At 36.9% G+C, this 144,179-nt stretch overlaps 1 protein-coding gene across 4 annotated transcripts; it reads left to right on the top strand.

The window, feature by feature from the left end:
• The first annotated feature begins 31,752 nt into the window (after positions 1–31,752).
• MTX2 (metaxin 2) lies at positions 31,753–90,729 on the top strand. Of its 4 annotated transcripts, none has more exons than XM_014834085.3 (10): positions 31,753–32,053; positions 55,979–56,026; positions 57,025–57,071; positions 76,056–76,128; positions 80,083–80,159; positions 82,177–82,269; positions 82,770–82,808; positions 83,193–83,318; positions 84,395–84,471; positions 90,261–90,729. In XM_014834085.3, exons 1-10 carry the CDS (start codon positions 32,014–32,016, stop codon positions 90,442–90,444), a joined length of 804 nt encoding a protein of 267 aa, XP_014689571.1. In that variant the 5' UTR covers positions 31,753–32,013; the 3' UTR covers positions 90,445–90,729. The 4 variants fall into 4 exon arrangements, with proteins under 4 accessions (XP_014689571.1, XP_044624601.1, XP_070364251.1 ...); XM_044768666.2 differs by having other exon boundaries at positions 32,045–32,316; XM_070508150.1 differs by lacking the exon at positions 31,753–32,053 and adding an exon at positions 34,089–34,158.
• Positions 90,730–144,179: the final 53,450 nt, after the last annotated feature.

Here is a 144,179-nt window from a genome sequence, read left to right on the forward strand (position 1 = left end):
CACTGGACTCTGCCTTGTTGATTCCCAATGCACTGCTCACACCTTTCTAAATGGTCCCTTTACCAAACTCTCCTCAAATTATCCCATTTTGAGAACATCATCTGTTTTCTGCAGGGACTCTGACTCATACATGAACTTTATTGCCACTGACTAGAACCTTTGGGGAAGAAAGAGGAGGTGAAAGAGGCCAAAGAGGGATCTGGTTTCTCACCACTCCAGATTGGTTTGGCATGTGCTGATGGCAAAGGAAGGTGAGTGGAGATGTCCCAACAGCCATGAGTCTTCAAGAAACTGGGTTCTTCCTCTTCCAGTCAAAGGTGAGATGACATTTCCATTAGTGGGGTCTCACCAGGTCAAGAAGAGAGGCCTGAACTGCATGATGTCCTGCTTCCCTGGGCTGTCCTAGAAAGATGACCATTAGGTTCTTACTCTGGATGTAGTCTGGACTCTTGTCAAGCATGGCCAGGCAATCCAGGGCTGGGCTGCCCAGGCATCTACTGATTCTTAAAAGTCATAGAGCTAAAAAGGCAACCAAATCCTGACATTTCAGCCCCATCATTGGCGCCTAAATTACGGTATTATAATTAAACTTTGTATCTTAGACTTTCTGGCTTTGGTTACTTTAAGGAACAGTCTAGTGACCAAAGAAAATCTCATTACAAAGTTTCATTTGTTTGAAGGTCTCTAGACTCTAGAGAAGAGATTGTCCTGGAAACCCCTACCGTGATACCACCATCATCTCATACAGGGAAGACAGCTTTGACATTGGGATTGGGGCAATTGCTGCTTTGTGTCCTCTCTTGGGAATGCCTTATACATTTGATAGGACACAGTCAGGGCCCCAAAGCTGCCAGACTCTAGCTAGCTGGGGCAGCTTCTTTTATTCTGCAACCTTGTTACGTCCATCTCCAACCTTACCTCCAAATCAATTGACTGTCCACTCAGCTGGCTTCACATTTCTGAATGCTTCCAGCTTTAATTCTCTACCTCTCACTTTGGTATGTGACTATGTAGAGGTTGCCTGTTGTCATTCCTTCAGTGGTGTATGTTCGTGCACTTAATCAAGCATGAGTACCCAGGGCCTGCGCTACAATGGGCGGCTGTGAATACGATGAATACAGTCCCTCCTGTCATGGAACTTACAGTCCAGCGGAGGATAGAGATATACGAGAAGATAATTACACGTTTGTTCTTTATTTTGCCAACTTTTTTGTAAGCAGAGGGCAGAATTCACAACTATGGTTTTTATCTCTATTGAGTACGAAGCATATAGGTGACATTCAGTAAATATTTTGTTGTATACATTTCCTGCTAATAGTTCAGAGTTTGTTACTCTGCCTGCTGTGGTGTCAAAGGCAGCAGATTTGGCCTCGAGGCAAAGAAGGAAATCAGATTAGAAACTGAGGCTTCCTGAGCTCTCTCTGTACACTGTGGGACAGCCCTTAAATCAATCTAGATAGCTCCAGATGTTCGATAGATTGGGCCAGCTCCCCTTTCTAGTCCTTTTTCCTGGAGGCACAGGTACTCCCCTCACGGATGAGCCTCTCTAGCTCACTGCAAAGGCCATTTCCCAGTAAGGAAAAGAAATAGAAGAAAGAGCATTGAGCTCTGTGGCTAAACCAGTTTCACGTCTCATGGGTAAGAAATCGTTCTCCAGATCACCTCCTGGAAGGGAATGGGAAGGGAAAGACTCTGTCTGAGGCTCACTGGAGTTCAGTTACAATCTGTTACTTTAGTTTTCTTGCTAAATTCTGGATATGTACCACCACCGGCTGCTATAGTTGACTATTGCTCTTTTAGGAACTGAAGCATCCAGTTATTCAAACCAACATATTCTAAGATTATTTGGGAATGGTTTGTTTCAATTATTAATTTAATTTCCAACCTTTTTACTTTTAGTTAAAATGAGTTTTGTTAAATGCATCAGGATTTGCACGATGGAAATTGTTCTTTGCAAGGAGATAGAGTAGTTTTAAAAGGAGAGTAGCCCTCACGTTGGTCGCTATTGTTTGGTATTAGTACCACCCCTTTCATCTAGATCTCCAAATATTCACATTAAAGAGTTAAACCAATTATGGAATTTTAATTACATTAATACATTTCTTCAAGTGTTTTATTTTTATGTAGTCTATTTATGCACTCATTTGTCTTAACCACCGTGATGAGTTTTCCCTAAGATTGTTGCCTTAACTGGACAGCCTATCCATCTCATGATTTGCTCATGAACTTAGGCTTTATTTTTTAATGTTAAGGCCATTAGAACATCTTCTTTCACTTGAGTCTGCAGGAAACTAAGTAAAGGGACCCTCTGCTACTGGACGAGATGCTGAACCGCACTTCTAGACCGTCCCGCTGAGACTCGCTCCCCTGGTGACTCTGTACCTCGCTTCTCCATATAGTTCATTTATCCGTCTAGTTCTCTTCTTGTCCTTTGGAGCGGAAGCACACCAGGGGTCTTCTGGCTTACAACTTTGGCATTTCCTGAGTTTCCCATTCCAGCTACCATAGGAAATGCTCTCCCAAGCTCCACTTAGGAAAGGAAATGATGCTTCTATCAGACTTGTTCCAGGCTTGAGGTGGAATCCAGATGCCCCGTTCCTTTAAAAATGCTTTTAGCTAATTAAGTGTTGAATTGTGGAAGCTGATGGGATGGATAGGATCAGAAACTAAACTAAGAGGGAGTGCCTAGGGACGAATGCTTTAGAAAAGATTAGAGTACAGAAATACAGAATTAGAACATAGAATGGCATGCTTTAGCAGTATTAGAATATGCATTGGCGGGAAGCCAACAACTGATATTTTCAGCTATTACTTCAATATTTGTAGTTGTTATGCTGTTCAAATCCTTTTTATAACTAGGATGAATTAACCGAAACTGTGAAAAGCGTAACTTTCCTTAGGGGATCTCCAGCAGAAGGAGCAATTTTTTCAAGGTAGAGAAAAAAGTGTAAGTATTAAGACTGAGTTGATGTAAGAGAGAACGAACCAGGAATCTATATCAGTTAAGAAAATTTATCAGTTAAGATAAAATCCAACAGCAAGTAGCAGAGACCCAAAATAACAGCAGCTTTAAGAAGATGGAGCTTTATTTCTCTCCATGTGAAAGGCTAGAAGTAGGTAGTCCTTAAAGTCATCAAGGATTCAGGCTTCCTCTGTCTTTCTATTTTACTGTCTTTAGTGTTCCATCTCATGGTCCAAAGAGGCTACTGAAGCTCCAGCTGTCACATTTGCATTCCAGGCAACAACAAAGAAGGGTATTACATACATATATCTTGCTTATATCCCATTAAATACGACTTAGTCATATGGCTGTACCTAGCTGCTAGGGAAGCTGGGAAATGTCTTTATACCAGGTGGCCACATGCCCCGTCAAAAATCAGGAGTAATATTGCAAGGAAGTTGGAAAGAATAGATATTGGAGAATAGACAAATTCATTGTAACTGGGGACTGTTGGGTCTAAAGGATACACAAGTATTTTATAAAAACAAGTCCCAAAGAATTTCTGCCTTCCAGCATTAAATAAATAAGTTTAAATATATGTTAAATCATTTTTAGGAACACTTTTATAATAGAACCACAAGCACAACTCTGGAGAGCATGGTATTAGAAGCACATCACAAGTTAGTCTCTCAATGTAGGTGCTGAGAATGAAGAAGAGTGAGTGGATGTTGAAAAGAAAGGCCTCAGAGACTTCTGGATAAATGGACTCTAGAAGGGTAAGGGCAGCCTGTCACAGCTTGAGGAATGATTCTGATCATCGTCAGTGGAGTTACTCTGAATCGCAGATTTGGGACTTGGGGAGATTTATTTTGGTCCGACCCTCCTCAGCAGCGTTTCTGTACTTAGATTTTCAAATCAGAGAAACTGAAATTCCAACTCAAAATGACAACAGCTTTTTTTCAAGGGAGCATTTTTCCTCCCAAATGAGTCAGTTTCAACCCCTTCTTGCCATTTCCTGCAGCAATAATATATTTATTCAGTGGCACTCTAAATTAACTAACTGTGCTTAACTCACTATTAGGGAGTGATTTATGTACCACGAAAAGCAGAGTTTACTATTTTGTGTGGAAAAAAACAAAACAAAAGAACTTTCCCCATGAACCATCGTCACTCGCTATCACGTTTTGGCCTTGCTTGTTCCTTCGGAAAGACCTGCAGATCTAATCCCCCTGAGGCCAGGGACTCTTTCTATATCACTTTGTGTTCCAGGTGCCTAGCACAGTGACTCTCACAAAGCTGGCTCACAATAAATATTTGTTGAAATAATCTGAAGATGCTTCATCAGAGACAATGGCCAAAAAGTATACAATAAAAATTAACGACACAGCATTTGGTTAGTCTTGGGTCATTTCTGGTAGTTCTAAGAGAAAAGAAAAGTCACAGCAAGACGACCCTGGGAGGTCTTGAGCTTTTGGAAAGACGTGATGAAGGAAAAATATTTATTTGACAACTGCTCTTCAGTGTGAAAAATCTGCAGCTGTAAACCGCAACAAAGCAAAGAAAACCCAATCTATAAGGGCCTAAGCATTTTACCATACTAGATTTCAGGATACGCGATTATTCCTTTTGCTACTTCTGTCTGCCAGTTCTGCCCATTTGCCAAAATAAAGACGTCCTTTCTCCAGCCAAGCTCAGCTGCGAGAGTGAACTAATGACTTCAGAATGGAAGACAGATGCTTCCTGCAGGAGGATTCCTCAGGCAGACAAAGAACATGTAACCAGGACTGGTGACAGAATTTGTGAGGCCCAGTGCAAAATGAAAACATGAGGCCCTTTGTTCAAAAGTCAGGAAAAAAGTCTACAACATGACTAATAATAATGTACAACTGTAATTTCACAAGGATGTTAACTTTTATAACCTTAATAAAAAAAAAAAGTCAGGAAAAAAGTGCCATTAAAGATACTAAAATATAAAGCTTTTTCCTTTCTTCTGTGGTCTCTGTCTTGACTTGCCATGGTGTTTTTTATTTGCTATTTAATGCTGCTGTAAGTAAAGAAAAATTTTAAATTTTAAATTACTGGCATGATTTTTACCATTCATCTTTTTATTGTGGAGTGTCAGTTTTCACTGTAAATATGAGAACATTTAACCTGTATGCAGAATCACTGAAATTGCACAATTTGTATTTTGTTCTTGCCAGAACACTGGAAATGCTGCAAAAACACTACCTTGACTGTTTTTATTTTACTTCTTGGTACATGCACTTTCTACCAACACTCTATGGAAGCCAACGGCTTCCAGAAAATGCTTACCTTGTACTTGCTTTGAGTTGTGCTGAACTCCTGCGCTGGGTCCCCTGGAATTCTGTGCTCGTGCAGCATCAGGAATGCTATAGGCAGATGGGGTGGCAAGGAAGAAGGGAATACACATCTCTCCTCACGCAGTGCTCCATTGTCCCTGTGGACTTCACTAACAAAACACAGTTCAAAGATAAAATTATTACGAACTTCAGGACAGTGACAGCAGAGCATGAAACCAAGCGCGGGGCCCTTCTGAACGTGGGGCCCCATGTGACTTCACAGATCTCACACCTATGAAGCCAGCCCTGCAGGTAACCAAAGTCAGTGTTATCTTTTTCAGTAATTTGAAAAATCAGTAATCATTGGAAGAGCATAAACAAAATGAGCACACGGCAGTTGGGGTGATATTGAAACCAGCATGGCAATGGCTACTCTTGCCTGAGTTGAATCTTGATATATTGCAAAAAAGTTAATAGGAACAAAAAGAACTTGTAGTCAACGTTCAATTGAGTCATCTTTTTTTTTTTTTTAAGATTTAATTGATTTTTTTCCCTTCTTCTCCCCAAAGCCCCCAAGTACACAGTTGTATATTTTAGCTATGGGTCCCTCTAGATGTGGCATGTGGGACGCTGCCTAAGCACAGCTTGATGAGCAGTGCTGGGTCCACACCCGGGATCCGAACCAGTGAAACCCTGGGCTGCCTAAGTGGAGGGCACGAACTTAACCACTCCGCCACAGGCCGGCCCCTGAGAGCCATCTTAAGTGCAATAATTACATAGGTGTGTGGAAAATTAGCAATTAAAAACTTTTAAAAAATGAAACAATTTTGTTTATTGCCGCAAACCTTACAACTTTTAAAAAATAAAGGTTAAAAATTACAGAGAGGTAATATAAAAAAGCTACTCTTGCAATTTTAATATATTTTGAAAAATTTGCTGCATATATCTATAACATAACAGTTTTTACTCCTAATTCAGGCAGATGACATAAGAATAAGCAAAGATACCAATCTTATTCTTTCCTTTTCATGCACTAAAATTTTGTATTACTTTGTTGATGAGAGACAGCACCATAACAGCCCCAAAGGAAAATCCGTCTAAACATTTTCAATTTGAAGCTTTAAAGAAACAATGATAAATAAGCCATTGATTTGTTTTCATTTTAATGTATCTTCTTTTATATTAGGGTGAAAAATTCAGCTATATTTTCAAATGATCAATAAAAATATAAATAACTATATTAGACTGATATGGAAAATCATATGTGACAAGAGGGCTATGATTAAGTTGTGTGAATATACAGCTCTTTGAATATAAAAATGTTGCTGCAAATAGAGATGTATATGTTTACTAGTAATTGTTTATAATAAAATTAACCAAAAGTAGATCATTCTTGTGCTTAATCAAATATTCCTTAAAGATAACTTTTCCAAACACACACACACATACGCGCATACTTGATCAGGCGTTGAACATTTTTGGAAGGACACTCAAGAATGTGTTAATTGGGTGGTTCCACACCTCTAGGAGTGAGACTGGGCGTTGAGAGGAAGAACTTTTACTTTTCACCTTTTTCCTATCTTCTGTACTATTTTCTTTGTCAGGAACATGATCTCATTTTAATAATTTAAAAGCTGGCTAATTAAAGAAGGTAGTCATTCAATGAGCGTACACTAAAATACACACTGCAGTCTGCAGGCGCACATTGCACCTACGCGTCTATACTGTGCTTTCCTTTATTCTTAAGTTGGTGAGACCCACTCTCTAGCCCAGCGGGATCTTTGCATTAATAATGTCTTTGATGGTTGCCAGAGGAATGAGCATCTGCAAAGGGAGAAGAGCTTTTTGCCATAGTAGGGCTTGTCAATCATGGAGAAGAGCAGAAGCCATGTACTTTCCCTGTCATATGTTATGTATAAATGATATTCTATCATACTTTTAAAACCCTTTTTAAAAATGGAAAAATTCAAACATACACAAAAGGAGAGAACCCCTATGTATCCATTAACCAGCTTCAGGAAGGAGCAATTCATCTACAACCTTGTCTTCTTTACACCCCCAACTAGCTCCCCCTCCCAACTGAATTATTTTGGAGCAAATCCACATATCATATCTCTTCATTCATAAATATTTCAGTGTGTATTTCTATAAGGACTTTAAAAAAAGTAACTACATACCATTATCACATCTAAAAAACTCCCCAGGAATTCCTTAATATTGTTAATTATCCAGTTATTGTTAACAATTTTCCTGATTATCTCATAAATGTGTTTAATAGTTGACCTATGTATAGACGTAGAATTTTAGTCTATAGATGACCCCCATCCCAATTTTTCCTTACAATTTATTTGTTGAAGAAACCGGGTGTCTTGTCCCAGAGAGTCTTCCATAGTCTGGATTTTGCTGATTGCATCCTCCTGTTGTTGTCTAACAGGTTTTCTGTCTCCTGCATTTCTTCTAAATGAGTAATTAGGTCTGGATGCTTGGTCAGAGCACATTCTGCTGTTTGGGAAGGCTGCTTCATAAGTGGCGTCGTGTACTCCCTATTGCATCGCGTCAGAAGGCACAGAATGCCTGGTTGTCTCTCTTTTTGTGATGTTAGCATGGGTTGGTAGTTTAGGGGCTGTCAGCATAGTGTATTGGGGTAACCTCTTCACAGGTGTCCCCACTTTGCCCTTGCCCCCACTCCATAAGGGATAGTTTCCATGGAGGCGCTGAGCAGTGGGCCGGCTGGGCAATTCTGCTGATCTTGGCTGGGTGATTTTTCTGGGTTCAGCCAGGGCTCACACATTAGTTGAGCAACTAGTTGATCTAGGATGGCCTCCAGTGGGACCGCTCATCTGATGCTCCTTGCATCTCATCTTATAAGCAGGCAAGCCCAGGCATTTTCTTATGGCAATTACAAGGGTCCAAGAGCTTTCCATATTTGAAATCATTTGATTCATTAAAAAGATCATTCTTTCTTAGCAAAGTAAATTCTTCATTAGATTTCCAATTAGTTTTCAGTATGAGTATTCAATACAGATATAATATACGATAGAGCCAACCTTTCTGAAGTTTTGGCCATTCATTTTTGTCTCTTATGTAACAGGATGAGGTTTATTATTAACGTTTTCTCCTCCTTGTACTTACACAGTTTTATAGACTTTCTGATTTGCTTAAAGGACTTTATCATTTCGTTCTTGAGCTCGTCAGTTCAATCCACAGCAGAATCCTTTATTTCCTGTAATTTGTCTCACTGGCTCTTTTACTTCCTGCACGATTTTTCTTCTCTCTCTTTGACAGCCCAAGCAGATCTACAGACAGTCCTCTTTTAGCTATGCTGACCTATCCAGTTTAATCTTGGGAGATTCGGGAGAAACCTGTTGCAGTTAGTGTTTATAAGCTTTTTTGATATTTACTTAATAAATGTGGCCTTTAGGAGATCAAGGAAGGCATTGACTGAGTTGACAAATAAGAAAAATAGAAAGATGGCAAACTCAGGAACAGTCGGTGGGAGAGTCACCCCAGAATGATGCTTATATGAGACGAGGAATATTTTCCCCCCAATGATTGAAGAAGCTCTACCAAATCGTTCATTTCTTCAATAATTTATAGCATCTTGGGTCTCTTGAAGTATACAAACAATACATATATATTTTTTTGCCTTGACTTGACCAAATGTAATACCATATATGTTATTCATCGTCTCATACTCTTAAAACTATTTTAAAAATAATAATTCACTTAATACTGACAAAACCTGTGTCATACTTCAGGAAGTATTTAATTTATGGGTAAAAACACTAAAGCTCACGAAGATGGCTTTCCTTAACTAGTGGTGGAGCAGAGGACTAGGGGAGAGCACACCAGCCTTATTCTGTGCTAACCCTTTACTCACTCCATATGCAAAGGCAAGATAACTTATAGCCTGAACTTGGATGTTACATAATAAAGTATTTTGCTGGAAATTAAGGATCGAAAGTCTTGGATGGATTTTGCTAAACAACACAGCTATCTGTGAATGTCAAAGACGTAGGGGGAAAAAAAAGAAAAACAAATTTCTTATCAAAGCTTAGTCAGCCACATGCAGGTTACTAAGGGACAAGCTCAACAATAATTAAAAGCTTGGGGCTGGCCCGGTGGCACAGTGGTTAAGTTCGCACGTTCCGCTTCTCGGTGGCCCGGGGTTTGCCGGCCCAGATCTTGGGTGCGGACACGGCACCGCTTGGCAAAAGCCATGCTGTGGTAGGCATCCCATGTATAAAATAGAGGAAGATGGGCATGGATGTTAGCTCAGGGCCAGTCTTCCTCAGCAAAAAGAGGAAGATTGGCAGTAGTTAGCTCAGGGCTGATCTTCCTCAAAAACAAAAACAAACAAATAATAATTAAAAACTGCAAATAGCTTGAGTGTCTCAAATTATAAACACCCTTACAATTTTGGAACCACAAAAAGCTTTCTCCAATACTATTATCACTAATCAGTTCGAAATATTATCAGGTTAACACTGATTATCGGCAAAACACTGTCAGTTTAAAATGTTTCTTGAATGTCTTAACACTGTGTTCAGTACTTCCAAGGAATGCAGATGAAAATAAAATTTTCCCTAGTAACTTTTTAAAGAGACAGTAACCTTTTTTGAGTCATTGGCTGCTTAGGGATCTTTTGAAAGCTGTGAATTTTCTTGTTAGAAAATGCATATTTGAACATACACTCAAAATTTTACATTCAGTTTTTCCGGTCTTACGAGCTTCCCAGAAGCCCTTCCATGGATCCTGTAAGGATGAGTCATGAACTTCAGCTGTCCCTAGTGTATGGAGAAGAAACTCAGTAGGAGTCAAAATGCCCCTAAATTGCCATCTGATCTTTGTGTTTTTTTTATTGAGGTCACATTGGTTTATAACATTATATATATTTCAGGTGTACATCATTATATTTTATTTCTGTACAGACTACATCATGTTCACCACCAAAAGTCTTGTTGCCGTCTGTCACCATACATAGGTGCCGCTTTTCCCCCCGGCCCCACCACTTCCCCTCTGGTAACCACAAATCTGTTCTCCATGTCTGTGTGTTTGCCATCTGATCTTGATGAAGTCACTCAGCATCTTCAGGACTCAGTTTCCTCATCTGTGAAAAAAAAAGCATGAACTAGACAACCTTCTAGATATAACTTCCTCTTTCGGGAGTTAATAATCTGGCTAGGAAGATAAAATGAATGACCACAAAAAAATTCAAGGCAATATTTTTTCCAACATTTTTAATGAAAAATTTCAAACATATTCAAAAATTTCTTTCAAATTGAAAGAATTTTATAGTGACCACCCATATCTCCATCACTTAAATTCTGCCATTAAGTTTTATCATATCACATATTTGTCCATTTAGCCATTCCTCTATCCATCCATCAATTCATCTTTTAAAAAATGCATTTCAAAGTAAATCAAAGTAAATCACAGACATCCCTACTTTCTCCTTAAATTCTTCAGCATGCATATCATTAAGTTGAGTTCAATATTTGTTTACGGTTTTCTTCTTTTTTTGTGTGAAGTTTACGTACAAAGGAATGCACAAATCTTAAGTTCATGTTTGTTGAGTTTGACAAACTATATGGTCACTCTTTATAATCAATCCCTTTGTATACCAACTCTCTTGTCCCTTCTCTCTTTATTGCACTCATCTGGAGAAACCAAAACCCTGCTTAAGTCCAACTCTCCAACTGACAAAAATTATCTGTGCTGTTGAATAAAATGAGACAAAAACAACCATGATGACTGTGTGGGTTTTTGGTGTTTTCTTAAAAAGATTTTATTTTATTTTTTCCTTTTTCTCCCCAAAGGCCCCAGTACATAGTTGTGTATTTTTAGTTGTGGGTCCTTCTAGTTGTGGCATGTGGGATGCTGCCTCAGCATGGCCTGACAAGCGGTCCCATGTCCGTGCCCAGGATCCGAACTGGCGAAACCCTGGGCAGCCGAGGTGGAGCCCGTGAAATTAATCACTTGGCCACGGAGCCAGCCACTGTGTGTGTTTTTAATTTGTGATTACTTAAACCGAGTGGATGCTTAATATTTCCCAGGAGTTAGACTATATTGGCTTAGTCCAGTCTCTCCTGCTTTTTAAACAAGTGTTTCTCAAACTATCTGTGGTGAAGGGCCAGCTTTTTATAATTTTCAATACACCTTGGAACAATACTTTTGTAAAATACAACTAAAGTGAGTTACAAGAAAAATGAAATAGACATATAAAATGCAAGTCCCAAATTTTTTGATTAAATTTAAGTCATAAAGTTACTCTACCAAATTGTTCCAAAATCTTCTAAATGCTTAACCTTAATTTCTGTACTTATCTTTTCATAGACAGATAAGAAGGAATTTGCGAGAAACCACCGGTCTGCAGACCGCCCTTTGAGTAGCACTGCTCTAAGTGACTAGACTATTTTGTACCTTCTCCCCCTCCTCAAACCTCCACCATCACCTTGCCCTTCCTCACCCTCAGCTGATGGCTTTGCTTCACCACGACACTTGAAGGAATCAGAAGAGAATTCTCACAAGCTCTCAGCATCATGTCTACTCACCTCCCTGTGTGTGTGCCAATATGCACTATCCTTTCTCATGCTCCTATGGATGAACTGCCACGCTCCTAGCAAAGGCCAATCTTTGCACCTGTACGCTGGCGCCACGCCCTCTCAGCTCAAGGATGCTGCTCTGGCAGTCCTCCCGTCTCCTTTGCATCATTATTCCCCTCCATCCTCTGCTACATCATTCGCATCAGCGTACAGTCACTCTGTTCTTTCTCCCATCTTAGAAAACCTCTCTCGGCCCTCCCTCCCTGTCCAGCTACACACTTACTTCTCTGTCCTTTTCCTGTAGAACTCCTTGAATTGGTCATTTATACCAGCCGTCTCCAATTTCTCTCCCTAGTTCATTCTCGGATCCACCTTAAGCCGATTTTCACTCCCACCGGTGCACTGAAATTGCTCTTTTTTTAAAGACCTCCAAGGGCATTCACATTTCCAAAGCAATAGTTATTTCTCAGTCCTCATCTTCCTTGACTCATTGGCAGCATTTGACAGTTGATCCTGTTCCTTGAAACATTTTCTTTTGTCTTCCAGGCTACCATTCTAGTTTGCTCTCCCTCCGACTTTTCTGGCCTTTCTTTTTCAGTTACTGTTGGTGCCTCTCTGACCTGGAAATGTTGGAGGACCCAATCCTTGGACCTTTCCTCTTTCCTGTCTATACTTATTCACTACAGGATCTCATTCACCTTCATGAATTTAAATACCATTTATAGGCTGATGAATCTCAACTTCCCTGAACCCCCGATGGCCACTTATCATCTCCCATTGGTGTCTAACGGGCATCTGAGCATCTTAAACTTAATACATCCAAGCATAGCTCCAGATAGTCCCTTCTGCCCCCAAATGCTCTCTCAGTCCACTCTATTCTAGTTAATAGCAGCTCCATCCTTCCAAAGCCTTAAACCCTTGGCATCATAATTCACATCTCTCTTTTTCTCACACCCCACAACTAATCCCTCAGCAAGTCTTGTTAGCTATCTCAGTTTACAAGAGACTCAAATGATCAAGAGTTTTTGCATAAAGATCAAAAAGTAATGCTTTTAAAAACAGAAATACTGGGAGAACGCCAATACGGCCTCTGGGACCATTGAATATGGGGGGCAGAAAATAAGCAGCCTCCACTCCAGAGGGCTGCAGGGGGTTGCTGGGGCACAGAAAGTTCCCAAGTTCTCCATAGGCAAGAAGTGAGTCAGCTCTTGTGAAGAGGCTGAGGATGAGAGGAATTTGCTAACAATGGAATTACTGTTCCAGAAAGCTAAAATGAGAAGGCTGGGGAGATAACAGTGAAAGGGTACCTCATCATCATCTTCTTCATCATGTAGTCTAACGTCCCGTTAGGAGGATAGTAAGATACATTTACATGTAAGCGCATTGGATTGGAACCTAACATCTTGAATGCAATGTACATAAGGCAATGTTAATTAATGATTTAATGCCAAGACAAGGTAATCAATAATGAAGTCCCAAATTGTAGTTAATTTATAAGAATTGAAGAAAAAGGACACATATTGTATGATTCCACTTATATGAACTATCTAGAGTAGTCAAACTCATAGAGACAGAAAGTAGAATGGTGGTTGCCAGGGCCCTGGAGGAAGGGAAGAGGGGAGTAGGTGTTTAATGGGTATAGAGTTTCAGTTTGGGAAGATGACAAACTTCTGGAGATGGATGGTGGTAGTGGTGTCCAACAATATGAATGTATTTTATGCCGCTGAACTGTACACTTAAAAGTGGTTAAAACGGTAAATTGTATGTTATGTATTTCTTACCACAATAAAAAAAATTGAAGCAGTGTGCATTTTAACACTTGCTCATCCAAGTGAGTTCAGACAATGTCAGTTGCACACCCTAATAGGGGTCTGACCCTGTGGAAAGTGTTCTATCCACTTCCTCTTAGTTCCTCACTGCAGCCTAATCAGGTGAGTATTGCCAACTCCAAAGTCATACAGTTGGTAAGAGATGGAGCTGGGGATTTTATCCAAGCATATGTGTCTCCAACGTCTCTGTGCCTTCTTTATGCTAACTACAACACACCAAAATAGGGAAGATGTAAATGCTGCTTGAAAAATGTTCCGAAGTCCACATTTTAAGCATGTGGCAGAGTAGTGCACCACTGGCAAATCCTAGCAACAGATGGTTAAGACAGCTCCTTTATAAACAAAAGCCAGACTGTGCTCAAGTTGAGAAGCCGGTGGTGTGAACAGGGGCAAGCTCCATGAGGAGTGGCTGAGGCCTTGAATGAAATAACGCTGTTCAGCGGGAACACTGTGGAAGAGCTCTTCACCACACATCGGACTCATCAGCCATCCCCCCCGACAGGCAATAATTGCTGTCAGGGAGCATCACCCTCTGGATAATGCATAGCTGAAATGTGATGTGCTCAGAGGTAAAATTAAAATTTTATATGTGTACTTTAGAAATACACTGTGTGAGTGTTTCATAAATACAAGGCATTAAAATGATTTCGATTCCACAAAGCAGTCGGGGTACAGGAATAGTTTCATCAGGCGGGTATCAGAAAGCTCGCTGGCTGCCAAAACAACAGTGCCGAAAAGGAATTAGGTACAGACCACTCAAGGAAGCTTTGTATAATGCCAACTGGAACTTTTTTTTTTCCTCACCAAAGCATGTTTTGGAAAATCTATGTACGTATCCTATTGTATAGAGAACTTCAAAAGACTAAAGTGGACCACTGCAGAAACCTCAGAATACTGTCTTGAGAATACTTCAAATATTTCCAAAATGCATCAGTGTAAAACATCTGCACTGTAAATTAAAGATGCCAATTGGGTTGCCAGTAAAGGCAAAGTTTAATATTCCCAGATGTTATTATACAGTATTTATGATATGTTGGCTGAGTAGGGTATGCACATTTGTACATCATTTGTATTTTTTCAAAATGTAAATCTAATCCCCAGAGATATAACAATAGCAAGGCGGAATACATTGTCTGAAAAATAAAATTTGTGTTTCTTTTTTTATTGTTAGTTTAAAAGATAGAGGAAGGGAAAGAGTAAGAAAGCTAATTCCTCTCCTAAATGGCATTTTTTCTTATTGAAGTAGCACCTCCAAATGCTTAATAAGCATAGGTATAAAGTGAATAGTTTCTAATTTTGGCATTGATTATTCCCATTACAGACCTTTGAGAGGGTGCAAGGAAAGCTAAAAACACTCATTTACTTAATAAACTCTCTTTTTGAGGTACTGGCCATGTTACAGCATACTCCACTTTTAAAGCTCCATATAGTTGAAGACAGTTGATTGAATTCTATCTAGGATGTTCAAAACAAAATGAAGCATGGTAATTTCACAGCATCCAAGAAGCCATACTTATATTATAGAAGTATTTTGGGGCATTTAGTAGTTCATAGCATCCTTGCCCTTGTAGGAACTGGTAACAAGGATAGCATTGCGGAAGCAGTTTTGTTCTGGAGCTTTCTCCTACTTTATTTGGACTTGAGCTTCAGTGGTAAAAACCATAAAAGAACATTTTTACGAGCAAAGTTATTTTGGTTAACCCAAAGGACAATTTTTATCCAGTCACTGTCTAGTTCAATTATTCAATAGGTTTTGAACTAAAATATCAATACTGAAAGCAGAAAGGGAAGGACGTCAAGTCTGGATGTCCTTTACACAGGTGATGTAGTTAAGTGCCAGTCTCCAAATACTTTGGCATTATGCAAAAACCTTCAAGGGGAAGGTCACAAAACTAGGCTTTTAGACTCTATCACTAGTCTTGGAAACATAATTTTGGCTTTTTGAGAACAGTTCAGTGGTTACCAGGGGAAGGGGGTTGGGGGGTGGCCATAGCGGGTGAAGGGGAGCACTTACGTGGTGATGGACAAGAAACAATGTACAACTGAAATTCACAGTGATGTAAACTCTTATGAAGTCAATAAAATAATACTAACAATGTCAGCTCTTTGGAATTCTGTTCCTTCATTTTCAAAGTAAGAAAGTTGGGTTAGACTAGTTTTTCTGACCTGCTTCAGCACCAGAGGACCTCGTTTGAGCAGCTGACTGAGGACTTCCAGTTGGGAACCTCCAATTAGCATATATAGTCAATTTGGGGACAAATTCACAACGTGTGTTAGATGTTAGGCAGGGATCACAGAATTCCCAAAGTTTACTTCCAACTCTGGCAGTCTATGATCCTATGACTTACTTGCTGCCAATCCTTCAATCATCATCAACGACAATGAGTTATGGGGTGCCTATTATTTTACCATATTGGGCTAGGAAAGGGAGATAGTAAAAAGTTTAAAAGATTTCTCTTCATTCCAGCTGGGAAGATGGATTAGACAAATAAAATCAAGGGAATAGGGTAATGCGTACTGGGTAGAATGATAACCTAGGGCCAAAAGTTTTAGGAAGGCCTTCACAGATTGGACTTGAGAGAGGTTAACGAGCTAGAAGAGAGGGGACCCGTGGAAAGGGGTGGTAAGGTCTTTCCAGGAGGGATAAATGGAGTCATCAGAAACATGGGCACAAGAATATTCAATGCCTGTCTTGTAATAATGAGTAGGCCAGTTTGACTGGAAATAATTGTACATTATTTAATGAATCTTTAATCCCAAATTGTGTGTAGCAGTTTAACTGTTATTTTAGCAAATGTGGTAACTATTATTGCTATATTTAGCCAGCCTGTGGTACATCAGACTATCCAACTGTTTACAATTACTTCTATTAACCCTAGGGAAATTATTGATGTGTCTCAGAATCTAACACCGACACAGTAGAACAATTGACAGATGTTTATTGGATCCATATAGTGTGCAAGTCTTTATAGGGCGTAAAGCTGCGCTGGAAAGGTTCGTGCCCTAAGGGAGCAGACTAGTTGCTGTTGTAAAATGCCCTCAAGGAAAAAACAAAATAAAATAGGAGATCATACAGCCAATCTGGTACTTTAAAAACTAAATCTTCAAGCAACCTATACTTACAGAAGTGATCTTGCTCACAGGCGTGATGAGAATGCTTACCTTGATACATTGATGACTCTAAAGCTCTAGCTCTCATCCAGGTCACTTCTTCTCCCCCTAAGCTCTAAGACAGGATTTCCTTTATTTTTCCACTCTGAAGATCTCTACTTGGTGTCCTACAAGCACGCCAAACTTGAAGTTCCAATAGAATACATCATCTTCTCTCCCCAACACACCATCTCTCTCCCAAACAAATACAAGTAACAAAAGCAGAAACCACCTCCATTGCTTCTACCATTACAAAAACTAGCCACCAAAAACCTCCAGACCAAACCAAACCAAATCCATCCTTTCTCTGTCAATTCCCACCTTGGTGAAGGGCACTACTTCCAACAACCCAGTCACCAGGTCAGAAACTCTGGACCCTGGGAGAAGGGCATGATGGATGGTGGGGGCGATTGCATGCATGAAGGGGGAAGGGATAAGGGACTGTTATGTGGCCAAGGGATATGTCTGTCCCTGTATTTCTACACTACCTGGCACTTAGTAATTGTCCAATAAATGTTGGTTAAATTAAGTAGAAATTTGCGTAAGAGTGAAATTATTGCTTTATCAAAAGGGAGGAATAAATCAGTATTCATCCTTTTGCTTTTTCTGAAGAGCATAAAGTTTGACCCACAGATTCTTGAACTTGTATGATTTGTTCTTTGGTTCAGTTTCATCAAGGGCTGAATAGACTTCTGTGAGCTAACTTCAAAATCTAACCAGCATTTATAATCTGACTTCTGAGGGAAATAGTATTCAGCATTTCATGCGGCCAATTTACATAGTTACTTTTGGAATACAACTTGTTTGTAAATTTGGGATTCTCTGTGTTATATATGATAAATGCTAAGTGAATATTTCAGATGCTGGACGCTAATGATGTACTAAAGAGGGCAAGATGGCTTCCAGGGGAGTAGGTGAGAAAACTTTTCAAGATGGAAGATTTATAAGAAACTTTGAGAATGGGCAGGAGTTGAAAAGGCAGAGAGTAGGAAGAAGGGCATTCTAGATGAGAGGGAAATTATGAACAAAAGCAAGAATCAACAAGGAGTACAGGGGGATAGTGAGTAAAAACCTAAGTTGTGTAGAGAAGTGTCAGAGATTTGTAGAAAGCATGTTACTGTGAGAACAGAACTTTAGGAAGATTAATCTGGTGGTTATCTGTGGCATGATTTGGAGTTGAGAGAGATTGGAAATGGGAAAATCAATTGAGTCTCTTTCACAAATCCTCTCATGAGATAATGGTCTAAACCAGAGTTGTAGTTGATATACAAAAAATATGGAAAAAGATAATAGGAAATGAATGATATTTTATTATTTCATAAAGCAGAAATTATATTCTAGGCCTTCTAATTTATAACAAATATATAAACCACAGTGAGATATTCTTTGAAATACATCATTGTGAGGTCTTGTATTGTCTTTTTTGAAGGTACTTTTTATGTAAAAAACATATTAAATGATACATAATTACACTAATAGAGTTATCAGTTGAATTTTTGTTATTAAAAAGGCACACTGACACTTTTATTTTTAGCAAAACTGAATTTTAGATAATCTGAAAAACAGTCTCATTAGAAAACACTTGGAAATCAGGGTAAAATACAATACTCTCATACACCAAAAGTGAAGAGTGACTTGAAAACCATAACGGTGTAGTGGAAGATGATGTTATGGCTGCCCTGGAGAGTTTGTTGGTCTGTTAACCTAGAGCCTGGGGTTTATTATTCCATGCAAGAACACGAGAAGCCTTGGGCCAGTGTCAGATCAGACACTTCCATAATGCTGGAACCCCTGAAATGCTGTGCCCTCAGAGAAAGAGCAAGCCAGCAAAACTCTGTTTACCAACTTGGGGAGGCAGCCAGGAGCTTGATGCTTTTCACCTGTGTTCTGGGGGGACTGAAATAGTATCCACTTAAAGTTTATGACCACAAGCCCTCATTTGGATTTATTTGAATTTACACCATCTGCTGGGGCCCAGGAACAGCCCCACAATGAGAAATGAACCAAAAAAATGGTCTAGGCTAGGCCGGTATTACCTCGGGAGTGCTTGGTAGAAGCAAACGCAAAACCTTTCTGGGGGGTATACTCTTAACTCCAGTGGTACAGGGATATAATTGTATAATGTAAGCGTTATCCTCTGTGCATAATTCCCATAGAGGCACCTGCACAGAATAAAATTATAAAATACACAAGGAAATAATCTACTATGAGTGAGGGTCAGCAAATACATCCAATAGCATGATTAGACCCCAAGAACTTCAATTAATGGGAACATTAACGGAAAACATCTGATATATATAACCATAGACTTCAAAGAAGAAATGAAGAACACAAAAAGAACAAGCAATCAAAAAAATTTTTTAAAGCATTTTGCAGCCTCATTCTCGGCAGGTTGTTTGGGAAAGAGGAGCCATTAGGGCACAAACAGGACCAAGACTAATGGTCGGAAGCTGTTAGCACTCTGAATTGTAATGTCCATGGGGCTGGTGTGAGCTTCCATCCTATTCAATTAATGCTGATATTAAAAATGTTAGATATTTTGGGTGAGGCCAAGTGGCAGGGATATCCATGGAGTGGTGATAATTTAAGTCAAATGGAAGAAAAGTGGTTGTGAGATTTCTGTCCAGTTGGAAGCAAGACCCCAGCCATCAGGTAGAGTGTGGGGGGCTGGTGGTGGGTGCAGGAGTCTGGGAGGAGGTGGAGGATAGCTACTGACAAGGACTAGGGTGATTGTAAAACCCTAGTCAAGAGGGCTTGAGTTCAGGGCAGATGTATATCCTAGGAGAGAAAAGGGGCACAAAACAAATTGGGAAAGAAGTCCTGTAGTGCATATTAAGCATGTGCGAAGAAGACAGGGAGCAGAGAGGACATAGTTCAAGGTTTGAATTATGGGTGCCCTGGATACCTGACTTAGAATAACAAGACTAATTCCAGACCCTACACACTGATAGGAACGAGGTTTCCAACATGCTGCCAGGCTTGGTTAGGACTTGCTCAGAACTTGAGCAAATTTAGAACCTAAAGTTGAGTGAAGTTCCATGAGGCAGGCACTGATACATCTGACTGTATCTACATATCCACTTATCTCTAGACCGTGCAATGTTTTTAGGACTTAAAAAAATGAAGAATCTTGAGCTAGCCGTGATGGCCTAGCTGTTAAAAAGTTCGGCACACTCTGCTTCAGTGGCCTGGGTTCAGCTCCCCGGGTGTGAAACCACGCTACTCATCTGTCAGTAGCCATGCTGTGGCAGCAGCTCACATAGAAGAACCAGAAGAACTTACAATTATACACAACTATGTACTGGGGCTTTGGGGGGAAAAAAGAAGAAAAAGGAGGAAGATTGATAACACATGTTAGGTTAGGGCAAATCTTCCCCTAAAAAAAAGAAAGAAGAATCTTATGTTAGCATTGGGTAATAAAGCAATTGTCATCCCCTTTAATTTACTACAAAATATCATGCAAAATATTTCTTTTTGCACACAAAATGATTTATTTAAATGAATGCAACATCTCAATGAACAGATTTACGTTAAATCCATCCAACTCTTTGCTATTTGGCTTCCACCATCACTATAATTTCTTTTGAGGTGTTTATTAAGAGGAGCACTTTTTTCTTTGCTAATAAAGAATCTTTTGATGAGTAGTTTTTTCATTTCAGAAAATTGAAAATGAAATTTTAAATTTCTGGGTTTGGAATGTCTTCTGTCTGAGAGATGGAATTCCAGTCAGCCCTCTCCTCACCCTAACTGGCTGCCATGTTGCTGCCCATCTACAGGCTCAGTCTGGATGGGCCTTGGCAGGAGCTGCTCCCTTCTAGAAAGAGGCCACAGCTGCTGGATTCCCAGGGTTGAGGATCTGCAACTGAGAACCACAGTCTTTCTTTCTTTTTTTTTTTTATTTTTTTAATTTTTTTTAAAGATTTTATTTTTTCCTTTTTCTCCCCAAAGACCCCCGGTACATAGTTTTATATTCTTTGTTGTGGGTCCTTCTAGTTGTAGCATGTGGGACGCTGCCTCAGCGTGGTTTGATGAGCAGTGCCATGTCCGTGCCCAGGATTCGAACCAACGAAACACTGGGCCGCCTGCAGCGGAGCGCACAGACTTAACCACTCGGCCACGGGGCCAGCCCCAAGAACCACAGTCTTTCTGATCGTCCTGGGTCAGACCTCTTGGGAACTGTGCTGCCAGATTGCATGTGAGTTTCCAGATACTCCTGGGACTTTGGATTCCAATGGCTCGTTGCTCTCCCTGCCCTCAACAGAGCCCCTGTCTTCCTCAGTGCATGCTCTCGCTGTCTCCAGCTCACAGCTACGTGCTTTAGAGTAATTTTCAGCATGCTGTTCAGGCAGGGTTGCAGTGTGACAACACTAGGAGTACTTTGTGGCAATCTTCCAGAGTTAGAGAGTTCTGTTTCCTGTAAAATAAAAATAAAATTCCTAGAATCTGTGTTTGAGGGCAGAGAGGAGGCTAAGAAAAATTGGTTTACAGTGTGCTGTAAAATTTCCAAAGTGTGTCCCGAGATACATCTCGTCCTGAGAAGTCCTTTAGGAAAAAAAGATTGGTTAAGGAAAACTTTAGGTTAGTTGGTTAAAAAAATGTGTAGAAATCTGCATACTATTCTCCCTTGTGGAAATTCACAATTCATAGGAGCATGTTAATAGCTCTGAGAAGTCCTACAGTAAAGAAACCTGTCTAATTTTGATTAATCCAGTGTTTTCCAAACTCTTTGATCTCCATAACATTTTTTTTTTTAAAGGTTGGAACCTGAGCTAACAACTGTTGCCAATCTTTTTCTTTTTCTGCTTTTTCTCCCCAAGTCCCCCCAGTACATAGTCGTACATTATAGTTGTGGGTCCTTCTAGTTGTGGAATGTGGGATGCCGCCTCAGCGTGGCCTGTTGAACGATGCCATGTCCGTGCCCAAGATCCGGACCAGCAAAACCCTGGGCCACTAAAGGGAACTTAACCACTCGGCCACGGGGCTGGCCCCTCCGTAACCTTTTTTGAATAGTACATGCTACCATCCTGAGGGAACTAGAATGCTGGGGACTGTGGTTTGGAAACATTAGAATTACCTGCATCTGCCAGGCCTCATTGTCTTTGCAGCTTCTGCCACAGAGGCCCACTTTTATATTCTGGACCTTTCTTCCTTCTTGGCCTCTGTGACTTCCCTCATTCTGATGTTATTCCTACTTCCTCTCTGTGTCGTAAACCTGGGTGTTCTCCAAGGTTCAGGCCTCAGCTCGTGGTTCTTTTTTTTTTTTTTTTTTTTTAATAATTCTCTTCCTTTGGGATCACATTCCATCTCCTGGTTTCAATCATCACCCATATATGGATTAAAAAAATCCATCTCTAGTACCTCTCCCAGCTGTAGTCCTGCATCTCAAAACGCCTCCAGAACGTTTTCACTTGTATATTCTGCTGCCACTTCAAAGGCAAATGTCTATACTCCTCTTCCCACAATATGTACCCCTTTCTCTGTATATCTATGCAAACAATAACCAGTTACAGTCCACAAAGTTCGAGAAAACCCCATTTTAACAGCAATAAAGAAGATTAAATACTCAAGAATATGCATAACAAGAAATGTGCAAAATCTAGGTGTGAAAAATTTAAAACACTCCTGAAAGTGAAAAATGTCAACTTGAACAAATGGAAAGATATCCTTTATGCTGGGATGGAAGGAATCAACATTATAAAGATGTCAGCTCTCCTTAAATCAATTTATAGATTTAATGTAATTCCAATAAAAGTACCAACAAGCTTTTTTTTACGGGGCTGTATAAGTTGATACTGAAGTTCATGTGGAAAAATAACCATGCAGGAATATCCAGGATAACATTCAAAAATTATGAGATAAGAAAGACATTGAAGAAGATAAACTACTTCATGTAAAAGGGAAGGAGATTTTGAGAAAATAAACATTTATCTGCTCGTTTGTGCAAAAGAAAGGCAGGGAGGATAAATCAGAAATAATGAGATTGGTTACCTCCAGGGAGTGGATGGGAATGGGTAGAAAGAATGTGTAGTAAGAATGAGGGGGGAGTGACAGCTCTCTGTGTATGTCTTTTTATATCGCTTTGACTCTCGGAACCACGGTAATGTTCCACATGCTTTCTCCTCAAAATAAATAATTAAAATAAGCCAGGACTTGGGGGGAACCTCAAATGAAACATGAAGAGTAATAAATGACCCTCAGTGTGTTCAGTGAATAATGTGATGACACTGAAGTGGGTGGGGAAGAAAAGAACTAACCTAACTAACTTTGGAAAATAGTTTTTTGGCTATAAACTGTAAGGCTAAGGCCAAAAATCCTGCACAGAAATATTGTACTCAGTAAATTTGTTTCTCATGGGAATATGGGTTTCAAATTATGAAACTACTTTATGTGTATACTATGATTGAACAAATAGGAAAATATGTCGTGGGTAATGAGAGACAGGTTTCTCACTGTCAGAGAAAGAAGTCACAAACAAGGAAAGCGGGGGAGGCAAGAATGAATTTTGTGGTGTTGGATTAAAATTGAAGGTATCAGTATGAACTCATGGTTTTATTTATATATATACACACACATAAATATAAAATATATTTCATGTATAATAGATGCATATGTATGTACGTTTATACACACAGACGAGTAGTGTTAGAAATAAAGATAGATGTGTGTGCGCTTGTTACTATACACACATATATTTCCCACCTTCGTTCACTCCGTGGGCCCAGAAGCAATGACAACCCAGCCACATCAGGTATGCCTAGCAGCCGGATCTTGGTTTCTATCATTCTCCACTAAAAGAAACCAGCGTTCCTTGCAAAATGGTTCAGTCCGTGGGCTGGGCAGGGAAAATACAAAATGAGCCTGGAAAATTTCCTAGTGTGGGAAAATAAGGAAATGCTCAAAAAATGATAGGGGCATTTTGAAAAAATACCGGAATTAACTTGAAAGATATACCAATGCCAAATCTGTGGGAATTTGAGCAACAAAATAAATAATGATAGTTTTTGTTGATAATCAATAGAATAAAATAAACATCTATGAATCCATACTGATATAAAGAAATAATTGAATAAATAAAAGGGGAGAAGGCATAGCTCTTCCCTGCGGTAGAATTCTAATTAACAAATGTAGAAGGGATGATGAAAATAGAAAATCACCATTGGTAAACACCAAAGTAATAATTGTTGCAGGTAAGAACCATCAATGGGTACTAAAATTAGTGGACAAAATTATGATCAGAAACAGGATTTTGCACAGTCTCAAAGTATCTCCCACAATGTACTTATTAGTTACAAGAAAAAAATGGTAACTGTACAGTGGAGAAGCCTCACAGATGCTACCTTAACCAGGTGATCAAATTTAACATGAGCAGTAACAAGATCTACTGATATGTACCCTGATGTGATGGACTAAAAAGGGCACATCACTTCTGTGGTACTCTCGCCAAAAACACATAACCTCAATTTATTATGGAAATATCAGAGACACCCAAACTGAGAAACATTCTACAAAATCACTGACCAGTATTTTTCAAAAGTGTCAAAGTCATGGAAGACAAAGAAAAAGAAAAACTGAGAAACTGTCACATATTGGAGAGACATGACAAGTAAATGCGATGTGGGAGCCTGGACCAGAAAAAGGAAGTTAGTGGGAAAACTGGAGAAATTAGCATAGGGTCTGTAGATTAGCTAACTGTATCATATCAATATAAATTTCTTGTTTTCTGTAATTGTACTATATTTTACATTTATAAATACACATACATTTTACAAATATAAATACAGAATCTTTGAAAATACAGTTTTGTATTTACACAAAATACAAAATTATATTTTACTATTAGATGTTAACATTAGAGAAAACTGACTGAATGGTGTATATATATATATATATATGGGAACTCTGCAATTTTTGCCACTTTTCCGTAAGTCTAAAATTATTTGAAACAAAGGTTAAAAACAATTAGATAAATAGGATACAACTTCATCTATTAGGAGTACACACTTTAATATTTAAGAACTAAAATTTTAAAAAATTACTGGCAAGGCTATGATATTAATTTTAAATTTAGGTCTGCTATAGGGCGTTTTAATCCAACTTACACTTTCTTTAACACGCTTTCTTACTACGACATGATCTGGCGGGGCTGGTAAGCTCAAAGTCTTTTCCAGTATGCCATTCTTTCTCTGAAAGCTTATGTCTTGCTGTAAACATACACTTCAAAGTGATAATGGGCATTAAAGAAAAGTTGAAAGATATATTTTTAGTTTATTTACCTAAGAAAAATATATAGGCTGCTTATATGACCTTTAAATTGTTGTTAGATACTAAAGTAAATTTATTATTATTCCTTTTAGAATTTATTCTCTTGGGTATCATCTTTGTTCACGCTGTCTTCATCTCATTTTAAGATACTGAGATTCTTTATGTTTCCTATTGCTGTTCATGTATGTGCACAACCACCCTGATATAGATACGTGTATGGGCAGGTTCTCTTTCCTCAGGTTCAGGGAAGTTTAGCTACAAATCCTCTGGATGAGGGAGTCCTGTGTGGGGAAATTGAATTCTCTTCTCCCTTGTTTAGCTGGTGAAAGGCCTTCTTATTTTATTTTATTTCTCTTTAGGAAGATTAGCCCTGAGGTAACTGCTGCCAATCCTCCTCTTTTTGCTGAGGAAAACTGGCCCTGAGCTAACATCCGTGCCCATCTTCCTCTACTTTATACGTGGGGCGCCTGCCACAGTGTGACTTGACAAGCTGTGCCATGTCAGCACCCGGGATCCGAACTGGTGAACCCTGGGCCGCTGAAGCAGAACATGCAAACTTAAGCGCTGCGCCACTGGGCCGGCTCCATGAAAGGGCTTCTTAGTTGAGTTGTTAATACTTCAGCCTTAGATTGCAGTTTAGATGCAACTAAGGTGCTTTGAGGGCTCCACATACAATATCTTTACTTCCTGAACTGGAGTAGTTGCCTGACGACACTGCTAGTATTATAGATACAACTTTAAACAAAGCAGAGGCAGATGGTCTTTGTGATTTTTATCCTTGGAATTAGGTTCTCTACGGACAGTAAAATCCAGACAAAACTAAATAGAAGATCCAGATAAAATTCATGTGGGCTCGTGTGGATGACTGGGTTCAACAGTGAAGAGGGGAATGGTCACTCACTTACAAAACACTCTCCAGAGAAGATGGGAACCATCGCTGTGATTGTTACTGCTGTCCAATATCAGTTGTTTCTACTCCTTTTGAGTTCCTGTGTTTTATTTCTGGGGTACTGTTAAAAAAAAAAGGAAGCTGGCAAGATACCAAATATTTCACACTGAAATTTGAACTGAGCAAGAGCTTAAAATAGTTGCTTTTAATTTTGAAGAGTTATATAGTGAGATGTTTTCATTTTATCTAGAAAGGAAAAAATAATGAATGGCCATGAACAGAAGTGTGTTATTCCTCAGAAACTGTGGGTTCAAACACGTGCCAAAGTAAGATTGTTCCTTACCCCTTTGAACACCAAGATATTTGATGAGTATTAGGTTACTGAAGGTGTTCTTCACACCAGTATGAGTAGGTTTTTTTTTTTCCCTGCTGAGGAAGATTTGCCCTGAGCTAACATCTGTGCCAATCTTCCTCTATTTTGTACATGGGTCTCTGCCACAGCATGGCTGCTGATGAGTGGTGTAGGTCTGCACCCTGGAACCGAACCCAGGCCGCTGAATTGGAATGCACTGAACTTAACCACTAGGCCATGGAGCTGGCCCCAGCAGTTATTTTTCACATATCTAAATTTTAGAAAGGCATTTGGTATCCTGGCAAGGGTATTTTGCTTACACTGAGAGTTGTGGGTAGCTATGGCAACACAGCAACTTAAAACACATCTTAGGTAACTTTGCCTATGACTTTAAATGGGTTTAGACACTCTCATTACACTGTGTTGAAGTGGCTTGTTTGCTTGTCCATCTACATTATGATCAACTGGATCATAATTCAGAGCAGACACTGAATTTTGTTCACCATAGTATCTCCAAGATCTAGCTAAGGGCTTACTACTGCAAAATGGGGTCCAATAATTATCTGATGAATGAATGAATGAGTGAATAAATCTCATGCTCTAATATAGATCCTAATTTGAAAAGAAGCTATAAGAAAATAGTGGTGACTGTGTCGCGTGGCATAACTTGCTAGATGCTGGTTTTACATCAGAGGTGACCTAGTTCTTAATCATGGGACCCTTTATCTCAAAGTGGCTCCAAGTGCTCAGGAGTCCTTTCAAATTTCTGCTGTCTTAGGCAGATCTCTTTACCAGTTGTTTGTGACATGCATGTTGTAGACACTCTTGCTTCAGGCTCCTTAATCACCATTGTCAACTCTTCAGCTTTTTTTAAGGGTGATGAGGTAAAATATGACAACTCAGATAAAGTTTAAAACCAATGCCAAATCATCATCAAAAGCAAGAGTGTCTACAGCTAGTCTACAAAGTTTGCCAGTTTCTCCCTGTTCAACACGTCACTCAATGTTCAACGATAGGAGTCACACAATGAGATGTGTCTTGCCCACCCGTATACAGTCTTAAACAAGGACACACAATCAAACAATACCATACGTCGGGTGTTGTTCTGTCTGCACATGTTCTTCTCTCATTATCACCGTGGGAGTGAATCTCTGTCAAGGAACATGAAGCTGGTTTAAGAAAGGTTCTCAGCAGTATCACTGAGGATAAAGAGACTTATATTGGGTCTGGATGCAGACAGGTCAGGGCACTTGCCATATTAGTCAGCTTTAAAGAAGTACTACCTAGTGTGATGCACACACTTTTTTTTCTAAATGGTAAAAATGGCATAAAAACATTACATAAAGTTTAGGGGACAGGAAAAAGAAAAAAATCAAAATCTCACCCCTTTGATACAACAACTTTATGACATTTGAGAAATTCCACCCAGGTTTTTTTCATAGACATGTTTTCACATAGTTGTATTCACAATAAAATACATTTTGCATTCTGCTGTTTTTCCTTAACGTTGCATCATTCACGTTTTCCATTTTATTCTATTCACACATATTATTTATAGCTTCAGGAAGTGTGTGCCTTGTTAGCCAGCTCTAGAAGGGTAATGTATGCACCGAAGGATGAGATAGTTGTGTGTAGGTTTTTTGTTTTGTTTTGAAAACCTGTTTAAGTTTACGGCTATAGTGATTTAGGGCTGAGTTAGCCTAAGAAATATAACAGTAAATATAATATAATATATAAATATAATAAATACATAAATCATATGTATATTTAATAAATAAACAACTCACGCAATATAATAATTCTGTTGAAGGCATCCTCAGCTCTTCCTTTCTGTTAACACAATCATCTGATTTCTGTTCCCCTCCTCCCAACCCAGGGGTTGCAGTTAAGACATCATTACATTTTATTACCTCCTCTATGAAAGTGAAAAATATTAAAGAGCTTAGATAACTTTTCCAGTTTTAAAACAAGTGGTAGCCACTGTATAGCACTCTTGATTCTTAATGGCTAATCTTCCTCAAAAAAAAAAAGTAAAAAATATCTTTGTAAACCCCATATATTAGATTGCTTGTAGTTGTCCTCAGTTCCATTGTTATTAAAGATGTAAAAACTGTTAACAGACGGACAGAAAAGCTCTGGGGCACAACGTGGTACCTTAGTGTTTTTAATTCTATTCACTATATTTGGATTGACTGAATTAACTATAATTAATTCTGTTGATGAGGATGTGGGGGGAACTAACTTGATAAAAAGGCCTAGATTTATTATATCATTGTCAAATAAATAGTATAATTTTGAAGGGGTTGTAGCCAAAAATTTTCTCTTACAGCCATTTTTTAAAAAAGAAAATAATTTACATTTAAATATTAATATTCTATCAGAGAAAAATGAAAGGTAGATAAAATGCCTTAGTATTTTAATCTTAATAATGTATGTATCCATCATGATAGCTGTATATTTTCTACTTAATATAGTAACATAAAATCTAGATTAGAGACATGAAAATATTCTTATGACAGAACAGTTTTGCAAGAAAAGTGATTTTATTAAGGCAAACAATAAGGCTGCTCATGTCAGGCATTAGAATTTTATTTTAAATAATTGTGTGATTATCCTTTTAGTAACATATGGATTCCCTAGCACTTTTGTTTTATAACCTCATTCTTAAAAACTCCAGTGGCTTGTTTTCTTGTATTTTCCTTAATTGTGGTGATCTTAAACAGATCTGCAGTTTTAAATCTGCCAGTTGTTCTAATACAGATGCATAAATATATTTTCTCCAGTTGGCTATTTATTACAAAGACAGCTTGTATGTGGGCACCGTCAGGACATCTGCATTTTATTGGATTTAATTTTCAGTAATAAAGACCTCCCACAATATAGATTCTTTCCAGCCTGAATTAGCCTGTGTGGGAAGCAAAGGAACCATCAGTCAGGCAGAAAAAATAAATCCATATGGCGCTGATGACTCTGTTTCCCCAGCTACAATGGAGAAAGAGTTGAGTACAGACAGTGCCCCCAGCAGGTCTCTGTTTCCTTTCCAAATCTTGCTGGAACGGGGCTGGCGTCAGTCCCAACCCAGTACCTGTGAGCCAGCCCAGTTCACCCATGTACCATGCATCAACCATAGACTTAACTAAGATTTTGAGGGCACATTCTCCTTTCGCTCAAATCCTGCTCCATTTCTTCTGCACGCAGGCCCGGTTCCTGGTTCCTACCACTCTCTTGCACTTTGGGGCTCACCTCTGCCCTTTGGATGTGTTGGGCTTTGGTTTTCCCAGTCCAATCCACAGTACTCTCTAGGGACTTTGGTTCAGGTTTCCACACAGGCTCTATGATACGGCGAAATCTTAAAAAACCCCATATGTGTCAAAAAGTAGTCAAAACATTTTATCTTCAGCTTTTTAAAGGTGATAAATCAAACTCGGTAATAGAACTTAAATAGGGGATGGATCTTCTTCACTTTTACAAGTCATACACAACTCTCCACTGTGCAGAGAACAGACAGGAACTGAAAGCTTTTCTTTGGATTGACACTAAAACACCTGGAACAGTTAATTTCTCTTGGTCAGTATCACCCATGGGATGAGGAGGAGGAAACTGGGTTTAGCATACCCTTTACTATCAGCGTTACCTCCCTCAGCACAAACAAGAAAAACCTGTTATCTCTGCCTGTCAATTCTGAATCTCAGCCAGCAAGAAGATGCTGCTTCTTAAACCACTGTGTTTACGTACATGTAAGCTTTTGGGTAAATTTAAATTCAGTTAAACAAGTTTCCTAGTTGCAAGAGGTGATGCAAATATTGACTTATCCTTAAAACAATTATTATCTAGTGTAGTAGGTAGAATTATGTCCCCTGCAAAAGATATGTTCAAGTTTCTAACCCCTGGTACCTTGAATGTGACCTTATTTGGAAATAGAGTTTTTGCAGAAGAAATCAAGTTAAGATGAGGCCATACTTGATTAGGGTGGGCTCTAAAGCAATGACTGGTGGCCTTATCAGAAGAGGTAAATTTACATATAGACACAAAGGGAGAATGCCATGTGATGAGGAAGGCGGAGATCCGAATGATATGTCTATAAGCCAAGGAAGGCCAAAGATTGCTGGCAACCCCCGGAAGTCGCAAAGCAGTGAGGAAGGCGAGGAAGGAGTCTTCCCTAGAACCTTGAGAGAAAGCATGGCCCTGGGACACACTGACTTTAGAATTCTAGCCTCCAGAACTGTAAGAGAATAAATTCCTCTTGTTTTAAGCCGCTTAGTTTGTTGTAATCTGTTAGGAAACTAATACACTGGTTAAGGAGGCAGAAATAGGAACAACAAATTGTTAACAGAGTTTTAGAGTTAGGGAAGCATACAGAAAGGAGACATAGCTTTCTAAATGTCATGGACGGTAATTCTTAGAACGCCACGTTCCTTTTGCAAAAACAGTAAGCTATCTGACTTTTTGATTTACTGTGTGATTTAAAATGAGTCACTTCACCTCTCTGAGTCTGTTTCTCATCACTGAAAGCGGGTTTTGATCCACCAAACGACCTCTGAAATCTGTTTCACTCACTTGTAACATTTTATGCCTCCAAATATGTAACATACTCCAATTTTTTTTGAATTGTGTATGTATAATTGTAGTATTATGTTAAGTGGTAAAACATCACTTATGGGATTTAGTTTCTCCTCTTCCTGCCCACTCTCACCCTGGAAAGGGGCGCTGTGTGTAAAACCACAGTACAGTCGGCCGACGGTATCCGCGGGTTTCACATCTGCGGATTCAACCAACCACCTATTATAGACATACTACGTGGCTGGTTGAATCCGCGGATGCAGGACCGCGGATACGGAGGACCGATTAAGGGACTTGAGCATACGCATATCCTGGCATCCGTGGCGGTGGGTGGTGGGGGGGCGTTTTGGAACATTGCCCCAGGGATACCGAGGGAAAACTGTATCTTATTCGCCAAGATAAGGTTCATTTCGGGTGTAGAGAGTTGAAGGGCAAACCATCTCTCAGTTTACACGCTGCTCAAGCCTCCTCTCTGGCAAGCATGTTTGAATAAAGGAATAATCAAACACTAATGTCTGTCTATGGACTAATCCACCTAGCAGTATAATGGAACAGAGGAAATTAACGTGGATTTGACTCTGGGCCTGAGCGGACTCCCTCAGTTGGCAATTCAAACTCTCTAAGCCTGTTTCCTTATCCGTAAAATGGCGATAATATCATCTTATTGGGTTGTTGAGAAGATGAAATGAAATAGAATGCTGTGTATGTTTTTTAAAATGGTATCTAGTGTGCTCTTAAAAATGTTACTTGTTAACAAAATTCTCCCATGCAGAGAAGATACTAAAAACCTCCTGGGTCCCCCCCCCCCCCCCACCGGCTCCCTAGGCTGGAGTGGGAGTCGCTAGGAACCAGGCACCCGCAACCCCTCCGCCAGCCCCGCAGCGGCCGTGAGCTAGGACCGGCGGGCCCCGCGCGCCCGGGGCTGGGGGCGGAGGGCGGAGGGCAGAGGGCGGAGGCGGGGCCGGCGGAAGCGCACGCGCGCCGCTGTCAGCTGCGCCGGAAGTTCCCGGTGGGGCCTGGCAGTAACCTTGGGGTTTTCGCCGCCGCCGGCGGCAGGGTGGGCTTTGCGAGCCAGACCTCAGCCGGGGCCGAGCCGGTTAGCTGCCAGGAGCCGCCGGGGTTGCGGAGGAGGACGCCTAGGGCCTCAGGGAGCAGGCGCCGCGGGCGCGGGCCCGCCCAACCGACATGTCCCTGGTGGCGGAAGCCTTCGTCTCCCAGATCGCAGGTAGCGCGCGTGGCTGCGGACCGCGGACGGGACGGGAGTCGGGGGCCGGCGCGGGGAGCTGCGTGGGGTTAGGGCTGCAGCTTTCCCCCACCCTTGCGGCATTAGATGCTGAGCCCAGAGCTAGCGGTGGAGGCGAGCGCGGGGTACCAGCTTCAACTCACGGATGAGAAAACTGAGGGGGAGACACTTGGTCGAAGTCACCCCGCAGAGGCCGGAGTCTCGTCTGCTTTTCCTGGGCGGTGCTTTGTCCAGCTCCCCATTCGGTCGGGAGGGGCTGGGCTGCTTGGAGAAGGCCGGGGGTTGGGATTCAGGTGGGGGGGGGGGAGGGGGGGCGTGGCCACAGGGGCCGGGCATCCCGAGGCTTCATGGTAAGAGTAGGGGCAGCCTCGGTCGTGGGACTTGAAGTTTAAAGTGATTGTCACTGAGTCGCCCTTGTTAGCTGTTGTCATTGAGGGGCCACTGAAGTTCTTGATTCCTCTGCAGGCGACACAATACTGCCATTTGCTAGATCTCTAGAATTCATTGAAACATCTTTAAATCTAAGTATACTTTTTAGAAATACCTTTGATTTGATGGGCAGAACATGACTGATGTAAATAGATTTATATATTTTCTGCTATTGAGATTCTTATTTACTGCAGTAAAAGAAATTAAATATTGTTGAGAAAGTGAGGAGACTAGACATAGGTATTGTAGTGTAGGTTGATGGGTAATAGTTAATCTTTAAATGGAATCAATCAACTTCCCAGCAGTATTTTCAGTATTAGTACGATCAAGAGACAGTCACTAGGATAAATAGGTACATTTGAAATAAGGTAGTATTTTGGAAATGGAAAGTACTGAAGGTGTTATAAAATTTGCCAAAATGTTTTTCATTGTGTTGCATTTGTGTGAACATACATTTCTTTTTTCCTGTTTTAGTTAAAAATACCTTGTTTTCTAGGAGAGAGGGAAGCTACCCCTAGATCACCAGCTTTGTAAAAGCAGGGAGCATACTTGCTTTGTGCCCCATTGTATCCTGAGCACATGTCAGTTGGTGCTCAATAAATATTTGTGACCCGAATCAATGAATAATCTTGAGATTTCACACAATGATTATTTCTGTATCTACTGTTTATGGTAAAAAAGTTAGATTATTGATTTAACTTAGATAGCTATGTTAAAAAAGTCAGCATTTCACAGTGCATGCTTTTATTGGTATACTGTATGCATGTGTCCCAATGTACGATTTCTTTTAAAGAAAAAATGATGAATGTCTTTTAATCAACTTTTAATAAGTTTGGAATTTTGCTTCAGTTAGTGAAATTTAAGAATTTCTAGGAATTTGGGGCTGGCCCCGTGGCTGAGTGGTTAAGTTTGCGTGCTCCGCTGCAGGCAACCCAGTGTTTCGTTGGTTCGAATCCTGGGCACGGACATGGCACTGCTCATCAAGCCATGCTGAGGCAGCGTCCCACATGCCACAACTAGAAGGACCCACAACGAAGAATATGCAACTATGTACTGGGGGGCTTTGGGGAGAAAAAGGAAAAAAATTTAAAAAAAAAGGAATTTTATTTGCCATCTTAGTTATTTGTAATGATCTGTTACTCTAAGAGGAGGCATTTAAAGATGGATAATTCAATAAATGGTGTTGGGACAACTCATAAGTCATAACACCACAAGAATAAATTCCACATTAATTAAAGATCTAAATGTAAAGTAAGAACGAAAACCAAATTGTAATAAAATAATTTGGAGAAAATAGAGGAGATTATTTTAATAATTTTGGGTAGCAGAGGAGGCCTAAGCAAGACACGGAATCCAGAATCTGTGGGAGAAAAAAGTGGCAGAGTTGGTTGCAGAAAAATTTAAAAAGCTTTGTATCATAACACACGTAAGTTTCTACAAATTAATGAGAAAAAGACAACCCCACAGAATCTTAGGTAAAGGATAGGAACAGGTAATTCACAAAAGGAGAAATGCAAATAGACAATGAACATAGGAGAAGATGCTCCCTGTCACTAACAGTAGATAACAACTTTTCCACCTAGTCAGATGGGCAAAAGTGAATGTGATCATTTCCAGTACTGACAAGGGCATGGGGAAAAGCTACCCTCAAACTATTGGTGAGTCTGTAAATCATTACTACTTTTATATATTTACAATAAATGTAGCAGTATTTATTAAGATGCCATCCTTTGACTCATAAATTTTTTCTTCAGGGATTTATCTGATAGAAATGTAAGGAATAGTATTTAAAGAAATATACGGCAGTATTAATTAGCATTATTTGTAATAGCAAAAAACTAGAAATATCCTAAATATATATCAAATTATGGTTTGCTCACGTTGTTACAGATATTAAAAATGAAGAGGGACAGCTGTCAAATATGTTGACCTGAAAACTGATTATCTTAAGTAAAAACAAGTTATAGAATAATATATATATTGTATGAACCCTCTGTTGTTAAATAAATAAACCTTATGAAAATATGTATATGTTTATGTAAGCAAAGAAAAACAGAAGAATATTCAACTAATTTTAACTAGGAATTTCAGAGTAGTAAGGATAGAGCATTGATAGAGGGTGCAGGAACTACATTTCTGAATTGCTTGAATTGTTATAGTGAGAATATTTTGCTTTTGTAATTTAAATGATTGTAATTTTAAAAATTTAAAAGATTATATTTTGGCCAGCAGTGAAAATAGGGTGGCTAAAAGAATAGTTTGTATGAAACCCTATGTTTGACTTGTAAGTGACTTACAAGTGTGACTCAAATCCAACAACTGTTGAGAGTATTCTATTTCTGGCAGTAATCTGGTTTTTTGGAAGCGGTCAACCTTAAGATATTAGAGAGAGATATCTACATATATTAGAGATTATAATAGTCTTATTATAACTTAATAAATAATTGTGGATCTGTTCTTTTTTTTGGTTGAGGTCTCTCATTTATAGTATATTTAACATTTTGCTTATTATTCTTCCTTTTAGTGGCCATGAGCCAACACACTGTTGATGTTTATTTTGGAAACCTTTAAAGGCCTCTTACATCTCTCTGTGATATGCATGAAGTGCCCTCCTTGAGAGCCTTTTTTATAGGGACATCTTTCTGGAAGCCTTCTCTGAAATCCCCAGTTTAAGAGGACCACTTCTGTCTCTTTACTACCAGTGTATCCCCCACCAGGTTCTCTCAGTTTTCACTCCTCACTGTGGCTCAGTGGCTTATTCTCTCCATCTGCACTGCTGTTACCTTAGTTCAGGGCTGGATTTCTTGCTTGGATGACTGTAGTAGTCCCTGAATTGGTTTCCTTGCTTCTAGTCTGGCCTCCTTCCAATGCAGTCTCCACACTTGCGAGCCTCAGTGAGTTTTTGTTTGTGTTGTTTTTATTTTCCTAAAATGCAGATGTGACGACTCTTGTTTTAACACCTTTGTTAGTTCCCATTGTCAGTAGGTGGAGTGAGGCATGTAAGACCTGTGGTAAGTTAGTCCTAGTCTGTCTGTCCAGCCCTTTCTCTTGTCACTCCTCTCCTTGAACTCTCACCTTTATAAACTATTTGTAGCGTCCATCTTTGGCACATGTTGCCCTCTGCCTGAAATGTCCGCTTTACTGGGATAACTTGTGTTTGTCCTTTGAGACTCTGGGCACATTTTAACCTGTAAGTCTACATGACATCTTCCTTATCAATGAGAAAGGTTTATTGGTTTTTTTCCCCTTTTTTCTGATAATAATGATGATACATGGCCATTTTAGAAAGTGAAAACAATCCAAAAGAATATAAAGAATAAAGTAAAAATCACCTAAAATCGTAACACCCAGATTAAGACTTCAAATTCCCATCCTCATCATTAAAACTTTAGTGAGCAAAGCTATCTTGTTCTCTCTCCCTAAGTGAAAAAAATGACATAGGTGATATAAAATATGCATACTTTTTTGGTAACTTGGTTTATCATGTAACATATTGAGATCTCTTTCCATGTCTATGAATGGAATCATGTATCATCATTTTTAAATGGTTGCATAGTATCTCCCTGTATTGAAGAAATTGTAATTTACTGATCTAGTCTTGTTCTGATGTATATTTAGGGTGTTAGTCAGTTCAACCAGAGAAGCAGAAGTGGTAGGCTCTCGATCTTGATCTATATCTGAGCGCACGCAGACACACACACACACACACACACACACACACTCACTCCCTCTCTCTCTCTCTCTCTCTCTCTCTCTCTCTCTCTCTCTCACACTGAGACACACACACAAGGAATTGGCTTATCCTGTTGTTGTAGGGTTTGGCCAACCAAGTACCAAGTCTCCAAGGCAGACAGCCAGAAAGGGGAGATCCAGGAGGAAGAGGGAGCACTTCTGTCCCGTGGCAGGTGCTACTTGCAGTATCAGATCTCAGGGAGGACATACGCCCTCTGTTAAAGGGTTCCCAACTGATTAAATCAGGCTCACGCAGGATAGTCTCCCCTTTTGATTAATGTAAGGTCAACTGATTAGGGATTTTAATTATATCAGCAAAATCCCTTCACACTTCCCTAGATTAGTGTTTGAATAACTGGGAGAAAGTATTTGTATGCTACCAAATGGCTGTTGCCTCCCTTTGTCTTCCCAGCGCCTGCTAGAGAATGTCCCTTGTAGCTCACCTGAATCAGAAACATAGCAGAAAGGGAATTCTGGCAAATATAGTTCTGTCTAGCCAAGTTGATGCATCCTAAAGCTATCACAAGTATATACGATTCTTCTCTGACGTAAACAGTGCTTTTGTAGACATATTTGTGTATCTACTGAGTAGTTTCTTTGGATAAATTTCTTAAAGTGGAAGAGGATTTTTGAATTGTTCTTTTAACTCAGTAATATGGACGGGAATGGTAAATTATGATTTTGGATTAATAGCTTGGATCTCTAGATGATGATGTGCTAGATTTAGAACTTTAAAAGGAGGATAAAAATAGTCCTGGATATTGAATCGTTTTCAGAATCTTTTATAACAGCCTTTGTGTTTTAAATTTTCACTTGCTGTTTTTTTTTTTTTTTTCCCATGCAAGATTTTCCAATACGTTACTTGAGTTTCTGTTGAAAAATTTTTTTTTTTTTACAGACATTGGTTATGAATATACCCTAGGGTAGGATTGAGTAGCCCTATTTGGGTTCTCTGACCATATTTGGAGCAGTCACTGTAGCCATAAGGATGGAGTACTGTGATGGACAGGTCTAACTCCTTAGCCCGTCCCTGTAGCAGGAGTGGCTCCAGGCTTTGGGGCTCTACAGTGCCACCAGACACACACAAAAGGAGAGAGGTGCTGAGCACTAAAGAGCAGAATTCTCCCGCAGTGTTGATCACTTTCTTCACCTTGCGTTCACAATTCCTGTGGACTTTGGGCTGAGAGTCCTACCTGGGTTCTTAATCAGCTACTTACTAAATGTGTGACCTTGAGCAAAGTACTCGTCTTTTTAAGTCTCAGGTTTCCTGTTTGCCAAATAATGAAGATAGTTATAGATTATTTAAAGATGATGAGAAAAGATATAAAATGCTTAGCATTGTGTCTGGCACATCATAATCACTCAGTAAGCATTCATTAATATTTCTAGCTGTTTACTATCAGTTTTTCTCTTCTACTGGGTTTTACCTCTGACTTCCTTTGTGATTATACAAGTTTGGTAAAGTTTCCAAAAGTTATTTATAAATAGAATACATAATTTATTTCAGTAATATAAAACATCTACAAAGTTATTATAATTATTAAAATTACTCCTATAACAAATTATTCTAAGATGTTTGTTTCAAGATTATACATTTGCTAAACTCTAAGCCATGTTTATCTTCATTAGGAAATTGAATTTTTGGTGTAGGTCATAGGTACATATACTCTGAGCCTTTTTCAGTGGAGGCCTGTTTATTAGACATTATCAAGAAGTTTTAGCCTTAAAAATTTAGGTGATAATTACCTAGTTACTGATAATAAGAGTGAGTGTCCATTTTTGAGCCACTGTGCTAGATGATTTATATACATAATTGCTAATATTAACAATTTGATCGTGTGAGATAGGTGTTATTCTTATTTTATAGATGAGGAAATTGAAGCTCCGTAAGGTGATAGAGTGTAAAGGTTAGGAACAAGGTCGTTGGAGTAAGATAGAGAACTGAGTGTTAAGCTCAGCTCTGCCTCTTGTTTTGTGATCTTGGGCAGACCTTTCTAGGCCACAGTTTCCTTATTTGTAAAAGGGCGATCATATATTTTATGATATATATCAAGCACCTAGTTTAGGGTGGTACATAATAAATATTTCGTATATGGTCGTTTCTGTTATCACCTTATTGCCTAAGAGCCTTTGAGGATGTTACCTTTGTTATGTTATTCCATTACCATTTTAGACAGCAGAAAATGTCCAAAGTGCCTTTATTTTTATTAACTCCTATACCATCTTTTGTGAATGATCTTATTACTTCACCAGTGCCTTGCTATATTTTAAGCATATTGGTTAATTTCATCATACTATAATTATTAATCTTTTGAAATCAGGACAATTATCTGTTCTGTTCTTTATTTAGAAGCTCAGTAAACTATATAAAGGATGAAAAAAGAAGACTTGTAATATTTCATTTATCTCATTGTGGGCATGTGGGTGCTTAATTATTTAAGTTTATTAATAACTTCATTCTAGCAGTAAGCATTAATTTATAGTATGATCTGTGAAAGTAGTTTTATGGGTTCCATGGAACCCGTAATATGTAAGCATCTTAAAAGTAAGTATAATCAAAACAGACATGTTTAAAAAATTTTATTTTTATATCAGTAATAAAGTGTTTTCTATTCTATCCTTCTTCCACATGAGTACTGGGAAATCTGGACTTTGAAAGCATTTCAGAAGGATTTTAGAAGCTCAAAGAAGTGGAAAACAAGTTAAAAGTTCTTTCTAAGACAAAAGTGATACTATTGCTCGCAAGGTATATTGAGAATGAAGACAATGATAGGGTTCTTATATCTGCTTGTCCTCATATCTAATGATAATTGCAACAGATAATTGAAAAAATACAATGCATCCGATTCTTTTGTTTTTGAAAATAAAAATATTTTGTTAGGTATATATATACTCAGTATTCTGAGGATTCTCTGGTATTGAGGAGGCACTGAGGAATTATTGAAAAGTTGTTGAACGGGCCATTACATTTCAGAGAATCTTCTTCTCTTCCTGTTAGTCATATGAATGGTGCTTATCACCTTGTGAAGTTGATAGTGAAGAGGCAGATCGAGAAGCACAACTAAGATAAAACGGGTTATACTTCAGATTAGAGGCAAAGTACAGTTTATTGACAGCAGTGTGGCCTGTTGTATCTTGTCACATTTGAATTCATGAATAGGTTGGAAACCAAATTCTGAGAGGCAATGTTTTGTTGCCTTTTAGGAAACTTTGATATGGTGTTAAGATCACTTGAAAGGCTTGTTTCTGATCTTGTTGAAATAGTCCATAGTTAAGCATAATGTGAGTGTTAGTTTTCTTGTATGCTTTATTAACATTCTGTACTCTGAAATTACATGATTTTTGGTTTTTAACTTAAAAGACTTTGATGATGGGTGCCCATAAAATTTGTCAGTCTTATTTCTGTGAAGACTTTTGAGTTATTAATGTTAGCTCAAGCCTTCCATATTTGAATGAAAATTGAAAGAAAACATCATCAAACTTCTTAACATTTTTCAAACATTTTTGAATTATCTTAATAAGCAATTATTAGGTGGACTGAAGATATCAAATGGAGATGAGATGTTAAATTCAGGCTTCTCATTTTTTGTTCAAAGACAGAAGTTATAATATTCAGCATATCCAGCCACAGACATTTATGTGTAGAAGAGAAGTATTTGCCTTGCCAGTAAGAGAAATGCATGTTTTAATTTTTTATTGCTTTGTAAATGATCCTCTATTCTTGAACACTTTTCTTATTTTTGTACGTTCTATAAATGAATCATGGTTTTGAACTTTTCTACATCAGTAATAAAAATGAAATTTGGTTGGTTAGTAATGAAGTTTCTTTTCATAAAAACAATCATTTTGTCATGGCAATTCCCATTAACTGTAACTGCGTTAGCAAAATAGAACCCATAAAAAGCATTTCATTGTGCTTATACGCTTAGCTCTGTTTTCGTGCTAATTATATCTTTTTATCTCTAAGAACTTTTATAAGCCAAAGAAGTTTCTTCATGACTTAACCTGCCTTTCCATCTTTAAAAAAAGACTTTTGTTGTGTATATTTATTCTAGTGGATACAGTATCCTAGGTATTATAAGTGAGTTTCTTCTTTATATCACATTTCATTACCTGGTCAAACTAGAGTACTGACTAGAACTTCGTACAAATACATTGTATCATTTGTTAGACATGAAGAGGCTGTCATTGCTCTCCTGTTTATTTCTCTAGGGTAATATTGGCAGCTGATGCTTAATGATCTGGCCTTTTGTTGACCTCCTGTTCGATTTTTAGACTTTATATAGGAAAATGTTTTGGCATCATAAGTTATAAGTAATGTTCCTAATTTTATTTTATAAATTTGAAAAAGATGCGTCAATAAGAAAATAGTCTGAAAATAAAAATTACTGTCTATTTTTTCATTAGGCATTGTTATTGTTATTTTTACTGTTCATCAGTTTAACTTTCTAGTTTGGCTAGTGGATGAGAACTAGGTATGTAATGTTAGCTACTTAAGTGGTAATTGATATTTGTTCTTTAGTTAAGATTGTGAATTATTCTTGATGTATTTTCTCTTCAAATAGATTTCTCTTTCTTGCTGTACTGATTTTCCCATAGAGACATTTGGTGGCTGTTTGGAGAAGGCAAAATAATTTTAATTTTAAAGTATTTAGAAAGGGAGATATGTTTTAGAAATTATGGAGTGCAGTTCAAAGACAGATATAAAGTATGTTTTCATTATTTACTGTTTTGGATTATCTTTGTATGACAGGTAAGTGATTTTACAGATCTGCTTTTTATAAAAAGATTATGGTAAGATTTGAGTTTAGCTGGCTTAATTAAGTCATTTTTCTCTTGGATTCTCGTTTTTCTCATTTCCTGAGTAATGTAGCAGCTGCCATCAGACCAGAATTTGTGATGGAGGTAAGCCATTGTGGTCACTGGTTCCCAATTCTGGCGACTTGGAGGGCCAGGGAGCCGTGATGTGGTCAGGAAGTTGGAGAATGGGATTTCAGGAAGGTAAAATTTCAAGGTGATGGGTTAATAAGGTGGAACTGACTGGAGGGAGGGGGGAAATGTCAAAATCTATGCCTGAAGCAGTAAAGTGGAATTTATAAATGTAAACATGATCAGGAGTCAGTTTGGTAATTGATTTAGATGAACAGAGGGAATTCTGAGGCTTCAGATGATTCAACATTTAATTCTGCTTTTAATAATAAATCTGTGACTAATTGAAACTGTTAAAACTGTACCTGTTCAGTTACTGTGGTAGTGTACAAACGACATACAACTTAGGGTGTAAAACAGCCATTTTATTGTGTTCCTGGATCCTGTGGGTCAGTAATTCAAACAGGCCAGAGGAGGGGTGGCTTGTCTCTACCTCACAATGTCTGGAAAGACCCAAAGGCTAGAGATGATCCAAGAGTTGAGGGCTGGAAACGTCTGGAAGCATCTTCACTCACATGTCTGACAGTTGTTGCTGGTTAGGAATTCAGCTGGAGTTGTCTTCTAGAATACTTACACATGACCTCTCCATGTGACCTGGGCTCCCTTAGAGCCTGGTGGCTTCAGGGTAGTCAGACATTTTAGTCAGTTCTCTGAAGACATGTGTCCAGGCTAACAAGGGAGAAGCTGCATCTCATTTTATGACCTTTCCTTGGAAGTCTTGAAGCATCACTTTTCCCATATTCTGTTCGTCACAGGAGAGTTACAAGTCTGCCTGGATTCAAGGAGAGGGGAATTAGACTTCTTCATTGGAGGTGGAGGGTTTGGTGAGCTTCTAGAAGCGCTTGTGGGACAGGAGCTATTGTTGTGGCCATTGTTAAGAAATATAATCTGCCACAGTAACCAAGGTGGTAATATCCTAGTGCAGAGGGTTCAGCTGAGTCTGTTTTAATTAGAGCTGGGACTGACTGGTCCCACTCATGAACTAACAGAGGTTCTAAAACGAGATGGGGGTGGATGGGAGGTGGGGGTGGGTAGAATAGTGTGTGAGGGTGGTAGGGTGGTATTGCACATTGCAATCACTTATCTATGGAGTTCTCTAAAACAAGTTATGCTTGCCTTGCATTGTACTCCCCGCCCACATGCACGCATGCACACACACATTCTCTTTTTTTCTCACCAAAGGCCTATTATTTTTGAAGGTTGAGGCAAATGGATTTTTTTTTTTTAAAGATTTTATTTTTCCTTTTTCTTCCCAAAGCCCCCCAGTACATAGTTGTATATTCTTCGTTGTGGGTCCTTCCAGTTGTAGCATGTGGGACGCTGCCCCAGCGCGGCCCGATGAGCAGTGCCATGTCCGCGCCCAGGACTCGAACCAACGAAACACTGGGCCGCCCGCAGCAGAGCGCACAGACCTAACCACTCGGCCACGGGGCCAGCCCCGAGGCAAATGGATTTTTTAAACACTCTGTAGGTGATTGGCTGGTGCACCTCTGGTTAGGAGCCATTGAACAATTTGGAGAGAAAGTGAGTTCATGAGTTTGCACTGTTGAATTTAGTACACGTTGTTGAGATGTTATTATTCCTTAATTTGGTTTGATGGTTTTATTTCCAGAGTTATAGCAGTTGTTTTTGCTGTCAGATATCTTTAAGCCTTTAGATAGCAAAAGACTTGATTGTATTTTCTGCAGAATATGTTTTGTTTGTTGGCTTGAGTACCTGATTTGCATGAGGTGCTCTGCTAGGTGCTGGGGTACAGAAATGAGTAACCCAGTTCTTGCCTTTGATGGAGTTATGTTCTTGTGTAGGACACATCCTTTGAAACAGATAACGTCGATATAAAGTGGTATAGCAATGCTAACTTAGGAAGCCTTTACTGAGCATTTCCTCTCCCTTGTCTCAAACTGGGTTAGGGGGTGCTAGATTTTTAGTGAACATCTCGACTCCTCTTCCTGCCCCTCACCTCTGTCTGGCACGGTTCTGATTATTTTTTGGACCAAGTTCAGATTTCATCGCCTCTGGTGAATTCTTTCCTATCTTCCACAGACGGATTTAATTATTTCTTCAAGAGCATTCCTATAGTGCATTATACGTACTTCTGGTCTGATGATTATATTAATCTTAATTATTGATTGAGTACTATCTGTGAGCTAAAGACTATAAATGGCACTTACATAATTTCTCTAATTTTATTTTTCTAACAACCTTATAAGGTAGGTAATATTTCCCCTTTTTACACATGAGGTGAATGAGGCAAGAGGAGGTTAAGCAACTTGGCCAAGGTCACTCAAACACTAAGTTGTAGAGTTGGGAGGGAACCCAGGTGCGTCTGACTTCAAGAGCTGCGTTTTCCCCTGTGCCACCTGCATTCACTTACTTATTGTAAATAGTCACGCGTATCCCAGTCACCTCCTCTCACCCTGCGACGTGCCCCCGACGTACTCGTCAAAATCAGACCCTAGAGGGCAATGACAGGTTTATAGTCATCTTTGTCTTTTTATTATAGTTCCTGGCACATTTTGGAAGTTTAGTAACCTATGTTTGTTCAGTTAAATGCCTTTAATGTATTTTTTTTTCCCCTAAAGATTGGCACCTGGGCTAACAACTGTTGCCACTCTTTTTTTTTTGTTTCCTGCTTTTTTATCTCCCCAAACCCCCCCGCCCCGGTACACAGTTGTATATCTTAGTTGCACGTCCTTTTAGCTGTGGGATGTGGGACGCTGCCTCATCGTGGCCTGACGAGCAGTGCCATGTCCACACCCAGGATCTGAACCCTGGGCCGCCGCAGCGGAGCCGGTGAACTTAACCACTCGGCCACGGAGCCGGCCCTGCCTTTAATATTTTTTTTTTCCTGCATCTCTGAGGCTTTTCTACCCTTGTGTTCCTGTTCATGAAGGTATTCTATGATAGTTAGGCTTGTTATCTTATTTCTTGTTTTTTTTTTGTTCTTTTGGAATCTTGCAGTTCTGCCAGAATTTCAGGAGCTAGAACGGAGGATCAGAGATCCTCTGTAGGGGATCATTTGTTTCATGCTAGCTGGGAGCAGTGAGGGAGGAGCTTAATGTGACAGAGCCCCCATACGTGAAGTACTCGGAACAGTGAGCACATGGTAGATACTTAAAGAAATAGGTGCTGTTGTTACAGTGATTGTATGTTTACAGTAGTGGGGAGAATGGCTCCTTAGTTTGAGGGACATTTATTTTGCGTTTTCTGGGATTAGATTGAGAGAACCATTAAACCGTGAAGGTTAACATTGTTCACGTTGTTGAGGTCTGATACTTGTGTGGAGCTGTTTGTCTTCTGGTTTTTGGCCAGAAATTGCACTTTTAATCTTAACCAGCTGTTTTTGTATAGCTCTGCTGTTGATCTCACATTCATCTCTATTTCTGAGAAAAGCTCAGACATGGTGTCAGTGTTTCCTCCTCTTTTATGAATTTCAGATTACCATTTTTAAAAAGAATTCAAATTTTGAGTCTAAGCAACAAGGTTCATGTCTATTCATAATCGCATATCATTGGCCTGCTTTTTATTGGAAATTAATGAAAAATGGTGGATCAGTTTTATAATGGGACAAAGTCTAAACGTAACCATTGGAGAAGATGACACATGTGTACTTGTTAAGAAGGAATGGAAGGTTTTAAATTTAACTTGTGTTCATTTTAGCCGTGGTGATTGGCTTGTTGATGCTGCGAATTTGTTTTCCTGACCCTTGTTAAACTCCACAAGTTTGTCAGTTTTACGAAATTGATCCTTAAATACCATTTTGAAATTGATCTCTAGTTTCACATAGATGGGTTAGATGGCTCGTCTTCAAGTGTCACAATTACTAACTTAATTTTACTTTCTTTATTGATTACATCTGATGGAAAAACTCTCTGTTAACCACATTCGTTCCAAAATAAGTGAGGCCTCAGTTCATTACTCTTAAAGGCTTACTCCGGAACACTGTAAAATTGCAACGTGTTACTAAGGCATGTTTTAAAACTTGGCTTTTAAGCCATATCCACAAATACTTAATTAGAATAAAATGGAGAAAATCTTCTTGAATAAAATTAATCTACACAGATCCTCACTACCACATTCTCAGGCACATGAATGAAAGAGGTGAAAAGAACTTAATCTGATTTCAAGTGCATTCTGCGCCCTCAGCACAGTCCTTTTTTGTGGTGTTCACAGACCAACTGTGTCAGATTTACTGGAAGTGCTTGTGGCGAGTTTGTATTCTTGGTCCTCATCTCTACATTATCAGAATCTCTTGAGTTTAGGGTTTGGTAGAAATACACAATTTTGTTAAATTCCTCAGGTGATTTTTATACACTAAGGATTGAGAACCACTGTTGTAGGATGATTATAATTGCTTTAATTCTAATAATTAATTAATACTCAAGAATGTTTATTTGTGGGCTCCGTAAGAGTTTAGCTAGGTTGTGGGTTCACTGACTTGAGCCAGACTACCTGGGTTCGAGCCCTGGCTCTTGTCACTCGTTAGCACTGTGACTTCAGGCAAATTACTTATGCTGTGCCTTAGCTTTCTTGTTGTAAAATAGGGATAACAATAATAATCTCTACTTCATAAAGTTGTTGTGAGGTAGTTAATATGTCAAGCACTTCAGTGCACAGTAAATGCAGTGAGAATCTTAAAGTTTTCTATGTGTCTCAGCTTTACTGAGGTATAAATTACATACCCCTTTGAAGTATACAATTTATTGATTTTTTAGTATATTTACAGAGTTGTGATTATTACCACAATTTAATTGTAGAGGTTTTCATCACCCTAAGAAGAAATCTCTTGCCCAGGTACATCACTTCCTGTTCCCATCCCCAGCCTGAGTCAACTGCTAATCTCCTTTCTGTCTCTGTAGATTTAGATTTGCCTGTTCTAAACATTTCATATAAATGGAATTGTACAATATGTTTTCTTTAGTGACTGGATTTTTTTGTTGAGCGTAATGCTTTTGAAGTTTGTCTGTGTTTTAGCATGTATCAATACTTGGTTCCTTTTTATTGCCAAATAATATGCTCTTGTATGGATATACTGCATTTTGTTTATCCATTCACCGCTTGATGGTCGTCTGGGTTATTTGCAGTTTTCGACTATTGTGAATAACGCTGCTGTGAACATTCGTGTACAAGTCTTTGTGTGGATATATGTTTTTTCCTTTCTCCTGGGTGAAACCTAGGAGTGGAATTGCTGGATCATATGGTAATTCTGTGTTTAATGTTTTGAGAAACTGCCAAACTTTATGTATTCCCAACAGCGATGTGTAAGAGTTCCAGATTTTGCACATCCTTTAAACATTTGTTGTTGTCTCTCTTGATTATAGCCATTCTAGTAGGTCTGAAGTGGTATCTCATTGTGGTTTTGATTTGCATTTCCCTAATGACTAATGATATTGAATATCTTTTCATGTGCTTGTTGGCCATTCATATATCTCCTTTGGAGAAATGTCCATTCAAATCCTATGCCTGTTAAAAAAAATTGGATTATTTGTCTTTTTTATTATTGAATTGTAAGTGTTATTTATATATTCTAGATATAAGCTCTTTGAGTCTTGAGGAATCTTAACTGCTACCACAACTGCCATCATCTTCATCATCTGCCTAGACAGAAGTCTGGGTAGTGTCTGACTAGAAGGAGATAGATTCTCGTTATTCTCTAGTTTTATTTGGTCTCCAGCTTTGGTTGTGAAGGGGAAGTTCTGCCCTCCACCAGTTTTCCTGAATTTTTAATCTGTTTTGCTTTCTATCCTCTGCTTCCTGGATGTCAAGATGTTAAAACCCATTTGCCTTGGATATTAATTCTTCTGTATCATTCAGTCATGTACCCTCACTTTGAATAATTTTAATCTTTTGTTTACTACTTTGTTACAAATGAATGGGTGGTTGGAGATATTGATGAGAGATTTGCGAGATATGATTTGAGTTATTTGTAATGGGCTCAGTACATTGGCATTCATGAGATTGTGTACTGTTGTATTTTTTTTCTTAGTTCTATATAACATGTAGACCAAACAGAATTAAGCCTTGTAACCAGTATATCAGATAATCTTTATTGTTCTAGTCAGATAGACTTCAATATTTGTCAAAAGTTTTTAACTTGAAACATTATAAAGGTAACAAATATGGAAATAGGCCACATGGTACTACTAAAGTCTAAGTGCCTTAAAGGCAGTTACTTGCTTTTCTTTATAATTTTATCTTTAGTGCTTAGAATGGTGCCTGGCACAATATATTCTGTGGGGGAAAATATATATGTATGCGTATGTTCTGTGAATATTTATTGAACGAATGATAAAACAGGTTTGTAGAATATGGCTAAATTTATTTTCTAAAATGAGAGCTATGTATAATATGAAGCCATGAATGGAACGTTTATGTCCTCCCAAAACTCACGTACTGAAATCCTAATCCCCAAGGTGATGGTATTAGAAGGTGATTAGGCATTGAGAGCAGAGCCCTCATGATTAGAACTAGTGCCTTATAAAAGAGATTAAGAGAGCTCTCTAGCCACTTCTGCCGGGTGAGGACACAGCAAGAAGTCAGCAGTCAGCATCCTGGAAGAGGGCCTCCACCAGAACCCGACCATGCAGGCACCCTGATCTTGGACTTCCAGCCTCCAGAACTGTGAGAAATAAATTTCTGTTGTTTATAAGCCATCCAGTCTGTGGTATTTATTTTTTATTTTTTTTATTATTTGAGGAAGATTAGCCCTGAGCTAACTGCTGCCAATCCGCCTCTTTTTGCTGAGGAAGACTGGCCCTGAGCTAACATCCATGCCCATCTTCCTCTACTTTATATGTGGGACACCTGCCACAGCATGGTGTGCCAAGTGGTGCCATGTCCGCACCCGGGATCCAAACTTGCGAACCTCAGGCCGCCGAAGTGGAACGTGCACACTTAACTGCTGTGCCACTGGGCCAGCCCCTATGGTATTTTGTTTGTTGTGCATTGAGGCAGTGGCCTTACCACTATGTTACAAAATGATACCTGCCAGTTTTTTAAATTTATGGAAATGACAGCATGACATCGCACTTCTCCATTCTCCAAAATGAGTCACTTTCTGACATGAGTATTGATCTCTGACTGTTGAGGTGAAGGGGAGAATGTTTTAAAATTCCTCTTGTGGGGGGCTGGCCCCATGGCCGAGTGGTTAAGTTCACGCGCTCTGCTGCAGGCGGCCCGGTGTTTCGTTGATTCGGGTCCTGGGCATGGACATGGCACTGCTCATCGAGCCACGCTGAGGCGGCATCCCACATGGCACAACTGGAAGAACCCCCAACGAAGAATGTACAGCTATGTACTGGGGGGCTTTGGGGAGAAAAAGGAAAAAAAAAGAAAAAAAAATTCCTTTTGTGGGAAGAGTCACTTCCTGCTTACACATCCTGTCTACTATAGTTAAATATCCTCTATCAAACAGTAGCTCGGGGGCATCACTATTTAATCATTTCATGATCAATATTATCTGAGATACAGTGTTATCTTTGAATTGTACTATAGTTTGCAGGTTGAATTGCTGTTGAATCTAATACACAGCTTTTAAAATTCTGGTTTTGATAAAGTCCCGTATCATCATCACAGTATTTCTGTCAAACTAGTAAATTTATTTCCTTCTTTTCTCTGTGTGTCTTGCAGTAACTTGTCCGTGTTTAAGAGCTGCCAAGTGCTCTTTGAGCATTTTGTTGTGTTAGTAGTAGTTGCATTTACACCTTTGGCAGAAAGCCATCCAAATTTGGAGATAAACTACACATGTTTCTTAATCCTTTTGTATGACACTGTCTGAATAGTCTTTGGAAGCTGAAGAGATGACATCTACGAGCTTTCAGAATCTAGTTGCCTAGGGATAAACTGGGTTTGACTTCATTAGTGCACAAATGATAGGTTTGTGTAGAGTTATTATGGCATTAATCAATTTGATGGATTGGAAATATGACAGTACTGAAGCAGCGTGTAATATTAGTGCCTATTATCCTACAAATTATGTCTCACCTTACATTCATATGATGGGAGAGTCTTGTTGTACATTAAGAATGCAGAACTTAAAAAAAAAAGATGACAACAGAGGGCACCTCTTTTCATGGCCTTCTCTTGGCCTCTTAGATTAGATCATCAAGAGATGGACTTTGGGATTAGACTTGTTTATTAGGTCATAGCACTTTTCTACTGTGTAATACCCTGGGTTGAATGGAATAGATAGATCATCTGTCACCAGAATGACTTATCACCTAACTTGATACTCGAGCAATGCTGCAGGTAAATTGTCCAGTCCTTTAAGAGACCGCGGGGCGTACATATGTGAATTTATTGCCCAGTAGTCCTTTCTCTAAAAATTGTAATTGACTGGTAGTAAAAAATGATTTTTTATGTTGTTTTGGTTGATAAAGCTTAAAAATAGTGTGTACCTTAAAGATAATTAAAGGAGAAGGAAATACATGTTTTTGGGGCTGTGGGTGTTGCTTCACCATGTGTGCATTTCTACCACTAATTTATTTATACGTTATTTATTTTATCTTAATGGCTTTCAGAAGTCCAAGTGTGTATCCTCTCTCCCTCTCTTTAAACTTTGTTCTCCTCTGATGTAAATGCAGGAGTAGAGAAAGTTTCTTTGAAAAATTTGAAAACAGTTATTTGTATAAAACAACTCTCCATCCTACTGAAGACTGAAACTTTAAGAGGCAGCTCCTTTGCTCCTGGTGAAAGACATACTAAATGTAATATAATCATAATTTTCCTGGGCAAAATTGCAAAGGAGGTAAAGGACTAAGTGGGAAAAAGACTTTTAATAACATTAATTGGATAGAAACTTAGTTATGGGGTGCTCTGATACTTGCTTTATTTCTAGATGTTCTCTATTTATATCTATAAAATAGAATATATTCTTTATAAAAATGATAAAAACTTTCATGAGTCTTGCTATGAAATAAGTCTTCTAATTTTAAAGAAGGAACTAATATAACATAGGTTGCTAAGACTACCTTAGAGTAAGTTACTGCTTTGGTATGAAAATGATATCATCGTTTCTTATTGTGAAAGAATGAATTTCTGAAAGGTGGATAGTTTTACTTTGGAACTCTTGTAATAAAGATATTTGCTTTAAATGATACTTAGACTAAAAAGCTTAAATCTTGGCTTAATTTGAATTTCATATTTTGACATATATTACGGTAAATGTCTTGTTCAGTTTAGAGCTATTGAGAAGCCGTCTTTAATAAATAGTCTCAGGACCATAGGAATTTTTCACATTCTTGGAACTCACTGTCTAGAAAGGGAGATAAGATTTTGACGTATTAATAGAGTAGAAAGTAATATATGGTGTAAGACAGGTACAAACTGTTGTGGACGGTATCGATAAAGGAGAAATTAGATTTGTTTACAAAAGCCTAACAAATTAGAAAACATCTAACAAATTAGGTTTGTTACAAAAGCCTTCTTGATGGAAGCAGCGTGTAAACTTGGTCTTGAAAAACGTGTAGGATTTAGGTATGTGGTGGTGAAGGGATCTCCTGGACTGAGGGGAACAATTTGAGCAAGGTCAGGAAGGTGAGAAAGTGTGACGTATGTGGGGGAAATTTTTTGTTTCTTCTCCCCAAAGCCCCCCAGTACAAAGTTGTATATTTTTAGTTGTGGGTCCTTCTAGTTGTGGCATGTGGGATGCTGCCTCAGCGTGGCCTGACGAGTGGTGCTGTGTCTGCGCCCAGGATCCGAACTGGTGAAACCGTGGGCTGCTGAAGTGGAGCGCAAGAACTCAACCACTTGGCCATGGGGCTGGCCCCCATCGGGGAAATTGTAAGTGTTCTGGTAGGATACGAGGGTCCTGTTGTTGGGTAGATAGGTAGGCAGGTTAACCCCCCTACCCCCCGCCCCAATTAATTTAGCTGTGTTCTTTCCAGGCTTTTTCTGTGGTCAAAAAAGATGATTTCACTGGAATAGAGGAGGACTCTTCTTTGTTCAAGGGTACATGAATGGCTGGGTTCCCTGCTGAAACTGCAAATAAGTAGTTACTTATTTAATTAGAACAGTGTTTTCCAAAGTGAGGTGGGGTGTATATACCCTGTGTTATGCAAGACAGTCCTTTGAAGTACAGGAAGAAAATACTGGGATTCAGATTTTACTTTATTTCTTAACTCTCCTTTCTTTTTTAGTGTATGTTTTATAATGCCCATGATTTATTAGCTCAGGAATACCAACCATATGATTTCTAAATCTGTTTGGGCCTGCATGCTCAAATATTGTATTGATGGGGACATGAGATTTTAAAAAGTGAGTTAGAGTTACAGAATGTGAAAGTGGAACAGCGGGATGAATTGTCAGATGGTTGAGGGCTGCATGTTAGTTTTGAGAACGTTACCACAGTAATAGCTCGTGGAAACTATATATTTGATAAAAATAAATTTCCAGTTTTAGGGTTGGTGCATAGATAAGTTTATAGAATTGGGTTCTGCCAACTATTTTCAGGCAACTGTTTAATATTTTTACAGTTGCATTATTGGTTGTAGTATTGAAGTTCTCTGGGTAAAGTTTCCCTTTTTTGACCATGTTGTGTAGTTTCTTTGTCTTCTCTGCTGTGTTGTTAGCCTAAATGGTACATAATAATAACAATAATGATAATGGTAATAATAAAAACAAATATTTATTCAGCCAGCATTTACTGATTGCCTGTTAGGTGCTAGAGTCTAGCGATGGAATACTGAGCAAAAATCAGACATGAACCCTGGATTCATGATGCTTAGCTTCCAGTAATTTGTAGACCCAATGCAAAATGAAAATGTGAGGTCCCTTGTTCAAGAGAATTCTAAGACTGTGACAGCAGAACATTAAACCAAGCGGGGAGCCCTTCTAAGTGTGGGCCCTGTGCAACTGCTCAGGTTGGACATCCAAGAAGCTGGCCCAACCTGAGGAAGTGATGTTTGAGCTGAGATGTGAGGATATGGTGGGTGGGGAAGGTTGCTCCAGGGTAGAGGAAACAGCGGGAAGGAATGTGGAGCATTCAGAAACTGGATGCAGGCCACTGTGGCTAGAGTACAGAGCTGGGTGGAGGTACGATGAGGCCAGAGAGGTAGAGAGGGTGATGTGCATGGCCAAGTTGAGGAATCTGTTCTTTATTCCAAGAGCCACACAAACTATTGGTGTGTGTTAAGCATAGCGTGTCCTTTGATGTGCTTGTAGTTCCGGTAACTGGCACCTTGACAGCATTGGACAGCATTCTCTCTCAGTCCCCGTTTCCTCCCAGCCTCCTGTTCAGAAACTTTTAGTCTCACCTTCTATATTCATTCTATGGCTGGCTCTTCCTTCAGGCAGGTTTAAAAAGGCACTTCACATCAGGGAGTGCTTTTGGTGGTAGAAATGAAAATAGGATAGGTGAGTCATGAGATTTTATTCACTATTAAAGTTACTCTGTGGTCTAAAACATTTTAGGTTGACTGAGGTAAAACTAGGAAGAGATGAAAATGTTATATTATTGTTTTAAAAAAATTTTTCTTTTTAAATGTTACAGATTTTTAACGTCTGTTGTCAGCACTATAATATTAAATTCTCAATCTCCCTCTCTTTTTACACATAGTCAGGAGCAAGGGTGGATATTGACCTGTCTGACCTTGGAAAAGAGGAGTGAGGAAGAAGTTGTATTTTTGGACTTTGTTTTTCACATAATAGGCATTCTCAATAAAAAGGCCTTAAATAATGTTACCTAAACCAAGAAATAGGCTTTGCACTGTGTTATGTGTGGATAATAATGTTCATGATTCATGGAATTCTTGTGAAGGCAGTTGCAGCAGAGCTCATTTCCTAGAACGATGCCTCCATGGTTGATTCGTAGATCCGCTGCCAGGCCGCACAACTTAGGATTTTCACTTTTGGCCCTCTTATCAAATAACACACTAGCCAGTTCTTCTCCCGTGTCATGCTTGAAATGTAGTTATTTGAGCTGTTCATGTAGGCAGTGCACTGAATTAGTGGTGTTTTTGTACTCTGAGCTGCTCATGGGTGAGATAGGCAGCTGGTCATTCCCTGCATCCTCTAGCATTTTTTGCCTCCTGGTCTGGATGTGCTGGAATTCCAAGCTATGAAAAAACATGGTTATAGAGGTTTATATCAGCCTACTTGCCTTCTCTCTTTGAAATAGATTCTATTTGTGAAGATAACATGAGACATTTATGCAGAGTGACTTTCTCAGAATTTATTTTCAGTAATAATTTCTGAGTTGGAGCATAGTGTGTATCTTGGATCAAGAAAAACATACTCCCTTCACCCCTGTTTCCAACTTTAGGTTCTTAATAAGAGAGCTTTAGTGTTTGTAGGCAATTTCTTTATTCTTATTTGCAGTCAGGTAATATGTTGCAAGATTTCTTTTACTTTCACATATGTCTGTTGTATTAGATCTGGAGAATCCATGGGGTGATGATGAGTTAACTTTTAACTGGGATTACTGAACACATAAATTGCTGTTCATGTGACAACTCTGCAGTGTTGCAGAGTAAGTGAAGTAGCTTCTGATTTATCAAAGAACACTTAAATTGTATTCAGCCTATATTTAATGCTGTGTTATTCCATTGTTTTGAAAATTTGTGATCCGTGTCTACTATGTACTCAAAACAGCTAAGCAAATGTTAAAATTACCAGAATGTTTAATTGGAACACCCCATTACTTTAACATAGTTGATAATATTAAATTCAGTGAAACTTCGATTAGCTAGAATGTTTAGGGAATAGAGTGGTAGGTTTAATCAGATATCCCTTTTCTTTCTTTCCATGCACAATTAATGAACACCAACTATGTGCAAAACATGGTACAGTGTGGCATACACAGATGCATGTGATACATCTGTACCCTCAAGGAACTTAGTTTCAATATGTTTGAAATTTTTGTAAATTTTATTCCTATGCTTTATTGTTTAATAAGATTAATATAATGCACATAATTGAATCTTTGATGATGTAGGGTCTTGTAACAAATGAACCTTGTTGTATTGTTTCTCATATAGATGTAAATGGTGTGGGTGTGCTGACCATACAGTTTATCCTAAAAGGTTATTTTTCAGTAATTCGCTGATGTCAGCTTGTTTTTGTTTCCATGACTTTTATTTTAAAAACCGTTACACAGGTTAATTGGGTTCTTTTTGAAATTTTACTTTGTTAAAAAGCTTACAGTAACATATAATAAATATTTAGTTTCACTGCCTTTTTGGTACATGAGTTGAAATTCAGTAGCCTTTACATATATGTATAATATCGTGGGTAACAGCATACAAAACTGTGTATGATCCATTATTTGCTTTATGATTTCATGGTATTGTCCCTAAATATGAGTTTAATTTTCTGTAGCCCAAACCAAACCAAAAGTAGCATTTAGAATTTATAATACTACTACCATGTTTTTCTTTTCATTCTAAAGTGTAAATAAAAGCAAATTAAGGGGTTCCCCTTCCCCAGGACTCTTTTAGTGCATCTTAAATACCTGTCTTAAGAAAAAAATACTTCACATATAAATTTCTTTTTTAAAAAATCAGCTAGAATTATATATTAAAAAATAATTTGTTGCTATGTCACAGAGACTGGATTAGTTTAAACTTAAGAATAATACCAATTGTTATCAAATGTCATATATTTAATTTACTCCCTTGCTGAGAGCAAATGTAGTGCTGTGTTAGAATTGGTGATTCTGCTGTTTTGTGGCTTTTACAAAGAAGAATTCAACAAATGATACCCTGTACATTCTCAGTGGAGGCATTGCTTCTTAAGTGCGGTTGATTAGACAAAATTCATAGCTAGTGCTTTTCCCAAGCACTGGTAGGTTGCTAATATTCTCTTTGTAACTAGTCTTCTCTAGCTGAGAGGTTGAGAATCAAGGTCAAGCTTGGCTTCAGGCCTAAAATTAGCTTTGCCAGCTTTGTTTCACATTTTAAGTACTTATTGCTTCATTGTGCTGCTCCTCTTTGTTTTTGTGGGGTGGTGGTAGTGGGGTCAAGGCATTGAAGCGTTCTAGAATACAACAGGGTTCCTCTGTATATTTAAATACTGCCAGCTTATAAGGAAATGTGCACAGCCTGATCCATTTGATTCCTTCATAAAGTATTCTGTTTGAAAATTTACTTTGTTAAAACTTTACTGTAAAATATTGTAAACATTGTTTCACTATTTTTTTTTATAGTGAATGGAAATTCAGTATCTTTTTATATGTATGAGTAACATTTTGTATATGTCTTTGTTTGACGGAGGCTAAAGGAACAGTAGCATTTAGGGTGTTTTATTTTTTAAATTCTCACCTTTTAAGTATGTAATTTTTGTTTTTTTTGGTGAGGAAGATTGGCCTTGAGCTAACATCTGTTGCCATCTTCCTCTTTTTTTTTTCCTCTCTAAAGCCCCAGTACATTGTTGTATATCCTAGATACAAGTCATTCTAGTTCTATGTGAGATGCCACCGTGGCATGGCCTGATGAGTGATGTGTAGGTCTGTGCCTAGGTCCGAACCAGCAAACCCCAGGCCACCGAAGCAGAGCGCCTGAACTTAACCACTTGGCCATGGGGCTGGCTCTTAAATTCTCACTTTTGATTGGGCAAGATGTTCTTCACCTCCTCCCCATAACGAAAAAAACCCACCACCAAACAGTAAACCAAACATGCATTTAAAACAAATTATCTAACCTCCTTATATAGATTACCACAGAATCTAAGGTAGGTTGATTAGTTGCCGTATTTCAGGTAATCTTGGCTATTGGCTCTAAATGCTCCAGGCATTAATGTGTATGTGTATGTGCTTATTAATTTGGTTGGTCATTGATATGTTTTTGCCCCATGTGCCTCATTTTCACTACCTTGTTTCCACAGCTGCAGAACCTTGGCCTGAAAATGCTACTTTATATCAGCAACTAAAAGGTAGGTACTTGTTCACAATTAAAAATGGCTTTATATCAAAACATATTTATTACCACAAAAAGCCCTCAATAATATAACTGACTGCAAAGAGAACATAAGGCATAAAGAAGGGATTCCCTTGTATAATTTGTCTAGCAGATTTTACCTAAACTTGTGTCTGCCAGTGTAAACCAACTATTCATGGCCTATAAGGTGCTTAGTTTATTATTGACTCATTATATTGGCTGCTGTAGGCAGTGCAAAATGATGTGGTTGCAGGAGCAGTTGGCAGATTTACTGCGCCAATAGCTGACACAGCAGATTTTTGAAGTCCTGTGGTAAAGTGGGCTCTCAGTAAAAAGGAACTGTTAAAATGTATAGGCTAGGATGGTTCAGGCTCCCTTTAGCAGCTCTTCATATATCATCAGATCACATTATGGACCCCATTTGGGGCTCAGCAGCCTGCTACAGTTGTCAGAAGACTGCAAAGTAATGAAGACTAATAGGCAGCAGCCCTAGTCTTCTAAGCATGGAATTTTTATTGCAGCGAACTTGTCATCTTTCTTTTGTGTGACAGACCTAGACACACTGTGCAATATTAACTGCAAGCTGGTTTGATAGGATTTTGAATGCTTTTACTTTTAACTAGAGAGGTTTGAGCAGAGACTGTTTTACTTAATTTTAATGAAAAGAAGAGGAATATTTCTTGAAAACCAGAAGAATGAATTTGTTTTTAAATGAGCCATTTTACTTACATATTGTTGATAAGATGCGATAAATGATCAAATAGTTTTAGAGGAAATAGTCTTCTTCCACCATTATTTACATAACATGATAATTTAATTAAAATTAAAATTACACAATAACATTGATATAGAACTTCATAATTATATTAGCAAAAGGCTATAACTTTTGATTTGAAAAATAGGAATAGTTTTTAAAAACAAAAAATTTACAAGTGTATTTTACTTGTTTAGCAATCTCACTTTTGACTCAGACCTTTTGTTGTATTTCCACAGGCGAGCAAATTTTGCTTTCTGACAATGCAGCTTCTCTTGCTGTGCAGGTAAATATGTGAATAATTTAATAATACTTTTTCACTGTGAGTTGCAATTATTTTTTTCCTCTCCAGATGGTCTGATACGGTGTGCTTAGAATTTTTCTGTGTGATTTAACATTATCAATATAACGTCTCTTTGTGAAGTATAATTTTATTATGTAATATTATTCAGTTAATTGTTTCCAGTAGATGGAATAAACATAGAAACTTTCATTGTTCATTCTGTTATAAAAATCACTAGGTGCTTTCTCTTTCTTAGTCATTGTTTTGCTTTTGGCTAGATATGATGGTATTGATTATGTGGGGTGATATGTTCATTTATGGACACAGAATTAGTTTCTAACTTATTTGTGAAGATTTATTCACCACGTATTTTTAAGCATCATTCTCTCATTGTACTCGTTCTAGCCTTAATCCATTTGATAATCCTGAAGCAGACATATTCTTCTCTAGCCATTCCTTCTATATTTATTGATTACATTAGTGTCTATTATCCCCAAACCACTTATTGAATGCAGTCGCCCTTCAAGTTGTATATCACAATTGTGTAATCCATAAAGATTAACGGCCCTATAAACTTTAAACTGCACTGTAGGAAGAATAGGATACATGGGGATTGTTGGCTTTAAAAAAAAAAGAAATGTTTATGTAGATTATAGAATTAAAATTATTGAAACATTTTACATATTTATTATTTATTTATTTAGTTTGAGTCATAAAGAGGATTTTATTGTGCAGCATCTAAAAGATAACTTAAAAGAGAAATCTAAGACATGTGACATTTATTGGAGGTGAGACTGCGCGCTTCTTGAGGACAGAAAGAAAGGGAAGAAAAGGAACTGTAAGCTTTTGCTGTGTTCTTGGTATGATGCTAGGCACTTGGTCATCTCATATTTTTTTTTTTTTAAAGATTTTATTATTTCCTTTTTCTCCCCAAAGCCCCCCAGTACATAGTTGTATATTCTTCGTTGTGGATTCTTCTAGTTGTGGTATGTGGGACGCTGCCTCAGCGTGGTTTTGACGAGCAGTGCCGTGTCCGCGCCCAGGATTCGAACCAATGAAACACTGGGCCGCCTGCAGCGGAGCGCGCGAACTCAACCACTCGGCCACGGGGCCAGCCCCTCATCTCATATTTTTTTATTCAACTTTATGTCCTCTGTGCTTAATGACTATGTCTGGTACATAGTGTGTCGTTCAGTACATTTTTGTTTTGCTTAAGGCAGGAAAGGGGAAAAGATGGAAAGAAATGTGTTTGGACAATAATTTATTTGTGTGAGTATCTATGAGTATCTTTACGTTTCTTTCTTTTAGAAGATTTATTTTATATCCTTTTACCAAGAATATAAATTACGTTTATTTTATTGATTTACTTTTATTTTTCCTTTAGGCGCTAGTATTATCACTAGTGTGTTTTCTTTCTTATGTTAACTTTTGAGAAGCAGAAATTCTCAGTTGGTTATTATGCAACAAATACAGACTTTATACTGCTATTTATTAATCTTTTTTTTTTGGTAAGGGAGATGGAATTTAAGTTTAGCTTTCAAATACTAATAACATAGTGCCTAGCATATAGAATGTACTCAGTAAATGTTTGTTGAATGAAGAGTTTGTAAGTGTGGTAAAAGCAATTTTGCCTGACTGCTGATAGCACAAGTAAGTTATTTGCTGTGTACATATAAAATAGTATTTTCAATCTTTATATATTTGAAAAGATATTTTCAGGGCACAGTGAATATTTTAGTTGAAATACTAATTCTTAACTCTTTTTATTGCCATTTTTGGAATAATTGTTTCAGGATCTGGTGAAAGCTATAGCACATTTCTCCAGAAAACGTTCCATTGCACACACACAAATAAAAATGCATCCAGGCTGTTCTGCATATGGTTTCAGGAGGTTTACTGATCTCCCTGTTGGAAGCTTTTTGGGGATCCCCTATGAAGAACCCCTAAAACTAAAGAAGAGTAGTTTAGGAAGTACTGAAGTCATTTTCACCAAATAGGAAGGTATTTTGGTAGGAATAGACCGGTGGTTCTTAACTGAGGGAGATTTCTCTCCCACAGAGGACTTTTGATGGTGGTTAGACCTTTTTGGGTTGTCACAACTGCTTTTGGCATCTAGTGCGTAGACGCTGGGGGTGCTATTAAAACGTCTCCCAGTGCACAGGACAGTCTCTCCACAGCAAAGAATTAGCCAGCCCCAAATGTAAATAGTGTCAGTGTTGAGAAACCATGGAATAGATGGTTTAACTAGTTTTCAGTACAAAGCAAGACATCAGTATATCACTGTTAAGAAAAAAAATTAACATCTTAAATGATCTCAGAAATAGATGAAAAAAGAAATCTTAGTGTGTGTACTTTATTTAGCAACTCTTTTTTATGGTTCCTATTAATTTGCTTTCTCACCATAGCTTCTCAAGTCATAGTTGCAATTAAAAATAAAACCAGAAAAAAAGAACCTTTTAAAATGCAGAATTTTACTTAACCTTTTCAATTTGTTTGTTATCCTACATATGTCACTTAGATGATAAATTAACCAGCATATATTAAAAATTCTTGGACTTCTTCAATATGCTTTGACTTGACAGCTGATAGTAGCCATGACTATAAATGTGACTTTTCCAGATATCTGATGTAAACTTTATGGAGTAATTTTCTTCTATATAGTGGACCAGCATCCGTTCAGAAGAATCAGTTAAATATATAAAATTGATCAAAACAATGTGACAGGTATCCATAAACTGGATATTTTCTAGAAGATACCAGATATCAAGCATCAGATATTTTAATAGTTTACCAGTTAAGCCATCAGAAAATTTATCATACCACATAGACTTGGCATTTATTATACCCCTGGAACTAAATGGTTAAATCTTTTTTGATTAAAGGAACCTGTATGATTTCAGTTTAAAAGAAAATAAATTTTTTCCCCATGGCTGTTATTTTCACTTAGATTTGCTTTCCTTCCCTCGTCCACAAAGTATTGATACTGCCTGAAGTGTTTGGTCATAAAATAATCTTGTATGTCGAATATGGTGAAGTATTAGTGTAGTGTTTTCTCTGGTTCTCATGAGCAGTGTGTGCATATATGTATGTATATATAGCAGTACACACACATACACACACACACACACACACACACACAGTATTTTACATACAAACACAGAGCTCTTCCATTCCATAATAATTCCACTTTGAAGGACTTACGCTTGTATTGATTGGGAAAAGAACTTTGATAAGAATTCTCTGTGATAATAATTCTACTCACCCTTGAATCTAAAACAACTGTCCAATAGATACATAATTTATATGATGTTGGCCGCATATGTAGTTTAAAATTCTGTAGTGGTCCCACTAAAAAAGTAAAAAGAAACAGGTGAAATTAATTTTAATAATACATTTTATTTAACCCAGTGTTTCCAAATATTATGATTTTAACATGTAATCAATACAGAATTTATTTCTGGGCTGTTTTACATTTTTTATATTAAGTTCAAAATCTGATATTTTTTTACACTTAGAGTATGTCTCAATTTGTGCAAGCCGCATTTCAAGTGCTCAATAGCCACATGTAGCTTGTGGCTCTTGTATTGGACACACATGTCTAGAAATACAGTATGAGCAAATACATATGAACTCCACAGGTTTTCCACAAAAAATGTTTTATTTGGTTTTCTTCAAGAAGTTTATGTCTTTACTGATTCAGTATGTGCTGTTTTTAATAGCAGATTCCACGAATGAAATGGGCAGTTGCTCTCTGTTCCAAATACAGCATACCTTCAACATTACTCTTTGTTTCAGATCTCCTCACCTGTAAAATGGAGATAGAGTAGAAGCTCTCCTCTTGGGCGTTACACGGATTGAAAGTGTTAATACATATAAAGCACTTAGATAAGTACCTGGCATATTGTAAATATGCAATGAATGTTGGTTATTATTTCCTTCTCTCCTGATTCTTGACAGAAGTGCATATAATCAGTGTCAGCAGGAGGAATGAAACTTGAGGGTTTGTAATGCCTAAAAACACCAGAATAATTAAAATATGTGTTAGGTGTAAGAATTTTTTGGACATATTTGAATTTGTGTGAGCATTAATAATTTTTGTAATCATTCTTAATTCTGTACCTAAAAAATGTTAATATTATATGCTTTAATTCAAACAAAATATTTTAATAATACTGAATAAGATTTGTCTTAAAAGTGAATATTTATTGGATGCTTTTATTGTATAAGGCAGTCTACTGAGAGCTTTTATGTGAAGTATCTCCTTCAGTCCTTACCGTAATCCGAGTGTAGGGTAGTCTTACTAACCTCATTTAAAGGTGTGGAAACTGAAGCTCAGGAAAGCTCTGCCCAAGGTCAGAGCCCACTGCCTGTGGAGGTAAACAGGCAACAGCGGCATTGGCTGCGTGCCCACTGTGTGTGCATTGCTGTACTGAGCACCTAATTCTTATTAACTCATTTAATCCTTACATCAGCTGTATGAGGTAGGTGCTATTATAATCTTGATTCTGCAGATAATGTCGGAGTAAGAACCACGATAATAACCCTAGTTACAGTTTACACAGCACTTACTCCATCTGCAAGGTCTTGTTCTATGTACTTCAGGTATTGTGGATAATCCTCATGCACAGCAGCCCTGTGAGGTAGGTAGTATGATTATTCCCATTTTACAGATTAGGAAATTGAGGCAGAATGGTTAAGCACTTGGCCCAAACTTACATAAGAAGGGTGTGGCAGAGCTGGAATGCAAACCCAGGGAGTCTGAGTCGAGTGTCCACACTCATAACACTTTGCTGCATATCAGTTCAGTGCAATGATACAGATCTTTGAATGCTCATCCAAAAATCAGTGGCCCCTTAATTCAAACATCATTTCTGACATGTCCTAGTAAATTGTATCTTACAATTTATAGATTACATTAAGATGTGAAAGATAAACATGTTTCAGCTTTTAGGTCTTTGAAATGTGATAGACAATCTTACCTATATTATGAGTTATTGTGAAGCTCAACTTAGGTAATAAATGGGACTCTTGAAAAAGGTGAAATAAGTACAGATACAAAATGATATTTGAATGCTTAATCAGTGCCTATTTTTATTTCAAAGATTTTATACATATTTTGTGAATGTCTTTATATAGTGTAATGTTACTTTCTATGAAGTTTTAGAAAGGATTTTGTTTAGTATAAATAAAGCCAATTTAAAAAGAAATCTGTTTTCCTTTTTTATATGTCTTAGTCTCAATATTGTAGAAGCTTAATTATTGAATACATTTTTAGAGAGTGTCTCAAACTGATAATCATTGTTAGAATGCTACATGAAACAGTAATCTTACTTTTCACCTACTCAGTATTTAATTAGTTCAAGTAAGAATAACATTTAAACTGAGATTAAGAGGAATATCCTATTCCATTTAATATTCTCATTTTTTGTTACCCTTTGTGAATAAATACTTTGTCTCTAAAAATGAAAGGGAAGACGACAGGAAAAAAACTATTTTCTTTCTGTTGAAAATGTATCATTAAAAGAAGTCGTCATTTTTATAGGCCCCATTAATGCTGGGCCGTGAACACTAACGTCAGATCTGCTGATAAATAGTTAGTTGACCCATGCTTTTTCCTTTTAGCAAACGATGCTTTTTAGGTGGACGTATTAATTAGCGGTTAAATGGTAATATCCGAATGTAGTGATTGGGGAAGAGCAGGAAGGAGGAGTAGCTCTCTCCTTTGGGACTGCAGGTCAGTTGTTGCAGTGGAGAAACAACTGTGATTATGAAAATACAGCCGCTGTAAACTTGCCGTGTCATTGTGTCATTCAGATGGGCACAGTGGACAGCTTACCTGCAGTTTAGAGGAAATGATTTTGAATTTTCAGTTTGGTTAGATACATTTTTGCTTTAAACGAGTAGTTCATGGTCGTATGCAATTTTTAAGTGTCAGTTTATACCTGATATAAATGCAAGTAGGATGACACCAGTGGATATATTTTACTAGAGAATTAATAGAATACTATTTTATGCAACACATTTTAAAAATTGATACAACTTTCCAAAAGTTTCATAAAATGTAAAATTTTAGTTTTTTGGAGTCTGTTCATTTCTCCCACTTTGATCATCCTGTGCAAAATCAGGCTTCTTTCTGTATTCACTTTTGCAGGATTACGAGAAGGAAAGGAAAGCTGAGGAGGAGAGAGAGTTTAGGGAACATTTATTATGTAAGGGGACTAGGAAAATCCTTTTCGGTATTTTAAATGAGCAAAATGGAGGCTGCAGATGTTTCCTTAATATCACTGAATTTAAATTCTTCAGATTGAATGTCTTCTATTACATCACCTTTTGTATACCAGAAGTATTAAAGCATTTTCATGATTCATGCTTATAGTATCTGGAATGATTTAAATATGTAAAATGTGATCTTTAGAAAAGATAACTGTGAACTTAAATTGCAAACAGAATTTAGCAGATTAAAAAAATTGTCAGTATTAATATTAATCCCTCAATACATAAATGGTATGCTGTATATAAAACATTTAAATTGGTCTTACAGGATTTGTGAAAATACAGTATATTCTAAATAGAATTAGGTGTCTGTTAGAGTTGTCATTTTAGTAATTAGCAAAATAATATAAAATGGTTATACTGGGTAATGGTTTGCTAATATAAGTATCTATTTAACTTAGCAAAAATTCACACTCTTGTGGTTCTGAGAGATTGCAGGTTAGACTATTAACCATATACTTTTCTGTCTAAAAAGTAAATAGCAAGCAGGATTTCAAAATTTGTTGCTGTTAAACAGAACAATAAAGACATAGCAGTAAGATGAAAAAAATGACAGTCTATTTTTAAACAGAAAAAGGCTAGAATTCTTCATTATTAGATATACAGTATCAACATAATCGATCCAGCAGTGTTGTATTTGAGCTGAAAATACACTTAAATTTGAGGCCACACACTACCCTGTGTGAGCGAAACATCTTTCATATAGTTCTAGGATGAAATTACCCTTGAATGAATAGCATCTTCATTTATCTTCAAACATCTTCTGTGCTTTTAGCAAATCTACTCTTTCAACATTTTACAACAAGAATTACATTATACCAGAGTCCTTCTGCAGCGTGAAATAGATTGGTTTGGAAAATGAACCTGGCTTTGCTATAAATTACATTCCCAGGTACAAAGAAATTTGTTATTTTGTTTAAAATAGTCACAAATATAATTAAGGTCTTAATTTATGTTAAACTACAAATATGGCTATTACTTTAACTGGATTAGGCGCTTAATCTGTCACTTCAAGAATGATACCTAACACTTTTCATTTGTAACCTTAGGTACATTATTTCAATTACAGGGTCTGCAGCTGTTTGATATAAAAAATGAATTATTTTGTAGATAGATTTGTTCATAGTTTTTAATTTTAAAACCTGCCTTTTCAGTAAGGTGGAAAATAATTCTTCGGTTGTTGTCACAGATTTTCCTTTGTGTCCTGGTAAAACAAGATATGGAATTAAAATTCAGAACCATTTTCATTTCATGCCCTGAAAATGGCATTGCATGCTTTAGAATATTCCTTAGTGAATTCTTACATAAAATATTTCAGATTTAATTATGAAATGAAAAGAAGCTTTGTCCTACAGAAGCAAACCTGAGGTCTCCTAAGGATAGCTTTACCTGGTTGAACTGAAAATGGATGATTCCCTGTCTAGAATTTGGATAACTTTGTTAATGTGATTTACATACATTTAGAAGCTATGTTTATAATCCTTTAGATTCCACTATATTAATCAGTATAAAACACCTAATCTTTTAAAAACTTAAGTACAATTCTTAAAAATTTTGAGTTATTTTTATATTTTTATTGGCAAGCAGTGTTGATTTTATTGCTTAAGTGCAATTAAAGAGTACTGTTATGGGGCTGGCCTGGTGGTGCAGCAGTTAAGTTTGCATGCTTTGGTGGCCCGGGGTTCACCAGTTTGGATCCCAGGTGCGGACCTACACACCGCTTGTTAAGCCATGCTTTCGCAGGCATCCCACATATAAAGTAGAGGAAGATGGACACAGGTGTTAGGTCAGGGCCAGACTTTCTCAGCAAAAAAGAGGAGAATTGGCAGCAGATGTTAGCTCAGGGCTAATCTTCCTCAAAAAAAAAAAGTATTGTTATGTATTTAACTTGTAAGTCAAGTTAATGTTCATTTTGTTTTTGGAATAAAGAAGAGGAAAGAAGATAGTTGGTGCTGCTCATTGGTTAACGATTCAATATTGTGTTACCATTAGTTTATTAAAATGGAATAAATATATGTTATATCCCTGCCATCTACTATTTAGCTTATCCCAAAATTTTAAATTTGGTGGAGTTTTTTTTTGCTTGTTTGTTTGCTATTGTTATTTGTCTCAGTTGAGAATATTTATTTTATCTATAAATAACAAAATTTTAAAGCGTTTATCATAGGAGCTCAGAAAAAAAGTAGTTCCCTTTCTTTACTCCCAAATTGTTCATTGAGTGCCAACTGTGTGACTGGTATTGCATTAGGTTCTTGGGTTACAAGAATTATTCTGACTGCACCTTCGACTATTTTATAACTCTTTTGCTTAATTTTGACCCTACAACTTATTTTTATTTATATTTAATTCTAACAGGAAAAGATTGTATCTTTTCCTGTACTGGTTATCTTTCTTGTTGCTTTCTTTTTGAACTTGATTTTTTTGTACAGCTGTCAGATGTTGATGTATCTAAAATTGAGTCAAACATTCCAAGAGTAGTATTCAGGTGAGAGTTGTATTAAGTAAGGAAGGTCCTCTTCTCTGATGGGATCTCTCTTCATATGTACTCTTAATAGCATTTCGTATTTTTGGTAACAAATTTGCTCTATTTAAAGCTGTTTATGCTTACTGAATTTTGGTTTCTGATGACTTCTGCATAGCTAATTTTTTTTAAGTTGAATTCCTGTACTGTTTTGTAAAAAATTATCTGCTTATTGGTATTTGTAACTTTATTGATTTTTGAAAAGACCTCCGAATTTTACAGGAGTTGCATCCAACTTTTTAAAACAGTGAGCTTTGGGCCCATAAAATAACAGAATGCTAATCTTTTTTGTTGCTTACTGGTTTTCTATGAATTTAGGTATATTGAGTGTTTATTATTATGAATATCTGTAGCTTATTCATTAAGCAGATTATTGAGAATCTGTTGTATGCCAAGGATAACGTAGTGGACAAGATAGAACATGGTCAGTGTGTACTAATGGAGCTTATGTTATGGGGGGCAGGCCTTTTTTCATTTCATTTATCATTTTCATCAGTGTGTGTGACTTTGAAGAATTATTCATGAAGTAGACGTTTATGTCAATATGAAGATATCTTTATTCACTTGTTAGAAAAGATTTTATATGAGATATTGTACTGAAAACATAGGAACCGTATATTTAGTCTTTACATTGTTATTCTTTAAAAAAGTGCTTTTGATTATGGTCTCTTATTTATCCTTTTACTATCTGGAGATTTTTTATCACAGTGTACAATTTTATAAAGAAATATAAATTATAGTATATAATTATTATTTACCTTTTTCTCTTAAGGAGGTGTTAAAAGGTAATAAAATAAGTGAAGTCAGCTTTCTTTTGAAGTTACTAAGGTTAAATAGTCTTTCTTTGCAGATGAATAAATGAGTATTTATTATTACTACTAATTTTAATAACACCTTATATTTATTCAACTGCTATGTATCAGATGGTGTATAAAGTGTTTTACATACAGTACCTCAATTAATCTGCCTAATAAATAGGTTTCATTTTAGAAATGAGAAAGCTTATGAGATAAAGGAACTTTTCTCAAGCTAATGCAGTCCAGCCATCGAGATTCCACTTGGAGACGTCTCCTAGGAGGCTTCTGCTCTGTTAACTCCTTACTGTTCTAAACTGGCTCTTAAGAATGAGGTGGAGGATTCTCATTTTTTGAAAGACACTTCAGTTTTCCACTTAAATAACTTGTTTCTTAAATCTGTACTCTGTTAGGATCCATTAGGTTCTGCTAGGGCACTTTACCAGTGACAGTTAAGGAGTGGGAATGTGCTAATGGTTGCCCGTTATCCTGCAGGATAATCAGGTAAGGGAACAGAGTGGTACGGCTTATGATTCAGCAACATTCAGTCATATTACTCTAAATCATAGTGAGGACAGCATCTCAGTGAGCCAGCATCCTTCCAGTGCATGTAGTGACTAGGGCTGGCCTGTTGTTGGCTGGCTGTGTTTCCGTTCAACCAGAGTTGATTTTCACCTTTTCTGAACTGAGCATTTTTTTATTACTTTTTTTTTTAAGTATAGTGCAATTAAAACAAAGGATATATGATCTTTTAAGGTTTTTAATGTTGTAGATTCTATTCTCTTACTCCTGTCAGGAACCATCATATTTATTGTTTTCTGTAAAAGAAATGGATGACTTTTTGGCTTTAAATTTAATTTCACTGATCTCCCCCCCCCCCCCACATTTCTTTCTGGAATATTGTTAGTTTATTTCTCTGGGAATAATGACTTGAAGAAACTAGATACGCATAGTATTTGAGATATTTTGTTTTGTTTGATTTGCTTATTAATGTTATTCTGCTTTCCTACTTATATTAATTATAAGACTTGCATGCTTATTTTAAATCTCCTCAATATTAGGTCACAGTTGCTGAGATTTTAAATGACTCTTGCTGACAGTAGCTCCTTCCTGTGTTACTTCTCAGTAAATATTTCAGAAGATAGTACTGCTCTTATTAGATGACTTCTTAGCTTCTTAAAGCTTCTTACTTAACCAGGTAGTTAAATTGACTTTTCACTTTTTAAACTTGGTAATCTGTTAATGCAGGGGATAGAAACTACCAAAGATAAAAACTGTCCTTGATTGTGTTTTTATTCTGTATAATATCTGTAGCTTTACCCTTTTCTTCACGCCTTGATATTACTTACCTGCAGGAAAGTGTTGACAAAGATTATATTGATTTGTAGGTACTTCTGTCACCTGTGTCCACAAGAGATGGCATGGCCTTCATGCTTGGGCTTCTCAAGGTTTCAATAGAACCTCCTTATCTGATTTCAAAGCATATAGTTGTACCTTAGCAACTCTAGGCCTTTGAAAAGAGCAGAGTTGTCTGCTTTTCATTTCCTGTCAGAAGTCTAAGAGAGAAGTGATAATTAGAGAAGATCATCTAAAGACTCCTGAGTCCCCTCCTCCCACCAAAATGTGATCATTCCACAGTTTTTCCTATTTTGATAAATGACAATTCCATCTTTCTAGTTGTTTATGTCAGAAACTTTGTCATCTGTGGAGTCCTCTCTTTTTCTTATATCCACATCCAGTTATCAGCAAATCCTTTTGGTCCTACCTTAAAAATATAGCCAGAATCTGACTTCTTACCACCTCCAGCACTCCCACTGGTCCAAGATTTTATCATTTCTTGCCTGAATTATTGTAAAAATCCTCCTAACTAGTTCTCCTGCTTCCACCCTTCTGCTCTTTACCATCTAATCTCTATATGTAATCCTTTATAATAAAAAATCCTGTTTGTAATCCTTTAAAATGTCAGTCAGATTCCAGTAATCCGCAGCTCAAGACCTCCTAATGACTGTTCATCTCACTTAAAGGAAAAGCCCAAATCCTTAGAATTATCTGTAAGTCCTACATGATCTCTTGGTTGTTTCTCTGATCTCATCTCTTACCAGTCACTTCCTTACTTCCCCATCATCACACTAGTCTTGTTGCTGTTCCTCAACACCCCGGTTGAAACGCAAGTCTGCTTCATGCCTTTGAACTTGGACTGCCCTTCTCTTAGATATTTCCATGGCTTGCTCCCGAACTTTCTTCAGGTTAATGCTCAGATGTTACCTTATTGATGAGCGCTTATCTGACCACTCTACATACAATAGCAATACCTTCGTCCTGCTTTGTATTTGTAAGTAGCTGGAATCACCATCATATTTTCTGGTTTATTTCCTTACCATCTGTCTCCGTTAGACTGTGAACTCCATGAAATCTGAGACTTTATGTTCACCTGCTCTATTCCCAGTGCCTAGAAAAGTCCCTGATATGTACTAGGTACTCAATAAGTATATATTGAGTGTGTGAATGAATGAATAAGTGGTTTCTTTTCATTCTTCTAGATATTCAAAATCATATCCTCCTATCAAGTTAGTTCATAGGAAGCTATGCATTGAACCAAATAAATTAGCCTTTTGCAGGCCTTATAGAGCTATGTTTTAATGTTTTGCTTTAGGCCTTTAGAAGAGAAATCACATAGAAAGCAATTCTGCGTTTGTTGTGTATTGTCTCGTGTCATTCAGTAGCTCTTATAGAAGATTCCAGAGGAGAAACGTCTTTTGGAATTTAGCATGAGAACTTCAGTTGAGGAGCAGCCCCATTCTTTTTTGAAGGCTACAGATATTCCATTGATAGATTTACCAGTTTATTGAGCCACTCTTTTACTGATGGATATTAGGCTATTATAATTATTTTGCTACTATAAATAGGGCTTAGTGTGAATATCCTTACATATATCTTATATAATTTTATGCACACATGTCCATATGATGTATTTCTAGCAATGCTATTGCTGGGTCAAAGGATATGTACATTTGGAATTTTGGGAGATGTTGCCAAAGTGCCCTTCCAAGAGATTGCATTGATTTATACCTAATCATTGGTAGAGTAGAAATTTTGTGTTCTGAATTTTGACTAAGCAGCCTTTTTTCCTATGTTTTTATTATCAGAAGTTTCTGTTGCTTCATTAAGAAACCCCGTGGCCAGTGGTTGAGTTCGTGAGCTCTGCTTCAGCGGCCAGGGTTTCACCAGTTTGAGTCCTGGGTGTGGACATGGCACCGCTCATCAAGCCCTGCTGAGGCGGCATCCCACATGCCACAAATAGAAGGACCCACAACTAAAAATACCCAGCTATGTACCGGGGGACTTTGGGAGAAAAAGGAAAAAATAAAATCTTAAAAAAAAAAAATTCACTGGAACTAGAAGATTTACTGAGCTTTAGATTTCTGTACCCTTTATTTTGTGATTTGATGCATTGTTCAAATTTTCATATGTTTGTTCATTCATTCATTGAGCTGATAACCATTATCTGCTAGTTATGTACCAGTCACATGACTTGGAATTATACAGTAAAAGCTGGTTTTAAAGACAGAGGAAACCATGAGAAGCAAGAGGAATCAGAAGCCTTGCCACCATGATGCTGAAGGATTGCTGTAGTAGGATCCCTGTCTGAAGCATTCCTGATACTCTGTTACCTGCAGCATTTGAAAGGTTTTCTCCAACATTTAAAAGCCTCTAGTTTTATAATCTAATCAAACAGTGGCATTGTTGTCTACAATAACAACTTCTGAATCTAGTATTGAAGATATTTGTAAGGGTTGAATTGATTGGTAACAGATTGTCCTTGTTTCTTTAGACTCCTGGCCTTACTTTCAATTACGTGTAAATGAAATATATTTTATTTCTCAAAACCAATTTTTACAAAAACTCTGAGCTGTAGTTCCCTGAAGATATGATTCAGAAGTAATTCGTGAAGAAATAGAATTTAGAATCTTCATGGAGTATCACAGGTGTCACTCCTAGGACTGTTTCTAGAATTTCTCTGATTTAAAAGTTCTCAATGAATGTGATTTCTAAAGAATTTAGTCAAGAAAAGTGGATAATCCTTTTATATTTACTTTTTCCTTTCTCATAATAGCAATTGGTGACATACTATATATGCTTTTTAGCTTGGAGTTAGGAACTTTAGAGTCAAATATGCTACTCCTGTTAATGGACATTTGAGTTGTTCCCAATGTTTGGTTATTATGGATCAAGCTGCCATGAACATTCTTGTTTGTACCTGTATGTTAGTGACCATATGCCTCTTTTCTTTTTGGCATATTTCTGGGAGTGGAATTGTTGGCTAATAGGGTAGGCATATGCTCAGCACTAGATATTACCATTTTCAAAGTGTCTGGATCAATTTACACTCCCACCAGCAATATGTGAGAGACTTGTCACAAAAAGAAAACTAGTCTACTGTCCTGTCCTTCCCCCACCCCAATCCTGATACTCAGAGACAGCCACTTTGAGTCCCTTTAACTGTATTATTTTCCTACGTATTTACCTTCATATTTTTAAGTAAGATGCTTGTGTTGCTCTTTTTTAAAAATTTTAGATGTATCTATGGAATATATTGATGTATTGACTAGATCTATTGAATACACTATGAAATTTCACCTGTTCCAGCTCTCCTCCCTCTTGCGTTCCCCATCTTCCCAATAGTTCTCTCATTTTTTTGTTTAAATTAATAATCAGTGTTTAGATTATAATTAGAATGTAAATATTACTCTCAGCTAAGTGGCTCAGTGTTCTATGAACATATTCTTTCTATATGATTTTTTTCCCCTCAGGTAAGTAATTGTTTTATTGGATTCATTTGGGTAGTTTTCTCCCCTAAACTCTTTGACCAAATTGTACAACTCCCCCTCACAGTGGTTGAACATTCCAGGTCCTTTTTTTTCTTTTCTTGAGGAAATACTACCTTTGAAACTCCGTTCCTTTGACTTTCATTGGAGCAGTTTCTTTCTTGGCTGGCTTCAGAGCTGTTTTCTTAGGACTGCCTGCTGTTCATGATCATCCAAGGAATTCTTTTTGCTTTTCATCTTTGTTGGACCCCGTACTTTCTGAGTCCCATGTTCTTTTTGTCTTAGTGTATTATTTTTTAATTTTGTGCAGCGTATTCTTCATTAGCTTCCTGAGAAAGGGTACACAGGAGATCAAATTTGAAAGACCTTGCTTGTGTGATGCTGTTTTTATTCTGTCTTCACACTTGAGTGATGCCTTGGCCATGTGTAGAATTTTAGGTTGGCAAGATTTTTCCTTAGAATTTTAAAAGCCCTTGAAAGGGCCTGTGTTATTGTCTAGCTTTTGGTGTTGCTGTGGAGACATTCAGTATCATGTCTTTGCTCAGTTCTTTGTATGAGTTAATGCTTTTCATTTTTCTTTCTTCCTTTTCTTTCTCTTTCTTTTTCCCTCTCCCCCTCCCTTTCCTATATGTCTAGAGTAGATTACTTAGCCTCTCTGTACCTCTGTTTTCTCATCTTAAAATAGGGTTATTTGTTGTATCTCCCTCATAGGGTAAAGTCCTTATGTGAGTACCTGGTGTACAGTAAGTGTTTAATAAATATTAGCCATTATAATGTTCTTTGAAGTTGTCTTCTGCTCTCTGTGTTTTCTGTTTCTTCTCGGTTCCTTTTTGGTGGTTTGTTTTGGCTCTATGTTTTATGTTTGAGGCTTTCCTCAAATGTCTTCTGCTCTCTGCTAATAATTTGTATGTAAGAGTGAGGCACTAAAAAGCTGATGGGGAGATGAGGGGCTTTTTAACATGTGGGCTTCACTGTGGACTGATTGCATAGTGAGCTGCCATTTTTGTTGACCACTATCCTACTCCCCTCCTCCAGTAAAACCGTCAGTATTTGGAGGTCTTTTCTACAGAGAGATATCATGGAAGGACTTAATTTTGACTGCCAAGGTTTGGAAGCTGAGAGGGAGAGGGGTGCTGTGGGTCTTTTTAGTCAGTGTGTATAGCTTCTCTTCCTTTCCTCAGTGTGAAACCCGGCCCCCCCCGCCCCCAAAACTCTGTTGTATTTGGGTCTTGAGTCAGGAGTCTCTCTGTCAGGGTTTCTCCAGAGAGTGAACCTCGTTTTCTGCTAGTTAGGGGTGGGCTAGTTGTCTGATGCTTATGCAGACTTTCATCCAGTCCTCCTGTTTTTGGTCCTTTACCTGACCTCTGCCTTCTGTGATGCTTGGTGCCTCTAGTTTTGGAATCTTCCTAGTTTCTGTGATGCAACTGTATTGATTTTCTCCTCTACGTGCTCTCAGGTTTCAGTTTCCTCTGCCTTGCTAAGTCTGCTTTCCATCTTACAAAAGTGAGTTGACATCTCTGGTCTGCTTTGGTCTCCTCTCCCATTTTGTATCTTTCTGGGTTTATAAGTTTCCTGATTCTTCTCTGTTATTTCGTAGATTTTTTGAGAGGTTGCAGAGATAAATGTGTAAGTTCAATCCTTCATGTTTAGCCAGTTATTGATGATCTGGTAATACTTTTTTCCCTCAAGTTTTTTATTAGGAAATAAAAAATATACTGACATCATACCCCTTTAATGAATTTTTTTGACATTAAGAATTTGATTAATTTATTCAATATGTTGTCTACAGCAACATCTTAAATTTCATGGTTTTAAAAGTCAGGTACTGGGTATAACGTTCTGTGTGCATATGTGTGTGTGTGTTTAAACATTCCCTACCATGTTATGTGCTTAGGTGGTCAGTACATTTATATTCAAAGAATGAATATATTTATTGGCTGTAGTTTTAATTTATTCATTCTTTAGTTCTTAGTTTTCACTAACCGTTGAGCAATTGGAGTTGCTCAGCAAGTGAGTAAACCCTATATTAGTTCTTTCTGAAATTGAAAATATTACAGTGCTTAATGTATCACTGTCATCAAAAGTTGATTGATCACTTTCAGGGTTGTAGACACTGTACTATTATGCAGATTGTTTTTATAATATTTAGCCTAATCACTTTCAGGTGATGTCAGCCTCTCTTGCTAAGATGTCTTTTATGCACTGATTACCACTGTTATAGACCCACGCTGTCCAATAGAACTTTCTGAGATGATGTAAATGTTCTGTTTACATCAGCTACTTGTGGCTGTTGAGCACTTAAAATGTGGCTAGTGTGACTGGGGAACTGAATTTAAAATTTTATTCAACTTTAATTAATTTAAATTTAAGTTAAGTAGCCACAGATGAGTAGTGGCTACTATATTGGACAGCACAGTTATAAATCGTTATTCTGATAGGATGTGCCAAGTTTTTGATTCGAGTTAATTTATGTTGTCAACCACTTGAATTAGTTTGGAATAAAGTATCCAACTGAAGAATAGGACTTGGGCAAGTTATCCTAAATTTCATCATTATAATTAAAATTATATATTTTTTGGATTTACACAAGAATTAAAACATGCGGATAGCTAAGTCAGAATTGAAAATAAAATGTGTTTTAGGTTGGTTTATCAAGCATGTTTTATTTGGAGTGTTTAGGGTGCTTGATAACAGACTGAAAATGAAAATGAGAGGTGAAAGTATTGTTTTGGAACCTCTCAGAGATTTTCCTCCATCCTACAAGAAGGGAGAACTGCTGTTTAAATCAAAGCCTGGTTTGGCTTTAGAGTTTTTATGTTCTTGAAGAAGATTGTCATGGGAGTGTTTTGTTTTGCATTTTTAATGTTTCCATGAAAGTATTGTGTTTGTGACATCAGTATTCTTTGTGAACTACAGATTAATTCAGGAAATTTCTTTTGAATCAGGGATGAAAAGTACTTATAGTAAATGCTGTAAAATCTTTGGCTAACCAAAGTTATGTCATCAGTTGAGGCCTGTGGTAAGTTGAGTATTGTTAAATTGGTCAAAATTGTCAGTTACTTTTAGTAAAGAAGTGAAAAATTCACGGGACAGGAAGCATGGCTTTGATTGCAGAACATTACAATTTTGCTTATATCTTTTCTAGTGAAATACAGCTTTTTGGAATATTCGTTAGTACAGTAACCACTCTACATGTAGTTAAGCAAAATGTACAGTGTTTACTATTTTATGTAGTATTATGATTGTTAACTGACAACAATATTATTCAGACCTTTGAGAAGTTAAGCAGTTCTTTCAAATCCTTTTTGTTCTTCTGAAGACCTCAATTCCCTCTTAGTCCCTCATTCTCAGCAGATGATTTCTTGACCCCTTTCACAGAATGTGAGTGCTTCTTCATTTTCTTGTCCTTTTCAAGTTTATCACCTTGTAGTCATCATCACTGATTCTGACCGCTCTTGTATTATAGTGGAGAAAGTGTCCTGTTTCCTGACAAAAAGAGAACCCTCTGCCTGTGCTCTTCTCCCATCCCTTTTTATCTTCTCATGGATCTTGGATGTCAGTTATTCTGCCAGTTTTCTTGTCTTGTCATGTTAGCCTATTTCCACTGCTTTTTTTTCTATTTATGTTTTTACGAGCTCAACTTTTCTCCATCATTGGAGATACTACATAGGTATCTATGTAGTAGAAGGGAGTTTATTTTTCTAACCCCTTCTTTCTTCTTCTCGTTCAGTCTTCTTGAAAGAGCTGTTTATATTTATTCTCTCTAATTCTTCCCTTCCTAGCAAACTGTGTTTAACAAGCCTTCCGCGTGATGTTGCTACATGCTGAGGTTGGAGAACTGCTACCCCAGTCTATACTGATGGGCCAGTCAGAAAGCTCGCTGTTGTCGCTGTGATTGGGAGTACAGCTTAGAGTATTTAGAGGACTGTTAGCGTGCACTTCATAGACACACAGGAGTCAGCTTGTGGTTGGGTCAGGTGGTGTTTAAACGTAGAAACAGTAATTGTCGGTGAATTAGTTAGGATTAGGTTTGACTGTGAGTGACAGAAAACCCGAAATAGCAGTGGCTTAAAAAGGTAGAAGTTTGTTTCTTTTTCTTATAAACACAGGTAATCGAGGTTTGGTGACTACATAATTATCAAAGACCTAGGCTCCGTTACTCTTGTTGCTCTACCATCTCTAACACTCTAAGAGAGATGATGATCCTGTAAAGAGTAGTGGAATTAAGCAATAGCTTATAAAATGTGGACTTTAGTCACTGGTAAAGAAAATGAAAGCAATGTACATAAACTAATATGGTAAAATAAATGTGGATAGTTTACATTTCCTTCCTTAAATGTGTATAAATGCTTTAAGTTTCATACATTTACTGGCGTCTGAGTCATACTGATTTTTTAGTAGTGAAATGACATTTTACTTTTGTTTGCAATACAAATCTTTCACTTTAAATTGATTGATTCTTTTCCAATAAATTGTTACTATATGAGCTCTTAAGTTTAGAAAAGAAACAAAAAGTTGTGTTCAACTAGGCATATACTTTCACTAGGCTTATTATACTTCTCTTGATTTACAGGCCTTTTTGCAAATGTGTAATCTGCCTATCAAAGTGGTTTGTAGGGCAAATGCAGAATATATGTCTCCATCTGGTAAGTGTTTTTTTTTTTTTCCCTTCTCTGTTAATATTCTGCATTGATAAAATTGCAGTGATAGTCCAGTTTGTACTTAGATTTTTAAAATGCATTTTTAAAAAATTTACCCTTTGAGGAATTTTCCCATGGCTTTATAAAGTAACAGTTGCAAACTTGACAGTCGTGGCTTGGGCATGTCTGCTCATTTCAACTTGGTAGTCAGAGATGGTTACTGGAAAGTTATGGAAATTGTTTTAAATAGTAAATATTAAGAAAATATATAATCTCAGACTTCCCCAGTCTTATTTACAAGCAACTGTTTCCTCTTTAGAAAACAAATTTTAGTGTTAATGGATCCATTCATTATTAAACACACTTCTCTAAATTATATTCTCCCATTATACAGATGGAAGAAGAGAGATTGTGGAATAATTAAATTAACTTGTCATAGGCCTTAAAGTCATCTCTCGATGTTTTTGGTTTCTAATTCTTTCTTTTTTATTTTAATAGGTTTTAAGACACTTTTTATTAAGATTTTAGCCTTCTGCTATTTTTATAATCGTATTACCTTTTCTGTGTGTCTTGTATTAGTAGATTAAAGTATAGTTTTAAACAAATATGATTCAGGTAATTTTTTTTTCTGAGGAAGAGTCACCCTGAGCTAACATCTGTTGCTGGTCTTCCTCTTTTTTTTGCTTGAGGAAGATTAGTCCTGAGCTAACATCTGTGCCAGTCTTCCTCTTTTTATATGTGGGTCACCACCACAGCATGGCTGATGAGTGGTGTAGGTCCTTGCCCAGGATCTGAACCTATGAACCCAGGCTCTGAGCAGAGCTTGCCAAACTTAACCACTATGCCACAGGGCCAGCCCCTAGATAATTTTTAATATAAAAATATAGTACTACAAAGCTGATAAATAAATGTTAAATAGAATTGGTATGGATTATAACTGTGGTTTTGTTGAAGCAATAGTAACACATAGAATAACTCCTTTATCAATGAATAAATCCATTGACTTTCACTGATTAGCATAAGTGTGTTACATTCCTTTTTAGGGAGACATTCATCTCTCTTCATTGTAATGATAACTTAGGAATGATTTGTGTTAAATATTTTTTCATCTTAAGTTCTTAAGGGTGATAATCATCAAATCTGTGAAGACACTCTCTTCGTACACACTGAAAGGTCTATATGAATGTATCTACATTTATAAGTTTATGAATATACATTTAAAAACATTTCCATAAGGGAATTTCTAGACTTATAAACATAGACATATCTTAGATTCTTAAAGGCACTTAATTGACTCATTTTGTGTTAATTTTATGCTTAGGTTTTATAAACTTTACTGAATTCTGGTGAAATGAATTATATTGGATTCTGTCCATCTTCTTCCTCTATCTAGTCATATAAAAAGAGTGTGGATATACATATAAAAGGGTTGGTAGTCTAATACTAAAGTTAATATCTTTGGCAAATGAGAGGAAGCCATATAGTTGATCCACTCATTTCCTAAAATGACTGTATTATACTTAGTATCACCTAGGTAGATACATATCTCCTTTTTATAAGCTCTGTGAAAGACAAACAGATAAATATTATAGAGACTACAATACATACATACATTCATAGGAGGAGTCTCCTATAGGTAGATGAAAATGGCATTTTCTGTTAAGATATTTAAATTACATCATATCTCTAGTTATTATTCTCTTTCATCATATGATTTGGGGTAATCAGGGCAGTGTGTTTTATTTTATTTGCCTGATGAACTTGTTGTGGTAGAGTTGTTTTTTGTTCTTGTTTTTTTTTTTGAGGAAGATTAGCCCTGAGCTAACTGCTGCCAGTCCTCCTCTTTTTGCTGAGGAAGCCTGGCCCTGAGCTAACATCCATGCCCATCTTCCTCTACTTTATATGTGGGACACCTACCACATCATGGTGTGCCAAGCGGTGCCATGTCCGCACCCGGGATCCGAACCCGTGAACCCCAGGCCACCGAGAAGCGGAGCATGTGAACTTAACTGCTGTGCCACCGGGCCGGGCCCTGTGGTAGATTTTCTCAAAGCAGAGAGCATCATGGAATAGTTAGAAGACTGCTTGGGTAACTAAGAGTTAGGAAATTTTTACTCTAATCCTTCTGTAACTTTGTCACATATTAACATTTCTGTGGGAAATTTTACTTCTCTTCTTTGAGCCCCTGTGACTTCATCTGTAATATTTGAAGTAGTTGCATTAGATGGCATGCAAGGTCCTTTCTATTTCTAATATCTTCTGAAACTACAAACTTACTTGGCAATATCTTCTTGCTTTCTTTAGAAATAAAAGTTTTAAAAGTGATTATTCTGCCTAAAATGAGAAACAGGGCCCTCAGTTTTTTTGTTTGACCTTTGACTGGTGCTGGAAAATACCTGTGTCACTGTGCTCCTCCCTGGTACCTGCAATAATAAGGATATATAACATTGGCTCCTCCTTTAAGCCAGGCTAGTCACAGAAAACATTATTCACTTCTAATTTCTTGCCTTGATTTTTATGTATCTCTTTATATTTATAGAGATATGGATACTCACTTGACTACCCACACTGCTTCCCTGTTTCAGAATCTACAGTATTTTTAAGAAAAGAAATAAAATGCAAACTCTTTCTTCCACGAACTCCAAATTGGATATTGAAAATGAGAAATATACTTTGCTCTCCAAAGTCACACCCTAAAAATCCCCTTTAGTCTAGACATTCATTCACAAATAGTTGTCATTCTCAGATCGTTTTATCTCAGAGGACCTGCACTATTTCTAGCAGCATAGTAGTTAGAAGGATTTTATCCCAAGTTAAAACAATATGACCTAGTGCTTATCCAGATAGGAAATTCTTTTCTTTTTACAAGATTGTTATAAAGCAGCGGAAGAAAGGAATGCAGAATTCAGTGGTTTTATATTGGTTACACGGAAATGTCTTCTAAATACGTCTATTGATTGTTGTCTTCCAAAAAGCCTACCTTTCCTTTGTCATGTGTGTTATCCCGTGGATGCAGATGAGGCTTTTGGTGGTGTTCTGCAACTCATCCATTACCCTCAGGCTTGACTGAGCCGGAGAGGAGGAAATCTATTGAAAAGGACCCTGAGGAAGCCTGCTGTTAGTGTGAACTCTGTTTGAACTAGGTCTGACAGCAGGTTTCACCCTGTAGCTTTTGGGGTAAACTTTATTGCTATTTGGAGACTGTTCTGTTCTCATCATTTCTGAGAATTTCATCAACTATTAGTATTTATAAAAATGAAATAATTACCTTTTTAATGTGACATTCATTTAGAGAAGCCAGTTTTTATAAGCATAGTACTTTTGCTTCTCTTTTCCCATGTGTGTTAATGAATATACTGTGTATTATAATTCATAAAGTAGCATACCTTCAAAGATTGTTAATTCTCTTAATTCCTGATATTTTTGAGTCACAGACATTTATTAGTGCACCATTATGTGCTTAAAATATTGACCTTAATGGGTATCTGAGATGTAAAAGTAGAAGATGTAAAAAGAAATCTTAAATGTAGTTTAAAATATGGATTGAGTCATTGTACTCTGAAGAGAAAACCCAGTTAACTGTCTTTGAAATTTATTGGTGGTCATGAAACAATGTCCAGGCGTGGCTCATGTGATTTGAATAATTAGCATTTACTGCTGTACTAATTACTGATTTGTTAGTGTTAGCTCTGAAAAGGGAATATTGTGATCTGTTATTATATACAAATGAGAACTCTAGAAATGAATCTCCTTATTCTTTTTTCTTTTGTTTTAAAATTAGTTGGCATTCAGTGTTTAAAAATTTGTAGAATTTAGCATACACATTTAACTATAATTTTCAAAAGTTATAGTTTTATGAAATCTGCGTATTAATAAAACTTATCCCAGTTTTGTGTTAATTTCTTATTAGCACAAACTTTAATTTACTGAAAGTGTTTTCATGTTTTCTTTTCTCAACAGGTAAAGTACCTTTTATTCATGTAGGAAATCAAGTAGTATCAGAACTTGGTCCAATAGTCCAATTCGTTAAAGCCAAGGTAATAAAAAAGATATTAAATGCATTTGATCACAGTTACTCTTAAAGTCATTCATCATTCTTTAGTATCTTACATTTACATTGATTTTAACCTCGTCTTATAAAATACCAATATAGACTACTGGAGAAATCTGTCTAAAGTGTGAGTTTTTTTTTTTCATAATGTAAATCAACGGCAGAAGAGGTAATTTGATCTTTACAAAATGGTAGATAATTTTCTAACTTATGCTTATGAGAATTTTGGTCATAAATGAAAACTGTAGGTTATTATGAAATGTCAGGTTAATCTTTGAGAAGGGAGATACAGGATATGTTTAGAAGTTAAATGTACTAATTTATTTTAATTATTGAGTTTAGATTTTAATAGTTAACAAAGGACAACCCCTATTAACATTTTGGGGAACATCCTTCCAGACTTTTCTCTTTGCATATATAGAAAAATATAAATCATACTGTTATGTATTATTTTGCAACCTGCCTTGTAAAATCATCAATAGATTTGGGAATTCTTCCGTGTTAACGTCTCTAGATACATAGATATACATTATCCTTTTAAATTGTTACACATTCATGCATTGCTTAAATACGGGGATATATTCTGAGAAACATGTTGTTAGGCGATTTTCTTGTTGTTCGAACATCGTAGAGTATACTGAAGGGGAACAAAATTTGCCACCCCAAAATGTGTCTCTTCAACATGAGGATTAATTTAGGCTGATTATTTTTAAGAAATGATAGACTCAGAAAGTTTTTCGTGTTACCTCCCCTTAACTGCCTAAAAGAATTCAGATAACAAAACCTGTTTCAGGAAGCGAGCTATCGCCTTAGCATAACATGAACTAGGTGGTAGAAGCTCAAAAAGCCTGCTTGTTGGACTCCCCTCTGTATTCTTCTGTTTCTCTGTGGCCAAACACTTGTTTTCCTAATGTTTGTTCCTTTTCACCTACCTGTGAATTCCCTTCTTTTCTTTTGATGTCTCTAACTCTCCATACCCCCAGCATCTTCGTTTGTCTTTAGCTTAGGATGGTATTTAAGGTGAGGGCTTCTGCCATTTTGGCAGTTACTCGGTTTTCCTGGGTTTCTCCCATGTATGCGTATTTTTAAACTTTTGTGTGTTTTTCTCCTGTTTATCTATCTCACATCAGTTTAATTCTTAGCCCAGCCGGGCGAACCTAGAAGGGTAGAGGAAAATTTCTTTCTCCCCCACAGTACTTACACAAACCTGGATGGTATAGCCTACTATACACCTAGGCTATATGGTACTAACCTTATGGGACTACTGTTGCATATGTGGTCCATTGTTGACCAAAACGTCATTAGGCAGTGCATGACTGTACAGTATTCTAGTATATGGATGTATTATAATTTATTCACTTATTTATTTATTGCCCTTTTTTTGCTGTTATTGAGTGCTAAGATAAATACTCTTGTGTATACACCTTTGTACACTTGTCAGCTTATCTCCTTAGGATAAATTCCTATGAATGATATTGCAGCATTATAGGGTACACATTTTTTAAATTTTACAATAGATTGCCAGATTGAATTAACGGTTATACTGTTTTATGCATTGACTCATTACTATTGTGTATTAGAGTTAAAAATTAGTGTCTATTTCCCTATACCTTTACTGACATATTTTTCACATTTGACTACTTTATAAGCAACACTTGTCAATCTTTTGGCATTTATTTTATTACTAATAAGGTTAGTCTCTTAAAAATACAAGGTTTACTGACCATTCTTGTTTTCTTCTTTTGTGAAATAATTGATAATTTTGTCCATTGAAAGATAGGTTTTTATAATGACAAGTAAATAGTACTGATTAATATTTTATAGTAATAGCGGAATATTAGTATTTTTCATATAAAATAATTTTGTCTTAGGAGGTTTTAGAAATTAATCCATTGGACATTTGCAGTAAAAGCATTGATGTTATATTACTTGGTAGTAAGATAACTGAAAGTTTTTGTATTTTTAATATGATGCTCTTTTAAATTTTTTTAAATTCCCTTTAGGGTCATTCTCTTAGTGATGGGCTGGATGAAGTCCAAAAAGCAGAAATGAAAGCCTACATGGAATTAGTCAACAATATGCTGTTGACTGCAGAGGTACAATAGAAGATAGTAGGCCTTGAAAATAAGCTTTTTTTCTCATAAAATATAATCTTTCTCATGGACTATTTTAAAGTTACTGAGAAATAGGAAAATAGTCAAGTTAATTCTCAGGCCAAATAAACTAGATATTTGGTCATTATCTTTGAACGAGTTGCCTGACATTTTCAGTTCTAGTTTTTCTGTTTGTAAAAAGAGTGATTCTTGCCCACTCATTATTTTGCTTTGGCCTTGTGAAGTTTACTTAAATAAAATAATATCTGTAAAATATGTTAATGGTATTTAGAGATATACTGTATGAATAAGAAATATTTTTATAAAGTACTGCCATTAAACGTAATAATTCTGTATAGCAACATTAGCCAAGGAAAAAAACCCTCACATATGTGACTTTTATAAAATTGCTTATAAAAAATGACCATGGCAAGAAATAACTTTCTTTATCCATTTTTCTCTTTGGTATTCTAAAGTTTTAGTGATTGTTCTTTTGTTCCTAGTTGTATCTTCAGTGGTGTGACGAAGCTACAGTAGGGGAGGTGAGTGGTTCTGCAGCATTTATCTTAATTAAAATTTAATGAGAAAACACTTTTGCTCAGAATCGTAAGTCCCTGCTCATAAATGAAACATTGTGGTTTATACCATTAGTGATATAGTTTTTCACTTACTTTAATTTTGCTTGCACATACATTTTAGGGAAGCTATGTGTCATTATTTGATATAACTGGTTGCAAAGTACATAAAAGTTTATATATTTTTAAAGGGAATGGTTTAAAATTTTAATTTTTTAGATTGTAAGCTATGTATTTTTTTCAGATTCCTCTATTTGTGTTCTGAAAATATATTTCTCTTAGAATTCTATTTGTTAAAACAGGCTTTGTTTTTAGAAAGAATCACATTTTTAACAAAGTCTTTTTCTTTAGATCACTCATGCTAGGTATGGATCTCCTTACCCTTGGCCTCTGAATCATATTTTGGCCTATCAGAAGCAGTGGGAAGTCAGGCGTAAGATGAAAGCTATTGGATGGGGTAAGAAGACTCTGGACCAGGTCAGTTCAGACTGAAGTTGACAAAACCCTCAACTTTAATGCATTAAGAAATTCATTGTTTGTATTCAAAGTCTTATAAATCCCAACGTAATAAAAAATTAACAAAACGTTTGCTCTTATTTTCTCTGGCATGAAGTAGTTTTATTTGTTTTATAAAAATCACAGATGCTTATTGTAAAGCAAATGATATAATACCGAAAAATTCAAAGGAAATAAAATTGCCTGAAATCCTACCACCTAGAAATCGCCACTGTTAGCTATTTGGAGAACATTCTCCTGGATGTCTCTTAATAACGTTTTCCTTAAAATGGGATCATATTATACCTACCATTCTATAACCTGATTTTTTTTCCATTCGACATTACATCGTGGGCATCTTTTAAGCCAATAAATATAGATGTGGCATCATGGCTTAAAAAAAACCCTGTTAAATACAGTGCTTAAAATATCTATTTTTCTTTGGTCTTAAATTTACTGAAGTAGCAAAATTAACAAAATATATATCTTGTCAAGGTCATGAGTTTGAGCATCAATCATTAAGCTAATTAATGTCTCTTTTCCAAGGCTACCCCTAGTCCTAGCTAGCCAGCTTACTGATGTGTGCCATTGGCCACAAGGAGGATTGGGTAATTGAAGAGGGATGGAGTAAATAAAACCCATCTTCACTAGTAGGAAAACAACTCAAATGCTTTTACTCATGGTAGGTCAGCAGTGTCATCTTTATGGAGTAGATTTTTTTAATATATATAAAGTCAGTCATTTGAACATATGGATTCAGGAAAACATTTTTGTAGGGAATGGAGTTTTCAGATAAAAACTTTCTTTATAGTAATCCTTATAAGTAACTTAAATGCACTCGTATTTAAAGGAAATTTGCTCTCATTTTCTTCCTATTTCTTATATAGAAAGTATTATTTATGTTCTATGTGTGGTCTGTAGTCTTATTTAAATATATTCCAAAAAGTTACCTAAATTTATATTTTTGTTGTAAAGTGTGATATAAATTAAGTTTTAGACACATTTTATTATTTTGCTAATTTAAATGTTTTTCTTTTGGGGTCTGCTGCCTATGTTAGGTCTTAGAAGATGTAGATCAGTGCTGTCAAGCTCTTTCTCAAAGACTGGGAACACAACCATATTTCTTCAATAAGCAGTAAGAAATTTTATTGTTTTTAATTTCTGTATTGTTAGGTTACACAGTTATTTTATCATAGAGGAATTGTTTTATCAAGAAATATTTATGAAAAAATTTAGTTATATTTGAATTCATTTTTCCTTCAAGTAAACACTTACTTAGCTCTTCTTGGGTGTCAGGCGCAACACTAGGCTCTGGGAGACAGATTTCTAAAATGTGGTCCTTGCCATCAAGAATTTCTCCTAAGGGGAGACGTGTAAATCAGTCACTTTGTATGATATGTAGAGGTTCTGCTAGAGGTAGTTCACGGTGCTGTGTATGGAACTACGACATCAACAAAATTCTAAACTTGCAAATTACTATTAAAATATGAAGTGTAAACATACTTGTCTATATAAGGTAATACCCTGGGGACTAGAGAAGTGAACGAAACTAAACAATAACAAATACTGTTGGATGGACAAGCACTATTATGAACTTATTTTTTCAAAGTTAATGAAATATTTGTAAAGCACAGAAATGAAGGCTATAGATTAAATATGTAAATTGAGTAAGTCATGTTTCATTAAGACAGATTTTTTTTTTTGTAATTTGGAAACGAATGTTTAGTGTAAGCAAAGAATGAGTTTTCCCTTTTTTTAAAAAAGTAATTTAATATATCAGAATCAGCTAGTCTGTGATCTGGTTTAAGATGAGCTTAAATTTAGCCTTTTAATCTCAATGATTTGCTTAGAAATTCTAACTTTTTCTTGACTTTTTAATAAAAATTTCTTGCTTTTAGATTAGTAATTTTTAAAAAGCTTTATTTACTATTATTTATTATATCTTCATAGGCAATCATCTTCTGTAGCCATATCTAACATCTTTTGGTAGAGATGCTAATATTTGTAACAAAAGTGACTATGATGATGGCTTGGAAATAGTAGTTATATTAATATGTACTATATGTAACTGATGTTAAAATAAAATTTGGGGTCTCTTGATCTCTGAAGCAGGAAGGTCATAGAATTCAAATCATGAAATGCTGGTAGCTAAGGCTTCTATAGCTGTGTTGCTGTTTCTGGTGATGTTTCCTCTGCAGGTTCTGTTTGTTTAGTCTGTAACACAAAAGAAATGTATCCAAATGTTAGTATATTATGTAGATCCTTTTCTTTCTGATACAGGAATTCTTACTAGTTGAAAAGCTCAGAAGGGGTATGTTTCATTGTTTGAAGTGCATCATTCTGTGTTAGGAGTTAGTTTTGTTATGCAGGCTGTCTTAATGGGAGGCCAGGAGAATAGATCTAACTTATTTTTCTCCTCCTTTAAACTCAGTCTCAAAGAGTTAGTAACCAGGTATCATTTGACATGTGATTTCAGTGGAAATATAAAAATATTTTTTTCTTCATAAGTGTCCAATTACATTTAAACTTATAATGAAAAATTCAAAATTTAGAACAGGTGCAAAACCAAAGGTTGCTACTGAGGAACTGTTTAATATTAAGATGTAGGTTTTTGAAATAATTTTACCTTATATGAGTCTCAGACAAATATTTTTCCCTAACAATTATTATTGATAAATAGATTTTTTTATTTTTAATTTTAATTTTACTCAGTTGTTTAATTAATATTAAAATGCAGGTAAACTACATTTAGGAAAAAGTAACTTATTTTCACTTTGTTGTGGCAAAGTTTTTCTCATTCCTTTATGTTGCAGGAGTCATTAGTTTGTGAGACACCATACCTTAGTGAAAAGAGCACTGGCTTAGGTCAAGATATATAGTATTAGATTCTGACACCCCAAATGCTATTCTTGGCTCTAACATATACCAAACTTTGGCAGGTGACATTATTTCTGTGTGTATCCTCCCTTTACCCTCTAAAGTTAGAATCAACTTTTCTCCTAACTTGTCTACTAAGGATGTTGAGAGGACTCATGAAAAGAAATCCAATAGCTTTACTTGATGAGAGAAAGTAAAAGAGTTGTTAAGGGAGAGCTTGCAGCAAGAACAGTAATTGAGAAAAAGAGGACAAAGAAGCTAAATGGTGGAAGGGAAAGAGGAGAATGAATTTGAAAAAAATAAGTAATAGTACAAGGTAGATACTAACATTAGTGGCCTTTTTTACCCTTCATAATATATACGGTTGGTAGCTTTTAAATATTTAAATTATATTTGAGAAATGCAACTAAAATAAAATCTGTACTACCTATGACATACATGCTATTTTGCTCATGTGATATCTGTTAAGACAGCTACACAAAGACTGCTAGGTCATTTTTTCCCTTTCACCTGGTGAGTGTGGACTTGCAATGAACAACTAAAACTTTTTTAAAGTGGTATTTTTATGTTACCTTTTTAATAAAGGGGAAGAAAGAGTAGAAAAATATATATGTGTACTTTTTCTAAATGTAATCATGATAGAAAGAGTTATACTATTCTAAAACTTTTATGAGCTCCTTGTAGGTCTGTGTGTTTTTCAAACAAAACCTGTTAGCTAGAAGAAGCTCAGTAATTAAAACTAGATCAAATTGAATGAGAAAGTGGAAAAGGAATTTGATTTGAAAAAGAAAAACTACTGCTATTAACCGTTAGGGTACATGGTAAAATTCGAAAATATACCTTCATGTACTGACGGGAGAGTATACTGAAGAAATGGTGCAAAAATTATGCTTGGGAATCTTAAGATGAAAAAATTTCGGGGAGGAATAGGATTATATTGAGGTTTATTCAATTAGGAAATCACCAGTTAGGAAAATTGAGGGGAAATTGCTCAAAAATATCCAAAGGCAAATTTAGAAGAGGTTGATGGCAAGAGGCTTAATGTACAAGCTTGAATGACAGTCCTAAAGATCAGTGATTGATGTATAAAGAAAGGATGTGTAGAGCCAGCCCTGATAGTCTCGTGGTTAAAGTTTGGCACTCTCACTCCTTTGGTGGCTCAGGTTTGTTTCCTGTTGCAGAACCACACCACTCATCTATCATTCTGTCAGTTGCCATGCTATGGCAGCAGCTCACGTAGAAGAACTAGAAGGATACTTAGAACTAAGATATATAACCATGTACTGGGGCTTTGGAGAGAAGGAAAAAAAGAGCAAGATCAGCAGCAGATATCAGCTCAGAGTGAATTCCTTCCCTACAGCAAAAAAAGAAAGAAAGGATGTGTAGATTACTTCTAGTAGTATAAAGATATGACAAGTTAATAGTGTAATGGGGAAAAAAATTAGGGAACACTCAGGCAAAATTAATGTTTTTGAAACTAGACTGACAATGAAAGGTGTCAGAGAGGAAGAAAGAAATATGGATTCATAAGAAAGCAAAAGAGATAAATGCATAAAAATTTTAAATGGAAAAGCTTAGGAAAACATTCATATTTTACAGTACTGTTTTTATTTTGATACTCAAATGAAAGAATAGTAGATATCTGGTGGATATTAGCAGAACCTATTGGGATAATCATTTATTTCACAGTATATGTAAATCAAACCATCATGATGTGCTTATCCAGTGGTGTAGGTCAATTCTTTCTCTCTAAAACTGGAAAAGAAAAAGAATAGTAGATAACCAACAGAAATGTGGAAAGAATGATAATGCAAGATAAGAAGGCAACAAATTTTTTAGGACTTTAAAAGTATATTTGTCACCGTAGACTATTTTTCTAATAAAAAGTCTATAAGGTAAATGCAATAATATATATCAAAGATGTTAAAGGTCTTAGGAGGAGAGTTGCTACTTATATTCAAATTACAATCCACAAACATTTAGTAAGCAGAAGGGTGGAAATGTTGTGTTTTCTCTGCATGTGGTATAGGAAAAGTAATTAAAACTGGAGTTATGTGAAGATCTTGGCTTGATTAAACAGTTCAGTAGAAATATTGAGTAAAGTATATTTTTTTGTCTGTCTCAGATTTGAGTTGCAAATATTTTTCTGAGTTTATTGCTTTTTTTTTGAAGTCAGGTTTATTGTAGTATAATTTGCATGTAGTAAAATTGACGATTTTATGTGTCTAGTTCTATGAGTTTTTACAATGGTGTATATTTGTGTAACCACTACCAAAAGTATACTTTTCAAAAAGAAAGAATTGTGGGAATTGGTAATTTATATATATCAGAGTCAATTAATATAAATAGTTGCTGAAATTTTTAAGGATTACAAAAAATATACATTAAAAGTTATGTGTTTGTGGGCTTCTTTTCTTTAAGATTGGCACCTGAGCTAACATCTGTTGCCAATCTTCTTCTTTCTTCTTCTTCTTTTCCCCAAAGTTCCCCCAGTACATAGTTGTATATTCTAGTTGTCGGTCCTTCTCGTAGTGCTATGTGGAGTGCTACCTCAGCATGGCATGATGAGCAGTGCCATGTCCGTGCCCGGGATCTGAGCTGGCAAAACCCTGGGTCGCCGAAGCAGAGTGCAAACTTAACCACTCGGCCATGGGGCCGGCCCTGTGTGTGTGTTTTGTTTGATTTAGTATATTGTATTCTACTTCCTGTTAGATATTCTAAAGTAACTTGCCACAAAGTTGCTATCTTTGTTACATCAGATCAATTTTTGTATGCTCATTACCCATATATTATTCAGCACCTTTTGAGTTATGTGGATGTGTATTTGCAGCAAATAACATTTTGACCACTTCAGGGGTACTTCTAGACCACTCTAGTTTGAACATACATTCCTACTTGAACTCATTCCGAGCCTTCATTTATTGATTAAAAAAATGCTCATCTACACTACTGGAAGTTGTATCAGGGAATATATTCACCTTTTTTAAGCTCGAGTACAAGAAGCGAAGGGTACTTAACTCTAAATAAGGATTAGGAGAATAAATCCTAAATTGATGAGATAAGATAGAGCTTTTAAGAAATATGTTTAGGAATATGGAAGAGTTGGTGTTCATATTACTTCTCACAAAGTGCCTCAGCTCTACATTTATCCACCTTCTACATCCTTGGTTCTTTTCAGGTGTCCATTTGTTAATTATTCTTCATCTGTAATGATAGGATCACGGTGCTATCAAGTCCAAGGACACTGTGATTTTTTTTTTAACTATCCTGTTGGCTACCCTCTTAAACATGACCAGAGACTGCACAATTGACTTTGATTGATACTTCGTGAATGTGTCAAAAGATGGAAGGATTTGAAAGAATTTGATTAACTACTACTGAAAAATTAAATATCCTACACACCTTATTTTATTCATTCATTCAGGAAATATGGACTCAGTTCCTCAGATACTTTGCTAAGAACTAGGGATATAAAGATCTATGCAGTGTTGCCTTTAAAGAGCTTGGAGTATAATGGGGGAACTGGTTAAGTAAACATAGTGATAGTGTGGGATGAGAAGTGCAGCACCTTTTTATTGCTTCATTCGACACTTACTTATTGAGAGCCTACTTTCTGCTGAGTATTGTTCCAGGTTTTGGGGACATAACAGGAAACAAGTGGACAAGGTCTCGGTAGAGGGAGACAGACAATTAACAACAAATATTAGATAGTTTTGACTATCCCTTCGATGGAGACATGTATTATTTAGTGAATAAATTACTGAATATAGTCAATTACACCAATTGTTTTAACACATTTAAATGATACTGCTACTTCAAGAAGCAAGTCACACACCTAGCAAATCATAGTTAAAAAGATTTTTTTTTTTCTTATCTTGTAACAGAAACTCCAAGTTAAAACAATCAATTTTACCAAGTTGGGGTAGGATTTATTTCTTATGTGACTTTTTTCTTTTAAATAGATGAACAAAATATTTTCAAAAATAGTATGTATTCTATGTAACTTAATCACTATTCATGTTACTCTCATTTCTGCTGTTGTTTTAGGCCTACTGAGCTAGATGCACTGGTATTTGGCCATCTGTACACCATTCTTACCACACAGTTGACCAGTGATGAACTTTCTGAGAAGGTGAAGAACTATAGCAACCTCCTTGCTTTCTGTAGAAGAATTGAACAGCACTATTTTGAAGATCGTGGTAAAGGCAGCTCATCTATCAGATTGTCTTAGAGTTATGTGTAAATCTAGTTATTATTTAAAAAAATTAACTTTTGAAATACATATTACTTGAATGATGTAACAGGTAATGGTATCAGAATTTTAAAACCGAAAACACTGCTTTTCCAATCCTCAAAACAAACATAATGTATCCTACATAGGTACTTTATACCATTATTTTGTGTACACATTAAAATAATGTTAAATGATATAATTTGATATGTTGTACTCTATATCTTGAAATTTTTGTTCCTTTCAAATATGTGTGCATATAAAAATAAAGCTCAAACAACTGTATGGCTGGTGTGCTTACTTTCTTTTGATCTTTCTGTAAGCCACTCTCTGAGCTTTATACATGAAATAAACAGTGTCTTTTCTAAGGCAAGTAATTTATGTTCCATACTCCCAAGATGATTTTGCTAGATACATGGTGGACCTGGTCATGGGAAAGTATGCACTTAGTATGTTCTTAACAAGTATGCACTTAGAAAATGTGAATGCTTGCAAGACAATTAAATCCTGGAACAGAGTACCATTTAAGAACATTGTTCGTATATCTAAACTTAGTTGAATTTAAAGACATTTCATCTGAGCAGCTATAATTTACATTTGATAAAGGGATAGTTTGAAGGACTTTATCTTTTTGAAACTTTTTTTTGAAACAAGAATATTTTAATAATGCTGTTTTGTTCCTTTTGTGGGGAAGGGAGGAGAGTTTTCACAGAAGTATAAACAGGAATTTATATATAAGCTTGGAGGATTATATGTTGTATCACTTTCAAATTTTCTAACATTTTATATAAAACCAATGACGCTATAAAGATCAAATGTAAAAATCTTTTCTTGCAAATGTCTACAGTAATAGTACTTTTATTATTATTTTTTTTATGTACCAGGCATTTTTAACTCATTTAATCCTTGCAAACACACTATGAAGGTTATTATCCCCAGTTCACGGAATAGGAAATGGAGACACAGAAAGGGTAATAATACCTTTCCCAAGGTCAGAGAGTTAGTAAGTGGTAGAATTCAAACCCAGGCAGTTGGAATTCAAACCCAGGCAGTCTGGTATTTGTTTGATTTTTAACAAAAATTTTTTTTTTTAAGATTATAGGTTTATAGCATACAAGGGATGTGTTAGGTTCTCCTTAGTCTAAATCCCACATAAACTTTGGGTACTCTCTTTGGACTATAGTGCTATTTATTAGAGCTTTCCTGAACTAATTTTGTCATGTGTAGTAGTATTAAAATAAGAAATCCCAAGTTACCTGTGTTCTTGCACAATTTTTATGACAGGTTTTTTGTGTATATTTTTGTATACTTGTTCTGTACTTACTATATACTTTTTTCTTTTAATATTATCATGACATTCATTTAATTGAATAAGTACCGTTTGTATGTTAGTATATAAAATCTATACTTTTTTCTTTCAGTTTTTTGGATGTAAAGATAGTACGACACCATATTTTAGTCTTAGTCATTGCAACTAGCTGTATTGTCTTAATGTGAGGAACACTGGGAGACAGAGGTTATTTATTCCAAGTTGAGATATTTACCCTTATTTAAGACTTACACTGTAGGGATCACTCTCAGAGAGGTCTTATTTCTCTCTCGTGTTGAGTGAATCACCACCAAAACAGAATGTAGTAGAAAACAGAAATCTCGACATCCCATTATGGTGATTCAGTTACCTGCTTTTATCTTTTAAATTTGGGTCAGAAAGCCAAGTCACAGTAGCTAAAAATTACCCCTGAAAAGCCAGTTTGCTGACCAGAGTTAAATGTGGTTTTGCTGCCAAAATACTTACCTGTGTACTGGATTTTAAAATAAGTGGCATACCTTATTTAAATTAAAATCGTAAGTGGTGAGAAACTGTTACTGAGCAACGGCTAGCCACCAGATGTGCACAGAAGGCGACACCGTGGCACACTGGCTTTTGAGAGAAAAAAGGCTTCATTGCAAGGTTGACCAGCAAGAAGACAGGAGATAAGCTCTCAAATCTGTCTTTTTGGTCCAAGGTATGGGGTAAAGTTTAAGGGAGCAAGGAGGGCTGACTGGTATGCGGAAGTGCTAGCAGGGTGAGTTTCCATCGGCAGGTCAAATTTTTCTCTTCTGCATATGCTCCTGGCTGGCTCACTGTCCCTGAAAAATAGCTTTAACATTCTGTTGTTAAGATGGGATCAGTTAGGGGAGCTTACCAGGAAAAGTACAGTAAACAAGGGTACAGTTGTTAAGCAGATTTAAGTCATTGTCTTCTCCATTGATAAAGAGTTTCTAGAGATTTAGAGTTATCCTCCTCTTCCTGGCACAGAGAAGGAGAAACCCTTACAAATGGAGATATCTCTTATAAATGTAAATATGCCTTACAAAATAACCTCTACTAGGTTTTCAGAGCTTTTCCTGTGTCTGCTGTTTCTTTTTTTTCAAATTTTTTTTTAATTTTTTTTTTTCCGGATGCACATCATATTTCAAATTCTGTATGCATTACATCATCTTCACCACGCGAACACTAATTATAGTGCATCCCCTCCCATGTGACCCTAATCACCCCTTTTGCCCTCCCCCCTCCCCCCTTCCCCAATGGTAACCACAGTCCCATCTCCAATGCTATGTTTTTTTTTTTTTTTGTCGTTTTTATCTTCTACTTAAGAGTGAGATCATATGGTATTTGACTTTCTCCTTCTGACTTATTTCACTCAGCATAATACCCTCAAGGTCCATCCATGTTGTCACAAATGGCGGATTTCGTCATTTCTTATGGCTGAGTAGTAGTCCATCGTGTATAAATACCACATCTTCTTTATCCATTCGTCCCTTGATGGGCACCTAGGTTGCTTCCAAGTCTTGGCTATTGTGTATAATGCCGCAATGAACATAGGGGTGCAAGTATCTTTATGCCTTTGTGTTTTCAAGTTCTTTGGATAAATACCCAGCAGTGGAATAGCTGGATCATATGGTAGATCTATCCTTAATTTTCTGAGGATACTCTATACTGCTTTCCATAGTGGCTGCACCAGTTTGCACTCCCACCAGCAGTGGACAAGGGTTCCCTTCTCTCCATACCCTCTCTAACAGTTGTCGTTTCCTGTCTTGTTAATTATAGCCATCCTGACCGGATTGAGGTGATACCTCATTGTAGTTTTGATTTGCAGTTCCCTGATAGCTAATGATGTTGAGCATCTTTTCATATGCCTGTTGGCCATCTGTGTATCTTCTTTGGAGAAATCTCTGTTCAGATCTCTTGCCCATTTTCTAATTGGATTGTTGGTTTTTTTTGTTGTTGAGCTGTATGAGTTCTTTGTATATTTTGGATATTGACCCCTTATCTGATATGTGGTTTGCAAATATCTTCTCCCAATTGTTAGGTTGTCTTTTCGTTTTGTTGATGGTTTCCTTTGCTGTGCAGAAACTTTTTAGTTTGTTGTAGTCCCGTTTGTTCATTTTTTCTTTTGTTTCCCTTGCCCGGTCAGACATGGGACTTGAAAATATGCTGCTCAGACCAATGTCATAGAGCGTACTACCTATGTTTTCTTCTAGAAGTTTCATGGTTTTGGGTCTTACATTCAAGTCTTTAATCCATTTTGAGTTGATTTTTGTGCATGGGGTAAGGGAATGGTCTACTTTCGTTCTTCTGCATGTGGCTGTCCAGTTTTCCCAACACCATTTATTGGAGAGACTCTCCTTTCTCCATCGTATGCTCTTGGCTCCCTTGTCGAATACTAGCTGTCCATAAATGTGTGGGTTTACTTCTGGGCTCTCAATTTTGTTCCATTGATCTGTGTGTCTGTTTTTGTGCCAGTACCATGCTGTTTTGGTTACTATGGCTTTGTAGTATAATTTGAAATAGGGGAGTGTGATACTTCCAGCTTTGTTCTTTTTTCTCAGGAATCCTTTGGCTATTCGGGGTCTTTTGTTGTTCCATATAAATTTTAGGATTCTTTGTTCTATTTCTGTAAAAAATGTTGTTGGAACTTTGATAGGGATTGCATTGAATCTATAGATTGCTTTAGGAAGTATGGATATTTTAACAATGTTAATTCTTCCAATCCAAGAGCACGGAATATCTTTCCATTTCTTTGTGTCTTCTTCTTTTTCTTTCAACAAGGTCTTATAGTTTTCAGTGTACAGATCTCTCACCTCTTTCGTTAAGTTTATTCCTAGGTATTTTATTCTTTTTGTTGCAATTGTAAATGGGGTTGTATTCTTAATTTCTCTTTCTGCTGCTTCATTGTTGGTGTATAGAAACGCAACCGACTTTTGTACATTGATTTTGTATCCCACAACTTGCTGTATTCCTTTATTATTTCTAAAAGTTTTTTAGTGGATTCTTTAGGGTTTTCTAGATATAAAATCATGTCATCTGCAAAAAGTGATAGTTTCACCACTTCTTTTCCAATGTGGATCCCTTTTATTTCTTTTTCTTGCCTGATTGCTCTGGCTAGGACTTCCAATACTACGTTAAATAAGAGTGGTGACAATGGGCATCCTTGTCTGGTTCCTGTTCTTAGAGGGATAGCTTTCAGTTTTCCTCCATTGAGAATATTTGCTGTGTGTTTGTCATATATGGCCTTTATTATGTTGAAGTATTTTCCTTCTATACCCATTTTATTTAGAGTTTTTATCATAAATGGATGCTGTATCTTGTCAAATGCTTCCTCTGCATCTATTGAGATGATCATGTGATTTTTATTCTTCGTTTTGTTAATGTGGTGTATCACGTTGATAGATTTGCGGATGTTGAACCATGCCTGCATCCCCAGAATGAAACCCACTTGATCATGATGTATGATCTTTTTAATGTATTGTTGTATTCGATTTGTTAGTATTTTGTTGAGGATTTTTGCATCGATGTTCATCAGTGATATTGGCCTGTAATTTTCTTTTTTTGTGTTGTCCTTGTCTGGTTTTGGTATCAGGATAATGTTTGCTTCGTAGAAGGAGTTAGGAAGCTTCCCCTCCTCTTCAATTTTTTGGAAGAGTTTGAGAAGGATAGGTATTAGGTCTTCTTTGAATGTTTGGTAGAATTCACCAGGAATGTTTGGTAGAATTCACCAGGGAAGCCATCTGGTCCTGGACTTTTATTTTTTGGGAGGTTTTCAATTGCTGTTTCGATCTCCTTACTGGTGATCGGTCTATTCAAATTTTCTACATCTTGGTCCAGTTTTGGAAGGTTGTATGTTTCTAAGAATTTATCCATTTCTTCTAGATTATCCAATTTGTTGGCGTATAGCTTTTCATAGTATTCTCTTAATATCGTTTGTATTTCTGAGGTGTCCGTTGTAATCTCTCCTCTTTCATTTCTGACTTTATTTATTTGAGCCTTCTCTCTTTTTTTCTTGGTGAGTCTAGCTAAGGGTTTGTCAATTTTGTTCATCTTTTTGCAGAACCAGCTCTTGATTTCATTAGTTTTTTCTATTTTTTTTTTTAGTCTCTATTTCATTTATTTCTGCTCTGATTCTTATTACTTCCTTCCTTCTGCTGATTTTGGGCTTTGTGTGTTGTTCTTTTTCCAGTACCTTTAGGTGCACTTTTAGATTGTCTATTTGGGATTTTTCTTCTTTGTTGAGGTAGGCCTGAATTGCTATAAACTTCCCTAGTAGAACCACTTTTGCTGTATCCCACAGATTTTGGCATGTCGTGTTTTCATTTTCATTTGTCTCCAGGAATTTTTTGATTTCTTCTTTGATTTCTTCATTGACCCAATCATTGTTCAGTAGCATTTTGTTCAATCTCCACATTTTTGTGGGTTTTCTGGTTTTCTTTCTGTAGTTGATTTCCAGTTTCATACCTTTGTGGTCAGAAAAGATGCATGGTATTATTTTGATCTTCTTAAATTTATTGAGACTTGTTTTGTGGCCTAATGTATGATCAATTCTGGAAAATGTTCCATGGACATTTGAAAATAATGTGTATTCTGTGGTTTTTGGATGGAATGTTCTGTATATATCTACTAAGTCCATCTGGTATAATGTATCCTTTAAGGCGAGTGTTTCCTTGTTGATCTTCTGTTTGGATGATCTATCCATTGGTGTAAGTGGAGTGTTAAAGTCCCCTCCTATTATTGTGTTACTGTCTATTTCTCCTGTTATGTCTGTTAATAATTGATTTATATATTTAGGTGCTCCTATGTTGGGTGCATAGATATTTACAAGTGTTATATTTTCTTGTTGGATTGTTCCCTTTATCATTATGTAGTGCCGTCTTTGTCTCTTATTACAGTTTTTGATTTAAAGTCTATTTTGTCTGATATAAGTATTGCTACCCCTGCTTTCTTTTCTTTGCCATTTGCATGGAATATCTTTTTCCATCCTTTCACTTTCAGTTTGTGAGTGTCTGTAGGTCTGAAGTGTGTCTCTTGTATGCAGCATATACATGGATCTTGTTTTTTTATCCAGTTGACCACCCTATGGCATTTGATTGGAGCATTTAGTCCATTGACATTTAAAGTAGCTATTGATAAATATGTATTTATTGCCATTTTGTCACTTTTTGTTTTCTTTGGGTGTTTTAGTAGTTCTTCTCAGTTCCTTTCTTTTTCTCTTGCTCTCTTCCCTTGTGGTTTGGTGGCTATCTTTAGTAATATGTTTGATTTCTTTTGTCTTACTTTTTTTCCTGCTTGTTATAGGTTTCTGATTTGTGGTTACCATGAAGATCCTATTTAATATACTATGCATATAACAGTCTATACTGAGTAGATAGACTCTTTAGCTTGACCTCTTTCTAAAAGCTCTACATTTTCACTCCCCTCCTCCCACATTATATGTTTTTCACGTCATATATAGTCTTTTGCTTAATGTCTGTCTATCCATTACCCTCTTATCATTGAAATAGGTAATTTAGTACATTTGTCTTTTAACCTTCATATTGTCTTAACAGGTAGTTGATCTGCTGCCTTTACTATACTTTTACCTTACAAGTGATTTTATTGCCTGTTTTTTCTTGTTGTTTTGGGTTTTTTTGATAATTTTTTTCTTTTATCTCTATTTGTGGTCATTGCTTTCCCACTTAAATAAGTCCCTTTGGCATTTCTTGTAGAACTGGTTTCTTGGTGATAAACTTTAATTTTTGCTTGTCTGGGAAGCTCTTTATCTCTCCTTCCATTCTGAATGAGAGCCTTGATGGATAGAGTATTCTTGGTTGTAGGTTTTTTCCTTTTAGCACTTCAAATATGTAGTGCCATTCTCTTCTCGCCTGTAGGGTCTCCACTGAGAAGTCTCCTGACAGCCTGATGGGCTTCCCTTTATATGTCACTTTATATGGCCTTTCTCTTGCTGCTTTTAGGATTCTCTCTTTGTCTTTAATTTTAGACATTTTGATTATAATATGTCTTTGTGTGGGCCTCTTTGGGCTTCTCTTGTTTGGAGCTCTCTGTGCTTCCTGAACTTGGATGTCTGTTTCCTTCCTTAGGTGAGGAAAATTTTCCTCTATTATTTCGACAAATAAATTTTCTGCCCCTTTGTCTTTCTCTTCTCTTTCTGGGACCCCTATAATCCGAATGTTAGCACGCTTTATATTGTCCCAAAGTTCCCTTACACTGTTCTCATTCTGTCTAATTCTTTTTTCTCTTTTCTGTTCTGCTTGGGTGATTTCCTCTAATCTTTCGTCTAGCTCGCTGATCCGTTCTTCTGCTTCCTCTACTCTGCTATTGAGTCCCTCTAGTGAATTTCTCATTTTGAGTATTGTATTCTTCATTTCGGATTGGTTCTTTTTTATATCTTCCAATTCTTTGCTGATGTGCTCACTGTGTTCATCCATTCTTCTCTGCATATCTGTGAGCATCCTCATTATATTTTGTTTGAATTCTTTGTCAAGGAGGTCACTAGTTTCTGTTTCACTTAGTTCTTTTTCTGGTGTTCTGTAGTGTTCTCTTGCTTGGAAAGTATTCCTTTGCCTCCCCATTATGCCTCTTTCTCTGTGCTATTTTGTTTGTACTAGGTAAGTTGGCTGTGTCTCCTGATCTTGGAGAAGTGGCCTTATGTATGAGATGCCTTATGAGGCCCAGCAGTGTGCTTCCCTCTCGTCACCAGACCATAAGAACCAGGAGTGACCCCTTTGTGGGCTACTTGTGTTCTTCTGCTGTGGCAGGGTTGCTCCCACTGCAGGTACCCAGGGAGTCTGATCTTTCCTTCCCTGGCCAGCTGTTAGTAAATCCGGTTTGGATGGGCCTCAGCACTGTTGGCTACAAAGTCTATCAGCACACTCTTATTGCAGTTGTCCTCTTAATTGGGTTGGTACCCAGTGTAGGTGGTTGCTAGGCTCAGGGGCGTACAGTTGTGATAGGCCTGAGGCCAACAAGGCTGATGTCAGCTCTCTTAGGAGTGCAGCTGAGTGGGGGTGGCCCTTGGCGTGGAGGCACTCAGTTGTTTCAGGCTTTGGAAGGTGGGGCTGATCCTTTTTATGGCTATTTGTGAAGCGCAAGTCTTCTGCCTTTGATAAGCCTCACCCCTCACTGGACCATGTACACTGTCAACAGAGTCCTGGTCCATGCACACTTCTCAACCCCCTGGAGCATACCCCCACCACCACACTGCAGAGTCCCCCACCTCTGCCCCAATGCCCCCCACAGTTCACCTGGTCCTCACACAAGCCCTGCCCCACAGAGGCAGACACCCTTGCCTGCCTGTAGAGGATCAAGGCACTCAGTCAATGCAGGCTGAAAAGTAGCCTGAGGGCTTGCTGTTAGGTGGGGCCAGTCCCTAAGGTGGGTTGCCTGCCCTGGCTGAGCTGGATTAAATCTGTGCTCTAGTGGGTGTGGCAGACCCCTGGGCTAACAGCCCAAGGGACGCACCTCAATGGCCCCCACCGGTGTCTGTATCAGCATGCCTGGACCAGCTCAGAACAACGGCCCCCACCAATGTCTCAGTCTCAGGAGAGGATCCTCCTCTCACCAAGATGCCCCCAGAGCCCACCCAGTGAGTCTTGTTTCACCAAAGGACAGTCAGCCTTCTCTCTAGTGATTTTAGGTTGCTGCAGTGAGTGAGTTTGTGTGTGGGCCCTTTAAGACCTGGATCTTTTCAGTTTTCGGCCAATAGCTTTTCTGGGGTGTCCTTGCTGCAGTTAATAGCCAGCAAGCCCAGACAGTAAGACCCCCGTCTCAGTTGGGCTGAGTCTGAAGGATGGTTATAGCAGTATCGTCCCCGCTCCGGACCTCACTCCTCCAGGGAGGGCTCGTACCTTAGTGTGGCTCCTGCCTGGCCAGCTGAGAAGCTCCGCTGCTCCCAAAGGTGGCATTTTTCCTCTCCGGCCGGAGTTACTGCCTCTTCTGCTTTCGTCAGGACTGTCCCTTGTCGTGGGCGCTCTTTTTATCTAGTTTTCAGTTTTCAATCCAGGGTGATTCTTCCCAAAATTGTTGTAACCTGGTTGTGTTCGTGGGAGGAGGCGAGTTCAATGTCTGCTCACAGCGCTATCTTGACGAGAACTCTGTCTGCTCTTTCTTAATCATCATCAGCTCAAGATAGCCCTTATGCCAAAGAGGCATATTTCTTTTTTTTATTTTTTATGAGGAAGATTATCACTGAGTAACGTCTGCTGCCAGTCCTGCTCTTTTTTGCTGAGGAAGATTGGCCCTGAGCTGACATCCGTGCCCATCCTCTATTTTATACATGGGACGCCTGCCACAGCATGACTTGATAAGCGGTGCATAGGTCTGCACTCAGGATCCAAACCGGCAAACCCTGGGCTGCTGAAGCCGAATGTGTGAACTTAACCGCTGCGTCACAGCACTTGCCCCCAAAGAGGCATATTTTGGGGTGGCAAATTCTGTTCCTGGCCCTATAGTTACAAAATTTTAAATCAAGACAGGTATAGTCTACAGTATCATTTGATGACTTCTGAATGATGTGCATTATTGGGTTTAATATAACTCTCTTTTGTGAAACCCTTTAGAAGTCTAACTTGTTACTTTTTAATTGATTTGAATATTGGATGAGTAGATATTGTATTAATTTGTTAGGTGCCCTAAGTCCAGGAAAAGTAGAAATTATAAAATATGTCAGTTTGAGAGATTTGCTAATAATGTGTCTTGATACTTTTTTGACAAACATAATGAGTAGTATTTTTCTTACTGTCATGATAAAAAAACGAGAATGGGTTAAATGTAGCTGTATGTTAAGATATTTCAAGATACTACATTTTAAAGTGAAATTTAAGATGATACAATTTTTTTTAACGTATTTTAATTTCTTGTTTTGGAGTATTACAAGTTGCTTCTTATGAGATAATTTCTAAATTTTATTGTCTTAAAAAGGAAATATTAAAAAGTTTGATTATATCTGGACTGATATAAATATTTTCCCAATCTATTTTTAAGTTCCTAAGAATTGGAATCAGATTTCTGTCTGTAGTTTTTTTATATTTTTATCAAATTCTAGTAATTGAATTTGTGATGAGATGGTAGTAGATTCTCTAGGATTTTCTACTTAGACAATCCTGTTTCCTGTGAATAGAAGTACTTTTATTTAATTCTTTCTAATTGGTATGCCTTTTGCTTGTTTTGTTTTTTTGTTGTGCCTTCTTGCACTGCCTGGGACTTCCAGGATAGTGTTGAACAGGAGTAGTGAGAATGAACATCTTTGCCATATTCGTGATCTTAGGGGGAAAGTGTTCAGTCTTGTATCGTTAAGTATGATTGTAGGTTCTTATAGATGCCCTTTATCAGATTGAGAAAGTTTCTATTTCTGATTTGCTGAGAGAGTGTGTGTGTGTGTGTGTCTGTATGTGTATGTGTTTAAATCATGAATGAATGGTGTGTTTTTCCAAAGGCTTTTGCTGTGTCACGATGATATTCTTTTTCATTTAGTCTGTAGAAATGGTGAGTTACATTAATTGATTTTTATTTATTTATTGTTATTTTTTTTTATGAGGAAGATTGGCCCTGAGCTAACATCTGTGTCAATCTTCCTCTATTTCATGTGGGTCGCTGCCACAGCATGGCGTGATGAGCCGTGCTAGGTCCGGCACCTGGGATCCAAACCTCTGGACCCTGGGCCACTGAAGCAGAGCGTTCGAACTCAACCACTATGCCACATTAATTGATTTTTAAATGTTGAATCAGCTTTAATTTCCTAGGATAAAACCCATGTGGTAATGATCTGCTATCCTTTTTATACATTGTTGGACTTGATTTCCTAGTATTTTGTTAAGGATTTTTGTGCCCATATTCATGAGAAATGTTGGTCTCCAGTTTTCTTGTAATACCTTTTTCTGTTTTTTCAGTTAATGCTGGCCTCATTAAATGAGTTGGGAAATCTTCCTTCCTCTTCTATATTCTAGAATAGTTCAGATTTGTATTAGTTCTTCCTTGAATGTTTGGTAGAATTTACCAATGCAACTATTTAGGCCTGGAGGTTTCTTTGTTGGAAATTCTTAAATTTAAAATTTTAATTTATTTGATAGATTTAGGGCTACTCAGGTCATCTTTTTCTTTTGGATTGAGTTTTGGCATCTACCTTTCAAGGAATTTGTCTATTTTCTCTAAGTTTTTGAATTTATGGGCATAGAGCTGTTCTTGGTATTCCATTATTATCCTTTTAACATCTATAGCATCTGTAGTGATGTCCCTTCTTTCCTTCTTCATATTTGTAGTTTTTGTCTTCTCTTTTTCTTTGTCAGTCTGTCCAGAGGTTTACCAATTTTATTGTTTTTCCAAAAATCCAGCTTTTAGTTTCATTCATTTTTTCTCTGTAGTTTTGTTGTTCTCAGTTTCTTCTCTGCTCTTATCATTATTTCCTGTCGTCTACTTGCTTTGGGTTTAACTTGCTCTACATTTTATAGTTTCTTAGTGTGAAAGCTTAGACTGCTTTGAAACGTTGTTTTCTGGTATAAGCATTTAATACTATAAATTTCCCTCCAAGCACTGCTTGCAGAGAATTTTGAGATGTTGTGCTTTTATTTTCATTCAGTTCAAAATATTTTCTAATTCCCTCGTGATTTCTTCCATGACCCATGGGTTATTTGTAAGTGTATTCTTTAATTTGAAAATATTTGAGGAATTTCCCAGATATCATTCTATTATTGATTTCTAGTTTTATTCTGTTTTATTTCTAGAACATACTTTATATTTCAGTTTTTAAAAATTTGTTAAATTTTGCATTATGGTCCAGAGTATGGTTTATCTTGGTGAGTAAGGTTCCTTGTGCAATTGAAAAGAGTTTATATTTTGCTATTATTGGGTAGAGTATTCTATAAATGTTAAGTTGGTCTAATTTGTTGATAGTGTTGTTCAGGTCTTTCATATCCACATAATTTTCTGCCTACTTGTTCTCCATTACTGGAGAGGAGTGTTGAATTGTGACTTTTTTTTCTCCTTTCATTTCTATCAATTTGCTTTGTGCATTTTGAAGATCTCTTGTTAGGTGTATCTATATTTGGGATTATTAGTTCTTCTTGGAAAATTGATCCCTTTATTAATATGTACTTCCCTTCTTTATCCCTGGTAATGTTTCTTGCTCTAAATTTCTCTGATACTAGTTCTTTCAGCTAATAAGTTATTTGATACAGGTACTCAAACTTTCTATAGATTAATGTTCGCAAGGCCTATATATTTTTATTATTTTACTTTTAGCCTACTTATGTCCTTTTATTTAAAATGTTTTCTTATAAACAGCTTAGAATTGGATCTTGGATTACCTGATAATTTGTCTTTTAATTGGTGTGTTTAGGGTGTTTACATTTAACGTAATTATTAATAGAGGTGGATTAAAATATATCATATTGCCAGGCATTGTCTATTTTTTCTACTTGTTCTCTGTTTCTTTTTACTCTTTCTTCCTTCTTTTTGGATTGATTGAGGTTTTTAAATGAGGCTGTTTCATCTCTACTTTTGGCTTATTATTACCTTTAAAATCTTTTTTTGGTAGTTACCCAGGGTTTACAATATATGTCTTTAACCAGAGCCTATGTTCAAATAATATGTACTGCTTTACTCCCAGTCTATGGTTTGTCTTCATTTTCTCAGTGGTGTCTTGGGCAGAAATTTTTAATTTTGATGAAGGCCAGTTTATCAAGTGTTTCTTTTATGGCTTATACTTTTTTTGTCATATCTAAAACATCTTTGCCTCATCCAAAGTTCTAAAGATTTTCTTCTGTGTTTTCTTTTGGAAGTCTTATTATTTTAGCTCTTAGATCATTTAAGTCTATGATGCATATTGAGCTAATTATAATGGGATGAGGTAAGAGTCTAAGTTTGTTTTTTTTGCATGTGGATATACAGTCGATTTTCTTTGGCACCTTTTGTTCTCTGTGAGAAATAGGGGAGAAGGATCCAGGTGGGGGTTTTGTACCTTTCCTGCAACTACTGCTGTTCTCCTCTCGAGGGACACTTTCTCAGATTCCCACAATGTCTCTAATGTGTTTTGGCGAACTTCCTGTGAGATCCTTTGAGCAGAGCCTATGAGTGAGTGTGAATTCCTCTTTTGTCTATGGCCCCCAGGGTTTTAATGGTCTTTTGTTAGCCTACACTCAGCCTTAAGCGATTAGTTAAAACTTGAGTAAGTTCTCCTTCCTGTTGTCCGGTAGAGTCTGTTTCAGGTAAAGAAGTGTTCGTGTACCTTCTCTTCTTAGACTTTGGGTTAGTTAGCCTGCACCCTCAGCTCGCTGCTGGTTCAAGAACTGGGGTGAATTTACAGATTGCCTGCTGAAAAGTTCATCATCATTGTGAGGGTGGGAGCAATGCTTTTTCCAGCTTTCTGCAGTCTAAAATGGAAAATCTGGACATCTAGGTTGCTTTTTATTCTTGAAATAAGAAATACTCATTTAGAATTGAAAGTGCTGAATTTTTAAAGAGGTTTTATTACCAAAACTTTCAAACATCCAAAAACAAGAGAAAAAAAGAGAAATTCCATACACCTGTGAACCTCTACCTTGCTTCAACAGTTACCAACTCAGAGCAGTCTATACCCCCAGTCTTTTTTATGTTTTATTTACTTAATAATATATGTTGCACATAAGTTCACCTAAGTGTGCTTTTTAAAAGATGTGATACACAAACGTGTTATTTTTTCCTAATATTTTGTTATGCAGATCATACCCAGACCTACGTTAAAAATAGAACATTACTAGTATCTTAAAGACCTCTAAATGACACTTACCATTTTCATCTAATCCCAGCTCCTTACTCCACCACTGGAGGTTGCCACTATCCTGAATTTTGTGTTTATCATTCCCATGATTTAATTTTTTTATTTTTGATCTTTATATAAGTGGAATCATACCATATGCATTCTTCTGTGTTTTGTTTCTTTCACACGATATTACATTGTTGAATTTCATCCATTTTGTTTCAACTAGCAGTGATTAGCTTTCACTATTTAATACTCTTTTATATGCAAATACACACTTTGTTGTCAGTGGACATTTTGGTTGTGTCTGGTGTTTTGCTATTATAAAAAAATGCTGCTTATGAACAATCCTGTACATATTTCCTGGTATAAATGTGCACGAGTTTTTCCAGGGTCTATACTTAGGGGAGTGTATTTGCTGCGTTGTCAGGTATGTGTATATTTAACTTTACTAAGCAATTCCAAGTTGCTTTCCTAACTGTTTGTGCCAGTTTACACACACTTATCCACCTCTTTGCCAACGTTTGGAATTAGTAGACTGATTTCTTCCAATGTGGTTTTAATTTGTATTTTCCAGATTACCAGTGAGCTGAGTGTATATTTATGTGCTTATTGGCCAATCTGGTGTGTGTGAAATGACTACTCATAGTGGCTTTGCCTAGTTTTCTGTTGGGTTATTTGCCTATTCTTAGTGATTTATGAGAGTCCTGTTTGTGTTATGGATATCAATGGCTACTTGCTTATAAGTGTTACAAATATCTCCTCCTAGTTTGTGGTTTGTCTTTTTACTCCCATTATGATGTGCTCTCATGTACAAAAATTCTTAATTTTTATATAGTCAGAGTGATGATTAATCTTTTCCTTTGTGATTTGAGCTTTTTGTGCCTTGTTTATAAATGACATTCTTCCCAATCCTTATGTATAAGTCAGAGTTCAGTTTTCTATCATTCATGGAACTCCAAAATCAGAAGGCCTATTGTTTTCCATGGCAAGTGACTCCTAAGACCTTGTGGCTGGTTTATTTTCTGTATTTTAACCCATTAGTTGGACACAGTCTTGGGAACTAATATGGTTATGGTGGATCTCAGTGTCATAGAGCAGGTGACTGGAAACTAAACCCATTGTGTGATATTGAGTAAAGTATTTCTGTGTATTTTAGTGTTCCCCTTGTAAGTTTTTGCCTACTTTACCAAGTGAGGGAAGACCTTAAAAAACTGTATGTCAAAAGTAATACCAGCAAAGAACAGTTTGTGAAATTCCTAAGTGCGTTCAGTTTACTTTTTGTTGAAATTTGTGTAGGTAGACAATGGGAAACTGACATCAGATATGTTGAAAAAGGTGTAATTTTCAATTACATAGCACTCCTCTATAAAAGTTAAGGAGAAAAAAGTCAAGACCTTCAGGTACTGGTTAGTATGAAGAATTGTCCTACCAAGGGCCAAACTCTGCTCGCCTGGCTCCTGTGTTCTATACAGGATTTTTTGATGACAATTTATGATGACTCTATTAATGAACAAATCTTCTAAAACATTAAAAAGCAAAACAAGGCAAAATCCCACCAGAATTCACTCCAGATAGTTTAAGCAGGAAGGAATTTATTATAAGATATTAAATAGTTTCTGGAATCTTTTACAGTACTGAAGAAACACTCTAGGTGGTACTTTCAAGAATGGCTTCACAGAACTGAGACGTGAATGAAGCTTCTGCCTCTTCTATGATAGGATGCTATGGGCTCCACAACCATCTCCTCACTGTCACTGCTGTGATCAAGAAGCTGCCGTGATTGGGGTGCTCTTGCCACTGCTGCAGCATTCTGAGCATGGATCAGACAAGGCCTACTGTAATATGCACTCGCAAAATGGATGCCCACAGTCTGCCTTTTAACTTCACCAAGATAGCAACTAGATACCAGGGCCTCTGCTGATTCTGCTACAGAAAAAGCAAAGCCTTTATAATAATGCTTGCCAGAGAAACAGTAGAATTGTAACTTCCACTTCACTTTTGCTTTTCAAATCTTTCAAAATGTGTCTGATTGGCTGAACCTAAATAACATCCAGAGCCCTATTTGTAAAGGACCCTGGAAATTGTTTTTTTTTTTTCCCCAAAGGAAGATTAGCCCTGAGCTAACATTTGCCAACCCTCCTCTTTTAGCTGAGGAAGACTGGCCCTGAGGTAACATCCGTACCCTTCTTCCTCCACTTTATATGTGGGATGCCTACCACAGCATGGTGTGCCAAGCAGTGCCATCTCTGCACCCCGGATCTGAACCAGGGAACCCCTGGCTGCCGAAGCGGAATGTGTGCACTTAACTGCTGTGCCACTAGGCCAGCCCTGTATGTTTTGACTGTCTCACTTCTGCCAGAGAAGAAGGCATGCTAAAAGGATGATACAGTGGATGTTGAATGTCCATCCACTGTATTCATCACCCTTGAGGTTGTAAAGCTACTCCCCAACATTTTTTTATACAAGTTTTGCCTTTCAAGTTCTCAATGTATCTGGAATATCTTTTTTTGATGGTATGAGGTAGCTATTTAATTTCATTCTTTTCTCACATGGATAATTTTTGCAGTACTGTTTATTGACCTTATTGATGGGTCTGGCTTTTTCCTGCTGATATGCAATCCCAATTCTATTATCTATCAGGTTGCACATAGGATTGTTTCTTGTCTAATTACATTGGTGTCTTACATTGGCTATCCTATTTTGCATCAAAATTATATTCTCTTAATTGCTATAGTTTATATCAAGTTTTGGTATCTGATGGGGCAAATCCCCTGTCTTATTCTTTACCTTCAGGAATTGAAGTTGGACCTTTATACTTCCATTAAATTTTGGAATCAATTTTTAAAATTCCACAAAAAATGAAAACTAGGATTTTGATTTGATCTACATAGAATCTCTGGATTAGTTTGGGAAGAAGCACTATCTTTATAAAATTGCATCTTTGTATTCATAAATGTGTCTTGCTTCCATGTTTCTTTAATGTCCTTCAATAACGTTTTTCTCCATGGAAGTCTTGATCATCCTTTGTGGATTTTGTTCCTATTTGCTCACTCTGTGTTTAGCTATTATAAATGATAGCTTAATTAAAATTTTAAATTGTTAGTATAAAGAAATGCTCTTGACTTTTGTATGAAATCTACCCAGTAATCCTGTTGAACCTTTTTCTTGTAATGATCTTTCTAAGGATCCTTTTTGGTTTTCTATAGATAATATAATCCTTAGATAATGGCAGCTTTGTTTCTTAAATTTTTGTTTCTTTTTCTTGTCATATTGTGGTAACTAGCATCTCTAAGTTAATGTTAAATAAAAAAGGAAGATCCTTGTAGATTAATTAGATAGGAATTGACATTTAAAAAATATTGTTTCCTCTCTTAAAACATGGTAAATCGCTCCATTTCTTTAGATTTTCTTTTGTGTACTTCACGAAAGTCTTATATTTTGCTGCATGTAGACTGACTTTTTTCCTTTTTACAGATTGTACTTTCCTGCTTCTTTGCATACATGGTAACTTTTGATGCCAGATATTGTGAATTTTATCTTTTGGAAGGCTGGATACTTTTGTATTCCTGTGAGTATTCTTGGGTTTTGTTCTGAGATGCAGTTAAATTATTTGGGAGCAGTTTGATCCTTTTGGGTCTTGTTTTTAAGATTTGTTAGGCATGAGAAGAACAACATTTAGGGCTAATTATTTTCTCTTCTGAGATAAGACTCTTCTAAATACACTATCTAATGTCCTGTGAATTATGAATTTTTAAAATCTCACTGTGAGGAATAGACACTACTCTCACCCTTGTATGATCTTTGAGTACGGCTACCTCTGATCTCTTCAGGTGTTCTTCCAGCCTCAACCTCAGACAGTTTCCTCATATGCATGCACTCATCCATAGTCTACTGAATACCCAACGGGGACCATCTGCATATCTCTGGAGTTCTCTTTCCTCTCCACTACTCTGCCCTGCAAGCTCTAGCTGCCTTTGTTCCCCTGGACTCTCCCATCTACCTCCTCCATTTAAAGAGTCTACCAGCTCTGCTTGGATGCCTCTCCCCTGCACCTTGTCCTGGGAACTCTCAAGGCGGTAATCTGGGGACATTCGTAGGATTTGCTTTCTCACCTCTCAGGGATCACTGACCTTTGTTGCCTGATATCCAGTGTTTTGAAACCATTGTTTCATGTTTTTGTCTGAATTTTTAGATGTTTCAGGTTGGAGGGTTAATCTAGTCCCTATTCCTCTTATCTTGGCTGAAGCTGATATCCAAATAATACTTTAATTTCCAAGATTTCTATTTATTTTTGTTTCATGAGTATAGTATTCTTTCTTGACTCCCTGAAGATATCCATTATTATTTTTTTTAACATGAGACTTTATTTGAAAGGTCATATTTATTTTTTGTAACAAGGAGACTTAAATTTTTTTACATCCATGCCAATCTCCTCCACTTTGTATGTGGGATGCCTCCACGGCGTGGCTGAAGAGTGGAGTAGGTCTGCACCCAGGGTCCAAACCCACAAAGCTGAAGTGGAGCACATGGAACTTTAACCACTTGGCCACAGGGCTGGCTTCAATATCAATTATTTTAAATTCATCTTCAGTTGCATAATTCACTCTTTTGGGATGATAGTTTCTCTATTGAATTTGGGGTCTTTTATGCAGTTGGTTTTCTTTATATGTTTGACAATTCTTGACTCTCTGCTTATCTTTTGTTGTGTTTGAGAATTGCTATACATTTCTTTGTGGATACTAGTTATATTATCTGGTTCTTCTCATTTTCGGGGCTGTGCTTCCAAAAAGAGGTTGGTGGCAGTTTCTCTTGTGGGTGTGTTCTTCCTCATCCTTGGGATTAATTGTTATTTGTGCACATCACCGTCTCTCTAATCCCAGATCTATGCTCACTATGTCATCCTGAGAGCAGATGCTGCTGTTGAGCACTTGCTTCTTAGGAAAAGCTGGACATGGAGGAAAGCGCCATTAGCCCAGCTGCTCTGATTTCATTTTCCTAATTAATCACTTGAATACCTAGGATTCTTTCCTGCATTTTGTATAAGGTGCCACTGACCTATGGAGTTTCCTTGGACTCTTGCTTTTTTTTGTGATGACCTTCTGCTACTACTTGGAGCTTTGGTTTCCTCCAAACTTATTTCTATGTAGATCTTATGCCATCTGCATCATATTTTTAATGAAGACTTCTTCAGAATTTCTGCCCCTCTGGTACTACTTTTTCTTGTTTTCCACTGTTGTCATAGATAAATTCTTTTAAAAATATGTGTATTTTCTGACAATTTATGGGCTATGGGGTAGAAGGAGATGTGGACACATGTTCAGTGGTCACATAATGTTTCATTATATGAAGGTGTACCATAAATAGTTTATTAGCCCTCGTTAATAAGAAATTTAGGTGGCTTACAGTGTGTATAAGTTATACTGTAAAAATATTCTTGGACACATATCTTTAAATATTTATGTAAATATTTCTGAAGGGTAAATCCCCAATAGTGGAAATTTTCTGTCACAGGGTATGTGCTTCTTGCTTTTGATAAATTTTAAAAGTGTATATTGTCAAATTATCCTTCTAAAAAGTGTATTTACATTTGTCCAAATCCATAGAATGTACAATACCAAGAGTGAACCATAATGTAAACTACAGACTTTGAGTGATTGTGATGTGTCAGTGTGGGTTTGTCAATTGTAATAAATGTACCACTCTGGTGAGGGATGTTGTTAATAGGGGGAAGCTATGCAGATGTGGGGGCGGGAGTAGGTGAGAAATCTCTGTACTTTCCCCTCTATTTTGCTGTGAACCTAAAACTGCTCTCATTGATACTCTCAAGAGTGTCTTATCACTCTTTGATTTTATGTCTCTAATTATATAAGTGAGGTTAAACATATTTTCCTATCTTTATCGGTTGTTTGTAATCTCTGGTTTTCTGTTGCCAATCGAATTATGTGTGATCTTTGTATCATAGATAAATTAACCCATTGTTTGCATAGGTGTTGTGGATATTTGTCCTCAGCTTGCCGTTTGCTTTTGACTTTATTTTTTCCAGAAGTAAATTTAAATTTTTTAAACGTATTGAGTTATATCGTTCTTTTCCCTTCTGACTTTCTGATTTATATGCTTCTTTTGTTCTATCTGCAAATTATGTAGAGGCAAGAAGTGAGTGTGAAGGATTTGGAATTATTGTTTGTTTGTATATTTATTTATTGTTTATACAAATGGCTAACGACTTGTCCCAACACCATTTTATGAATTCACTGATTAGAAATGCCTTGTTTATCATACTAAATTCCAACTTGAAGTTTTGTCCAGAAATGTTACAGTAACTTTAGTTTTTATAGTTAAGTTATAGTATTTCTTGTTATATGAATTATCAGTTTTCAAATAATTAAAACGCGGTAGAATATAATTAATAATGAAATTGCATCAGGCATAATTTGAGCTCAGAATGAATCAGAAGTATGCTATTGTAATTCTTTAGAGTTATTGTTATTAAAATCAGTTATAATTAAAATGAAGAATTTTGTAACCAATTGATATATCTAGTTGCGAGAATGTTAGATATATGTTTATATCATAATTATTAATCCTTATAAAGTTCTGAAACTTTATTTGATTTGTTCACATCCTATTTAAACACTGAAGATATATTGTATTCATTTTATCCTTGCCTACCTACTGATGAGGTTGTGTTGGAGGAAAAAGTATTATTGATTCTAATTTGAAAAACGGTGTTTCTCCCTCCTGACTCCTACCTTCTTCCACTAGTGAAAGATAGTCAGACTATGCCTTAAAGAACAAACACTTTGTATTTACCAAGTATTTTGAAAACTTCACCAGATATGTCAAATTACTAAAATATTAGGTGATGGATTAAATTAATTTTTACTGGCTATAAGATCAATGTCCTAAGTTTGTTGGATTAGATATTATTCAGTACTTTTGTGGTTTTCACACCCAGGTATTTAATATGTGCACTTCTGATAATTACTGAGTCAAAATTGTGTTTGTGAGGGGAGAGCAATCTTAAATGTCTCTGCTCCCATATAACGTGTATTTTGTTAAAGTTGAACATGTAATTATTTCATTTTAGTTTAATCATACATTCAGAAGAAGTACCATTCACAGGCACAAATTTGTTTCTAGGGAATTAGCTCCGTATTGTTTTTCATTGTCTAGGTTTTGAAACTAAACTTAAGAAAGATTGTTTTAAAAATGATGTATTAAAGAACTATAACTTAAACCAGAAAAACTGCTAATTTTATGGTAATTCTTTTTTCTTTAAATCAGAACTGTTGCCTTACTGAGTTTAATGCAATATACTTTCATCAGTGTAATGTTTCAGTCCTGTAAAACCAGAGAGAACTAAAAATAAAATATTAAGGATATTGCTATTTGTAGCTTTTTGTTGCACACATTTAGTTTGAATTCCTGGTCCTATTTATTTTTTCTGTTGGAATAAGCAAGTTATATACTTCAGGGTGTTATTTGGAACTTGTTCAACAGAGAAACTGAAAGACAAGAAGAAAATGCTGTGTCTCATGGAGTCTCAAAGTGAACTGACAAAGCTAATAACAAAATTAAGGCAATTAGTGAATTCTTTAAATGTCCAGGCTTTTAAATAGGAAAGATCACTTTTGAACTGTCTGGTTGTTTATCATGATAAATAGTTGAGTTTTAAATAGGCTGGGAGATTAGTTAATAATCTATGATATATTCCTGAATATAAGGCCGTAATTGTGTAAACAATGACTTAAGTTTTTTACATAATGTAAATCCATAGTATCATTTATTGGCAGTCATTTGACTATATGATGGTAAAAGTTTTTTCCAACTAGAAACAATAACAGATTAGGCATCCATTTTGTGTTCCCTGGGAGAATTTAGAAGTGCTGGATTTCTCATTGGACAACCAAAGAAGCATTATTTCGTCAAGTTCTTGAATACCCGTATAGTTTTTATCTCTTGGTATCATATTTTTATTTCATCACTAGACTAATGCTCTTAAGAATTACGTTCTAATCAAATCTCATGTTTAAATTCCCCAAAGTGCTTATTTTCGTTCATTCAATAAATGTTTATTTGCAAAGGACTATGCAAGGTAAGTAGTCTGGATAAAGATCTGCTGAATAATTCACTGCCCCTTATCTCCAGGAGCTTACTCACCAGTTAAGCACATGGTAGGTGCTCAACAAATAGTTATTGAGTGAATTTAGGTCATGGATAATCCCATAATACTTGGAAATTAACATACTTCAAAATAACCTAGAGTTGGAGACAAAATCAGAAAGGAAATTAGAAAATGTTTTGAATTTAAGAATAAGGAAAATATATTCAAGTTTGTGGGATTTAACTTAAGCAATGCTTAGAGGGGAAATTATAGCTTTAAATGTTCATAATAGAAAAGGAAAAAAGTTTATGATCAATTATCTCAGCTCCCACCATTAGAATACAGAAAAAGAAGGGAAATTAACTGCCAAATTAGTACTACAAAGGAAATAATAAAGAATGGAAATCAATAAAATAGGAAATGGACAGACAATAGAGAAAATAAACCCCAAAAGACATAGGAAACAGACACACTGTAGAAAAAATCAATAAAATCCTAGATAATTCAAAGGGGAGAATGGATAATCTTTTAGACATGTGGTTCTGAAACAACTCAATACCATATGAAAAAAAACCCCCACAAATCTTACCTCAACCATGCACAAAAATTAACTCAAGCTGTATTATAGTTCTAAATATAAAAGTTAAAACTAAAACTTCTAGAAGAAAATGCTGGGCAAATCTTTGTAACTCTGGGGTAGGCAAAGATTTTGTAGATAGGACACAGAAAGCACTTATGAAAAAAGAAAATATTGAAAAATTGAACTTCATCAAAATCAAAAACTGCTCTTCCAGAGACACTTTATAAAATGAAAAGGCTTTCCACAGACTGGGAGAAAATATTTACACAAACATATATGATAAAAATCTTGTACCTAGAACACATACAGAATTCTTAGAACTTAATAAAAAGACAAACAGCCCAGGTTAAAAAGTGAGTAAGAAACTTAGACATCATAAAAAAGAAAATATATAAATGGCCAATAAATACATGAAAACAAGCTTGATGTCATTAGTCATCAGGTAAATGTAAATTAAGCCACAATGAGATGCCACTACACACCTACGAAAATAGCTAAAATTGAAAGGTTTGACATTACCAAGTGTTGACAAGGATGTGGAATGATTAGAATGCTCATACACTGCAAGTGGGAGTATGAATTGTGCAGCACTTTGGAAAGTTGGCAGTTTCTTAAATATATATTTACTGTATGACTGAGCAAATCCACTTCTAAGTATTTGTCCTAGAGGAATGAAAGTGTCCGTATAAAGATTTGTTCCTGAAAGTTCACAGTAGCTTAATTCGTACATAATAGCCTAGAATTTGAAAAAAAATCCAAATGTCCCTCTACAGATGAATAGATAAATTATAGTATATTCAAACAATGGAACACTATTCGATTAATAAAAAGGAACAAATTAGTATTACTTGGAACAGCCTGGATGAATCTCAAAACCATTATGCGTGCTGAGGGTAAGAGTCCAGAAGTGAAAATATATTCTCTGCATGTATAAGTGAAATTGTAGAGTAGGCAAAGGTATTTACAGTGACAGCAGATCACTGTTTGCCTTGGTGAGGAGTTTTGTTGTGGTGGGTTTTTTTTGTTTGTTTTTTTTTTTTGATTGAATGCAGAGGAGCACAAGAAGGAAGCTTTCTGGGGGAATGGGGTATATTTTTTTTATTTTGGTGTTGCTTATAAGATGTGTATGTTTGTCAAAACTCATCAAACTACATTTTATTCTGTCTAGGTTATGCCTCTGTAAAGTTGATTTAAAGAAATCAATTGGGTGACACTTTCTGTTCTCTGAAACTTATCTAAGATAGGGATTATCATTCTTCAAAGGTTATTAGATTTGGGGGAGGAATAGATTTTTGACTACCAATTTGAATTACATTTTTGATCATTACTTATTTAGGTTTTCTATTTTTCTCTTAATTTAAAGAATGAATCAGTGATAAACCAGTAGAGTAAAATTTCAATTTAAGGTACTTTTCTTCACTTTTTATTAAGAATTATGAGATATTTGGTTACTGAGGGAAGAGGGTTCTTGTTTCTTTCTGTTTCTTTCTCCACGTATTCCAAATCCTGGTTAAAACTATTCTGAAGAGTTCTCCTGTGATCTAGCCTGGGTTACATTCCCCTCTTCTGTGTTTCCATGTCACTTATTATATTGTGCAATTTTCAAGTGATCTGGATACCATGCCAGGCATTGCTTGTTTAGATAAGGGCAGTAAAATATTTCTTAAGAAATTGATGCTTGTATAATTTATGATTCTTGAAAATCTCTGGGTATATTTAGCCACACATCTTGATCCAAGCTATTTTATTAGTTTTTTTTTCTTGGTTGTTATTATTTAATCTCTCCATTTAGCCAGGGATCACAAACTCAATTCAGAAGCCAGCCATGTAATGAATAGAGTGAGACTGACAGCATATTAAGACAATAGGGAATAGTGGGGGCTGTGCCAAACTGGAGAATGCATCCCTTTACCTAAAGGGTTTAAATAATATAAAAATATTAAGATAACTTACCTGCCAAACAAATATGTCTGTAGGCTGTATTCAACTGGTTGACCATCATTATGAATCCATGGACTTGTGACTCCACATATTTAGTAGCATTTAAAGAAGTTTCTCAATTAGGAGGCAAGGAATATCCTGGGAAGCTTTTTGAACAATATGTATTCCCCTTACCATCTGCCTAATTGAGGACAACTGGTATACTATCTTTGTATCTAGTGCTAAATGATAGTAATCAAGTTGATGGCACCATGTGGCTTTAGTTACTGGCCATTACTAACACTTTTCTTTTGGCCAGCGGAGAATGTTAATTTTGCTGTGAGTTTTAGCAAAACTACATTTGTGCACAATTGTATTGTTAGAGAAATGACAAGAGATAACATATGTAGCTTTCAAATGACCCATATTACCATGTCGAGTATTTGGGCAAGAATTCTATTTTCTCATTTATTATTCATTCAGTATATATTTAAATGTATGCAAAAATGAGTTAGTGGTTTCTTTTCTCTGGAGATACTTAAAACTTAGTGTTGAGAGGGGGAGAACTTAACACTGGTATTCAAATGGCGAATGTTGCTGAGATGGGCTTAATGAAGCCTCTTAGGATCAGCTGGGCTGCTAGCAAACGCTCCGTTTCCTGTGGATTTCTTTCCTCACAAGCTGAGCAGAGCTTGAACAGTTCTCTCAACAATTATCACCCACTTGTTCTGTGGCTCTCAAGTTTTTTTGCTTTAGTCAGGTTGAAGGATTCACGGTATTAATCACCACTGAAGTTGTTATTTATCACCTGCTGGGTGAGAAATAATAATTTTGGCACTAGTGGGGCAGCAGGCCAGAGGTACCAAATTAAGTAAAACATCTAAACACTAGCAAGGATCATTTCTCTGATTAATGAATTGTTACAAAGAAAAAGTGCTACTCATTATCTGGTCTTACCAATACAAAGTGGGGCATGTAAGGAAAAAAAGTACCAGCTTACTCAGACCAATTTTTCTGTTTATTTCTTTCTTGTTTTTCTTGCTCTTTTTTTTTTTGACTATGAACAGATTTGTGCTGCCAGTCATACTATTGTTTTGTTTTTTGCTACCAAATAACACAAGTGGAGAATACCTTAAATTTTAATAGTATATTGGAAAATATTTCTGCCTATTGAAACAGTCTTTTTTGTAACCTGTAAGAAATTAAAATGAATTCAAAAGAGATTAGGTAAATTACCTTTAAAATGTCAAATTACCTCCTCATATGTGTATAAGTTAAAGATTTTACTCTAAAGTGTCGATACATTTTTACTTTTTCTACTTTTCACTGAATACCATTGCTGAAGGGCCTATTTTAGAAAGGCAGATTTTCATTTCTGTTGTTGTTTTGACCATTCCAAATAAGAAAAGCTCATTTTTACTCTGACCCTAGAGCAATCTTTACCTTTTATAATGCTATCTAAGAACTCCCACTTCCAGTGATGATGTGAGTAATGGAGACTGGAGTTATTCTCCTGCCTTAAACAACTAAGAGCCCAGGAAAAAAATATATGAAACAATGGTTTTCACACATGAAACAATAGTCAGCCCAGGGCAATGATCTCTGCATGAAGAGAAAGCCTCAACTTCTGCTTAGAGAGCATTCCCAGGCTGCAGCACAGTAGAGGGGAACCCAAACAGAGCCCAGAAGATTCCTTGAGTTGAGAAGATAAGCATTCACAGTTCAAGAAGGCCAACGTGGCTAGAATTCACAAAGCAGAGTACTGGAGAGGAGACAAGTGCATAGAGAGAGAATTCTAGAGAGCTGGAGAGGGTTCCACTTCTAGTCTTCAACTGAGTGTTGATCATTCCACGCATCTAAAGAAACTACCAAGCCTCAGGAAAGAACTCTTGGAAAAGAGGAAGCAGAATGATCTTTAGAGCTCATGGAGGGCTGGAAGTAGTTTGTGTTCCCACCAGTCAGACTGGAAAGATGACCTGATAAACGGTGGCAGGAGTGGAGTCCTCAGAAGGAGATTGCCTCGGAAGGGGGTTGGGACTAAATTAGACCAAGGTGAAGGCAGTCTGTGAACCTGCCTAATAAAGCTTCAAAGCAAGGCTCAAAAGGGTTGAATTAATTTCAAGTAACTGCATCCCAGAACAAAACCTTAAAATATTTAAGGAACATAAAAATCTGCAGCATCCAATAATGTAAAATTCACAATGTCTGGCATCCAAGAAAAAATTACCAGGCGTGCAAAGAAACATGAGGAGAAAAATCAATCAGCTGAAAATGACCTAGAAATGACAGAGGTGACATAAATACTACACAAGGATGTTACAATGGCCATTATAAATATACTTCGTATGTTCAAGAATGTAGATGAAAATCAGTGTTATTCTACATTTACAATTGATGTTGGGATTTTGAAAGTGTGCTAAGGATTGAATAAATGCGAACAAGCCAGGGTTAATATGATTGACTTTTCAGAAGATGCATTTCAATAAGTACAGAAAGCCAAAAAATTAAAAATAGAACTACCATACGATCCAGCCATCCCACTACTGGGTATTTATCTAAAGAGCTTGAAGTCAGCAATCCCAAAAGTCCTATGTACCCCAATGTTCATTGCAGCATTATTTACAATAGCCAAGACATGGAAGCAACCTAAGTGCCCATCAATAGATGAAGGGATAAAGAAGATGTGGTACATATATACAATGGAATACTACTCAGCTGCAAAACAGAACAAAATCATTCCATTTGCAATAACATGGATGGACCTTGAGGGTATTATGTTAAGCGAAATAAGCCAGCTAGAGAAGGATAATCTGTGTATGACTCCACTCATATGAGGAATTTAAAAATGTGGACTAAGAACAGTTTAGTGGCTACCAGGGGAAAGGTGGGGTGGGGGGTGGGCACAAAGGGTGAAGTGGTGCACCTACAACATGACTGACAAACATTAATGTACAACTGAAATTTCACAAGATTGTAACCTATCATTAACTCAATAAAAAAATTTTTAAAAAAGTACAGAAGGCCTTGAAAAAATTTGTCATTTGTATTTTCAGACAATAGGAAAAAGTTATCTTAAATGGCAAATTGAAATGCTGAAGTTTATCTTATTTCTGCTTGTGTTAGAAATTATTTTAAGATGATTAAAAATATATATAAAGTATGTATATATATAAATATATAAAGGAATAAACAAAGTGTAGGCTTATTTTTTTTCACTTGGTATATTGTCAAAGCTTTATAGTAAATTCTATTATTACTATTGATGAATGACACATTTCTGCTATAGAAGTTGTTTCAAGTGGTTTTCTAATGGGGTCAGTGAATACCATCTCTCTGTACACCTGATCAGAAAATAACATGTCACGTGAAAACTTGACTTCTAAAAGAGCCCAAGAAAACAGGTCACTTTATTTTAAAAATTCTCATTTGATGGTGATTAATAATATGTGTAGTATTTAAAGTAACTATAAATTTTTTAAATACGTCAAATTAAATTGAAAGTATCTAATTGAGGGTAGTCAGAATATCCATATATGGTCTCCTATTGTAAGACCAGAATGGAGAGCCATTCTGATGGCCTCGTGGTTAGAGTTCTGTGCTCTCACTGCTTTGGCGGCCTGGGTTCATTTCCTGGGAGTAGAACCACACCACTTGTCTGTCAGTAGCCATGTTGTGGCAGTGACTCACATAGAAGAACTAGAAGGACTTACAACTAGTATTTACAACCATGCACTGGGGTTTTGGGGAAGAAAAAAAAGAAAAGAAAGAGGAAGATTGGCAACAAATGTCAGCTCAGGACGAACCCTTCCCTGCAAAACAAAACAAAACAAAACATCAAAACCATGTTTAATAAGAAGGGGCCAGCCCAGTGGCACAGCGGTTAAGTTCACACATTCTGCTTCGGCAGCCCAGGGTTTGCTGGTTCTGATCTGGGGTGCAGACATAGCATGGCTTCGAAAGCCTTGCTGTAATAGGCGTCCCACATATAAAGTAGAGGAAGATGGTCATGGATGTGAGCTCAGGGCCAGTCTTCCTCAGCTAAAAGAAGAGGGTTGGCAGCAGATGTCAGCTCAGGGCTAATCTTCCTAAAAAAAAAAACCACACAAAAACCCATGTTTAATTAAAAAAAAAGACCAGAATGGAAATTCCAAATATCAAAGCCATCTACTAACAAAACTCAACTAAAATGAATTTAATTCAATTAAACAAATATCTACTGAACATCTTTTACATTGCATTTGTTAGGTTCTAAAGGAGATACAAAGATAGCCAGTCCCTGCTCTCTAGAAGATTCTAATCTATACAAGTAGATAAGACAAAGATGTGTGAAAAGTTAAATGAGAATGCAAAAAGCAACAATTTAAGAAGGGACATAGGTCATATATAGTTAAATATTCAAAAAATGACATGATTTAAATATGTGAAAAATTATTGACATTTAGTGGAATGGCTGTAGAAAGCTTCAGGGAGAAGGTAAACTGCATTGCATTTTAAAAGGGAGGTAGGTAGATTTTGAATGGAGGAAGACTTATAGAAAGTCACAGTATGAGTAAAAGTGCCCAGCAAATTCATGGACAGCAGGCAAATCACTGTGGTTAGATCTGGAGGTTTCTGTAGAGTAGCCATGAAAGACGAAATTTTTGTGTGTGTGTGAGGAGGATTGGCCCTGAGCTGACATCTGTTGCCAATCTGTCTCTTTTTGCTTGAGGAAGATTGGCCCTGAGCTAACATCTGTGCCCATCTTCCTCCATTTTTTTGTGGGAGGCTGACACAGCGTGGCTTGACGAACGGAGTGTGGGTCTGAGCCCAGGATCCAAACCCGTGAACCCCAGGCAGCCAAAGCAGAGCACATGAACTTAACAACTATGCCACCAGGCAGGCCCCAAGAACGAAGTTTTAAGTGTAAATTTGGACTAGATTATAAAAGGCCTTGAGTGCACTTAAGCAATTTAGATATTCAGGCAATGTGCTGTCATCCTAGACAGAATGATGTAATGGAAATTGCTCTGAGCTTGAAGTCAAAAGACTAGAATTGGACTCCTGGCTCCAACTGGTAGCTACATACGCGATCTCAGGCAGGTCACTCCCTCTCTAAGTTTCGGCTTCCTCATCTACAAAAGGAAAATGTTAATACTTGTTTCGTCACCTCACAGGCTTGGTGTGAAGATCAAACAAATTAATTAAGGTGAAAATGAATTATGTGAATTGTGAATTATGAAGCACTCCACAAATCCAAAGTGTTCTTTTCATTGGAGAGAAGAATAAGACATGATTAAATTGGCTGCTGAGCAAGATTGACCAGGAAGTGATGTGTCGCATGCCTCCTGCAGCTGGGAGGCAAAAACGAAAGGTCATTTCATTAATTTAAGTTGAGGTGAAGAGTACCTGAATTAGGAAGGTCACCAAGAAAAAGGAAATAGAGGGGCATATCTGAGAAAAACTTGGGAGGAAAACTTACAAGGCTGTTAGCTAATCAGATGTGGTGAAAGAAAAAGTAACATCAAAGATCTGGAGCCTCAATGGCAGAAAAGGGATAATTGCGAAAAGCAAACTCAGGTGATGTTGACAGTTTGGAAGCCAATTTTGGACACGTTGAGCTGGACATCCAAAGGAAATTGTCCAGCAAGCAGTTTAAAAAGACATTAATTTTTCACAATTCTAATTTAACGAATCTCCCAAAGAATCTTCTGTACTTAAGAGAGATCTTCAATAACCACGTCCCGGGGATTTTTAGGGTATCGGAGAACAAAAGGCTGGGGATGGGGGAGGGGTAAACTGGGTGTAATTAGGCTCTGCCAACCTTGACAATGCTCGTTTAAAAATTATGTAAATTCTACTTGTCAGGATAAGCTCCTAAGGGGCTGCAGCCACATCTTAAAAACTCCTCAAATGTAAATTCACAAAACTCAACATGCCTATTTTTCTATAATTTTATTATTAACATATGTTTGTTCCCATTTTCTTTCCTCTTGTCAGTAATTGAGAGAATTGCAGGTAATCAGAAGTGGCAAATATTGATGGAAATTCTCTTAACTGCCTGTTATTTTCCATTGAGACTATTCAGTTTCTGGAAATCGTATCATATTGAGTGACTACTAAGATGGCCTTATTGGCTTCTATTTCATTTACTCCCATAAGCATAACTGGTCCTAAGTGGGATATGTTTTCATTTTGGTAAGTACATAGTTTTATAAATTAATTTTGAGGAATTATTTCTTTTTATTAAAATTAGGTACCTTTGGTGGAATTTGCAAAGTCCATGTTTGAAAACTTTTTTGTTTATGTCCAAATATGGTAAACAGTGGAGGACAAGAACTAAATATCACATGTCTTCTTTTAGTCTCCCCACCCACCCGCCATTGAAAAAGAGAGGTTGGGGAGATATTTTATGCCCATGTGAATTTTATAGGAAAATAAGTCCATATGTTTCTGATGAATTTACACTTAACTCATCAAATGTGTGGTTTTGTAAAAGCTATTTGATGTCTGAACAGATCCCTTTGGGATAATCTTTAAACTTCTTAGTTCTCCTCTGTTGCTCCTTCTCACTCCCCGATAAAAACAGAGGGTCATAGTAAGAGAAAAATACTGTATTCTGCCTTGAATTAAATGTTTGGATTCTGGAGAGCTCTTCAAAGCAAAAAAAAAGAGCTATCTTAACCCCTTAGAACTTATGTTTTAGAATCTCATTCTTATCCTGTGTGTGCACATATGTGTACGAACATATACACAAAAGAAGATCCTATTGAAGTTGTCCCAAATCTTTATCTACATCTGGAGAAGAGCTGCCTTGTCATGGCATTTTGCAGGCGCAACAATTCTCTCTACATCTAGTCTGTAGTAACGGCAAATCCTAAGACTAATTGCACCTTCTAGTTGTAGGTGTAACCTTTTCTGTTTACAACTAGTGATAACCAGTAGGCCTTACGCTACATTCTCTTCCCAGGGAACAAAACACAGGCTGTTTCCAAGCATTTGGCACAGCAGTTAACCAGGGGAGAGCAAGGATGCCCTTTGGTTTTTTTCCCTTTATCAAAATATATTCATTCCAGTTTTCAAATTGCTGTTTTTGAATCCTAAATCTCTACCCACGCTAATTTCTGCAGGTCAGACTTTGACCCTGATTGGAACACAATCTGGAGTCAGCTATTCACACCAGCACGCCTCCGTGTCCCTGCGTGTCAGAAGCCATATTGCCGCAGATGCCTCACACACCTTGGGGTGCAGCTTGTGGAACTGATGAGGGGAGAGCGCGGCACGGTGGCGCGGGCCTGGTAATCACGGGACTGAGGAAACACATACATCATCTGCCACCCAGGTTGGCATTTCAAGTAAAAAACCTTCACACTGTGTAAGATGTTGGACAAATGATGGCCATATGCATGTTTGTCTGGGTGCAGATGGCTCTGCGTTCTCAGAGAGAAGAAAGCTGAGCTCGGCTCTTTTTGCAGACAGTTTAATATTGGTGACACAGTTTATGTCCTCTGCAAAAACAATAATGGAGGGGAAGTGACATAAATTATTTGCAAATCGTTTGACATATGCAGGGCATTGTCCTTGCAATAATCACCATCAGTCTGTCAGTTTAAGATACGAACCATGCCACTGCCGTTTTATATCACTGTGTTAAGCTTTCACATGTTGTAATTTTACAGATTTGTTCTTTGGAGAACCACTGCAACACAAATCAAACCGGATTATGTTTAGTCATGTACTGTATCACGCGCATTGCTTAGAGCAAAATAAAACCGTGCGTTCTATGGACGAGGATCTCGAAGCAGTCTTCCATTCTGTATCTCTGTGAGGTGGGAGTTAAACAAACCCTTCCATTTTTCCCGTTACTCAACTTTAGTTCATTTTTCAAGTTGGTGAGGTTATTTTCGAGAATACTGACTTTCCTTTCTCACTATAAAGATATATAGAATGTGTGTAAGATGAAAATGGCCCATCATAAGGATTTTTCTTATATTTTCTAATAAATTTAAAAAATTAATATGCAAATGCTCAATGATAATCTCGTAGCCACCTTTACTTACATAGGATGTTATTGGATTTCTTTCTCAACCCAAGAAAATGGCTGTAAATGGTGATTAAATAGTGGACATGTTGTCCCTGTTTCTATCATATGAACTTAATGCCATATGGCACTTCTACTTATTGAGTTTCCGATGCCTATCGATGTTGAAAACTGTGTTTTACAGTTTAACCATACATGGCAAGTGTTGTGAACACTTCTGAGTCATAGCTCTATTGCATATATTTGGACCAATTGATAAATGAACGTTAGAAACAATTTCCCAGAGTTTCCAAGAAAACTGTAAATTCTAAAACAGGGCATTCAGAAATTGAGTACAAACATTTCTGAAGAGAAATATGATTTGTTTTCATTTGGAAAAGTTACTTCTGTTCACTTACATCAGCAGAGCAGTATCTGCCTTCTCTCATTACATAGCCCTTAAAACAACGATTTATTACATTTCCATCTTTGAAATAACATTTTTTGTAATTGAAGGTAGCCATTATCTCTATGCTATTTTATATCTATACTGATAAGTGCAGTATAGATATTTACTCATTTTACGTTTATACCTTTAAATTTATACAATTTAAAACATTTGTAAATGAATTGTTTTAATCTATCTTAAATGATGCACTTAAATGGTTCAACAGGGAATTTGACATGATTTTCAGATGATTTTGGAAAGTCTTTATAGTAGCAGTAATTAGAATATTCTTTACTTAGCATTCAGGAAAGATTTAAATAAATAAAAATTTAAACTTGGTGAAGATGCTGATAAAATTAAATATTGTATTTATAGAACCAAAGTGTAAAGATGGCAATTTTTTTACTCTCTTCCAACAAACCTAACTAATCCATTTATTTTGAAAGGTTGCCGCCTGTATGCTGACAGATGATGTCTATGTCTAACCTTCTGTTGAACCTATTCAACTGGGTGTCCTATATGCACCTCAAAATCTGCAGTCCTTTGTAATCTGCTGTCCTCCAGTATTTGCCCATCTCGGTCATATCACCATCTATTCAGTTGCTGCTTAGTCTATGTTCTCCTACAACTTTCATGCTACTTTCTGTTATAAAACATTTGTATATATTATGGTTAATTGTTTTAATTATTTCTCTCTTTCATTAGACTGCCAGGTCTTTGAGACCTTTTCAGGCACACACATGCTGGGTAAATGTTTGGTGAATTGAATTAAATCGTCGTTGACTCCTCTTTCTTCTTCATCTCAATATCAAGTACTGTCAACTGTTCTTATGAATTGTCTCTAGAATTCATCCCATCGTCTTCATTCACTGCTTGCTCCTGGTTTCAGACCCTCACTGTCCTTCTGTTATTTTTTGCTAGCTATCCCCTCCAGACTGAGACCCCCCCCGCCCCTTTTTTCCTCTGCTCTAGTTGGGTACATGTTTCCTCGTGGTTCATGTACTCCTTTCCTTTTTCTGCTGCAGGGACCTCATGGCCTTATTATATGATTGGTTGATTGTTTGATTGATTGATTATTTATATTTCACCAAACATAACTTATCAAATATCTTATTGTTAACTTTTTGCATAGGTTGAGTTTTAGAATGTAATTGTTTACATGGAGTTGTAGCTTTCACCAAGTCTGACCTCTCTTGTACATGACATCTATTTTCAGCTCACATGTCCAGATCTGGATTTCTCTTTTCCTTTCAACTGTTTACATAGGATACTTAATAAAACCCTTTTTTATTATGACAAATTTTAAACACACAAAAATCTAGAGAGAATAATATAATGAACTCCCTGTACCCATTGCCCAGCTTCAACAATAATGAACTCATGGGCAATCTTGTTTCCGCTATACATCCATTCCCCTTGTTTCTGTGTGCCATTATGTTAAATCAGATCCTAGATGACATATATCATCTTTCAATATAGTACGTATTTCTAAATGATAAGGATTCTCTTGAAAGCTTATTAAATATCATTATAACATTTAGCAAAATTGACAATAAGACCTCACTATCATCTAATATACAGTCAATGTTCATATTCCTTGGTTGTCTCATAAGTATATTTTAAAAATTGTTTGTTTGAATAAAGATCTAAATAAGGTCCACACATTGCTATCAGGTTGATGAGTCACTTGATCTTATATTATCTGTGGAGAACTCTTCCATCTCTTTCTTTATTTTTTTCTTGGCATTTATTGTTGAAAAACAAGGTATTTGTCCTATAGCCTTTTCTGCAGTCTGGATTTCCTGAAGCTTCCTTCTTTCCCTTTATTTACCAGTTTTCAAATTAATGAATTGGTTCCCTAACATCCTTCAATGACCAATGAGTGTATTTTTTTTTAGTACCATTATAAATGAATGGATTTTTAAAAATTTGCTTGTTCAGTCCGTGCATTTATCATCTTTCTTGATGCTCAAATTGTCCCATCTTCAGCCAGTGGAAGATTCTTCAGTTTGACTTCTGAGTCTTTTTGACTAGAGTAGTATTTGATAGTTTCATTGGCTTTGATTGGGACCCATCTGTACATTTCCTTTTCCAGAACTGGGATCAGCTATCTTTCTTAAAAACTCTGCCTCTTCTTGGTGGGAAATAGTATTTAGAGAACACAGTCAAGGTGCTCATTGCTCCTGGGGTTGACCATTGTTTTAGGCATTTTCAGTAAACAGAACTAGGAAATATAAATATAAGTGTATATATATATATAAATGAAACACAAGGCATATTCAGAGAAGTCTAGCTTGTACTCCTGTCCTAAATTTATCATATTCCCTAGGTATTTAGGTATTTTCCCATTGTTCTGCATTCTATTTCAGAGCAAATAGTGCTTTAATGAAAAGTTGTTTGTATATGTTTTCCATATTTTTGATAATACACCTTTGGAATGGATTCCTAGAAGTGAGATATATGGGTTAAAGGTAAATGCATATGTCATTTGGTAGCTATTGGCAATTGCCCTATGAATGATCCAATTTTGCATTGTCACAAGAAATGTATGAGAGTTCCCGTTCCTCTCACATCCTCATCAACAAGGTATGTTTCCAAACTGTTTGATTTTTACTAATCTAATAGGTAAGAAATAGTATCTCAGTTGAGTTTTCAAAATCAACTTTATCGAGATATAATTTACATACAGTAAATGTAAATTCTAGGTGTACAGTATTCAGGTTTAGGAAAACGTATACATCTGTGTGACTACCACCTAAATCAACATATAGACGATTTCCATCATCCCCCAAAGTTCTTCATGACCCTTTGTAGTCCAGCCTCACTCCCTACCCCACTCCTTGTCCCAGGAAAGCACTAATTAGCTTTCTATGACTATAGATTAATTTGTCCTATTCTAGAACTTCATATAAACGGAATCATGTGTATGTACTCTTTTGTGTCTGACTTCTTTCAGTCAACACTCTATGAGATTCATCCATGTTGTCGCATGTATCAGTTATTCATTTTTTAAAATCCAGTTCATAAATTGTGTGGATAGACTATGGTTTGCTTATCCACTCACCTGCTGATGGACAATTGTGTTGCTTTAAGTCTTTGACTATTTTTAGCAAAGCTGTTCTGAACATTCACGTTCATGTCTAAGTTTTTGTGTGGACATATGTTTTCATTTGGGTAAACACCTACAGGCGGAATTGTTCAGTTATGTGGTAAGTGTATGTTTAATTTTATACATAACTACAAAGAATTTTCCGAAGTGGTTGTACTAGCTGACATTCCTACCAGCAATGTTTGAGAATTTTGGTGGCTCCACATGCTTACTGTCACTTGGTGCTGGCAGTCATTTAAATTTTAGCCATTTCTGGTGCATGAGTGGTGGTATCTTGTTGTGATTTTATTTTGCATTTTCCCAATGACAGTGATGTTGGGCATCCTTTGCAGGACTACTGGTCAGTTTTATGTCTTCTTTTATGAAGTGTCTGTTTAAATCTTTTGCCCACTTTAATTGGGTTCTGAGAGGTTTTTTTTAAATACTGGATTATTTTTTGGAGACTTTCGTCAGTATTATGAATATATTCTCCCAGTCTGCGCTTGCCTTTTCGTGTTATAAAGAGTGTTTTTGGAAGAGCAAAAGTTGTAAGCTTTGGTGAAGTACAATTTATTAGTATTTTCTTTCTAGTTTTATGCTTTCTGTGTCCTATTTAAAACATCTTTCCTTACCTCAAGGCCACAAAAATTTCCTACTATTTTCTTCTGGAAGTTTGAGAGTCTTGGCTTTTACATTTGTTTCTATGTGTGGTGTGAGAGACAGGGGCCATTTTTTTTTTTTTTAATATGGATATCCACTTGTTGTAGCAGCATTTGTTGAAAAGACTATTCTTTCCACATTGAATTACTTTGGTACCTTTGTTGTAAATCAATTGGCCGCATATGTATTAGTTTGTTTCTAGACACTTTGTTCTGTTCTATTAACCTGTGTATCTATTCTTAAGCCAATACCACACTGTTTTGATTACTGTAGTTTTATAGTAAGTCTTGAAATCAGGCAGAGTAAGTCCTCCTACGTTATTCTTCTTTAACAAAATAGTTTAGGTGGTCCAGGTCCTTTGCATTTCTGTAAAAATTTTAAAATCCATTTGTCAATTTTTACCAAAAAAATCCTTGGGATTCCTTTAAATTTAGGGAGTATTGGCATCTAAACAATATTGTTTCCTCCATCTCATTATCGTAGTATTTATTTAGCTCTTCTTTAATTTTTCTCAGCAACGTTTTGTAGTTTTCAGTATACAGTCCTTAAACACGTTCTGTTGACTTCATCTCTAAGTATTCCATGTTTTTGATACTATTGTATTTGCTGTTGCTTTTAAATTTTGTTTTCTAATTATTCATTGTTAGGGTATAGACGTTTAATTAAGTTTTGTGTGTTTCTCTTATACCCTACAACTTTGCTAGGTTCACGTATAGGTACTAGTAGCTTTTTTGTAGATTAGTTAGAAATTTCACATACATGATCATGTTATCTGCAAATAGACAGTTTACTTCTTCCTTTCCCATCTCTATGCCCCTTATTACTTTTTCTCGCTTTATTGAAATGGCTTGGACTTCCAATACTCTGTTGGATAGAAATAGTGAGATCAAGCATTGTTGCCTTATTCTCAATAGGAGGATCTCAGATGTTCACCATTACGTGAAATTATTTGTATTTTTTTCAGATTCCCCTTATCAGTTTGGGAAATTTCTCTTCTCATAGTTTGTCAAGTGTTCTTCATTTTTTTCTGTTTAATTTCTATTGAAATGAAACTTTCTCTTTTCTTCTGTTAATGTAGTGAATTGCGTTGGTTAGTATAAAGTAGTAAGCCGCCCTCGAATTCCTGAGATGAACCCCATCTGGTCTGATATAGTATCTTTTATTTCTATATTGCTAAATTCAAATTGCATATGTTTTATTACAGAATTTTGCAGCTGTGTTCTTGAGGGATAACTCTCTGTAGTTTTCTTTACGTGCAATGTCTTTGTCTTATTTTGCTATCAAAGTGATTAATGTTGGCCTAATAAAGTGATTTAGAAAAATTCCCCACTCCTCTATTTTCTATGTGGGATTGGTATTATTTCTTTCTTAAGTGTTTGATAAAATTAACCAGTGAAACCCTCTGGGCCTGGAGGTTTTCCTGGGAGTTTTTATAATGATTTCAACCTATTTAGTAGATATAAGAATATTCAGAATTTACTTTTTCTTTTGTTGTTTGGTAATTGTGTCTTTAAAAGAAGTTGTCCACTTCTGAGTTATCAAGTTTGTTGGCCTAAATTTATTCATAAAATTCCCTTCTTATCCTCTTAATATTTGTGTGATATATAGTGATGTCCCTATTTTATTCATGATATTATTCATTTGGGTCTTCTTTGCTTTTTCTTGATCCATCTGACCAAAAGTCTATTAATTTTACTGATGTTTTTAAAGAACCAGTTTTTGGATTCATTGATTTTCTCTATACTTTGTTGATTTTTTAATTTCAATTATCTCCATACTCATCTTTATGATTTCTTTCCCTCTGCCCACTTTGGATTTAATTTATTCTTCTTTTTCTACCTTCTTAAGGTGGAAGCATAGATAGTGTATTTTAGGCATTTTTTCTTTGCTAATACAAGAAATTGAAGCTATAAATTCTCTCTTGCCACTGCTTTAGCTTTATGATGCCTTTTCAGTGTCCTTCGGTTCAAAATGTCTTATAATTTCCCTTGTGATTTCTTCATCAATCCATACGTTATTTAGAAGTATATTATTTACAAATATTTGGGGATTTTCCAAGTATCTTTTTATTATTGATTTCTAATTTAATTCTATTATGGTTAGAAAACATGCTCCATATGAGCTCAGTCTTTTTACATTTGTTGAGACTTGTTTTATGGTCCAGTGTAAGGTCTATCTTGAGGAATGCTCCATGTGCACTTGAAAAAAATGTATGCTCTGTTATTCTTGTCTGTGGTGTTCTATAAATGTCAATTTGGCCAAGCTGGTTATAATGTTGTACAAGTCTTCTATATTCTTACTGATTTTGTATATACTTGTTCTATCAGTTACTGGGAGAGAGGTGTTGAAATCTCTACCTGTACTTGTGGATTGTGTATTCTCCTTCCAAATATGTCGGTTCTTCCTTCCTATACTTTGAAGTTTGTTATTAAGTGAATACACATTTAATGTTGTTACATCTTCTTGATGCCTTTACTCTGTTAACATTACAAAATGTTCCTCTTTATGCCTTGCTCTGATGTCTGCTATGGCTGATAGTAATGTAGCTACTCCAGTTTGCTATGATTAGTGTTACATGGTATACTTTTTTCCATATTTTTACTTTTTATCTTATAAAGTGCATTTCTTTAGACAAAATATGTGGATTTTACTTTTTAAAAAATCCGGTGTGACAATCTCTGACTTTTAGTTGGAGCATTTATTCCATTTATATTTAGTGTAGTCATCAATGTGTTTGGTTCTCAGTCTTCCATAGTCCTGTCTGTTTTCTACTTATCCTATATTCTTTGCTCCTTTCTTTTCCTCTTTTCCTTCCTTATTTGAGATTAAGTAATTTTTTTCCATTTGAATTTAACTATTGGCTTTTTAGCTCTGTCTTGTTATTCGTTTTTTTCATTGATTGCTGTAGGCTTTGGGATATGCATCTTTAACTTGTTACAGTCCAGCTTCAAATAATAACACACCACTTCCCACATAAGGTAAGGACCTTACAACAGCATGCCTCCCTTTCCCCCGCCCATCTTTTGGTTATTATTGTAATTTATTTTATTATTACACATGTTATAATGTCTACAACACATTGCTATTATTTTTGTCCTAAAGAGTCAATTATCTTTTAGTGAAATCAATAAATGGAAAAGAGTCTTTCACATAAATCGTATTTGCCATTGCCAAGTTTTTTCATTCCTTTTTGTTCTTTTAGTCTGAGGATCTTTCACACAGGGAAGTTCTGCTGATAACAAATTCTCTCAGCTTTTTTTTTTGTTTGAGGAAGATTAGCCCTGAGCTAACATCTGTGCCCATCTTCATCTACTTTACATGCAGGATGCCTGCCACAGCATGGCTTGCCAAGAGGTGCCATGTCTGCACCCAGGATCTGAACCAGCAAACCTCAGGCTGAACTGAACCGAAGCGGAATGTGCGAACTTAACCGCTGCACCACCAGGCTGGCCCCTCTCTCAGCTCTTATTTGTCTCTAGAAGTGTCTATTTGCCTTCATTTTGAAGGATATTTTCTGAGAATATAGAATTTTAAGTTGGCAATTCTTTAAACGTTTTAAAGATGTTGTCTTCTTGTTATATTCTTTTGGATGTGAAATATGTGGTCATTTTGGGGCTGGCCCCATGGCCGAGCGGTTAAGTTTGCACGCTCCGCTGCAGGCGGCCCAGTGTTTCGTTGGTTCGAATCCTGGGCGCGGACATGACACTGCTCATCAAACCATGCTGAGGCAGCGTCCCACATGCCACAACTAGAAGGACCCACATCGAAGAATATACAACTATGTACCGGGGGGCTTTGGGGAGAAAAAGGAAAAAATAAAATCTTAAAAAAAAAAAAAGTGGTCATTTCTTTTTTATTCCTCTTTATGTGGTATATATTTTTTCCTCTGTCTGTATTTAAGATTTTCTAATTTTTCCTGGTTTTCAGTAGTTTGGTTATAAAGTGCCTTGGTGTGGTTTGTGTGGTGTGTGTGTGTGTCTGTTCATGAGTGTGTGCATGCATGCACACTTATTCTTTCTGAAGTTTGTTGACCTTCTGGGATCTCTGGATTTATAGTTCTCTGGTTTGGAAAATTTTTAGGCATTGTTTTTTTCAAATACTTTTTTTCTGTTTCCTCTCTTTTCTTCCTGGGAATCCAAATATATGTATGTTGGATTGCTTGATATTGTACTACATGTTAACAAAACACTGCTCAATATTTCCCAATCATTTCTCTTTCCATATTTCAATTTGGATAGTTTCTATTGCTATCTAAATTAAATTCATCAATATTTCCAATATCTAATCTTCTATTAAACTCATCCAGTGAATTAATTTTTCACTTCAGATATTGTATTTGTAAATTCTGGGAGTTGTCTTTGTTCTTTTTTTTTTTTTTTTGGACAGGAAAGATTAGCCCTGAGCTAACATCTGCCACTAATTCTCCCCTTTTTGCTGAGGAAGATTGGCCCTCAGCTAACATCTGTGCCCATCTTCCTCTATTTTATATGTGGGACATCTGCCACAACATGGCTTGATGAGTGATGTGTAGATACACCCAGGATCCGAACTGGCAAACCCAAGGTTGCCGAAGTGGAGCACGGGAAATTAACCACTACACCACTAGGCCAGCCCCTCTTTGTTCTTTTTAAAATATCTTTTGTTTCCCTCCTCATGATGTTCATGATCTTCTTTATATTTTTGAGCATATTTATAAGAGCTGCTTTAAAGTCATTGTCTGCTAATTCCATCATCACTGTCATTTAGTGATCTGTATCTAGTGGCTGATTTTTCTCTTGATTGTGAGTCACATTTTCCTGATTCTTTGCATGTCTTGTAAGTTTTGATAAAATGTTGACCATTGTGAATATTACATTATTAATTGTCTGGATTTTTGTTGTCTACTTTTAGGGAGTGTTAAATTTTGATTTGGCAGGAAGCTAAGTACATGAGGATCAGACTGATCCTTTTGAGGCTTGTTTTTAAACTTTTTTAGGGTAATTCTAGAGGCCTTTTTCACTCTAGAGCTAGTTTAGATTTACTCTTAATGTGTAATCCTTTGGAGGTCTTTACTGAATAGCCTGAGAGTCCAACAAGGCTTCAAATTCCATAGGTGAGAATTTGAATCTCCCAGGCTTTCTGGAGCTATTACTATTGCTATTGCTATTGGCTAGCCTACCGCTCCCCCCTAGGTTTTTGCTTGGTCTCTTGGCTGTTTCACTCTTCATGTTTACTCAGTATACAGCTAAAGACTCAAGGGATCCCCTGTGCACATTTTGAAACTCGTTCTATATACCTCTCTCCTTTATAGTAGAAATTCTTACCACCTTAGCCCCCTGATCTCTAGTCTTTGTCTCCTTAACTTGGTGAGACCACTTTGCTCTGCCTGGCTTCTGCTTCTTTATAATATAATATGGTCCACTAAGTGCCTCCAGGCAAAAAACTGGGGTGGCTGCAGAGTCCAGCTCATTGTTTCCCTTCTCTCCGTGATCATCTTCATGTGCTGCTTGTTGTCTAATGTCTGAAAACCATTGCTTCATATATTTTATCCAGTTGTCTAGTTGTTTACATGAGAGGGCAAGTCTGGTACCAGTTAATCTGTCATGGTCAGAAGCAAGAGGTCCTTCTCTCATTGCACTTTTAATTTCATTTCTCTTATTATAAGTATGTTCATTCACCTTTTTATATGGCTAAAGGCAATTTTCCTTTCTTTTGCTAGTTCATTTTTCTGTCAGATTATTGGACATTTTCTTCTCTATTTAAATATGTGTATGTAAGAGTATTAACCCTTTATGGTATAAGTTGCTAAGTTTTTTCTTACTTTGTCATTTGTTTGTTTGTTTGTTTGAGGAAGATCAGCCCTGAGCTAACATCTGCTGCCAATCCTCCTCTTTTTGCTGAGGAAGACTAGCCCTGAGCTAACATCTGTGCCCATCTTCCTCTACTTTATATGTGGGATGCCTGCCACAGCATGGCTTGACAAGCGGTGCATAGGTCTGCATATAGGATCCAAACCTGCGCACCCTGGGCTGCTGAAGCGGAACATGCGAACTTAACTGCTACACCACTGGGCTGGCCCCTGTATTTTTATTTTCTGATGATATTGTTTGCCATGTGAAAGTTTATCCAAATATATACATAATCAAAATTTACCAATCAAACACATCTAAGTTGTGGAGGGATTCATCCATGTTTTTCCCCAGTATTCGCGTGGCTTCATTTTTTATATATAAAATCTCTTATCTACTTGAAAATGTTTCTGGTGTGTGGCATGAGGAATACATCCAGTTTTGTCTTTTTACATATAGCTCTCCAGCTAACTCAATGCTACTTACTAAAAAGTGCATTTTTCCTCACTGATTTGAGATGCGGCCTTTACCATAAATTAAATTTCCACATGCAGTTGAGTCTACTTCAGGATTTTTAATTCTGTTTAATTGTTCTGTTTATTAGTGCGCCCAAACTACACTGTTGTGATATTCCAGGCTTTATAGAATGTGTTATATTTGGTAGGACCACCCTCCTTACCAGTGCTCTTTGTTTTCCTGGCTGTTATTTGTTTATTCTCTCAACAGAACTTTATAATCAACTTGTCTAACTCCAGAAGTGAGTGCAAGATGAGTGGGAGGTCCTTACTTTTCAGGTGGTACAGATCTTTAGGGAAAGTTCCATTTCAGGAGCATTTTGAAGGTTAATTTTTCTGAAGCAGGTGTTGCATGGAAGGATAATGGGGATAAAGGTCATCTGGGAAGTTGGAATCTGATTGAGACATTAACCTTGATGTTTCAGCAAGCTAGGAGGAAAAACGCAGAGAAGAGAAATCCAAAAATAACAATGAAAGAAATAATGATGTATCTTATTCTTTTTGTACTAATTTGGTTTTATGTGCCCCATTGCAGTTTTTAGTGAGACCTGATTTGTCCTAACTTTGGCATTTCTCATCCCATATATGAGCAGAATTGTCTGCTGACGTTTTAGATAGGAAAAGACACCCCTGATCCAGTCTTAGTCAGACATGTGTGCCAAATTGACTAGCCACTAGCAATGATGGCCTGCTGGATGCCGTCTGCCCTTGGTGCAGTGGGAGGCGTCATGACACCTCAGCAAAAGCAGCCTTTGGAGTCAATCAGACACGGGTTCAAATCTTAGCACTTCTGCTTCCTAGTTATGTGATGTTGGGAAGTCAGTTTCTTCATTTGTAAAATGAGCATATAATGGATACCTTATAGGTGCTGAGCCGGTTAAATGTAAAGGGCATGGTACTCTCTCCTCTCTCTTGTCTTTTATTAAGGCATCTTTAAAGCTGGTGTGAGTAGAGAGGGCCATGGTCTATTTCCATGCCCTGATCTTTCTCTGTGGTATGCCAATTGACACATCCAGGAGTTAAAGCTGTGATCTTGGCTTTATTATCACTGTATTGGTGAAGAAACTCACATTTAATTTATATTTCATTTTATTTGGAGTTACAATGTTGTAGGAAAAAAAGAATGTGTTTGTTCTATTGCTAGAATGGCATTTGAAACAGACCTGGCAAAATAGAGTAGTGGGTAGAGTCTCCTTCCATGGGCAGTCTCCTTGGAGATGTGAGTAGATCCAGGAACGCCTGCTACTGTCTCTCACAGAGGTAAAATGGAATCCTTCCTGGATGCAGAGAAAACCAGCACGCCATTTTGGAGATCTTAGCGCTAGAGCCTAAAGCAAAGCTCAGGCTTGCCTTCGGTCTTCTTAGACTCCAACCATATAGATTCAAAACATAATTCATTTCAAATCTTACCTGATGAAACCCATCCTAAAAGACAATTGACATTTTTTAGCATATCTGAATTATTTTTCAAGCAAATCTTGCTGGAGTCATTGATTCATCCATTTAACACGGGTTTCTGAGCGCCCCTGGTGAGGCAGGCACTGCCACGTTGCAGGGACACAGAAAACAATGATGGTGAAGCTCTTGTGCTTAAGTGATTTCTAGATAAATAGAGGGAGACCAATGTGTGTAATAAAGAAGTTCAATCTCAGTTTTATTTTGGAATCAGTTTCTGATTCCCTAATACATGGTGGGAAATAATGAGATTCTATATATGCTTAAAAAAATCAGAATCCCCAAGAAATACAGTAGATAGCTGAATAATTTCCTTAGTCTCAAAGATAGCCATGTATTTAGAAATGAATTATATATGATGCTCTTTGATGTTGAGTCACCTTGGTGTTTTTACTACCAATTCATTTCTTAATTTAAATAAATGCTTAATCAGAGTGTTCTGTGCCCTTTACAGGTACCTATTTATCAAAAAGGATATATATATTCCTCACTGCCCAAAATATTTATAATTTTATTTTCTTCTTGCTGACTGTAAAAAATAATTTATTCATATCAGTGTAATATTCAGTGCGTTTCTGAGATTTACCCTATTAGAAGGAGGGAAACTCTCAAACACACATATACACAGACACACCAAACCTTAAACTCCAAATAACAAGCCCACCCCAGGTTTGCTCATCTTGAAGCAGGAGGGCCACGTGGACAATCCCTTCTTTCTCTGTGATATACAGCTGAGGTGTGTGCTGAGCTCTTTGTCTGTGGTCTTGTTAGAAATGCACATAAACTCCTGAAGAGATGACATTCTTCCAGTTTCACACAGGCTACTAAATGATGCAAAGTTTTATGGTTTTGTATTATATTAGCTCAAGGGAACTTAACAAAAATAAAAGCATTGTCCCAATATGCACTGTCCTTCTATTTTAGGCAAGAAAGTTATCATTGAGGTTTTTCTTCTTTTTACCAAATCTCTGCTCTCTGCCTAAGCACTCATGGTCTTTAGGTAATATTGAACCAGGTGAATTCGTTCAAATTTAGTTTCTTATTTGTAGACCCAAGTGTGGTCTCCTTTTGAGGCAGTGAGCTGGTAGCGTTACTAGATAAAATATGGGATGCCCAGTTAAATTTGAATTTCAGAAAAAGAATGAATATACTTTCAGTATAAGTATATCCCAAGTATTGTATGGGACAAACTTACACTCAAAAATATTATCATTTATCTGAAATTCAAATTTAACTGGTGTTCTAATTTTTTTTTTTTTTTTTTTTTTTTTTGCTAAATCTGGCAGCTCTAGTTGTTGGGCTTCTTGGAAAGAGACCATTCTTACAATGTTCATATTTACCTGCCTATGAAGGACAACACACAAGTGTGGCTAAAAGAAGCTCAAACCTATGTGTTTATTTTGTTTTCACAGACATCTGTCTGTAAACCCTGTCCAGAGGCTCTGGGACAACTTACCTGTCCAGCATTTAGAAACTTTAGAATGGTTAAATCATAAGGTTACATATTCTGGGAAAGAAAACACACTGAAATGCTTGCCTTTCTCTTACCCCCAGTCCGTAGGGAGTTAACAGTCTCTCGAGGCTGGATTAACAGCCACTTTCTGTTGTCTGGCTCCGTATGAGACTGTCTTCTCATTTTACTTTCAACAGGTCATGACAGGAACAAAGGCTTCTTCCCCAAGTTCAGTATTTGGCTTTTGTTAAATATTTCACAACTACCGATTTTGCATGCCCAGAATTCCTTTTATTGGATTGTGATATCTGATTCTGTCTCCTTCATGGGAATTGAATCTGCTCACACAAAGATTCAATTAGAAACTTATTACAAGGAATTCCCGCCCTTACATCTGGCTAACCAGGACCACCAGCAACGGTATTGTTCTCCTATGTTACTCCCACTGTAACCAGCTTACAATCCTAACTCTTTAGATCTACTGCAAGTTTAATTGAAAGAAGCATTTCAGCACTTAGATCTATTATCCAGTGAACTGAAGAGGAAATAAGAAAATAACATTGATGTGTTGCTAGGGTCCACGAACATACCAGATGAACAAATATATTGGCTCATAATTTGTTTTGAAAATGGTCTTGTAATACAAAACATTGAATAAGGAAAAGTGGTTGATGGGTACCTTTGACTAGCACTGACATCTTTAGAGAGCTGTGCTGTTTTCTAAATAAGAGTCCACATCACATGTGCCCAGTCCTCAATTATATCAAGAAAGAGAAGTCATAGAGTGAGCCCATCCCATTCCTGGGCAAGCATCTGAGTAGAATTACCATTATCAAAGGCCTGCACACTCGTCACATGAGGGCAGTACGTGTTTTAAAAATAACAGGGGGGGGCACGGGAGTACCTCCGTTGGCGATGGCTTCTTTTCCTCAATATGAAATTCACGTAATTCTTTTAAGAAGTCACTTGGCTGTGGTAGACTTATCTTATCTTGGCTAGTTTACCTCTATTGTGTTGTAATGTAATTTCTATAGTTGTTGAACTTGTTTAGTATATAAGGAATTTTTCCCTAGAAGAAACTTCCCTTGGTCTTCTACATAATCAAGAAAGAGGTCCTTCCAGACCTTTTGAACCTTGGGTGTCCCTATAGAGTAAATCAATGTCTGCCATTGATTGATTTGTCATCTTTCTTCTGCCTTTTGTTGAAGGTTTTAGCAAGCTGGGAAATGACCAAAAAAAAGGAATCAAATTTAACTCAGACAAATGAAGATTTTACCCTCGTCCTAAACCTTTGGTGTTTTGGATTTGGTCTGTGAAATAGTCATATTTATGATTCTAGTTAATCGAGCCCTTACTTAGAACATATTCATTTATTGTAAACTATTGAGATGCAAGTACATTTTAGAAGCATGCGTGTACCGTATTCTAAAGATGCATATGTTTTCCATGTGCTGGCAGCTTATACAAATCCCGGGAAAGGCATTCACTTTTCCCAGTGGTTCCTAGGATGCAGAAGCCCCATAATTTTATTGATTCTGACTCTAGGTATTTCAAATGCCATCAAGCTCAAATTTGGCAAGACAATTTCTGCTCTTGATAACTTTTTTTTTTAATCTCTCTTTTATGTGCTTGAGAAGACTACTTCAAATGATAGTCATGAGTGTGCATATCCATTTTTTTGGCATACAGGTGAAAACCATGCCTTTTTAGGCGAATTGCCTTGTAGCTGCATAGTCCTGGAAAAGCTAAAGCCAGGAATGGGAATGCAGTGCAAGTCCCACTCCGTTCCTCCAGCCATTTATGGTCATGAAGGCTGAAGGAGGGAACAGGGCTATAAAGAGGGGCGTTTGGAGAGAGAGAGGAAGAGGACACAGGAAGGAACCAGGAGCTGCAACTGCCAAGTTGTGACTCCCTTCAACGGCCTGTGGAAATTCCATGATGATGCTTGAGAGGAAGACCTTGAATGGACTTGTTCCTAGGGGAGACTTGGGAAAACCACAGAGAACATTTCGAAGGAGGCTGAGGTTTTGTATAAGCCCTTGGGATACTGAGCTTCTCATAGTTAAATGTTGTTACTTGGACCCTTATGGTCTCAAGAGGCTGGTGAGGCTGGTGAGGTCCGAGGTCGGTTGGGCTATCCACAAATAGCTCTAGCCATCATGGAACACCATATCATTGAACACCTTCTGTACTTTTCATCAGTACTCCCCTTCAAAGGGATCCAAGCTGTCTGGTGTAGTGCTAAGTGGTATATGCAAGACAAACCACTTGCCAGGTGAGAGACTTTTTACAATTAATATTATTGATCCTAGGAGTTTCCAGCCTATACTTTTAGAATAGTGTTTCTCAAATTTGCCTAAGTGTAAGAATCACCTGAGACATTTATTTATTTTTAGTTATTTATTTATTTTTTTGAGGAAGATTAGCCCCGAGCTAACATGTGCTGCCAATCCTCCTCTTTTTGCTGAAGAAGACTGGCTCTGAGCTAACATCCATGCCCATCTTCCTCTACTTTATATGTGGGATGCCTGCCACAGCATGGCATGCCAAGTGGTGCCATGTCCGCACCCATGATCCGAACCGGCGAACCACGGGCCGCCAAAGTGGAACGTGGGCACTTCACCGCTGCACCACTGGGCTGGCCCCTGAGACATTTATTAAAATACAAATCCCAAGGCCCATCTTTTGAAGATTCTGCAGGTTTAGGAGACATTGACTTTAGATAGGGTTAATGTATGAAATGCCCTGGTTGACTGGATTTCATCTAGCATTTGATCTCTGGGATTTGATGCTCATCTGCATCATGTTACCCTGCTCATTATTTATCTTAATTTCATGGACTTCGGTACATATTCCCTTTTAGTTTTGATTGTGTAAGGAGTCTTAATTTCTTTAGTCCTTCTTTCTATGAAAATTGCTTCACTCACATGATCATTTTACTTGCCTTTTATCTAAGCTTCTGGCCATGTGTGGCTGTTGAGTATGAGGGCCAGAATTGCATGCACTTTTGCAGATATGGATGTAGCATTGTGCCCAGGAGGGTAAGAGCAAGAATTTACATCTCACCCTCATCACCTCCAGACCCCATCTCTCCATCTCTGCATTCCAATCTCTCAGAACAGCTTCATCAACATCCCATAAGCTCCCCATGAGCCTTTTCTCTTGTAGTTTTTTTCTTTCTGGTATACCGAATCTTTTCAACCCACCTACATCCACCTAAGTCCCACCACTTCTTTTACCTTACTTGACCCCAACCATCTAGGCTATGTGTTCTTTATCCATAAAGCATCATGTCTGTCATCTAGGGAAGAATTTGTCACATTCCATCAATTTGTCACCTGTAAGACTCTAAGCTTTGTATTTCCAACAGCAAGCACAGTGCTTGGCATATAGTCTGTGTTCTGTACATATTTATTGAAAGAAAGAATGTTTATTTGTTACATTTTTTGAGGCCGTCCCACATTTATTCACTTCTTTGCCTCCATGCCAGGGGGCAGTGTCTGTAGAGAAAGCCCTTGAACTCTGGAAAAACTGAAAGCCCCGATCCTAGAGTTTCATAGGCACATTTGGCATGACTAATGGCTGACACTCATCTCTCAATTTTATATGAAATCACAGTTTTAGTGATCTTTCTAGTATTTTGTTCCTAACAGCATTTCACATTTTAGCGATCTTAGTATGGTCTATTTCTGAGAGATTTCTCTTGTGTTCTCTTAGAGGATACTTATAAAATATCAGATGGTCCCAATTCTGATCTCTATGGAAACCCATTTTTGTACCCAGAAAAATGTTTACTTCTACTTGCTTTTTGTTTTTAGCCTTTATACTTCTCACTCCTTGACAAAACAACAAAACTTTTAAGGACAGAGCTCTTAAACTCTTGAATAGCCATTTGGATAAGAATGATTCCAATAGGACATATATTGGGGGATTTGAATGGTAAGAAGGTCTATAAAAATTTTAAAATCTTTCATGGAATATTTCAATCCAATACTATTAAGCTCTTTTAGAAGTTAGGGAAAAATATTCATCACAATTTATTATATTGAAAAATGGAAGTAAAGTGAGTGAGTGTCCGACAGTAAGGAGTTGCTTAAGAAGTTAAAGTTGCTTAATAAGAGTACATTGTATTCTTACACAGTCTTGAGAAATAATATTGGCATGGAAAAATGCTTCTGATGTACTCAAGTGTAGAAAATACAATATAAATATGTCAAAAATATGATTTCAACTTTGTTGTGTGTGCATATATTATACACAGACACACTCAGAGGACTGGAAAGAAACACATCAAAATAATAAAATGAAACCATCCGAGATACAGATAATTTAAGTAATCTGCCAAGGATCGCACTCCACACTAAATGGAGGAGCTGAGAGTCAAATCCAGGCAGACCAGCTCTAGGGTTAGCATCTTAGCATCTTCTGTACCACACACTGCCAGTTCTGCACGTGTCATGCTGTTCTCCTCAGCCTTACCAGCACCACTCCCTCTAACCACAAGCTTCCCCAGTGCAGGGCTGGGTGTCTGTAACCCAACACCCAGCATGTGCACCAGGTCACCACGTAGATGTACAGTTGAATTACAGCCTGATATAACTTTGGGTCTTATATGTCTTCTCTCGGGGATAATATGGTTAGATTTCAGCAGGCAAAAATAAATTTTTTAGTTTTATCTGGAAAAGACTATTGAACAGTAATACTCTATAGGCTAATAGGTAGTGCTTTCTCTAATGACAGTGGAAGAGCCTCACCAGAATTGAGTTGTTTTTTTTTTTCTTTTCCAGGACTGAGACTATTGCTGTTGACCAATTTGGAAAGGATTTATCTAAAAAGCAGGTCCATTAAGAACAGGCCCAATGGCTCAGTTGTAAGTACATGAGTTAACACTGGACAACTCTTTGGTTATGACAATAGTTGGTCTGAGGGCAGGCTCAGACAAAACATCTTCCAAAGAATCATCATTGGTAAAGTTTATTTGGACGTTTAATCACAATACAATGTCAGTAAATACAGCCCTAGACAAGAGTTTGTAATCTCAGCGAAGTAGCTTACAAAATGGTCACCATTTGTTCCTCTGTTTCCTTAAGCAGCTATCTTGATATCCAAGATGTCCTGTTTATAAACTGTCATCTACGAGGCCAGGGAGCAAAGTAAGCCGAGTGATGGATCGCCCCCAGTAGGCTGACTCCGCCTGTCCTTCTTGCTGGCTCTAATTAAAAGACGACTAAGTCAGGGGTCTAAGGCAGGGATGACAATAGGGCGGCAGTCCCAAAAATAGCAGCAAAGGAAAATGGATGCCTTTGAGTGATTGCATGATGTCTGAATTAATGGCCAGGAAATGAGCGATTATTGCATGCTTGAAGCTAGGCTGTTGTACAAAGCTTGCGGTGTGCTCAAAGCCGTATACTTGAACTTGGGGAAATGTAAGAGAAGAATTTGTTCAGTTGTTGCTTGTCTGGATATAGCACATACCCAAGCAGTGCTTAAACTAAGGGGAAAAACACTTTCTGTTACTGCTGTTTTAGTATTGATGTTTCTAAAATAAACACGATCTTAGGAAACTCATTTTGTAGACCATGTAGTCTGTAGCCAGTTGTTGACTTAGAAAAACAGCTTTTATTGCTACCGCCTCTGTTCCTGACTTACAATAATATTAATTGGTGTTTAAATAGCTGTTTTACTGTGGAAGCGAAGCTTCTAAGAATGCCCTTTCTTTTTTAAAGTATATTCTCAGAGCACTTCTATTTGGCAAGTCAGTGATAAGCATCCTTATTTTTCTGCGGCCAATTAGTTCAGTAGGTTAAAGCATCACACACAAGAGGCCAAGGTCCAGCGTCTGATTCCCCCATGGGGGCGAGCTCCCCTAGGCTTCACTCCTAACCTCAGTCGCCATCTTGTAATGGTGTCCATTCATCATGGGCGGAAACGGGAGAAAGGGTGAGGGTGGATCAGAGCTAATCCATCACCTCTACTGGAAACCCAACTGATCATGCTGGCCCCACAGACGGGGGCTGGGAGGGGTCAGGGGAGTCATTTTATGCAAACAACAGTGCGGCATGCAAATGGAGAAATTGAGGTACAGGTACATTACATTGCTGAATTTAAAAAATTTGATCATGTTAACAAACTTCAAATCTACATTATTTTTTCTTACTTTTCAGTCAGTTTGAATTTTTTAGACATAATCCTAAAAACATTTGCTGCTATCTAGTCTGTATCACATCTGGGCACCTAATTATTTCTTAAACTATCTTTTGTTCTAAAAATAGTCACCACAAATTTAATGGTTGGAAAACAGATGTCAAGTGAAACCTTGCTCACATATATCTTCTCACAGAAAATGGCCTACCTTAGAAGAACCTATAGGGAATAAAGGAGAAAAAAGTACCGGAACAGAACACTGACTTCAGAAGGCGGGTGATTTTGGCTGAGGTAGGAAACGGTCTATTTGGCCTGGTTTTGTTTTTGCAGGACAGTTATTCTTGGAGTGGCTGACCTTCCTATTGTGGGTTTCTTTTATCTTGACGAACATTGGCTCCTCTGGTTTTTTTGCCCCATTTATTTATTCATTTTCCCTCTAACTGGCATTGCTTCGAGAAGCCTGCTTCTCCCCATCTCGCAGACTGTGCTGTCTGGGGCTCAAGTGCCCATGGGGGCCGAGGTCCCCATCAAACAGCTCGTGCCCACCATCAAGTTAAATGTAAAGGCTCCACTGAGATGAGAAAAATCTGGGCCGTGTTCCTTATTTCACTCTGTCCAATGTTATGCCTTCCTCATAGGAGGCCTTTTGTGAATGTCCACTGAGTTGACGGGAAAAGAAGCGAAAGTCTGTAGTAGCTGTTTATACGCTTCTCTAATGAGAGTGATGTGGCTTCATTTTCCACTGTGCTCTGTCTACAGAGGGCCAGTGTCCTTTCATCAGTTCAGGCAGACTTTAACCTCCACTTCTGGCTTATTTCCTATTTATGAGTGGCCTCCAAGCCTGGAGTCACCTCTCCCTACCTTGGCCACCAGTATTATCCATCCCTAAGCATGTCCTGGCCAGGGACTAACCGACTCTCGTTGTCTAAAGAGCCTGTCCCTGGGCTCTCCTTCTCTGACTCACCCGTTCTAGTTTCTGCCCCTTCTGCTGGGCTTCCCCAAGCACTTTCCCTACCCACTCTCTACTCCTTCTGATAATGAAAACAGCTTATTAATTATGTCGGGACTTAGAAAGGTAGAGAGTAGCCTTTCTAGCTCAGCCTCAAGGAGGTTGCACGGAGTCACAATTAAGAGCACAGACTCTGGAGCCGGACTGCCTGGATCAAATCCAAGACTTTGTAGCTATGTGACCTTAGGAAAGTTACTTAACCTCTCTGGCCTCCATCTTTTCATCTTTCAATGTAAATAATAGTGTCTACTTCACAGGTTAATATTTGTAAAGCACTTAGAATAGACCTGACAAAGAGTAAGTGCTATGTAAGTCAAATAATGAGACATTTCTCCTCTCAACCTTCCCTTTAAGTATGTTGCCTTTCCCTATAGCTTTGTTCTTCTGGGTGGCAGGGGGATGAGCTGTGTGTTTGGGGACTGGGAACCAGGCATCCTGCAGGCCCAGCCCCTGGTAAGGGTATAGCTGCAGGAATTACTACATTTTC

This window comes from Equus asinus, chromosome 4 (assembly GCF_041296235.1).
Source record: "Equus asinus isolate D_3611 breed Donkey chromosome 4, EquAss-T2T_v2, whole genome shotgun sequence".
Classification (NCBI taxonomy): Eukaryota; Metazoa; Chordata; class Mammalia; order Perissodactyla; family Equidae; genus Equus; species Equus asinus.

Bases quoted from the DNA above. Each gene is read 5' to 3' on its own strand.
- MTX2 (XM_044768666.2), top strand. From the start codon at position 32,217: ATGAGAAAACTGAGGGGGAGACACTTGGTCGAAGTCACCCCGCAGAGG. The intron at 32,317-55,978 runs GTCGGGAGGGGC...TTGTTTCCACAG, and splicing joins TTTGTCCAGCTCCCCATTCG to CTGCAGAACCTTGGCCTGAA. The intron at 83,319-84,394 runs GTCAGTTCAGAC...TGCCTATGTTAG, and splicing joins GTAAGAAGACTCTGGACCAG to GTCTTAGAAGATGTAGATCA.